General features: G+C 41.7%; 1 protein-coding gene across 7 annotated transcripts; it reads right to left on the bottom strand.

The window, feature by feature from the left end:
• Positions 1-73,877: 73,877 nt before the first annotated feature.
• Positions 73,878-130,775, bottom strand: pbx3b (pre-B-cell leukemia homeobox 3b). Of its 7 annotated transcripts, XM_071204390.1 has the most exons (11): positions 129,383-130,775; positions 128,720-128,793; positions 86,210-86,451; positions 85,041-85,231; positions 83,895-84,030; positions 83,120-83,149; positions 79,125-79,290; positions 78,451-78,528; positions 77,918-78,030; positions 77,057-77,146; positions 73,878-75,540 (listed from the first exon to the last, which is right to left on the bottom strand). In XM_071204390.1, the coding sequence occupies exons 1-11, from the start codon at positions 129,628-129,630 to the stop codon at positions 75,448-75,450; spliced, it is 1,461 nt and encodes a 486-aa protein (XP_071060491.1). In that variant the 5' UTR covers positions 129,631-130,775; the 3' UTR covers positions 73,878-75,447. The 7 variants fall into 7 exon arrangements, with proteins under 7 accessions (XP_071060491.1, XP_033946099.1, XP_033946092.1 ...); XM_034090201.2 differs by lacking the exon at positions 77,918-78,030 and having other exon boundaries at positions 75,449-75,540; positions 128,720-128,799; XM_034090202.2 differs by lacking the exon at positions 77,918-78,030 and having other exon boundaries at positions 75,449-75,540.
• Positions 130,776-144,179: the final 13,404 nt, after the last annotated feature.

The following is a 144,179-nucleotide window of genomic DNA, read 5'->3' as shown; positions in this document are numbered from 1 at the left end:
GATATAGACAGAGTTGGGTGTAATAATATTACTTTTGTCTGTAATGGAGTATTGTAACGCGCTACTTTTATAATTCAGTAATCACACTACAGTTACTAACATTGCCCCGACACGCGTTACTTCGTTACTTACTAAAATCAGTCATAATCACACTGACAGACAAGAGGGGTTTTCGCCGCAGGTTTATATGTACGTAATCTGCGCGACTTGCGCGTCCACATCTCCACGTGCAGTGCTGCATAAACATGGCTGAGACAGCGATAACTTTCGAGGGAATAATAGACAGGAATGTGACGGTGAGGTGCAAACTGTGTCCAGGCCAGAAGCTGTTATCCACTGTTGTAAACACCACGTCAAACCTCAACAAACACCTTCAAAGAACACAGGTGAAGCTAACGTTGTTTGTATATCTATCACGGAGTCTGTTTTTCTTCTCTGTCTTCCGGTTGTTACCTGTTTTGAATGACGAATACACACTACCACCGCCTGCTGGTAAGGAAAGTTATTGCCACTCACGCATGCGTAGTTCGTACGTGCTCGGCGAGTAAAGTAACGAGTAAAGTAACGAGTTACTTTATAGAGTAACGAAGTAGTGTAATATTACTTTTTTTTTTTTTTAAGTAATATGTAATATATTACATTTTTTTAGTAACGACCCCATCTCTGGATATAGAATACCTTGGTTGAAGGATATTCTAGAGACCCAGAACAAGATCTGATTGGTTGCTTTCTTTTCTAACACATTACCACTGAAATGCGTAGTGCATGGTCTGAGAAGGACAAACAAATCAACGTAACACTGTAATATTACAGATGAACAACACAGATACGATTCTCATTTATTCATTTTATATACATTTTATTACATTTTATTTATATAATTAAATCGATTTTTTTGTTTGTTTTATCTGAGTGTTCCAGGGTATTCTCTGAATACCTTGAAGGCCCTGACGGTTCGCCACTCGTAAACATGTCACAGTAGAGGCACAAAATACAAATACTAACCTGAACATTAGCATCATAAGGCCCCTTTAAACAAATGTATATGCTGGTCGTGTCTGTCCAGAAGTGTTAACAGGATTGCCATACCATCTTAATTGGGGAAAGTAGTCTTGTGTTTACAACTTTTCAAAGACCTGGTAGCCTAGGTCTACTGAGGTCTTCATTATGTGTATCTGTAGCCACACATCAGATTGATTGTGTGCAACAGCTAAAGAAATTATATCAGATGTTTATTTAACTCAATTATGTTCTTTCAACAGAAGGGCAGCAGTGTTTGCATGTGTTTCTAGTGCATTTTTCACTCACTATCTCCTCTGTGTAACACATATACACATACAGAGAGAGAGAGAGAGAGAGAGTGGGGGAGGGGGGAGAGAGAGAGAGAGAGAGAGAGAGAGAGAGAGAGAGAGAGAGAGAGAGAGAGAGAGAGAGAGAGAGAGAGAGAGACATGCTGCCTCCCCCCAGCATGGCTATAATAACCTCCTGGTGTTGGAGCAGACTCTCTGAGAGATATCCTTGAGCCTCACCTCCATCTCTCTAACAGGTCACGCCGAGATCTAGGAGATAGTGAGCTATAGTTAAGGTCCAGATCTGCTATCTGGACTTGAATGATGGAGGAAACCATGCGGCGACATGTTTATTGTCACCCAGATGGTCCACAATGCAGTGGCTTGGCGAGCCACATCCGTCCCTAATATAATTCATGGGGTGGCACCATTGTGGGGTGACTGATAAGGCCTTCACTTTGCCCTGCACTGGTCACTTGTCTCAAGGAGACTCCAAAGAAACTTCACTCTGTACAAATGGTGGCCAAAATATCTAATCCCACCAAGGCTTGCACTTTAGTGTTAAAACTCGTGGCGAGGTTACAGAGCTGAGAAAGGCCATTTATAATAGGAGAATTCTTTCTTTGCCATTTGGCTCCTTGGACAAAATCTTATTCACAGAGAAAAAGCTATTCCTTGTGAGAAAACAGTGCAGGAAATGTAGAGTGGGTGAGAAGACTAGAATAACTCAAGCCCACCCACAGTGGGACTCAAGGCAGTCGTGGCTGTCCACACAAAATTAGGCCTCCAGAGTCTTTCGCCTTGGCATGTCAAAACATTTTGGCACCTTCAACTTAAAGAATTTTACTCTGCAGTAAAAAGCTGAGATAATGTTTTTCTAACAAATTATTACATTGTGGTGCGTTTGGTGACATTTTGACAGCGAAGGACATCTTCAAACACGCATTTCGGTGGTGAAGGTTAAATGGAACCAAATGCACAGGAGAGTGCGATGTGGTCACTGATGGGTAAGATCAGAGGAGATCGCCTCGGTGCTGTGATGACTCTTTAAATCTGTTTCCCATCAAACCATGGCACTTCAGATTCTCCAGAGAAATGTTCTCTGACAAGGAAAATGTGTATAAGTGCATAAAGATATTTAGAAATCTGGTTCCCATTAGCATAGTGTGATATCATTAGGTGACCTGACTCATAAATGTGTTATTATCTGTTGTTTATTTGAGCGCAAACAGTCTCACACCTATACACTAAAAACACAATAATCAATTGTACAATTTGTTCTTTTGCAAATAAAATGTGAAAAACATTCAGTGTTAATTACAGGCTATTAATAGATTGCTAAACAAATATGTTGCTAAGAAACCCACAAAATCTGATAATTTGACATTATATTAGCCTGTAAAGCATCTTCTGTGTAATTTTCTGGCCAAATGTTACATCTATTTATGTGAATATTATGGTGTCATGTGCGGGTTGAGCTATTATGCTATTATGCTGTGTGTATGGCTTAAGTAACAGTCATTGTGAGTCTGTATCCATGAAGCTCTTCACACCCATCTCACATATTTTACCTGATAAATATTAATATTCTCTTTGTTTTCCGCTATCACCTTTTCTCCCCTTCAGCATCACCTTTTGATTGTTTTCAAGCTATTGCTGTGTTGACAAAACACAATAACACAACAGGAAAATACACTGAGCGACCTGAAAAATAGAAACACCTAATGATGCAATGCAGTGCAATACAGAAGCCATACTATGAATACTTTCCTACTTTAACTGTTTGTGTATAACATTCACTCAACTAAACGTTACACTTAGTATTCTATGTATGTCACATTTTTTACTTAATTCCCACATTTGGAGCACCAAAATACACTAATACTGATGGGCCTTCAGAAGTCAACATAGGTCCACAGTGCAAATTCTATACACTTTATCAATAGTAAACAATGATAATGAATAGCAATGATTCACTTGCCAATCCATACAAGTATACTTAACTATATATGAACTAATTGAGTTTGTGAAACACAATATGGTGTTAAAAGGATCTTGTTTTCCTTTTTGTCTGAAGTGCAAAAAGTGTAATTTAGAACTAAACCATTTTAATTATATAGTTAGATTGTGCGTGAAAAGGATAGAAAATATAAGTAAACATATTTAGTTAATGTCACCAAAGGTAACAATAACACACAACAGTAACTGCTTTAGATGCTGTATACTTTTGTATGTAGTACAAGTGTTAATACTAAGAACCTTAGGCTGATACAAATTCATTTACACAAAGAATAATGTATTCATGAATACAAATTCAAAAGGAATTCATAAGCTGACGTCCAATCTTCATCATCAGCTGGGGTTTATTTTTCAGTAAGAGCAATAGTTGGAGTTCTGCCTATCGAAGCAGCATCTTTATTCGGATGGAAAATGAATCCTCAAGGAACATGGCCAGGCGCTTTATTGTGTATGCAGTGTGTGGCCAGGTTCAAATTGGCAATCAATTATCCAATTAAGACTGACAGAAATGCACATCAGGAATTCCAGCCCATCAGTCCAAGCTTCTGATTGGAACACGATTAGAGGGACTTAATTAAACCCTAGGTGCTGGGTGTTTAAACATCATTTGTGCGGCGTCGGAGGGCTTGGAAAATATAAACGTGGATACTGGATTCTCCACACTTATCCCTGACACATAACAGAAAATACATGTCCCTTTGACTCCATCCCATATGTAACCATGTTCTTTATTCAAAGAGGTGCAAGAGCATGGGATTGTAAAATTAAAATACATGCCCTTGGGAAGATCAGAAGAAAGGGGTAAATATTTCTGAAAATTGCACAGTGCAATGCAATAACAATAGCGACTATGATATTGTGCCACATTAGTCTTAAAACCATTCCCACGGTTTAGCGGGCTCTGAATAATTCAAGGACATACCATACCATGGAGAGCCGTATACGTGTGATGTGTAGAATGAAATGCAGCTTGCTTCTGAGACTCTTCGGTTGCCTAACCTCTCCTTCTCCTGTGTGGTTGTTTAGTGCCTGTATTGATTTCTGAGCTGTTTCTTCCTCCTATGTCAGACATTGTGAAATGGAAGGCACTGCATTTTAATATTGGGTTGTGAATTAATCATTTTTCCTGATAGCAAAGCTCAGCTCTGTCCCTGTAGGAGAACACCTTATCACAGCAAATAGGATTCAAAGGGAGAGGAGCAGTATAATCCACAGCTAATTGGATGAAATGGCTGTGCTTCCTTCCAGGGGCTAGCGTCCATGCAGCCCCCTCCACAGGGATCTTGGAGCCACCGAAGAGGTTATTACAGTTTGTCCTAAGGGAGCATTAATACCTTAGCCCTTGTTCAGACATGCAAATAATCTAATTCAAGGTCTAGCTAATTAACAACTTAGCTACAGTAAAGATAAAGAGGCTCAATAATAAGCCCACGCTTTTGGTAGGAGGGCAATATACCACCATTGATATACCAATGTCACAAAAACAGGAGGTGCATTTGGAAATTAGCAAACAACCTTGTATTGTATATGAAAAACAAGACTTTAAGCAAAATGGAGCACAATTACCATGAAAGTCTAATGTGAAACTGGTCCTTCAAGGGATATTTTTGCATTTTTTGGGAGAGTGGGGGAGGCTTTGTAGTAATCTCTCCAGAGAGGACGTCATTTGTCACCATCTTTGAGTGTCTTTCACCTTCAATTAAATCTGTGTCTTTACATAAAGCAAAGTAAAATGTGTCAGAATTTAAAATGTGGATCACATGAAGCAAAATGGTGTTATTTTTGCCATAATTTTGCCAATGGCTAGTTTAATTTGTATTCCATATTTATTTGTTTTTCTCCCATTCACATGCATACACTAATTATTAAGTACGCAATCAAGTTCCATGAACTTTTTGATATCAATGGCAAAATAAATTAAAGTGGTCAATAGTGTTAGAGAGCTTCTCTTTCTTAAAAGAGGAACATAATGGTATCCTCTTGACCCAATCATTTTTTGTGCAGTATGAGCAAAGAACATATTCTTTCATAATCAGGTCTGCAAATTAAATATTGTTTATTATTGTGTATTGAATTCAGGTAATGGGACATTCTACCGAATTAGTACAAAGAAACTATTTTAAAAAACAATTAAGTATTCAGACATAGATATTTACTAAGAATATGTTATGGTCTATTTAGTTAAGTTAAAGCCTTTTATTGTCATTATACACAGAGTATAATGAGATTCAGAGTGCAACTCTGTCCCGGTGTGCAAAAAATACAAACAAATACATAACACTAAAAAACACGGCAATAGGACAGACAACATACAATCATACGGGGGAATAAATAGTTAAAAATATTGATATAAAAATAGTATATAAAGTGCATTAAAAGTGTGTGTATGTGTGAGAATGGTTACAGTTATTGCATTATGTGTGGTGGTTGAGCAGCCTGACGGCCCAGGGGTAGAAACTGTTTTTGAGTCTGTTTGTCCGTGACTTGAAGCTCCTGTATCTCCTCCCAGAAAGCAGGAGAGAGAACAGTCTGTGACCTGGGTGAGAGCTGTCCTTTATTATGTTGTTAGCTCTGCTGAGGCAGCGGGAGGTGGAGATGTGTTCCAGAGAGGGCAGGGGGCAGCTGATGGTTTTCTCTGCCATCCTGATCACTCTCTGCAGGGCTTTCTTGTCCGCAGCTGAACATCCTGCATACCACCCCGACATGGAGTATGACAGCATGCTCTCGATGGTCGCTCGGTAGAAGGACACCAGCAGCTTCTTGTTAAACATAAGGCATTCAATTATATATTGATACAGTAAGCTTAATATATACAAAAACAACATTTATAGGGTACTTTCTATTGGGAAGTAGGTGTCCCCAACCCTGACATACATTTCAATTTCTGCAAATAACACTTAAAACATTTTATTTTACTTTGTTCAATGGTGTATTTAGAAGATCGTTATGATTACATTCAAACAGAAGTTGGAATATTTAGATTTATTGTGGGTTTCATTTTTTAATAAAAAAAACTATACTAAAAAAATCATGCCCCCAGTTTTCATGTCACTACCGAAACACAAGGGGTTTTAGTCCGAATGGCTGAGCCAGGTTTTTAGCCACACCCCTGCATTTTTGACAAGGCGGTGACACTGCATCCCTGTGCCTCATGGCTGAATGGCAGTAGCTATATCCCATACTTTTGATATAAATATGTTCCAAAATCTGAAAATCGGCGTGTAACCTTAAGAATTGTCATTAGCGAACACATATTATCTTCAATTAAGTAAACTTTTTCGGGGTTTTATGCAAAGTCATAGGTTTTTATGTAAACCTCTTCAAAGACGTGTATGCTAGCCATGTACTTGCTAGCATTCTTTAGTTATGCTTAATTTTAGCTAGAATCGTCACTACCGAAACAGTCACTACCGAAACATATGGTTAAGTTTCGGTAATTTACATGATCGTTTCGGTAGTGACAACAGGTAAGCAGTAAATCCCACAATTTTTAAAGTCTGAAAATCAGTGTGTTACTTTAAAGGTCTCTTATTATACTATTTTCAAACATATATAATATAGGTCTCAGATATATAAAAAACATGTCTATGAAGTGTTTTGCTCAAAATACCAACAGATCGCCCATTCTAGCCTCATTCCCCTCTATTTCAGCCTGTTACTAAAGTGCTGATTCTGGGTCAGTAGCTTCAAACATTCACACTTCAACATAAGGCATGTTATGAGTTAGATTAAGCAATAAGGTTGAGGGAATATGATACAACCTTGAGAACTAAATACTGCAGTCACTATCGAAACACTGGATGTTTTTGTAAAAGATTAAGTATATTGAGTTATCAACTAAAATGATATGATACTGATTGGTTTAATGTATGTTCAATTTCAACAATCATCAACTCTGGAATCAATATGATCAGTATTATGCATTTTACAAAGAAAGTTTGTATTATGAATTGTATAAATTGAACTTTGAAAATTGATTACAAATTAAATTGCATTGATTTAATTGTGAAAATCCTCAAGAAATATTTGTTAAAATACTATTTAGAGAAGGGAAGGTAAAACAATCTTATCAAGTTAATATAATACTTTTTTACTACAGTATATTTACTATGTTTCGGTAGTGACCATTTTTGGTAGAGGAAGAACATTCCAATACAGTCTGAAAATACGATATACAAATGTACGGTTATTTTACTAGATATGTGTAATTTAGATATGGTACAAAATGTATATTATATTACATTGCATTTAGCTGTCGCTTTTATCCAAAGCGACTCACAATAAGTGCATTTGACCAAGAATATATTATATGGACAAAGTTTTGGGGAAAAAACATACAACATTTCCAACCTGACTTTGCACCAATTCGGTAGAATGGCCCGTATACGTTGTTGTGTTATCATGGCTGTTAACCCCAGGGATTCATGTGCTCACAATATGTAAAGTGTGATGTGTTCAGTGACTGGTCAGATGGATATGTCAACATTTCTTTGACACTTAGCATGCTTAAGTCTAATAAGTCTTTCTCCTTGAGTGCTCATGCACCATAGTACGGGCACTTATTTGAATAGCCTCTGTAGGCTGTTGTCTCATAACAAGCAGCAGGAAAATGGAACATGTTTTAAGGCATCTCTGCCTTTTCCAGGGTAAAATGTTAATCCAGCTTTAGCAAGGTTACATGGTCAAGGTTGCCAAATTACCAACGAGCACTAATCACCCCTGCCTCGGAGCGAGTCTGGCTCAGAAGCAAGCGCTGTGGAACGTTGCTCCCAGCCCCCGCTGAAACGCTTCACCACACTCACAGCCACACTGCCTCTCCTGTGTGTGAAATTGTGATTTACAACATCAATTTACATCTGCCAATACCAAATACCTTTTCCTTAAATACATGACGTTTCTGCTCCAAAAGGTCTCTGTGCTCCCTTTGAGGTTGTTCAAACCATACTGTAAGTGTATTCTATATATCAGACTTTAACCAACATAAAGATCACTGACCTTTAGAAATTACATAACCATCAAGAGAGGATCAGCATCAATTAAGACTGAACGATTTCAGACTGGGAAATTTGCACATTTCTCTTTGTTTAGATTGTTTTTAAATTGACCATGAAAACCAGAATAAAAGGATTGACATTTGAGGAATGAAAGGTATTCCAGCTGAATTTTTACACACGAATACATATTCACATGTGCATGTTTTATATACATAAATGTCTTACATATAATGTATGTATGTGCAAGTGTGATTGTGTGTGTTTGTGCAACATTAAGTTGTTCTCTTCTCATCCGTGGGATAACCATAAGGAAGGTATTATAATGCCCACTTACGTTCCCCCTCGAGCAATGTTCCTAACGACTGATGAGCTCTGTAATTTGTTCAATATGCTATTAAGTAGCAAAAAAAAAGGCAGAACTTGACTTACCTAACTTGCTCATCGTTTATGTCAACACATCTCATGAAAAACCAACAATGAATTGTTAATTTATTATGTAATAATCATAACAAACCCTATCAAGGCTTAGCATTGCCTGTGCAGACGAAGCTCTATAAATCGTATTCCTGAGCTTAATTGAAGTCCAGAACGTTTTTATAACACATCAATGACCCAATTACATTACATTACATTGCATTTAGCTGACACTTTTATCCAAAGCGACTTACAATAAGTGCATTCGACCAGGAAGACACAACCTTGAAGAAAACAGAATCATATAAGTACATCAGGTTTCATAGAGCCAAACATTTCAAGTGCTACTCAACTGGCTATAGATACGCCAGTCCTTTATTAGTATATCAGTGCTCTGTTAGCAGTTCTTTGTTAGTAATTCTATCGCTCGAAGTGGAGTCGAAAGAGATGAGTTTTCAGTCTGCGCCAGAAGATGTGTAAGCTTTCTGCTGTCCTGAAGTCAATGGGGAGCTCATTCCACCATTTTGGAGCCAGGATAGCAAACCCACGTGTTTTTGCTGATGGGAACTTGGGTCCCCCTCGCAGCGAGGGTGCAACGAGCTGTTTGGCTGATGCAGAGTGTAGTGCACGTGCTGGGGTGTACGGTTTAACCATGTCCTGGATGTAGGAAGGGCCAGATCCATTCGCAGCATGGTACGCAAGTACCAGTGTCTTGAAGTGGATTCTAGCAGTTACTGGAAGCCAGTGGAGGGAGCGGAGGAGCGGCGTGGTGTGGGAACATTTAGGAAGGTTGAAGACCAGATGAGCCGCTGCATTCTGGATGAGCTGCAGAGGTCGGATGGCACATGCAGGTAGACCAGCCAGGAGGGAGTTGCAGTAGTCTAGGCGTGAGATGACGAGAGCCTGGGCCAGAACCTGCGTGGCTTTCTGGGTCAGCTGGGGACGTATCCTGCTGATGTTGTAAAGAGTGTTTCTGCAGCAACGGGTTGTAGCAGCGATTTTTGCAGTGAAGGACAGGTTGTTATCCAGGATCACACCCAGATTCCTTGCAGTCTGAGTCGGGGAAACAACAGAGGTGCCGATGTTGATTGTCAGGTCAAGAGTGGGACAATCTTTTCCTCGAAGGAAAAGCAGTTCAGTCTTGTCAAGGTTGAGCTTGAGGTGATGAGCAGACATCCACTGAGAGATGTCAGCTAGACAAGCAGAGATGAGTGCGACTACCTGGGTCTCTGAGCGGGGAAAGGACAGAATTAATTGGGTGTCGTCAGCGTAGCAGTGGTATAAAAAACCATGCGGGCCAATGAGGTAACTATATATATTTTTTAGTTACTCCTGCCGTAATGCCCAATATGTACTCATCTGCGGCAACAAATTGTCCACAACAAATTCACTATTTACTTACAGAATTTGTGACCCGTTTTTAAAGATTGACATCTTCACTAGCAACCAATGGGCTTGGAAGTTAAAAAGTATTGGGAGATGGACTCAGGCATTGTCGGTTTTTCTCTTTCCTTGAAGTTAGATGGGAGCTAGAAAAATATAGAATAACTGACCATTCCACTTAAAGAACCCACATTTCCACACGAAGAACTGGTCAGCTGGTACAGCTTTAATAATGCTTAATGTTGAGATGAAACACTGTGAGGTTATACATTTATATAGAAAGGTAAAACTATTCTCTGGACAGAAGCAGTGACACAGTCATGAGTTGTTATCGTGAGATAATTTAAAGACAAAGCAATACGCATAATCGTAATATGCATACAAGGCCTTTTTTATGCTTATAGTATCTTTTAGTACCTCTTATTAAAAAAACTATTATTACAAAGGGTTAATAAAAGTATAGCATAAAATATTGTATACCAAGTGTTAGAGTCCAATCACTCTTTTTAATAGCTTTGTAGCGGCCACAAAATCAAGTATTCATGAAGATTGAGGAAGATGATCCAGTGAACTTCAATTTAATTGGTGCAAATTAAAACAATCCATCTTTTGCAGCTGTCTATCTATCTGCTATCACCACTTCATTGCTCGTCTTGCACCTTGATTACAATTATCTTTTAATAGCAAAACTTGTCAGCAATTTCTCTCCCTTCTGATTTACGTCCGGGCCCAACACAGCGTTGTTCCACTCATATTATTCATGTTTTAGTGTAATGCGGAGTAAGCCTCCACTGGGCAGACGCAAGATGTATTGACACCATCACCTCATATCTGCTGGGTGCTATGACATATGGCCAACTGTCTCTCTGCAGTACAGGCTGCAATCGTTCCCCCATTCATACAAAAAGAGCATGTTAGCATGTCTGGGCTTTGGTCCCTGGAGACTACACTCAGAGAGAAGTACATCAATGGATTACAAAATAAATGCATATGCAGACGCTATTTTTTGCAGTGTCCAATAATGGTTCCAGGCAATTAGACGGAAAGATGACACTCTGACTTTTAATTTGGGACAAAGTCATCTCTCCCTCTCCTGTTTTATCGTCCCCTGCCTCTCACCTGATATGCTGAGCTAAGGTCTTTCTAGGGATAGCTTAGTCTTATTTTATCATAAAATGAGATCTTGCCATTTCGCAGCAATGACTGGAAGACGTCTTAAGTGACTTAAGATTTCATAGATGACACTGGGAGTGGTGCTTTGGGAATGGAAGGCATCAATTGCTGTTGAGCTAAGCAGAACATATTTGCAAGACACAAGCAAAACAGTAAAACAAAATAAAATACTGAGAGAAGCTGAGTACAAAAGCTCTTTTCTTTGTATACTCTCTAACTTTGGAAATCAAACTTAAGTATTCCTCTGCAATAGTTTGTAATTTCAGAGCGAGGCCAGAGCAGGTGTCAAAACAACTTTCATTAGAAAAAAATATATTTTGTCTAAATCATCCTGCCAGAGTATCAGCAGCAGACTCGTTGTTGCAGCAATAAAATGTATCCAAGTCAAGAGTTTTAGCAGTTATAATTGCTGGACATAACAGCAAATGAGCCATGCTTGGGCAATAATCAGCATTGAGATGCAAGAAAAACAGAGCAAACAGTCATACATCATAAAACTTCATATAAAGTGTTGTGGTCATTGGGAGAAAAACATTTGCTCTCTATTATTTTATTGCTCATAACTATTCACTTACCCAGCATTATAAATCCATTACCTACTCACAATTCATGTAAACTCTACAATAAAAAAGGTACTTTAGGAAGCTAAAATAGGTGATAAATGAGAATAGAGAAGTACAATTGAGCGGCAATTTCTGGGGAAATCTATTTTGTTGAATGTACTGTAGGTGTTCTCCTCGTGCAAAAAAAGGGACAAGAAAAGAAATCTGTTGGTGCTTAGAGGAATTGTTCAGCCATTTCCACTGTGCCCCAAATAAACTTGGATGTTCTCCATCCATCAGGTGGATCATCATGGAGAGCTGACCTGTCATAAATTCACTCTGTGGGGATGATGACAGGGCCGGAGCCAATCTTCATGAAAGAATAAAAAAAATGGCACCAGGTTCCCATCCCCCATTTCCCTGAGCCCCCTTCCAACCCCAACTCACCCTTACCCTCAGTACTGGAGCACCCTGGCTCCCTATCTTCCTGCCTATCTCTCTCTCTCTCTCTCTCTCTCTCTCTCTCTCTCTCTCTCTCTCTCTCTCTCTCTCTCTCTCTCTCTCTGCACTTACCAGGCTTTCTCTCTCTACCTTCCTTTCTCTCTCTCACCCCCTTTTCTCTCCATGGGTAAGCAGGTAATCATGAGCTGTCACAGAAAGGTGACCCATTAATGTGATGGATTCGGTGTGAAAAACAAATGGTGTGAAACGTGTGGATTGCTGTCCTTACTGCACCTTGGCCTTTTGTTCTGTCATATCAATATCCACACAGGGCCTCATTACACCGCTGCACTACACAATGAGTGGAGCGCCAGGGTCAAGACTGCGCCACGCTCCCTTTGACTGCCTCCGACTGGGCTTTTCAGCTCAACCTCACCCCAAAGGACTCCCAGGTAAACAAGAAGAGGGGCAGCCTAAATAAGCAACCGCCCACCAACCCTGTATCCATCGGGGGCTTTGACTCCACTGCCTTCATACTGTATGTCTGCAGACAATGCTGAATATAATTATGTGTACAAATCATTGAGATCAGGGTTGGGAGGGTTACTTCTGTTACAATTACTAGTTACATGTAAAAAATGTAACCCAATCAATGTAATCATCATGAAATAATGTAACCTGATTTATAAATGTAATGGCAATAAATACAACAATGAAAAACAAGATATGTTTTATCAAAAACGTTCGATCTCTTAAAAAATGTATAGTTGTATAGTTTACAGTGCTGTTTTAGTTTAATAAATGAATTAAAAGCCAACACCTATTTGTTTGTTGAAATATCCAAATAAATATATTTAAAATAAAGAAGAAGCCACAAATACAATTCTGGCAACCTTTTTTTGAAACTATGTAATCTTGTAATCTATGTAATCTATGTAATCACCGTTTAAAAATAAACACTGTTTTAATGCAACTGTAAGGTAATACAGTTCCCTTTTTTTGTAATCTGATCACTTCAATACACTACATGAAATCCATTACACCCCAAACCTAATTGAGACATAGTTGAATCATGATGTTGTCTTTTTGGTTGGTCTATGTTTACTTTGAATACCAGCTTTTGTCCTTGGAGACAGGATATGACATGCGTGTCTAAAATGTTACTAGCTATCTTTGCGTTTTGTCTACCAGGTCACAATATCTATTTATTGAACACATGCTGGTTGTGTCGATGTTTCACACATTTCCTTTGTTATTTTTTTTCTGCAAACGTTCAGGTTCCCTGGCCATAGATCACACTCTTTCCCCAGACAATGGCAGGTCACATAGTGATAATTGAAACTCTACATTGCCAGACTGTGTGTGAACAGCAGCCAAAGGATCAATAAGTTGGACTTATATGAATGTGTATGGACTCCTAAATTGCTTCAGGCATACTGTAAGATGGGCACTTATATTTTCAAAAAGCAATACTGCCAGTCAAGGTCAGAAGAGGAGGCAGTGAGGAGCTACTGTATCACGGTCCTGGCCTAACCCTGCACTGTCCATTACACTTCCACACTGGATGGTCAAATACTTATTAAAGACCAAGGCTCATCCACTGCAAGGACCTGTGATCCACAAAGTTACATCTAATCACCAATTAGGAAACATTATGGATTACAATCAATTGATTTTATGAGCAGGATATAGATGTATAGGCCCTGGAGAATTGTTTCTGGAGCTTCAGAGTTTTTCTGTTGGTTGGAAATATTTTCCACACGTCAGTTTTGATGATTGATAATCCATGCAAATCCTCAAAAAGAAGAAAACGTGTATGAATTGTTCTGCTTCCTTTTCTTCCCTTATACAGTAGAGGTGAAATACGGTGCAGCGGTCTCGACATGTAAGGCAGGACAAGAGATGTCGATACAGCGTCTGTGTTCCCCCTGGGGTCTACAGTGGTGGTCTAGTGGACACCTCAGATGAAACGCTGGAGACTCTATTAAGGACAGTGGTTACGGGCCACAGACTAATCTAGTATGACAAACTGGAAGTGTCCTGTTATTTCCAGACCTGGTGATGAATCGAGGCCTGTAGTCCCCCATGCTGTCATGTCAGAGAGGAGCTGAAACAGATTGAGAGGGAGCCGACAGCAGATTGATGTTGCAGGCCTCTTCCCTCTCCTCTAAAACACACAGAATCAGTCCATTAGACCTCCCATTTGCCTATCATTTTACAAAGGCAGCTGCCCCCCCTCCCCCACTCAAATCTGAGACTCACCTAGGGGCTCAACCCCAGACAGCAGACCAGTGAGGCCTTCACACTAATTTGGTCAATACTATTGTAGTCCTTTCTGTACATTAAAAAAAATAATTCTCATGTGATTTTTACAATATTGTAAATAAATGTCAAATCATGCTTTTGAGCCTCTTGTGTTTATAATTGTTTGTTAGCTAGGTTTTTTGGGAGGTGATGCTTTCTTTAATAATTACTGTTACATTTATTAAAATGAAAGAAAGTTAATTTCAATGGATTCCAGTACCCAGATTGGCACCATGCAAGGTTAAAGAAGACCACATTTTAAAGAAGTAGTTTCATTTTGATGACACTTAGATGGAAATTGGATTCAACTCTGCTTTAAAATATGAATCTACCGACATTGCCTTTGGCCTAGCCTGTTAATAGGAAAGGTTTTACACAATTACCTGTAAAATATACTAATATTTCCAAAAATAATCAGCTTTAACACAGGAGAACACTGTTGGTGTCCCATGTGAAACCAGAATGGAGTTATTTGTTCCTTGTTATTGTAACTCAAATGTTGATTTATCAACTGCTGTTGTCATGGGAATCTTAAACAAAACTTAACAGAGTAGTTTTGTTGCCTAAACCGAGCCATGTCCTCTAGTGAAGATAGTGTATACAAGCGGAAATGGGTTGCTGGATAATCTTAGGAAAAAGTAAGAAAGATTAAGACAAACGTTTTAGGTGTCATACAAACCTTTCTTATCTAACTCTCAGCAAAGAACTTAAATCAACACTGGGAACCGAGGGAAAAAAGTGTCTTCCAATTTCCTTTTTTTTGTGATTTCCTACCTATTTAGGGTTAAAAAAAACATCTTGCAATTTAGACTTTTTTTTAATTTTATTTTAAAATGTTACAGTATGTCCACTGAAGAGGACGTCGGGACCATATTAGTTTGAAAAGACAGCCAAAATTAACAGATGGACTATGTAACGTATTGTGGTTATAGAGTGATATTAATACAATAATACATTCACCTTTATTTAAAACATGAATAAGTAATTGATCTGAACATTGCTGTTTATTTGGTCACTACAAAACTAGCTTGTTTTTTGGTGAATCTTTCCAGATCTTCAAAGACTTTGTAGTCAATGTACTGGGAAAGTACCTCATTGACTTCAGTCAGCACGGGCTGTAGGGTCATCTTGATAGTTTTATGGATGTGGTCTCCATTTTACCATGCTCATAGAAATAAAGCTTGCATTCCTGAGGCAATTCTCATTTTTCATGGCTCCACTTAAAATAAAAACAACAATAAGACATAGGTGCTACTCTTGGCCCACATACTGTAGGGACATGTCTTTCCAGCTCGTCCCTATCTGTCTCTATGTATCTGTCTGTGCGCTCATGGAGCATCCTGCATCTTTCCCCCCCTTCTTCTTGACCCTCTTCTATCCAAGGTGTGAAAGCCTCATCTCTCTCATCATCTGAGAGCTCAAAATCTTAATCTCCCTGAACTATCTGGTACAGAAAATGTCTGCTTCAGTTCCGTCTCCTGCAACAATATTGAGTCATAAAGTCCATGAAGATAGTCCTGACGTCCACTAGAATGGACATTTATAAAAGGGCTGTTATTTGAAAACTTGAATTATTTAATTGCTTTCAGAACTAATTATATAGTTCCTCACATGTTAATAAACAAGAACATATATGATTTTCATGGTAAAAATTACAATTATTCAACAATATTTGACTTCTCCTCCTGCTTCTATACAATTTTGTTTTTCGTATGCCAGCCATTTTGGATGAAAAGAAAGAGGAACTTCCCAGCATGCAATTTTAACCAATGACATATCACTGGAAAGACCAGGATGTCCTCTGTACAGTACATCAGGGATTGATAGCTCAAAAGAGTAAAAGGAGATGCATGTTAACAAAATGTCCACTACAGTGGACATTTTCAATGGGCTGGGTCCCAGGAGGTTACTTAAATGCCAATATTCCTTTCACAGGAAAAGACCAAACAGTGTCAGCCATAGCCTTATATCAAACATTTCCAAGACACTTTAATGTTTCTCAGAGTAAAGCTAACTATCACAGACCTACCATTCAATATTTCCTGAATGCTAATGCTTTACAATGTCATAAGATTTAAAATATTTCAATTTAAATGGTGTATGCATGCTACATTTAGAATACGTTTCATTTCCCGCATGTCCTGAACAACCATTGAGCGGCCCAACTTCTAAATGTTAAGAGGCTGTAATGCTGAATTATTAACACTGATAATAGAGGGAATCTCTAGCCTGGAGTTAACTATGGTTATCCTTAATGGGGGAATGAAGACAATGACACTGCTCCATAGTGGGTGGTTGTATGTCTATCTTTACTCCCCTCCTCCTCCTCACCCCCCTCTCCCCGCGATGACCGCATCCCCACTGTAATGTACCTGTGTGTGTGAAGGACATCCCGACCGGCAGGGCTATCACAGACACAATCTCACAGCACTTTAATAACTTTGAGAGCGGTCAGCACCCTGCGCTTTAATAACACTCCCTGTCAGCTCACCCCACACTGCGCAAAATTGTCTCGTTGGAATTCTTTATGGTGGAGGCCAAAGAACTCTGGTGATGGGGATGGAATATAGCCACGATCAAGCCGCTTCTACCTCTAAATGGCTTTCCAAGAGTATGTTTTTATCTGCCTCAAAACAAACAGGAGTGAAGACAGGCACTTTCTTTATGACGCAGCAATAAGCTTTTAAAATCAGCACTGTCATCTGTGAAAGAAAATAAAATAAGTGTTTTGGTTGAGCTCATCTAAAGTTCACTTACTCATATGATAAAAATGCCCTAGCTGGCATAGCCATTACATGCATGCAGACACACATTGAATTTTCCGTACATAAAGCGGAAAAAGCACTGATTGAAAGTTAAGAAACCTTCCGTAAGGGACTTTTACAGAGTGGTCTTATCAAAACTATAATGTGGATGTTATACTTCTGATCTGCAATATGTGCTCGCCATAAATTCCTGGTGAGGATTGTACGTACATAATTTGACAGATATAAATGTATGAGCGAATCTTGTTGTTGTGTATTTAGTATAATTTCACATCAAGCGTATCTGGTAAGCTGGATAGTTTGAGTTGAAGACACATTACATGATTTCCAGATATCAAAGTTTCACATTTTCTGTTTCCTCTCGCTGCCATTTGGAGCTGCCGACATGCCGAGTTGCCTGGTGTAGCTTCAGTGTTCTTATCATTATGCAAATATTTGATTATCTGTTAAGGGAGATCACAGCTAGTAGCTTCACAAATGCAGCATTTTTATCTCCAGTATACATATTAAAGCAAAATTCAAGCTGAGCATGTGAAGTGTAAATCACCCTTTGCTGCACACAGTGTGCAGTGTCTGTGTTTCAGAGCTAATGATGGGCTTGGGCTGTGTTTTTGTGATGCGTCTGAGATTATAGCTCTCTCCTGCAGCAGTGGTGCTGCGTTCCTGGTCATCACTGCCTGGTACTACTGATTAACATAATCAGCCAACATTAGTTATTCATGTGATGTGGAGAAGCGCTCGGGGGTCAAATCTTTGCCCTGTCTAATAACCTATGTTAAATATTAAAGAAGTACACGGGCTGCCTGATTTACATGCCTTTCATCCAGCCTTTAGATGCAGGAGCAGTAAGAAAGAAATCACTCCAGGCCTGTGGTCCATTACTTGGACCAAGAATAAATATCTAGAGTGCTGAAAACGCATCAGTTTGAGGATCTGAGGATGTGGAGTTGTAGTATTACAATACACAACAACTGTATCCAATACTAGATTATGAGCAGGAGCTTGTAGTCAAAACAAATGTGATCATCTCGCATGCAAAGCAGCCAGTAGTAGCCATCATTTCTCTGTGTGTGTGTGTGTGTGTGTGTGTGTGTGTGTGTGTGTGTGTGTGTGTGTGTGTGTGTATGTGTGTGTGTGTGTGTGTGTGTGTGTGTGTGTGTGTGTGTGTGTGTGTGTGTGTGTGTGTGTGCAGCATAAGAGGTTCTTTCCGCTTCATCTGACTGTCTGACAAAGAGGACCCCAGTGGGCATGCATGAACTGACTTCATGCATCTTTATGCCTCACATTTCTTGATTAAGAACAATGAGCAGAGAGGCTAGCCAAGCGTTGAGCTGCCCATGTTGGGTGAGCGGCGCTGGGTGGGGGGGGAGACCCTATGGGCTGCAGAGAAGGAGGCCGGCTTTGAACCCCGAGGAAGTCATTAGAAGACCAGTGACCTCGCTGGTGCAGAGCACAAAAAAAGCTGCCCAGAGGCATGATGTCATACTTCACATGTCAGCCTTCATCACAGCGACACAGTGAAGAGTCCAAAAGTGTAAGAACTACATCATGTACCTGGCAGCTTTACCTCCAGTTGATATACAGCAGTGGCCTTACCTATGAAGCAAGCAGAAGAACACCACCTGTGGTACGGTACCAACAAACAATGAGCAACACTGCACTGATCCAGAATCAGGGGAATTGACAGTTTATTAAATATCTTATTTTTAGTTTGAATACAGCATAATGTACCTGAAATACAGGTGATATATATAAATCTACCGGTTACTCTTTGAACTGCATTACCAACAAAAAACAATTTCACACGGTTCATAAACTTTACCAAAGCTAAATCATCCTGGCAATACATTTAAGGGCTCTAACATACCTGGTAGTCTTTATTTCAGCCATTCTCTCTGGCAGTTATAAAAGCCCCCAGCCCTTCAAAATAAATACAAACACCACTGCAGCAGGTGGTTCTCAAAGGTGGCACTATATTCCAATTCCAGATTGGGCCTTTAATGACAACCTGCACTGTGGAGGTGAATGGATGCACAATTTATTACCCATACTCCCTCACCCTGTAGGACCAACAGGACCAAGCGTGTAGACTAATGAACTGCAAACTCTCCTCTAGGCTTGCCTTTGTGATGATGGAACTACTCAGGATTTTCTTTTTTCTTTCTTTCTTTCTTTTTAATTTGGTCCTTAAGAAAATAACAATCCTCCTCGGCCTTGCTCATTACTGCTTGGCTGGGGTGACCATTAGGAAATGAAAATAACCTTGGTCATTTTGTGCAAAGCAAAGGCCTGTAGGGCTGAGGGTCTGAGTAAAGAATTGGATTTCTAAATATAACTTCTGTGCTCATAGGCTGATGTGCTCTCACATAAAGGAATGGTGTGATGGGCCGGTTTACAAGGCCACTAAATTGGAAATAGAATCATTGTTTGGTGCGGAGCAATGAATAAGAGATTTAAATCAAAGCATAAAAAAACTTCATTGTGCATTTTCTCATTACCCCTTTTGTGGGCAGAACCCAAGCTGCGGTGTGTAACTATGCTAGTGGGATACGCTGTGTTGGTTTCAGTTGTCTTCTGCCCATCGGATGTTACTTGTGAATTGAATTTCATCCTGGTGCAAAGCAGCAGTTATTCATTCAGTTAAACATCATGACAGATGAGATCCTACGGTCACTTCCTTCAAAGAAAAGGTCTGGGTTAACTAAGTGGCATTAAGTTGTACTTTTTTAAGAATATTTTCAAAAAATATATATCATTTTTTAAAAGCTTTTTCTTTATGTTACATCTAAAGTTTCTTCTGAGGATCCATGGAAATTGGTCAAGCTGAGCTATTCTTAACCCTGAGAAAATACATTGAATTGGTTGAATGTTATATGATACTGCCAACCAAATCATAACACCTCCTTCATGTACAAAGGAAAAACATAAATGTTCCATATCTTCACAACCCTGACATCTTTTTTTTTCATCTTAAAACAATACACAACAATGTCATGCATTGTATATTTGTAGTGCTTTATATTCCAACTATTTGCTGAGCTATATGCTTTCTGTTGTATTCAGTTGCTAACATTAAAGCAAGGAGACAACTGTAGCCATGTAGAATAGGTAATAATAGTAAATAGTAAATACAAACAAATTATCTCTAAAGCTGGTTTACATTAGCTTATATTAGCCACCACACTTTTGACTGTATTGAAGTGAGCCTATTAAACGAGAAAATGTAGGTTATTTCGTCTTTCATAATGACAGTATGGCAAGCAGGGCTTCTTAATAACCCTGTATAGTTGCCATAAAATAGTAGTAAAGTAAAGTAGCAGGTAGTAAGAGAAAATAAAGCAAAGTTTTAATTGATTGGATTTAACACTGGGACACTGCACTGAATCTGCTCTTGTCAATACATGTGTTGAAATGTGTTCCTGCAGTGTTAAGGGAACGTGGCACACAATCATGAAGTCTCACGGCGCTCATACACCATCGATTCTCTCACTCCAAACACAAATGTGGTGGCAAGCCCGACATACTTGGCAGAGACCAATGTCCAGTGGTTACTGGATGAATGGGCCACAACATTGCACTGAGTGAGCGCACTCCCACATCGAGGCTGGACTGCTGTTTAAATCAAGCGGGCGGTCACACTCGATGTGTACATCACCACTGAGGCATGGTGAGCAATGAGACGCCTGTACAAGGCCCCTGCTGGCCTATTGCAGGGCAGCACTGCTGAGGCCCCTGGGCTGCCTAATCAAATCTGAAAACATCACATTCACTAGGCTCTCAGGCAAGGATGCATGCAAAAAACAAAAAAAAGACTACATCACCAATTATCCCCCTCCCCCACTGCTCTTAAATACTGCCATTAGGAAGGCATTCCAAAGGAATATGTAAGTAATGGAAGTATAGCATTTCATTTATCTCTACTGGTTTCCCATCAGGAAGTAGCATTGTGGTTTAGGAAAAAATTACAGAGCACAAATCTGCCGGTCGATTCATTCTGAGCAAAAACACTTGTGATACACAGTACAGGATCTGTATCATCAACCATATGCAGCTGATAACTACAATCACTAACTTTCCAGACCTATGAAATTGATGTGTTTATTTAGCGTGTCCGTGCCAAGGCAGAACAGTAATAGCCTTGTCTGGGGGGTGAAGATGGAATCCCGTCGCTTTACCATCGACGTAGGATAATGGCTTCCTTTGATGGAGATTTGGGCCATCTCAACATAATTAGGCAAGCGTGAACAATGATCTCCATAAAGTGCAGAGTACTAATTAAAACAGTTCAGCTTTACAGCATTTCAAACATGACAATAAAAATAACAAGAGGACCCAAATGGATTGCACACTGTGCCAATAGTTCAGAGGAAAACACTGTATCAGATATCCAAAGGGCAATTCACTCTAATGAAAATATGGCTGAGCAGAAAACACTGATAATTATAGAAAAATATGGTCATTAAATTAATCACTTGTTAGTGTATTCCTTCATCTCTGTTTCTCTGTCAAATGGAAACAAATTGTAAGATTTAACCACAAATAAAAAGGATAACAAGTTATTAAGTTAGCCGCTTGAAACTTAGGAGTCGAGGCTAGATATTTTAAGTTCTCATTCATAACACTCCGTTCAATGTCTCACTATGGGATGCGCCTCAACGCGTATGCAAACAGAAGCATCAATCTCATTACGCCAATCCTGATTGGCTGGTGATCTTGACGTCAATGTCAGGGAATCCACCCACCCTTTAAGTAGCTTGCGCTACGACGCAGCGTCATTCAAACACCTCTTCTCGCTTCAGTGCACATCTCGATGTATCAGTAACCGGGCTAGCTTAACGGTCCACAGACTGAACCCAAAGCTAACATTCGGTCGACGGGCGCTTGCCGGTTACTTTTTTGCTTTGCAAGAAGACTGAGCAATATTAACACACCAGTTAATATTGTAATCTGCCTCGCCGTTTCTTTCTGTCGAAATAACGGTCTTTTTCTTCAAGCTAGTAACATACCTGTTGCTATTTTTTTCTTCCCTCCACACCGACACCACGGTAAAGAGGACGTTCTCTTTTCTCTCTCACACCAGAGGAGACAGAGATAAAAAAAAGGTATTAACACACCAGTTAATATTCTTGAAAGAATAAAATCTACACCGTCGCCATTTTTCCTTTCGGACTAACGGCAAGGTTGGGTTTTTTCTCAGTAACGTACCTGTTACTAGCGTGTCCACTCCACGCCGACACCCCGGCGATCGAAGATGGGAGGCTATCGATAACCTCGGCTCGCGCGGGCATTGTACCCGCTTCACCATTAAGAGCCTCCGCCGACGGTTAGCACGCCAAGCTAGCTTGTCGGGACAGGACCCCCTCATGTCCGCTGATTCGCAGCCGGCAATCAAGACATGGTGGCGTCCGCCGCAGAGATTGAGCCCCGCGCTGTGTCAGACTGGTGCTCAACAACAGCAACAGCCGCTGAACCGGAGCCCCACGCCGTTTCAGGCTGGGGCTACCAATTGGACCTCACCATGGTTCCACCCGCGGAGGATGTCCTGGAGTTGGACTATATGGAGGACGAAGAGGATACCTCTGAGTTCCTCCTGTCTGACTCGGATGAGGATGACATCTTCGTTTCATCGGCTCAGGCTGCAAAGCCGGGAGCGATGTTCGCTCCCCCGGGCGAGAGCACACCAGCTTCGCCCGTCCTAAGCATGGACTTGCAGGCCGTGTGTCAACGCGGACATCCCATGGCCTGAAGTGGCCAAGGAGACCTCCAGATCTCGCTACGAGGGGAAGAACTTGCCCCAAGCAGCGAGGACGAAGAGGCAGCTCCTTCCAGTCTTTCCGGAGATGCTGGACGAGGTGTCGGTCTCGTGGAGAAAATGTCCCTTTAGCAACAAGGCCCCAATCCAGGGTGCCTCCTCCCTGGACTGTGACGGTATGGAGAGGCTCGGCCTGCTCCGCATGCCGCCCATGGAACCGCTGGTGGCAGCCCACCTCCAACCGAGGCTGGCTTCGACACCGAGCAGGAACCCCATGCTACCGGCAAAGGCAGACCGGTTCCAGTCAGCGATGACCGAACGGGCCTATAAAGTCGCAGCTTTGTCCGCCAGGGCACTCAACGTCTCCTCGCTGCTGACTGCCTACCAGGCGGAGCTCTGCGAAGACATGTCGAGCAAACCTGAGCCTGCCGTGTGGGACGAGATTGCAGCGATCACGGACATTTGCCTCCGTGTGCAGCGCTGTGCAGTCCAAGCCACGGGCAAAGCACTGGGAATGATGTTGGTAAAGGAGAGAGCCAGGTGGCTCAACCTGATGAATCTTCCAAACCGGGAAAAAGAGGATGTTCTGGACATGCCTATTGTTCCCGAGGGCATATTTGGCTCCGCTCTAGCTTCAATGCAGCTGAGGTGCGAGTCAAAAAGGAAGGGAGACGAGGCTCTCCAGCTCTGTCTCCCCGAAGGGTCCAGCCGCCACCTCCAATGGTCCCGCGGCAGGCCTTCACTCAAGCTGTCTCACGTCCTGCCCGGTTCAAAATACCGAAGCAGCAGAGACCGCAGCCCGTCCCGGGTCCCCAGCCCAGGCACGAGGCAAGAGGGAGCTGGCCAAGAAAATCTCCGGTTCCGGCAGCTGCCGCTCAGGCGCAGCCGACCCAGGTTTTCAGCCACCAGGCGAGGAAGAAGAAGCGGGCGACCTGACAGCCTCCTCTCCTCTCCTCGATGAAGGAGTTGAAAGTTCCCTGTTCCCTAGCTCCAGAGCACGTTCCAGTGTCGGATGCTCGGATGCTTGAGTGATGCCAGAACGTCATCCTCAAGTTCGCGCCATCAGGGAAATGGACTTAACATCGAAGACAGCAAGTTCCGCTGCCTGTTTAAGTCACACAAACACATGTCATCATTGTTGTTTCAAAATAAATCATTTTCCACTGTCGTTTCCAGGCTTGAAGCCAAGGGCGCAGTCAATAAAAATGAAAAGAAAAACAATAAAAACAATAAACAGTATGTCGTCTGCCCCTCTTTTGAGAGCGGCTACGGCCTCTCTCAAAAGGCGGACAATAGACGGGATTGTGAAGGCACCACCGCCACGCGCATGCGCAGTGTCGGCCGGGGTTGTCAACCTGGGGTACTACCGTGTTCAGACACTAGAGGGCCCCATAACACAATAAATAGAGACACTGAGGGCAGACGACAGAGCTGTGACATCTCCGCTCGCTTTGAGAAGCGAAAAGTGGAGGATGCTCACAGATTCTGCTTGGGTTTTCAAGACAGTAACACGGGGCTACAGGCTCCAATTCGCTGTCACCCCACCTCACTTCTCGGGCATTCTGTATTCACAGGCCTGGGGAGAGTCGGCCCATATTCTAGAGCAAGAGATTTTCTCGCTACTAGAAAAGAAGGCTATGTCGATAATACCCGCCGAACAGAGTCAGAGCGGCTTTTATTCCAAGTATTTCCTCATTCCCAAAACGGGGAGGGAACGGAATTCGGCCTATACTAGATTTGAGAGCTCTGAACAAATATCTCAAAAGATACAAATTCAGAATGCTCACTCACACATCTCTGTTGCGTCTCGTGCGCCAAAACGACTGGTTCACATCAGTCGACCTGAAAGATGCGTATTTCCACATCCCAGTATATTACCCACACAGGAAATATCTGAGGTTCGCCTTTCAGGGTGTCTGTTACGAGTACAGAGTACTTCCCTTCGGTCTGTCTCTCAGCCCGCGAGTGTTTGTACGGTGTACAGAAGCCGCGATAGCCCCGTTAAGACAACAGGGTATTCGCCTGGCAACTTATCTGGACGATTGGCTCCTTCTCGGACAGTCGGAGCAATAGGCTATTATGCAGACGAATGTCCTCGTAAAACACCTGCTCGACCTGGGTTTCGTAATAAACACAGAAAAGAGCATGTTGTCTCCAGCCCAGACTGTACTCTTCCTGGGCCTACGCCTGAATTCGGTGCCCTTTACAGCCCGCTTGTCAGCAGAGAGAGTGAAAGCCTTCAGGGCTTGCCTCGCTCATTTCCAGCCACGCAAATATGTTCTCTTCAGGTCATGTCTGCGGTTGCTGGGGCTCATGGCGTCAGCCATTCTGGTGGTACGACTGGGACGCTTACACATGAGGGAGTTTCAACACTGGGTAGCTGCCCTCAGATTGGAGCCCGCGCGACATGGCGCGCGGAAAGTGATGGTCACTATGAAATGCGTAATGGCACTGCGCCACTGGCTACACCCGACTTTTCTAGTACGGGGCGTGCCTATGGGTGCTGTCCTATCGCGGTTAGTGGTCACCACAGACGCATGTCTAACGGGCTGGGGGGGTATATATGAAGGTCGACCTGTGAGGGGTCTCTGGAGCAGAGATCTCCAACGGTCACACATAAATTATCTGGAGCTTTTAGCGGTGTTCCTCACCCTGAAACGCTTTCTGCCTTTTCTCAGAGGACATCATGTCCTCGTGAGGACAGACAACACGACAACAATATCGTATATAAACCGCCTAGGGGGTTTGCGTTCTCTCCAGTTACACATGCTGGCACGCAAACTGATCTTATGGAGCTGCGGACGTCTCCTCTCTCTGAGAGCGACGCACGTACCAGGAGTGATGAACCTCGGGGCGGATCTGCTGTCCAGAGGTGCACCACTATACGCAGACTGGACTCTACATCCAATGATTGTGAGTCAGCTGTGGGTGCGTTACGCGAGCCGCGGTAGATCTGTTCGCATCAAAAGAAAATGCTCAATGTCAGCTGTTCTTTTCAATGCGCGATTGAAACGCACCATTAGGCGTGGACGCGCTCGCGCACGTTTGGCCTCCGGTCCTTCTGTACGCGTTCCCAACCCTGGCTCTGATACCCCCAACTCTGGCCAGAGTGAGAGAACAACGCCACACACTTATCCTGATAGCTCCGCACTGGCCTGCAATGTACTGGCTGGCGGAGATATATCAGCTGCTGTGCGGGCAGCCGTGGCAGCCCCCACTACGCAGGGACATACTGTCTCAGGCGGGGGGGACGATCTTTCACCCACACCCAGAGCGCTTGGCACTATGGGCCTGGCCCGTGAGTGGTACAATCTGAATACAGTGGGACTCCCTCAGAAGGTGATAAACACTATTCAGAGTGCAAGAGCTTCCTCCACCAGGTCTCTCTATGACTGTAAGTGGAGGGTGTTTGAGGAGTGGTGCCTTAAAAAAGGACACATCTCTTTTCAATGTCCTGTCGGGGTGATTTTATCATTTCTGCAGGACTTAATTGATAAACACAGAGCTTTCTCTACGATCAAAGTGTACCTGGCTGCTATTGCTGCATGCCATGTGGGCTTTGAGGGAAAGACGGCTAGCCAACATCCTTTGGTCTGCCCTTTTATGAAAGGGGCTCGCAGGCTCCTCCCTGTTTCCAGGTCACTGGTGCCCTTATGGGACTTGGCAGTGGTTTTAGATGGGCTCACTCGACCTCCATTTGAACCCCTGGAAGAAGCTGACATGAAACACCTGTCACTGAAGATAGTGCTGTTACTGGCTCTGGCATCTGCTAAGCGAGTCAGTGACATTCATGCGCTCTCTGTACATCCTTAATGCACTCAGTTTGCCCCAGGGCAAACGAGAGTGTTGCTGAAGCCCAACCCTGCCTTTATACCACCGCCCACCGGTGGCGAAGTCGATAGGGACTTGGTTTGGCAACTGGAAGGTCACCAGTTCAAGTCCCGGCAAGACCAAGTGCTACCGAGGTGTCCCTGAGCAAGGCACTGTTCCCTACACTGCTCCCCGGGCGCCGTTCAAAATGGCAGCACACTGCTCCTAACACTAGGATGGGTCAAATGCAGAGAAACAATTTCCCCACGGGGATTAATAAAGTATATCAAATCAAAAATCAAATCAAAATATACCTAAGGTGGTTGGCTCATGTACCCCCATTGACATTGTGGCATTTCCTCCGCCGCTGTGTTCCTCTGAGGAACAGCGGCTGAATTTGCTGTGTCCAGTTCGTACTTTACGCACCTATATGGACAGGTCAAAAGAGTTTCGTTGTAATGACCAACTCTTTATATCCTGGGCTAACCCTCAGAAGGGCAAGCCCGTTACCAGGCAACGGCTCTCCCACTGGATTGTGGATGCGATTGCTCTGGCTTATACGAGTCAGGGTTTGCAGGCACCAACGGGCCTGCGTGCTCATTCTACTCGTGGACTGGCTACATACTGGGCTTTGTTCAAGGGTGTTTCCATCCAAGACATTTGTGCAGCAGCGAGCTGGTCCTTGCCGCTCACTTTTGTCCGCTTTTACAGGCTAGATGTCTCTGCTCCAAGTGTGGCCCGCGCAGTGCTGGGTCCCATGTTGAGACAGAGTTCTACCTGTTAAGTTCTGGTTGTTTTGGTGATTTTCGAGATAAGCATGTCTAGCAATACAGGAGTTTCAATATCACATAGTGAGACATCGAACGGAGTGTTATGAATGAGAACTATAGGTTACTTACGTAACCCCTTCACTCAGAGTAACATGAAGTGAGATGTCTCACCAGATGGCCCTTCTTGCTAAGGCGAAGCGAGAAGAGGTGCTTATTTTGAATGACGCATGCGTCGTGGCACAGGCTACTTATAGGGGGTGATTTCCCCTGACGTTGACGTCAAGATCACCAGCCAATCAGGATTGGCGTAATGAGATTGATGCTTCTGTTTGCATACGCGTTGAGGCGCATCCCATAGTGAGACATCTCACTTCATGTCACTCTTAACACTGGGGTTACGTAAGTAACCTATAGTTATATAAGTGTACTTTGTATAACAATTAAACCAGTTATTACTTACACACTAGGAATGCGGACTGTATATCAGAAGTGTAAGAAGTACTCAGATCTTGTACTTAAGTAAAACTAGAAAGTCAAAATGTAAGTACAAGTACAAAAGTATTGGCATCAAAATATACTTAAACTACCAAAAGCAAAAGTACTCATTATGCAGATTGGCCTATTTAAAAATGATATATATGATATGTTAATTATAGTTATCGATGCATTAAAGTGTTCATCAGAGCCGTTAAATGCTCAACTTATTTCAACTTGTTGTGAATTAAATCCAGGTTTAACTAAAATTATTTCCAGCTGTAATTTCAAGTGTTGATCATATTGTTTATCATTAAGCTATATCTGCAAAGTAACTAAATGTACTACATAAATGTAGTGGAATAAAAGTACACGATATACCTCTACACGAATTGTAGAGGGGTAAAGGTACAAAGTAGTATCAAATGAAAATACTCAAGTAAAGTACAAGTACCTCACATTTGTACTCAAGTACAGTACTTGAGTAAATGTACTTAGTTACTTTACGCCACTGCTGTATATATTATGTTTGAGTACAGGGTTTTGTTTACTGCTTTGACCTTATTTCCTCTCCCAGTTACATGTTTCATAAGTGTTGAGTTAAGCGCCATTACACGGTAGCTTCTTAAGTATCTGCAGTCCATTAATGCTTGCCCTCTGAAAGCATTTAAAGCTCAGAAGATCAGAATAATAACAAAAAGGTTTCCAATTGCGTGTGTGTGATTCAAAAAGTCGCTCTCTCGAGAGGCGCATTGATTCCTAAATGAATGCAAGGCTAGAGAAAAATGGATTTCTTCCTTAAGATGTGACTTTATATCTCTTCTTTAAATCCCTGCAGCACTGTGTGCATTTGATTACACACTGAGATGGAGGAAATCTTTGCATCTTTATAAAATATTCATTGGAGTGGATGGGTGAGGCAAGGCTCTGCAGATGGTTGCTTGGTGATGGAGGAAATCTTTGGAAGTTCAAGTGGATAGAAACAGAATTTGGTGTCTGCTGTGTAAATCCCATAAGTAGGTCAGGCATTTTAAAGCCAAAACGGCAACAAAAAAAAAGCTGTTGGAATGTTCTACTCCAAAGTATTTAATGAGGTGCTCTTTTTTTTTAGGTCCTTTAATAAACGCTATGCATCTCGTAAATGAGCTGATCGAGTGATTTACTGTTGTGAGATTGCTTTTGTTCGAGCATCTTTCATCCATTTTACGCTGACAAAAGATTGATTTAAGATATGATCGTGATTAAATTACAGCTGGATCCTTTATTACCCACTTGACAGTCTATGGGCTTAGTTGCCAATGGAGCTTTCTTTATATTCCCTGCAATAATCACACATTTAAAGTTACGACAAATATCTGTTATATGTCTTACAACTTGCCACTCTTTGCTGACTTCACCAGCTTTCTTAGAGCTTCTGTTCATCCTGTCTAATGGGCAAAAACAAACCCAAACTTGGCTCAATACAGACGTTGATCAGATAACGGTCTGACAAAATGAGTGCTGAGTAATGAGGTCTTAAAACATGAATGCAAAGGCAATTAGCTAGTGTCCTCTCAGGAGTGCATGCTGTTAAACTTAGGTATTTTTGCATGGATCCTTTGCAGTATATTTCTCAAAACAGGATATATGCTAAACGTTACATTAAATATGTTCCTGATATGTCAACCTCACTTATAAAAAAAGAACTAATCATCAAGAGCTTTTTCAAGATGCATATATAACTAAGGAATATGTTCTTTGTCCCTACAAAATCTTCATGTGCATTTGTTCATAATGTTTTACATTTTGGTTGTAAGTTATTAAAATATGAGCGATGTAATCACCTAGACACACACTCACCGACTTCCCCTGTCTTTACTTACACTAAGTAACTAATCATGAATGCTTTCAATAAAAAGGTATGAATAAATGTCTTACTATTTGTTATTCAAGGAGTCCTTAGTTGCTCTTAAGGAAGTGCTTTTCACGTGCAACAATCAAAAACTGCATAGAGCAAAACTGAAATATGTTAATGGCTGGTAGGATTGTCTCCCTCAGAAGATACAGGCAGTATTTTGTGCTAATTGGTACTTTGTAGTGCTAATGGAAATTCTGCCTGTGTGACTACTGTCTGTTTTCAAGGTGAAATAGGCAGTGAGGAACATTTTAAATCCAGTCATTCTTGGCTCTTTTCAGAATGCCAGAAGGTGTCACTGTTCATGCAACACATCCACACTTAATCCTGGAAAGTTACAAGCCCCCTCCCGATGCAGTTTATGAGGACTGTTTGTAAAAAATGTTCATGAATGACTTTTGAAACTATTGTTTAGGATATAATGAGATGTGCTATTTAAGATACGATGAATCAATGCATTCTTTAAAGTGTCTTAAAGCACAATTACTCCCGTTTAGAAAACCAAAAAACTAATTAATATTATTTGTATTAAGCCACTATATTGTTAAAAGTGAGCATAATATAATGTGCTAACACTATGATAAGATTTTTAGTACACATTTGACTATTTCTCAATCACTTTGAACACGAACAAAACAAAGAACACAAACAAAGAGCTGATGCGAAAGGGCCGGTTCAAGTAAAAAGCCATAGAAAGAGTAGACGGAGCAGAAAAGACAGCGTAACACACACACAAACACACACACACACACACACACACACACACACACACACACACACACACACACACACACACACACACGCACACACACGCACAGATTGAGTGGAGGGACTTGTCAAAGGACTAATACCCCTTGCTTGGTATCTTCAAAACTGACTGGATGACAAACATGTCTGTCAGCGCTGTGCCAATATAGTTTAGGGCCTCTCGTGATGGGGCACACACCCAATGACAGAAGCAGGTCATTTCCGCTCGCTGGCATCATAAATCCACCGTCTGGCCCCTGTCCGGCTGCTGATGCTGCAGAACACCACACACGGTGGACCTGTCGGAGCACCATGAGCTACTACGCTGTCCCCATAGCACACACACACACACACACACACACACACACACACACACACACACACACACACACACACACACACACACACACACACACACACACACACACACACACACACACACACACACACACACACACACACACACACAGTGCAAAATCCTTACGTATCTATCTATCTATCTATCTATCTATCTATCTAATTATCTATCTATCTATCTATCTATCTATCTATCTATCTATCTATCTATCTATCTATCTATTAGCAAACAGAGCATCTTTTAGGATTTAGTCTTCTCTTATCAAGAAAGAGAGCAAAGCTGCCTTATTGTGGTTCACATGTCCTTTGTGCAGAACACCTCAAATTCCTTTCTGCAGTAAAAACTGCACTTAATATACAGTAGCATAGCAAAAATACAGTGTGAGCATGTCAGCTGGGATGAGGGATACTACACGTAATATATTCATGTTTGCTTAAATCAGGCTCAAGGTTAAAACAACACCTATTTCTCTTGGCTTCACATCTCTTTGGCAGAACACAGAGTCTCGATGTGCCAAACATGACACCTCCACTCACTAATACAAGAGAAATAAAGGATGAATTATAAATAAATCTGCATTTTCACAACCTTCCACTACACTGACTTATACCTTCCTTTTCCTCCTCTCCTAGACAGAAATGCAAATAGGTCATTGAGCTTCATCCCCCGTTTGCCCTAACATGCAATGACAGTCTTTAAATTCCAGTTTGAAGCTGCTCCCCGAAGAAAAAAAAAGAAAATTCTCACATTTAGCATGAAAAGGTATTAATGTTCCTCTACGCAAGGCTAGGGATCAAAAGATGTGCTTAAGGGAAGCCATGACCGCTCTCAGGAAGCCATGGTCGGGGTTGAGCGGAATGCTAAATGCCATACATCCTCAAGGTTATCTCTGAAGACAGAGCCCTTTTGGAATCTGCCTCTGCTTTATTTTCTTGAATGCATGCATCAAGCCAGCAGAACGGAAAAGATGAAGGTGACTCCTGGATCGAGTGAAACCGCTTTCTCTGCGTGAACACTGCCTGGTGGTTGTATGGTGTACACCTCGCTGTGTCCGCAATGAATGGTTGCAATTTGGCGGATCCACACAAACCAGAACACTCTCTCTGTGCAGCGTGTGGTTCTGTCTGTGAGGTGGGAACAGGAGGCCGAGGTACAGTAAGCCAGGGGCTAATACAGAGCACTTAAATGTGAAAAGTGTCATTTCCATCCCCAAGTCCCTGAATATTGAAATTAGGTCATCAGTGCAGCAGAGGCCAATTTTCACCCTCATATATCATGACTGCCCCTGCACCCAAGGTCTCATTACACCATACATGGTCAATAAGCCATTAACATGCAGCAGACAATGTGTAATGTTCACACAAAGACAATGTGTCTCCTGTACAGTAACTGGAGTGAGTCAGTGTTTGGGCCATACAATAACACAAGGCGGAAATGTACATTTCAAGAGAAGTAACGGCCTTCACTTGTAGTACTTTGGATTGTTTTGATGCTGGTAGTAGTTTGGAAAGGGAGGGAGATGCTTTTGTATGCAGAGTCCTTTTTTCCAACATCAGTTTGCCAGTGTGATATTCATTTGTTGGAAGCTGTGCTGCATAAACAAACAACGCCCAAGGCTACCACTGGCTGGTTAAACAACCACAGGCTGTTTTCTCTATTCTCCACCATAGCACATTGTGAATTCCTTGTTGGACCACAACATGCTCTGCAATGTTTATTTAACAAGTAGCCTACATGTACTGACAATTTTACATTAAAATAGTTATACCTTGCACCTTAGATAGACATATTGTCTATGTTTTGTGTTAAAGCTTTGATTAATCGATAAAATAATTGTGAAAATAATCTATGGGATTTCTTTAGTTAAATGGTTGACACTGTAAATTGTAAAGATATAAACATCCCCTTGTTTGTCGGTATCCTACATTTCCTCTTGCCATTACCCTGCAATAAACTGAAGGCATCAACATTCCTCTAACAAACCAAAGGCAGATTGAGGCCCCTGCCACTTCTGTAACAAATGGGGCAAATCATTGTCACAACCCATGTTTCTTTCTGCTTTAACGTGGTTACACGACTGTGCGGGGACATTTATGGACTGCCTGATCCAGTGCTGGCAGATTAAAACAAAATCAAGCCAAACCGGTTTAAACCTCTTCTGTGACGAGCCTCACAGCATATTGTGCACCAGAAAAACAAACATTTTATTAACAATAAAACATTGTTTTATTTTATTTTCTGGCTCTGACTCAATCTATTTTCCTCAACATTCTTTTACCGAGTACCTTCTTCCTGCTTGTGAAAATGGGGTTTGTATTGATGAGCTGGGCCTAATATTGATTTCCCATCATTCCTGGTGTGGACATTTTCTGGTCTATTATACTACAGTCACAGCATATTCCCCTAGCAGCCGTAAAGTGGATATATGGACAACCTGACCTTGGCAATATGGAGATAATGAAATATCCTTAATGACCCTTCCTGAAAGATTTTACAGGCTGGACTATAGACCGCCAACCCATGTACAATAATAGTTAGTGGAGGAGGGTTTTAGAGGCCCAACTAAATCTACAGCTCACTACACGTATAGGGAGGACTGTTAACTGTCTATTTTACTAGGTTAATGTAACCATTAGGGGCAAACAGTTATATGATGGCAGCTTATATCAAAGACTGCTTTATATTTAAGGCCGGTGACAGCCATTGCTCTTTCACTCATACCATTATCAAACAGCATGAGGAAATCATGGGAGAAATAGGCACTTTATCTGCAAGGGACATGATTTAAAAATGGTTGCAAGCAGGATATTCATTTATAATAGATATCTTTATATAATAATATAAAAGTAATGCCTTTAATTAACTAGTAAATAAACCCTTAATACATGGTCTATATTTTTTATAACGTTATGTAACCAGCAGTTATAAATGCTTCATAAGCATTATAATTATGGCTATAGGACTTACAAATACACTTTAAAATGTCCTCACTGTATATCTTATTACATTGTTTTAATCTGTTTAATTGTGTTAAGTTAAAGCCTTTTATTGTCACTATACACAAGGTATAACGAGATGCAGAGTGCAACTCTGTCCCGGTGTGCAAAAAATATACAAACAAATACATAACACCAAAAAACACAGCAATAGGACATACAATCATACGGGGGAATAAATAGTTAAAAATATTGACATAAAAAAAATAGTATATAAAGTGCATTAAAAGTGTGTGTATGTGTGAGAATGGTTACAGTTATTATTATGTGTGGTGGTTGAGCAGCCTGACGGCCCAGTGGTAGAAACTGTTTTTGAGTCTGTCCGTGACTTGAAGCTCCTGTATCTCCTCCCAGAAGGCAGGAGAGAGAACAGTCTGTGACCTGGGTGAGAGCTGTCCTTTATGATTTTATTAGCTCTGCTGAGGCAGCGGGAGGTGGAGATGTGTTCCAGAGAGGGCAGGGGGCAGCCGATGGTTTTCTCTGCCATCCTGATCACTCTCTGCAGGGCTTTCTTAATATAGTGCTTATAAGTGCAAAGTTGAATATAAAACTTTGCCATCATTTCAGACATGTCTATGAATTGTCTGCCTCTGCAGCCAAGGAAAGACAGAAGGAAGCAATGTCTGACTGGAGTAGTTCTGTAGGTATTTAGGTGTCAGCGTCGGTTAGGCGTCAGCAGGTGAAAAAGGGAGATCATTATTCACATGTCATGCTGACAGTTGTTTCAGAGATTCGCGCCGATAGCAGCTGATAATCATCCCCAGAGCGAAGCAACAATGAACTTGCCCTACCACTCCACTGTCTTCAGAACACTTCAAACATGCTGCACTTCAAACATAAAAGCAGCCATCTCCTTTGATGTCATTGTCAAAAAATGAGTTTTGTTCCATCACATTTAAACTCCACCCCCTCTGCTGAAACCTAGACGGAGATGTGCGAGAAACAGATTTTGAACATGAAAAGAGTAGCTGGGGAGAAGTGTGTGCTGTTATGTACTTCTCCCCTTGCCTCACCAGAATAGTGTACTGAGTTGAGCATTTCCATAGTATATAACAGATTTTAAACATGTTGCCACTTGTGTTTAATTGAAATAATGTTTAGAGAATACATACAAATACTAGGCTACCTATAGGTAATTCAAGTGTGGTTGAAACATTTCATCTCCAGCTCTTTCAGTCCGTTACTAAACGGCTGAGCATGTCTGCCCCTGATGAAATCTCACTACAGACATGGTTGCTTCATAATGACTATAATCACAGCAGATAAGCAACTAGTGCATGGGAAGGAGGGTGGAGATCAGAGGGTGAAAGAAATAGAAGGAGAGAAAAAGTAATTGAATCTTTTGGAGGCACATTCAGATGAAAGCCATTGGCTGTGTGGGACATGCTTTTCAGTGAATGACATTTAGATTACAGAGGTGCCCTGTTCACGATCACGGTCAATACCTCCTTCTCTACAATAGCACTCCTAAGTCTCAGAAACGCTGCTCTCAGAATAAAGAAGGTGTTTCAGCAGTGATGTGGATTTGGGGGATATATAGTTCATTGTGTGAATATTCTCAGGATTTAGGAGGAAAACATGTATTGCTGTATTGAAATGCTGTCTATTATCATTTTAACTGTATGTTATCTGTTTTGATTGCAATGTATGATCATGATTATAACTATCATCACTCTGCACTCTGCAGTGAGGATTTTCAGTTCCTGCTGTGTATGGTCATTTTCAAATATTCATTGAACCGCCTCATCAAAATGTAACCCACGGCAACTTTTTCCCCAGCACCCCCACCCGCTTTAATCCTTTCTATCTCCTGTATTGACACAGACCAGCATATTCCTAATATTAGAGGGATCACATATTGCCCCGGTGACACACTTCAAATGTATCTCAGATTAATGATATATCACGGCGAGGGATCTACAAAAACCATTAGTAAGCCTGACACTTTGACATCAGATTTAAAAAAATGTCCAAGTAATCTTTTTGATTTATGAAAGTGTGTCCAGGTTCATCGGGAGTGATTCCAGATTTATCACATCCTGGTTAGAATTATTAATGATTTTCAATTTGTAAATCTGATGCTGCCATGTTCGGAGGAGCTCCGTGGAATCACCAAAGGCTGATATCAGAGTCCAAGCTTTGCTCCTGAAGCATGATTACTTTATCAAAAATATTGCTGCCTATGACTTACATTTCACTTATTTTCCACTCCTGCAGAGCCTTTCCCGCTGCCTTCATTTCTCTCTCCTCATGTAGGCGAGTGCTACACACATTTTTCAAAAACGGCTTCTAAACACCAGAGCAGCCACAATTTATGCCGCTGCTTGGCTAATCTTCTGAAGTTAGACATTGCGCTATTAGTCCCGAGTTCCTGACACATGCACTTTTAAGGACCTACTGTGTCAACATGTCAAATGGATGTGGCGCGCAGACAGCTGTACATTGCAATCTTTCTCACTGTTGATGAGAAGCACAGCTATGATCATCATCACTTTCCAAAGATAGCCAGATATGTGTTGATGTCGAGGTTTGCTGTGATGTCATGTCAATGAATCAGTACAACTACTTTACTTCTACTTATGCTGAGACTACAATCAATTCTGTGTGAGGTGCCCTTTGTGTGGCATATGCCCACTCGGACATGACTGGCACTTTGCAAGTAAGCACGATGAGCACATAACAAGATGTATTGGTGTTTTGCTGAAATGTGCTTTTTCCATTTGCTATTCAGAACAAACCAGTTGATGTTGACAATAAAATAAAAGGAACACAAAGCCTGGCTTGTTTGGTTGCAACACCTCAATTAATTACTTTAAATGCTTTACTCCATAAACAATTACAGGATCATGATTTTGCCAACAATTGGTTGCTTTTCCTCTTCACATAGACTATGCCTTCATGGACCTTGCTTCAAAAAGAATCAGTAGATTGAAAACTTCATGCTAACCCTTTCTCAGTTTTTTGTCCTGTTCTCAAATAAATACAGCTATTCTTGTGTTAAAAGTGTCTCTTTACTCAACAGACTCAGCTGTTACGTTTCCTCCTCTGAATGCCACATAAACGGCCACACAGATATAAACTACATAGCCAAAATAAATGTATTCGTTAAAACATTTATGTTGTAAATATGCTCCTTCTTGATTTGGGGGATACATAGTTCATTGTGTGAATATTCTCATGAAAACATGTATTGCTGTATTGAAATGCTGTCTATTATCTTTTCAACTGTATGTTCAACACACTCTCACTCCCTAAGCGTCCAATAGCGACGTTTGGTCAGTGTCCGTGGCGTCCAATTGTGACGCTCCTAGGCTCCTTCAGCGTCATAAAGAGACGCAAATAGCTTTCAACTGATTGCAATGTATTCCCATCTGCGTCGGGATTTGACGCTCATGGAAGCAAGGCATTCGTTTATGTCGGCTGCCCTTAAAGGTAATGTGAGCGTCCATTCCCAGGAGTAAAGGATGGCAGAAGACACTACACTACCCAGAATCCCCAGCTATCGTTTGGACTACACCATGTGCTCTTGACAAACCCCGTGATAGTCCTCAAGCTCTGTGATTGGAGAGTGTGCTCCGAGGGTTAAGCCGATTCTCGAACAGCACTTGAAATGGGATGGAACCACGGCAGACTGTCCAAAACTGGATTTGAACGGGTCCACCGCGTCCCCCCTCCCCCACCCCGTCCCCAGAACTACACATGCTGGCTATTCTGTTTCGCAACATGTTCTCTATGGCACGTCTCTACTGGGAGTTGTAGTTTTAAAAGACGTTTTCGTATTTCCCATAATAAGAAGTTGCCAGTATTAAACTGTGTACATCCCTGGAGGTTTAGGGGAAAGGAAACACTCACATTTAAAACATATAATTAATAAATGGGTGAAAATTGCTTGTGCCCATTATGGGCAGTATTACTATATATACCCACATGCCAGCTAAGGTCAGAAGAGCTTTATTTAACAGCTGGTCTTATGTGTGTGACCCCTGTGATAACATTACATTACATTAATTGATAAGCCTGAAACATGCACTTGTCAAGGTTCAGAGGCACATTGTGCAAATATGGCAGTAGCCATCGATCAGCTTAAGATAAGATATACTTTATTGATCCCAAGTTGGAACATTTGCGTTACATCAGCATGTGTAACAGTTAAATATGCAGTTGTGTTTATTTGAAAATCATTTAGTATAATCACACAAATTCTGTGTTTTATATTCATTGATTGTTCAATACCTGACAAGGCCGGAGATGAAATATCTACATACATCTATAAGAGTATAATACATTATGTATAATATCAGTTAAAATAAGTGCTTCAACATAGTTAACATTGCTGGAGGTATGCACAAATATTGATAGATGTCTTGTAATGCACTATTGAGGAACCTGCAACCCAAGTTTTTCATTCAGTGCAGAACTACACCATAGTAATCTTGAAAGGGATGTGCAAAATAGTCATTACATACAGTCTTTAATTAACAATTAGTAGAGAATAACGAGTAATGAATATACTTTATAGGGATCGTATTAATATCTAATAATAAAAATATTGAAATTCAATAACATGCTTTAACCACCAGGTGTCCCTTTATATCAACTGTGCACCTTTATGGTGTAAATACAGCCTATCTACCAATTGGATCAAATATAAAAGTGAGCCGAATTAGTGTTGATACTGCAAGGAGACGCATTGTGTGAAAATAAATGTAAGATGTTGTTTAATGGCTGATATATTTATGATCCACGTCACGTTTTCAGTTCCTCATGTTTGTCTTCTCATCAGGGCTCTATAAATACAGAACTACGGCAGATATGTAATATGTAATGCAGCCGAACCGTGTATTACAATGCCGTTATGTGATGACTTTCAAAGAGAAAAGCAAGCACACTCGGAATAAGGTATTATTATTATTTCGGTCTGTTTCCGGTATTTGTTAATGACGGTGTGCTCTGAGATGTGAGACTGGAATTGCACAGGGGGAAATAACGTAGGCTATCTTTAGATGCGGATTTTGTTAAACTAATATGTTTAGGCTGTGGACCAACACTATACATTGACGGGGAAGGGGGTAGCAATAAAGATAACACCATTAAACATTTACACAACATAACAGAAATAATATCGATAGCAGCGTCCCTAGCAACCACCTTGGTAACAATGAAAACGTCGCGATTTCCTGAAGTAATCTTCGTAATAATTAGCAAACTAAAGATCATGTACATCCACTGCACACATAATCTGAAATAACAACTCATATTTCTCGCCTCAAATGACATCAAAACGCATTTTAATGGCCAAACTAACTTTAAAATAGGCATTTTACACCTAGAATAAAACGAAGTTCGGCCATGTTTTCTTTTTCTGCAGGGAGACATTTGAAGATCACGTGACATAGACGCCAGCCATCGGAATGAATGGTGAAAAAAACGGGGTTTGTCAAACAGAGCACATGGTGTAGGCCAAACGATAGCTGGGGATTCTGGGTAGTGTAGTGTCTTCTGCCATCCTTTACTCAGAAAACATATTTGTTTCTCCGAATCGAAGGGGAAAAATACAAAAGCATTGTACACAATTTAAACCAATCAATGTTGTGTAATTAACAAGGATAATCTGGTGTTTTTTAGTCGATGAGTAGTGCAGATATCACTGTAAAATCAATCGACAGTAAGAGGAGTACTTACTTCCGGGTGTAAAATTCTCCGTTATCCAATGGGAATGGATGCTCACATTGCCTTTAAGGGCAGCCGGCATAAACGAATGCCGTGCTTCCATGAGCGTCAAATCCCGACGCAGATGGGAATACATTGCAATCAGTTGAAAGCTATTTGCGTCCCTTTATGACGCTGAAGGAGCCTAGGAGCGTCACAATTGGACGCCACGGACACTGACCAAACGTCGCTATTGGACGCTTAGGGAGTGAGAGTGTGTTGGTATGTTATCTGTTTTAATTGCAATGTATGATCATGATTATAACTATCATCACTCTCCACAAGTGAGGATTTTTCGGATTTGATATCGCATAAACACCATATCCCAACGTGCATTGCGGCTAAAACATCCAATCAGCGAGCTGAGGATCTTTCGTACGTCTGTTTCCGGGATTGTTCCTGTAATGAGAGTTCACATTTATGCTACATTGAAGGGTGGAATTGACTACACATCTTCAGAAACATAACTTGCTTCAGATATAACTCATAGCAATATTGGACAGTAAGAAAAGTCAACTGCATGAAAAACCCAGTTAACAAACACATAGGTAAAGTATTTTTCCTTCAGTAATGAAGATGTAATTCCAAGACACACCTGGGGTCGCTGTTCTGTCTGTTACGCTGAGACATAAAAGATAAAACACTGGCATGTAATTTACGTTAGAATAAATAGAATGGTTTTGAATAATAGATGAGAGTAAAATATATGTCACTTTATACAGCCCCGCCCACTTTTGGGGAAACCAACACTCATTTGAACGGCGATCAAGCCTGAAGCCACAGAGCTCTTCTTTTACTGTCCTTTCTTCTTAGAGGAAGTACAGAAACACGTAACTCTGGATTTGTTTTAATGTTTGAGGTGCAATAAACGACACAGCAGCTTTTTGGCATGTTAAAACTAATATTTTCTGCCTCGCTCATGAGAGTAACAGCTGGCGAAATTACAGCCTCGCCTACTGATTTTAATTTAACCATATATCGAGCCCGATTCTCGATTTCAAATGTGTGCTCTAAAATGATATTTATAAATAACTATTATCATTATTATAAGCAAGACAATAAATGGCAAAGATATGTAGAAAATAAACGTATTTAAGATACGTTCATAACAAACGTAACGTGGAAGAAAATATGCTTCTAGAAGATATGTAGAAAATAAATGTATTTGAGATACGTTCCTAACAAACGTAACGTGGGAGTATCATATGCACGCAAAACTCATCACCTTAGCTTAGCTTATTTTAGCTTAGCAAAAAGAGTAGTAAAAGGGTGAATCAGCTATGTGGCTCCTTCCAGTTCAAGTACAAATAGTCTATCCCCCCTTAATAAACACCTTTATACATTTTGATATTGTATGGGTAGTCACTGAGTTTAAGCTTTTGTTTTTTGTCTTTGTCTTTTTGACAGATTAAAGCTATAGGTTACTTACGTAACCCCAGTCTCAGAGTAACATGTAGTGAGATGTCTCACTATGGGATGCGCCTCATCGCGGAGCAAACAGAAGCATCAATCTCATTACGCCAATCCTGATTGGCTGGTGATCTTGACGTCAACGTCAGGGAATCACCCCCTATAAGTAGCTTGCGCTACGTCGCATGCGTCATTCAAAATAAGCACCTCTTCTCGCTTCACCATAGCAAGGAGGGCCGTCTGGTGAGACATCTCACTACATGTTACTCTGAGTGCTGGGGTTATGTAAGTAACCTATAGTTCTCATTCATAACAGTCGGTTTGATGTCTCACTATGGGATATTGTAGCTCCCGTATTGCCAGACGAGCTTATCTCGAAATTCACCAAATCAACTAGAACTTAACAGGTAGAGCTCTGACTCAACAAGGTGCCCAGCACTGCTCGGGCCACACTAGGAGCAGAGACGTCTAGCCTGTAAAAGCGGACAAAAGTTAGCGGCAAGGACCAGCTCGCCGTGGGAGAGCCGTTGCTTAGTAACGGGCTTGCCCTTCTGAGGGTTAGTACAGGACACAGAGTTGGTCATTATGACGAAACTCTTTTGATCTGTCCATTTAGGTGCGTAAAGCCCGGACTGGACACAGCAAATCCGGCTGCTGTTCCCCGGAGGAACACAGCGGCGGAGGAAATGCCTCAATGTCAATTGGGGTACATGAACCAACCACCTTAGGTATAAAGGCAGGGTTGGGCTTCAACAACACTCTTGTTTGCCCTGGGGCGAACTGAGTGCATGAAGGATGTACAGACAGCGCATGAATATCACTGACTCGCTTGGCGGATGCCAGGGCCAGTAACAGCACTGTCTTGAGTGACAAGTGCTTCATGTCAGCTTCTTCAAGGGGTTCAAATGGGGTTAAAGTGAGCCCATTTAAAACCACTGCCAAGTCCCATAAGGGCACCAGTGACCTGGAGACAGGGAGGAGCCTGCGAGCCCCTTTCATAAAACGGCAGACCAAAGGATGTTGGCTAGCCGTCTTTCCCTCAAAGCCCACATGGCATGCAGCAATAGCAGCCAGGTACACTTTGATCGTAGAGAAAGCTCTGTGTTTATCAATCAAGTCCTGTAGAAATGATAAAATCACCCCGACAGGACATTGAAAAGAGATGTGTCCTTTTTTAAGGCACCACTCCTCAAACACCCTCCACTTACAGTCATAGAGAGACCTGGTGGAGGAAGCTCTCGCACTCTGAATAGTATTTATCACCTTCTGAGGGAGTCCCACTGTATTCAGATTGTACCACTCACGGGCCAGGCCCATAGTGCCAAGCGCTCTGGGTGTGGATGAAAGATCGCCCCCCCGCCTGAGACAGTATGTCCCTGCGTAGTGGGAGCTGCTACGGCTGCCCGCACAGCAGCTGATATATCTCCGCCAGCCAGTACATTGCAGGCCAGTGCGGAGCTATCAGGATAAGTGTGTGGCGTTGTTCCCTCACTCTGGCCAGAGTTGGGGGTATCAGAGCCAGGGTTGGGAACGCGTACAGAAGGCCCGGAGGCCAAACGTGCGCGAGCGCGTCCACGCCTAACGGAGCGTTTAAATCGCGCATTGAAAAGAACAGCTGACATTGAGCATTTTCTTTCGATGCGAACAGATCTACCGCGGCTCTGCCGTAACGCACCCACAGCTGACTCACAATCTTTGGATGTAGAGTCCAGTCTGCGTATAGTGGTGCACCTCTGGACAGTAGATCCGCCCCGAGGTTCATCACTCCTGGTACTTGCGTCGCTCCATAAGATCAGTTTGCGTGCCAGCATGTGTAACTGGAGAGAACGCAAACCCCCTTGGCGGTTTATATACGATATTGGCACGCCCCGTACAAGAAAATTTGGGTGCAGCCAGTGGCGCAGTGCCATTACGCATTTCACAGTAACCATTACTCTCCGCGTGCCATGACGCGCGGGATTTAGTTTTAGAGCGGCTACACAGCGCTGAAACTCCCTCATGTGTAAGCATCTCAGTCGTACGACCAGGATGATTGATGCTATGAGCCCCAGCAACCGCAGACATGACCTGAAGAGAACATATTTGCGTGGCTGGAAATGAGCGAGGCAAGCCGTGAAGGCTTTCACTCTCTCTGCTGACAAGCGGGCTGTAAAGGACACTGAATTCAGATGTAGGCCCAGGAAGAGTACAGTCTGGGCTGGAGACAACATGCTCTTTTCTGTGTTTATTACGAAACCCAGGTCGAGCAGGTGTTTTATGAGGACATTCGTCTGCATAATAGCCTCTTGCTCCGACTGTCCGAGAAGGAGCCAATCGTCCAGATAAGTTGCCAGGCGAATACCCTGTTGTCTTAACGGGGCTATCGCGGCTTCCGTACACCGTACAAACACTCGCGGGCTGAGAGACAGACCGAAGGGAAGTACTCTGTCCCCCCAAAGGCGAACCTCAGATATTTCCTGTGTGGGTAATATACTGGGATGTGGAAATACGCATCTTTCAGGTCGACTGATGTGAACCAGTCGTTTTGGCGCACGAGACGCAACAGAGACGTGTGAGTGAGCATTCTGAATTTGTATCTTTTGAGATATTTGTTCAGAGCTCTCAAATCTAGTATAGGCCGAATTCCGTTCCCTCCCCGTTTGGGAACGAGGAAATACTTGGAATAAAAGCCGCTCTGACTCTGCTCGGCGGGTAATATAGATATAGCCCTCTTTTCTAGAAGTGAGAGGATCTCTCTCTCTAGAATATGGGCTGACTCTCCTCGGGCTTGTGAATACAGAATGCCCGAGAAGCGAGGGGGGGTGACAGCGAATTGGAGTCTGTAGCCCCGTGTTACTGTCTTGAAAACCCAAGCAGATGTTGTGAGCATCTTCCACTGTATGCTCCTTAGAGCCAGCGGAGATGTCACGTCTCTTACCCTCTGAGTCTCTATTTGTTGTGTTATGGGTAGGGTTGGGTAGCGTTTGAATTTCCACGATTCCGATTCCGATTCTACTTTTCGATTCCGGTTCTTAACGGTTCTCAATTCCGATTCTTTGAGGGGCAGGGTAAAAAAAATGATTAAGTTCTTGTTGAGAAAAACAAGCATATCTGCCTTCTCAGGCATACCAGGAAGAAATGTTTGAACATTTTAAAGCAAAATGCTTCAATCTGGTGCACTTTAAGCAGAATTACTAGAGACTAGATCTAGGGGGTACATAAACACACATATGAAAAAGATCGGTTTACATTTGAATAATTAAATAAGTATGTGAGCATAACCAACAACCTACCATAGCCAATAACAAATACATGTAACGTATTTTATGTTTGTTGTTCAATATCTTATTTTACTATTTTATTTATGCATATTTTTGTATCTCTCCAGTTTAAAACGATATGTCTGGTTTACTGTCCTATAGTATACATTGGAATGATTTCAAACCTGTTTTATCCCAATAATTATAAAGGAGTGCCTTGGAAATATGTGTTTACATAAATTGTGATCAAAACGTTTGAGACCCACTGAGATAACTTAGACTAAAGTGAACTATCTAAACACTCAAGAGTCCTTTACCTCACTGAGCTGTAGTTATCAGCCTCAGTCTGACTGGAGAGGACTCTACCTCCACATCATTGTAGAAACATCTTCTTCTTCCGTTAGAGCAGCGAGCACCAGATGCTAATAACGACAGCGCCCTCCCTTTCTCCCTCGCTCCCTCGCACTTTGGCTGTGAGCTGCGGGTGCCAGATAAGCCAACATCCCCCATTTTCATCACTTGCAGCGCCCATCGTACAGGGCGAATTAAACGTGTAACCGGGGTGAAAAAGGGTGTTACATTTACTTAATTATGAATGTTGTTACATCAAGGCCGAAAATTAGGATGAGCACCAACGGTCAAAACATTTGTTTTCCCTCCCAGAGCTGTCAGCGCAGCGCCTCCACAGATCTGGCGCCCTAGGCAAACATCTATAATGCCAGTGCAACGGGCCGGCCCTGGTCTCAGGTTACACTGTAGAAAGTGTAGGTACAACGCTACATTTCCCGCCTCGCCGCAGTCATACAGTAGGCTACGGAGAGCGGCGAGAAACATTTCCTCAGGCATCGAAAAGTGGAACCGAAATTCACATTTCTAAATGATGCCGTTGGAATCGAAATGTTCGGAACCGGTTCTCGGTACCCAACCCTAGTTATGGGGCCCTCTAGTGTCTGAATACGGTGGTACCGCATTTCGACAATCCCCACCGACACTGCGCATGCGCGTGACGGTGGTGCCTTCACGACCCCAGCTGGCACTGCGCATGCGCGTGACGGTGGTGCCTTCACAGACCCGTCTATTATCCGCCTTTTGAGAGAGGCCATAGCTGCTCTCAGAAGGGGAACAGTTGACGGACTGTTTATTGTTTTTATTGTTTTTCTTTTCATTTTTTGGAGCTGCGCCCTTGGCCTGATGCCTGGATGCGTCAGCGGAAAATGGTTTATGTGAGAAACAACAACAATATTGTGACATGTGTTTTTGCGGACTTGAGGATGGTGTTGAGGCATCTCTCGAGGCAGCGGGAACACATCTAGAGCTGTGGAACCGTGGACTTCCAGCTCTGTCACAGAGGGGAGAAGGGGGGGCTGTCAGGCCGCCCGCTTCTTCTTCCTCGACTGCTGGCTGAAATTCTGGGTTGGCTGCGCCTGGGCTGCAGCCGGAACCGGAGATTTTCTAGGCCAACTCGCCCTCGTCTCCTGCCTGGGCTGGGGACTCGGGGCGGGCTGCGACCTCTGCTGTTTTGGTACTTTGAACCGAGCAGGGTTCGAGGCAGCTTGGGCGAAAGACTGCCGCTGTGAAGGCAGCGGCTGGACCCTTCGAGGGAGACAGAGGTGGAGGGCCTCGTCCTCCTTCTTTTTCGTCTCGCATCTCCTCTGCATGGAGGCGAGAGCGGAGCCGAAAATCCCCTCGGGAACGATGGGCATGTCTAGCACATCCTCCTTTTCCCGGTTTGGGAGGTTGGTGAGGTTGAGCCATCTAGCTCTTCCCTGCACCACCATGCCCGTGGCCTGGACGGCGCAGCGTTGAACACGGAGACAAATGTCTGTGATCGCGGCCATTTCGTCCAGAACGGCCGGTCCAGGATTGCTTGACAGATCTTCGCAGAGCTCCGCTTGGTATGCGGTTAGCAGCGAGGAAACGTTCAAAGCCCTGGCGGACAACGCTGCGGCTCTGTAGGACCGTTCAGTCATGGTCGACTGGAATCGGTCCACCTTCGCTGGCAGCGTGGGGGACCAGTCTCGGTAGGAGGTGGGCTGCCACCAGCGGTTCCATAGGCGGTATGCGGAGCAGGTCGAGCCTCTCCATACCGTCACAGTCTAGGGAGGAGGCACCCTGGATTGGGGCCTTGTTGCTAAAGGGCCGGTCTCTCCACGAGACCGACACCTCATCTAACATCTCCGGGAAGACCGGAAGGAGTTGCCTCTTTGTCCTCGTTGCTTGGGGAAAATGTTTCCCCTCGTAACGGGACCTGGAGGTCTCCTTGGCCATTTCGGGCCACGGGATGTCTAGTCTGGACGCGGCACGCTGACACACGGCCTGCAGGTCCATGCTCAGACAGGGCGAAGCTGGTGTGCTATCGCCCGGGAGAGCAGCCATCGCTCCCGGCTTTGCAGCCTGAGCCGATGACACGAAGATATCGTCTTCTTGCTCATCCAAATCAGACAGGAGGAACTCAGAGGCACCCTCTTCGTCCTCCATATAATCCAATTCCAGGACATCCTCCACGGGCGAAACCATGGTGAGGTCCAGCTGGAAGCCCCAGCTTGGTAAAGAGTGGGGCTCCGTTCTCGCGTCTCTTGCCGCCACCGGGTCCCAGCCTGACACGGCGCGGGACTCCGGTTCCGCAGCTGCTGCTGTTAATGAGCCCCAGACCGACACAGTGCGGGGCTCAATCTCTGCGGCGGACGCCCCCGCTTCTTGATTGCCAGCCGGCAAATCAACGGACATGAGGGGGTCCTGTAACGACAAGCTAGCTTGGCATGCTAACCGTCGGTGGAGGCTCTTTACGGTGAAGCGGGCACAATGCCCGCACGAGCCGGGGTTGTCAATAGCCTCCTGGGCGTGTTCCAGCCCGAGGCAGGACGAGCAGACCTGGTGTGAGTCTGTGCCTGATATTTTCAACCCGCAGCCGCAGAGCCGAGCCTCCGAGTCCCTGACTCCTCTGGTGTGAGGGAGAGAGGCGTCCATCTTGTTCGCCGCGTGGCGTGGAGCAACCCAATCTCACGGCATTTCGTGTTCACCAACACGATTTTTAATCTATTGATTCGTGTTCACCAACACGATTTGCCCCTTTTGTTCGTGTTGCACAGCACGATTTTAAAAGTAATGTATTTCTACTGCCTGCAGCACGTCTTTTTCTCCGGTCGGGTCGTGGGAGACCGGAAGCTGTGTGGTTCATAAAAACATGTTCTTACTCAATATAAAGCCACAATTATTGCTTTTATTTTACATCGTATAATTTCGGACTTTTGTTGCCGTCTGTGAGGAAAATAAATGGGGCTCAGACAATAAATGGGGCTCAGAGCCTCAGAATACGGAAATCTGTATTTTTAAATATTTTTTTCCTTCTAATTCGTTATTCTTTTCAAAATAACACACTGTTATTTACTCACCAATAACACACACTTATCCTTGCTTTTATTTATTGGTTTAATTCCATAATCTCGGGCTTTTTTGTCGTCCGTCAGGAACTGAATTTCAAAATAAAAATAACCGGAAACAGACATCAGACCTCTCTGAAGAACCAGCACCTTACCGTGGTAGAGAGCTTTGTGTGCCCTGATGAACCTGGGGGCTGTGTTGTCTGGAACCTTGTGTTCCTGGTAGGGTCTCCCATGGCAAATTGGTCTCAGGCAAGGGGCCAGACTAAGATTGGTTCAAAAGACCTCATGAAAGGAAAAACAAGAAGTGAGGATACCCGGCCCGGAGGAAGCCCGGGGTCCCCTTCTGGAGCCAGGCCCAGAAGGAGGACTCGTCGGCGAGCGTCTGGTGGCCGGGCTTGCCACGGAGCCCGGCCGGGCCCAGCCCGAAAAGGCAACGTGGGCAACACCTCCGCTTCTCTGTCCCGCGGGCCCACCACCTACGGGAAACATCGATGGGGTCGGGTGCGCTGCCAGACGGGTGGCAGTGAAAGCGGAGGGTCTCGACGGACCAGACCCGGGCGGCAGAAGCTGGCGGGGGAAGGAGCCGGAGCTTGTGCGGGAGGTGGAGCGGTACCAGTTGGATCTGGTTGGGCTCACCTCTACGCACAGCGTCGGCTCTGGAACCTTACTTCTGGATAGGGGTTGGACTCTATTCTTCTCCGGAGTTGCTCAAGGTGTGAGGCGCCGGGCGGGTGTGGGGATACTCACAAGTCCCCGGTTAGGTGCTTCGTTGTTGGAGTTTACCCCAGTGGACGAGAGGGTCGCCTCCCTACGCCTGCGGGTTATGGGGGGGAAAACTCTGACTGTTGTGTGTGCTTATGCACCCAACAGCAGTTCAGAGTATTCGGCCTTCTTGGAGACCCTGGAAAGAGTCCTGTATGGGGCTCCTGAAGGGGACTCCTTAGTCTTGCTGGGAGACTTCAACGCACATGTGGGCAATGATGGAGACACTTGGAGGGGCGTGATTGGGAGGAACGGCCCCCCTGATCTGAACCGGAGTGGTGGTTTGTTACTGGACTTCTGTGCTAGTCATGGATTGGCCATAACAAACACCATGTTCGAACATAAGGATGCTCATAAGTGTACGTGGTACCAGAGCACCCTAGGCAGAAGGTCCATGATCGATTTCGTTATCGTATCATCGGACCTGAGGCCGTATGTTTTGGACACTCGGGTAAAGAGAGGGGCGGAGTTGTCAACTGATCACCATCTGGTGGTGAGTTGGGTCGAGTGGCGGGGGAAGCCTCTGGATAGACCTGGTAAGCCCAAACGTGTAGTTCGGGTGAACTGGGAACGTCTGGAGGAGGCCCAAGTTCAGGAGGCCTTCAACTCACACCTCCGGCGGAGCTTTTCGGGCATTCCTGTGGAGGTTGGGGACATTGAACCAGAGTGGTCGGTGTTCAAAGCCTCTATTGCCGAAGCCGCGGTGGGGAGCTGTGGTCTCAAGGTCTTAGGTGCCTCAAGGGGCGGTAACCCTCGAACCTCCTGGTGGACACCGGTGGTCAGGGAAGCCGTCCGACTGAAGAAGGAGGCCTTCAGGGATTTGTTATCCCGGGGGACTCCCGAAGCAGTTGCAAGGTACCGACAGGCCCGAAGGGCAGCAGCCTCATCCGTGGCCGAGGCAAAGCAGCGGGTGTGGGAGAAGTTCGGAGAAGACATGGAGAAGGACTTTCGGGCGGCACCAAAGTTGTTCTGGAAAACTGTCCGACACCTCAGGAGGGGGAAGCAGGGAACCATCCAAGCTGTGTACAGTAAGGATGGGACGTTGTTGACCTCAACTGATGGAGTGTTGGGACGTTGGAAGGAACACTTTGAGGAACTCCTGAACCCGACAACTCCGCCCTCTATGTTAGAGGCAGAGCTGGAGTATGACGGGGGATCAACGCCAATCTCCCGGGGGGAGGTCACTGAGGTCGTCAAACAACTCCACAGTGGCAAAGCCCCGGGGGTGGATGAGATCCGCCCGGAAATGCTGAAGGCTCTGGGTGTTGAGGGACTGTCATGGTTGACACGTCTCATCAACGTTGCGTGGAAGTCGGAAACGGTACCGAAGGAGTGGCAGACCGGGGTGGTGGTCCCCCTTTTCAAAAAGGGGGATCAGAGGGTGTGTGCCAATTACAGAGGCATCACACTACTCAGCCTCCCCGGGAAAGTTTACTTCAAGGTACTCGAAAGGAGGGTCAGGCCGATTGTCGAACCTCAGATTGAGGAGGAACAATGCGGATTCCGTCCTGGTCGTGGAACGACGGATCAGCTTTTTACTCTCGCAAGGATCCTGGAGGGGGCCTGGGAGTACGCTTATCCGGTCTACATGTGTTTTGTAGACTTGGAGAAGGCGTATGACCGGGTTCCCAGGGAGTTACTGTGGGAGGTGCTGCGGGAGTATGGGGTGAGGGGGTCTCTACTCAGGGCCATCCAATCTCTGTACTCCCAAAGCGAGAGCTGTGTCCGGGTCCTCGGCAGTAAGTCGGACCCATTTCCGGTGAGGGTTGGCCTCCGCCAGGGCTGCGCTTTGTCACCAATCCTGTTTGTAATATACATGGATCGGATTTCGAGGCGTAGTCGTGGGGGGGGGGGAGTCTGCAGTTCGGTGGACTAAGGATTGCACCACTGCTTTTTGCAGATGATGTGGTTCTGATGGCTTCATCGGTCTGCGACCTTCAGCACTCACTGGATCGGTTCGCAACCGAGTGTGAAGCGGCTGGGATGAGGATCAGCACCTCCAAATCTGAGGCCATGGTTCTCAGCAGGAAACCGATGGACTGTCCACTCCAAGTAGGGAATGAGTCCTTACCCCAAGTGAAGGAGTTCAAGTATCTCGGGGTCTTGTTCTCGAGTGAGGGATCAATGGAGCGTGAGATGGGCCGGAGAATCGGAGCAGCGGGAGCGGTATTGCAGTCGCTTTACCGCACCGTTGTGACGAAAAGGGAGCTGAGCCGGAAGGCAAAGCTCTCTGTCTACCGGGCCATTTTCGTTCCTACCCTCACCTATGGTCATGAAGGATGGGTCATGACCGAAAGAACGAGATCGCGGATACAAGCGGCCGAGATGGGTTTCCTCCGCCGGGTGGCTGGTGTCTCCCTTAGAGATAAGGTGAGAAGTTCGGTCATCAGGGAGGGACTCGGAGTTGAGCCGCTCCTCCTTCGCGTCGAAAGAAGCCAGTTGAGGTGGTTCGGGCACCTAGTTAGGATGCCACCTGGGCGCCTCCCTAGGGAGGTGTTCCAGGCACGTCCAGCTGGGAAGAGACCAAGGGGTAGACCTAGGACCAGGTGGAGGGATTATATCTCTTCGCTGGCCTGGGAGCGCCTTGGGTTCCCCCAGTCAGAGCTGGTTGATGTCGCCAGGGAAAAGAAAGTTTGGGGCTCTCTGCTGGAACTGCTACCCCCGCGACCCGACCACGGATAAGCGGGAGAAGATGGATGGATGGATGGAAACAGACATTTCGAGCATCATTGCGATTGTTAACATTTCTGAGTTTAGGATGGCCGAAGACACTACACTACCCATAATCCCCAGCTATCGTTTAGGACTACAGTCCCCGTAAGGTTACGCAGAGCGTCAAACAGCTGTGTGAAATGGAACGAAACCACGCCAGACTATCCAAAACTGGAATCGAACGCCCCCCCAGAACTACACATGCTGGCTATTGTGTTTCGCAAAATGTTCTATGGGACGTCTCTACTGAACGTTTTCGTTTTCCCCACAATTAGAAGTTGCCAGTATTAAACACATTGGTGTTATCAAATGTAAAACATATAATTAATAAATGGGTGAAAATCGCTTGTGTCCATAATGCGCAGCATTACTATATACCCACATGACAGCTCATTGTTACTTTGTAATTCTACTCCACAACAATTCAGAGGTTAACCTGGTATCTTTACTTTATTTGAGTTACTTTGCAGATTCTGATTAATTATGTGAAATATAAACAACCCTTAAATCAGACTTTAGTTACACGTGACCTGAGTAAAATTCAGGTAAGGTGATTGTCAAGTGCCAACAATCAGGAGAGATATTTCATAGTTGGTGCTTGAGAAGACTAAACATGTATCTGCAATTGACATGAATGGAAACGAGTAATAAAGTATATTCATTACTCGTTATTCTCTACTAATAGTTAATTAAAGACTGTATATTATGGCTATTTTGCACATCCCTTTCAAGATTTTCAAAGGTTTATTGACATATCATATACACAACTACGGTGTAGTTATGCAATGAATGAAACACTTGGGTCACAGGTTCCTCAACAGTGCATTACAAGACATCTATCAATATGTGTGTACCTCCACCATTAAACTGTCATATTCTGCACATTTCTTATTCTATCTAGTACATACATAAGAGTATAATTCATATGTATAATATCAGTTAAAAATAAGTGCTTCAACATAGTTAACATTGCAGGAAAGCAATATATTAGACGTTAAGTACTTTGTCAGGCTTAATATTTATCTGTAGATAGATACCCCCAACGTTTTTTTCTTATTTAAAAGAAGACCTTAATCTGTTATTTAATGTTTAAATAAAGGTTAATTCGTTTTTCTGTTTTGCACCTCCTCCTATTAATATCTTTGTACATCCTGCACTAAACTGTTTTATTGTAGAGATCACTTATAGTATCTTCTTGATTTTTTTCTATCACAGACCTTCTACTTTCCCCCTATGAAAGTATGTACTCTTCATATTTGTATTCAAATATTCAAATAATATTTGATGAAAAAAATATTAAGAGTACATTATTGTTTTTATGTGTTATATTATAACACATAAAAACAATAATTCAATAACGTGCTTTAACCACTAGGCGGTGCACACAAGGTACACAGCCATAATAACTTTGTATTATTAGTGCAGTACAACATCTGAAGATGTGTAGTTTTATTCATGCTTTCACATAATTTTACAGCATATTGCTATACTATTTCAGACTCAGTATTTACATTCTTACATTCAAAGAAAATCAGTAATATCTTTAAAAACTACAGTCCTTTTATATCAGCTGTGCACCTTTATGGTGTAAATATAATCTGTGAATTAGATCAAATGTAAAAGTCAGCCGAATTAGTGTTGATACTGCAAGGAGACATATTGTGTGAAGAGAAATTGAAGATGTTGTTTAATTGTTGAATATATTTATGATCCACGTCAAGTATTCAGTTTCGGCGGCATTTTCTCAGTTTTTCCAAAGGTCTTCTCATCAGGGCTCTATAAATAAAGAATTACGGCAGATCTGTAATATACAATGCAGCCGAACCGTGTATTACAATGCCGTTATGTGATGACTTTCAAAGAGAAAAGCAAGCACACTCGGAATTAAGTATTATGTTATTCTTTTAAAATGTTTTCCGGATTTCATATCATATAAACACCAAATCCCAGCATGCATTGCGGCTAAAACATCCAATAAGCGAGCTTAAAACCATAGCTGAGGATCTTGGGTAATCGCTCGAAATGCCTACGTCTGTTTCCGGTTATTTTTATTTTGAAATTCAGTTCCTGACGGATGCCAAAAAAGCCCGAGATTATGGAATTAAACCAATAAATAAAAGCAAGGATAATTGAGTGTTATTGGTGAGTAAATAACAGTGTGTTATTTTGAAAAGAATAACAAATTAGAAGGAAAAAAAGATTTAAAAAATACAGATTTCAGTATCCTGAGGCTCTGAGCCCCATTTCTTTTCCTCACAGACGGCAACAAAAGTCCGAAATTATACGATTTCAAATAAAAGCAATAACTGTGGCTTGATATTGAGTAAGAACATGTTTTTATGAACCACACAGCTTCCGGTCTTCCTCGACCCGACCAGAGAAAAAGACGTGCTGCAGGCAGTAGAAATACATTGCTTTTAAAATCGTGCTGTGCAACATGAAAAAAAGGGGCAAATCGTGTTGGTGAACACGAATCAATAGATTAAAAATCGTGTTGGTGAACACGAAATACCGTGAGACTGGGTTGCGTGGAGAGGACCCGCTCGTAACAGGTATCCGGAGAAAAAAGAACGGTGTGTTAATATTTTTTTATCTTTTCCTCCTCTGTGAGAGAAAAAGAAAAAACGTCCTCGCTACAGTGGTGTCGGTAGTGAGGGAAAGCAAGCTAGCAACAGGTGTGTTGTTAGCTTGAAAAAAATCAAAACCTTACCTTAATTTCCGAGGAAAGAAACGGGGAGGTCGATTATAATACTAACTGGTGTGTTAGCATTAACAGTCTTCTTGCGAAGCAGAAGAGTAGCTGGTGAGCGCCCGTCGACCAAAAGTTAGCTTTGGGTTCAGTCTGTGGACTGTTAAGCTAGCCCGGCTACCATCGAGATGTGCTCTGAAGCGAGAAGAGGTGTTTGAATGACGCATGCGAAGTAGCACAAGCTACTTATAGGGGGTGGATTCCCTGACGCTGACGTCAAGATCACCAGCCAATCAGGATTGGGGTAATGAGATTGATGCTTCTGTTTGCTCCGCGATGAGGCGCATCCGATAGTGAGACATCGAATGTTATGAATGAGAACTAACTTTATCTACGTGTTAGCTTTTGCACTATGTTAACTTGCTGCTAGCTTACATTTGGTGTATTATCAAGCTGTTATCAATCCAGGACTTTTAACACTTCAATCTATCTTGCAGTGAAATAGGATGGTAATGTTTTCAGATTTACATTTTTGCTGTCAGGGTCCTCCTGAAAAGGATTACATTGAAACCTTCGACAAACATTTTGGGAAGTTTAAACATGAGTAGGCCTACATTTTCTAAGAGATGCAACGTAATTTGAGGTGATTTTCCTTACATTTTCCAAAAACAACAGCAACGAAACCCTTTACAGTAAAATAACTTTAAATGTGGCAAGCTCATAGTTGCGCTCACTCTAACAATCAAACCATTTCAGCAAACCTATCAACAAGTATTATTTATATGAAAGTATAACAAATTATTCACATTGGAATTTAAAACAACCTAATTTTCTCACAAACTGTATGTAATACCTTTCTTATTTTACATGGTCACAGACAGGTTTATTCTAAAGACTACTGAACAGAGTACAATGAGTCACGTTGAAATGAACACATTTTTACCAAAAGAACACAATATTCTCAGTCCTGCTGGGCTGCTTGTTGGTTTTTTAAATGAAAGAAAACAATGAAGAAAATCTGCCATTTACTCAATGGCTTTTTCTTCGTCTTTGTGCTCTCATTTAACAAAGCTGCTTTCCGGACATAACCTTGTTAAGATTAAATAAAGCATGCATGTTTGCAGGTGTTGTAAACAATTAGAAGATGATAAACTATTTCCAAATAACATAAAACAATATTTCAACAAATGAAGGCAGAATCATGCAACACTGAATTTGTTTTATTGCTCCAAAAGCAATTTTCCCCATAATGTAATAAATGCTCCGTGAGATTTTGCTCATTGCAATAGAGTTAGAGTGCCAACTTGTTTAGTGCTCTGTAAAATTTGAATCTTATGTTTTTTGTATTAAATTACCTCAATCTAAGACAAAACAGCGACCATGAAATGTGAAGAAAACTAAAACGAGAATTTGAAGAAAGCATGACAATTGTCTCTTGCAGAGTTTAGATTTGGTTACATGCATAATAAGTTACTGTAGCTTCAGATTCCTTATACTAGTTGCTAGTTAAAGAGCAGTCATTTCACGAGAGAAAACGCCTTTATACCCATAATAATAAAGTCAATAGGAATCAATAGGGTTGTTTAAACATAACATCTTTTTTTTTCATTTACAGAGGAAGCAGCTAACATGGCTCTGTCTGAAGGTAAAACCTTGAAAGAGCACCTTTATTGCTTCGAATTGCATGTTATGAGTTGTTGAAGAAATGCTCCAACAGGACCTTTCAAACAGCCTGTGTATATATGCTATACTACAAAAGTAAACAGGTATTTAGTTTAAACCTTTATATATGGTTTAAACGCTGTTTTGCAGAAGCATTTTTGTGTTTCCTCTAAATTCTGTCCTGTAGTGCAGATCATATTTTACTTACTGTATTATGTGAAAAGCTATTTTGGATGCCATTGGATTTGTATGATAATATTATCATATGTGTAATGTTGACAGTGTCAGTTATTTGGTCAGAATGCAGGGGGTGATTTTGGCGACCCTCTCATCCCATTTCCACATATGGCTGTTAACCCTCAAGAGCTTCCCACAAAGGGGGCCATAATATGTGTTACTCTGTTTCACTGTGTTAAAGCTAAAGATAATCTAGACACAGTTAACATCATTTAGATACTGCTCATAATGACCCAGGAAAGAGGAAAATCATAAGTCACCTACATGTGTGCAACTAAAACCTTTGCAAATTACAATTTCCACAGCATCATCAGCCATTTTCACCCCATATTCATTTTTACTCTGTAACCATCAAAGTTGTATTTAATTTTAATTTGTGTTGTAAAAGCCAGATGCTCAGAGAGGGAACAGAGACAGGTTGATCCCTCCCGAGGGGGTGAAAATAGAGACAGGAAACATGTTCTCACCATCAATAAAATCCTGTTTCGAAACAGGGTTTTGAAGCAAAACAGCATCATCTTACATTTTAGATGGTGTATAATTGAGTCTATAGAGGTCTATATAGTCTATATAGTATTCCCCCTAAGACTTCATACTTCCTGAAACATGTTAACAAGAGGAAGGGAAACAGTTATACAAACATTTGAATTTTGTATTTGTATTGACTGTATTTTGCATGGCTAAGAGGCAAACAAGGGGCTTTGTGGGCACTCTAGGTGGAATAAGAGTGTGAAAATCATCTCTCTTTCCCCACCAGTCTGTGCAGTCCTGACAGGCTTTGACAAAGGGAGCTGCAAGCTAACAGACTTGACAACAAGTGCCTGCGACAACCATACAAATTAAGGATGACTTATGATGAAGTATTGTGGTCGGGGAGGCAAGACAGAAAGTACCAGGACTTAATTTGTGTCAGACTAGCAATGATGGTAATGAATTCCTGCGGTTGGCTTACACTCTGTGCCAAGGTCCTGAAATTCATGCAGTGAAGATACTGCATGTAGATGCCAAACACAAAGAGCAAGCATTTATTGCATTAAATAAATTCCTCTTGATCTTTTATGTGAATAATTTCTTCGATTTTATGTCCTTTTCAATTTAAAAAATATCGTACAGTATTTGGTCATAGCTCTGACCCTGATTTTCAAGTTCATTTTAGAGGCTGATCATTTTATCCATAAAGTAAATGACCTTTTATTGAGAATGTCAATAGGAGGATCTGGTTACCTATGTTGAGGGAGAGGGAGGAACCTAATTGCTCCCAGTGAGTGCAGTCTGAGGACTTGATTAGACCTTCAACCACTTCTCATGTTTTTCATTTGTGTGGTGACGACCTTCCTCCTGACTGAAATCAGCCCGGGCTCATTCCATGTCCACTGCTCTCTAGAGATTCATGCACCAGTGACTCCAACTGGCTGCTGAATTCATTCTGGTAAAAAATTCTGTTAACTCTTTTAAAAGCACAGAGTTCGTTATAACCATTCTGGAAAGAATGTGTCTTTTAATATTTATCATGGATACTATTTGGTTTTGTGCTGCATAGATACAATCTTAGTGCTTAAATTGCCTTGAATCCTATCCTGATCTGGCACAACTTGACTTTTTCTAATTCAGTTTAGGATAGACGTCTTTATTCAAACAACAAGCACAACCCAATATGTATGGCATTTTAAATTACTTCACTTTGAATCTTGATAATTTGTCATTTTTTTGCTTTTAACTAAAAAAACAGTAGAATGTTCATATCTTCCTAATGATATGGTAAAACATGTAGAGTTGTCTGCTTTTAAAGCTTGTGCTGCCTTTTTTTCTTGCTATTTTTTTGATCAAGGAAGTACAGCCACAAAAAGAGCGAGACAGAAAGAGAGAAAAAAAACGGAAATCACAATTATAGCGCTCAACTGACCCACCTGCCATTAGCAAGATGAATTAGCTGGGGCCATGCTAGTGACAACAGCTACAGAGGGAAAATGATCCCGGTGCCTCACAGACCTGGGCTCCCAGACACCACCAGGAAGTAGACAGGGGCCGCTCGGACCCCAGAGACCCAGAGAGGGAGAGGAGGTGGGGGGAATAAACAAGATAAACACATTTACTAAGGCTGCGATTGTGGGGAAGAGTGATAGGGCTTTACTTCTTGTGCAATAAAATAAATTATGCAGCACAGTGGTGCAGATTGTAGCACAGATCAACAAAGTATAGACACACTGGTTATGCTGCTTTCTGAGGTGATTTTTGAAGCACAATGAAGCTTAATGCAGAGAAATGTGAAAAGTCCCAAGGGGTTTTTGATGAATGCAAATAAACACAGTGTTGTTCTAATGTCACATGGTTTATCAGTCAGTCTACAGTTTTTCTTGGTTTTATAATGATATGATGATGTCTGTGTGTAAGAGCAACCCAGTCTCACAGCATTTCGTGTAGTCACGACATTTGATCTATTGATTCGTGTTCACCAACACGATTTTCACCTTTTTTTCGTGTCACACAGAACAATTTTAAAAGCAATGCATTTCTATTGGTAGTGTGTTTCGTGCCTGCAACACGTCTTTTTTTAATTTTTTGTCCGGTCGGGTCTTGGAAGACCGGAAGCTGTGTGGTTAATAAAAACATGTTCTTTATATATACAGTCTATGGTTCTTACTCAATATCAAGCCTCGGTTATTGTTTTTAATTTTAAATCGTATAATGTCGGACTTTTTTTGCTGTCAGTGAGGAAAATAAATGGGGCTCAGAGCCTCAGAATACTGAAATCTGTATTTTTTGTAATCTTGTTTTCCTTCTAATTTGTTATTCTTTTCTAAATAACACACTGTTATTTACTCAATAATAACACACAATTATCGTTGTATTTATCGTTTGATTCCATAATCTTCCATAATTTTTTTGGCGTCCGTCAGGAACTGAATTTCAAAATAAAATAACCGGAAACAGATACACAGCCACTGAACTGATTACCCAAGATCCTCATGTCACGATCTGTCTTTATGGTGTCTTGTCTAGATCTATTTATCGGATTCAGATTCAGTTCCTAAAACTACATTTTCGCAGGAAGGCCGAGAGGATATTTCTGACTCGCTATCATCACTGGATACCTCGTACAATCCTTCTTCTTTGTCTGGTATATTTGCCCTTCCACGTTCATTCTGCATAGACGCCATGGTTTGTTATTGTTTCGTCTTCCTGAGTTTTCCTCACTTCCGGTTTGGCTGAATCGATCATTTCGTTTCTAAAAAAGTTTGGGGAAGCTGCAATAAAGTGCTTCTAACATGCGTAAGGCAATTATTATATTTTTTTAATCAGGTGTGATTGTTTTGGTACGTAATTATGCTTGTATATAAGTTAAAACGAAACTATTTGGGGTTCAATTTCCACTATCCCTTTGACAGGCCAGGCCATCGGGAAACCTCCCGGTCCTCCCGATGGCCTGTCCGGGCCTGCTGGCACCATACGCCTTGGTGGGTTCCGCCTGAAGTCAACCCGTGCTTCTGCCCCAGTTCCTGCTCCTGTCCAGGAGTTGTATTCCGGAACTCGTCTGGCTTATGGAGGTCCACGGAGTATTCAGGCAGTTGCTAAGAGGAGTCGTCGCAAGGCCAGGCTAGCAGCCTGAGCCCCAACAGCCATGGTTCCGGCTACAGAACCAGCCCACCATGGTTCCGTCCCCAGTTCTGGCCCCAGCAGCCATGGTTCCGGGTCCCAGTTCTGGCTCCAGCAGCCATGGTTCTAGCCCCAGTACAGGACCCAGCAGCCATGGCTCCATGCTCCGGTACCGGCCCACGCAGCTTTGCTTCCATACTCCATTACCTGGCTTACACAGCCAGGGTCCAGGCTTCCGCTCCGCGCCCAGCAGCCATGGTTCCAGACCCAGTTCTGGCACCAGCAGCCATGGTTCCAGCCCCAGTTCTGGCCCCAGCAAACATGGTCCCAGGCTCGAGTCTCCTCTCCTGGGCCTTCTCAGGTCTCCTCTCGAGCTACCTCTCGAGTCACCTCTCAAGCCTCCTCTCGAGTCCACTCTCAAGTCTTCTCTCCAGTTCCCTTTCAAGTTCCTTCTCGAGTCCCCTCTTGAGTTCCCTTTCAAGTCATATCTCAAATCTCCTCTCGAGTTACCTCTCGAGTCACTGTTCAAGACACTTCTCAAATCCCCTCTCGAGTTCCCTCTCGAGTCTCTTCTCAAGTCTCCTCTCGAGTCACCTCTCGAGTTCCCTCTCCAGTCACCTCTCGAGTTCTCTCTCGAGTTCTCTCTCGAGTTACCTCTCGAGTTTCCTCTCGAGTTCCCTCTCAAGCCCTCTCTCAAGTTCCCACTCAAGTCCCTACTCAAGTACCGTTGGAGGTTCCGCTGGGGGTCCTGCTAACCCTTTGTCCTGTCCCGTTGGAGGTCCCGCCATCTACTCTCCTGCCGGGGGTCCTGCCAACCCTGTGTCCTGTGCCGTTGGAGGCCCCGCCAACTACTCTTCTACCGGGGGTCCTGCCAACCCCATGTCCTGTTTCATTGGAGGCCTCGACATCATATGTCTCGCCGGGGGTCCTGCCAACTCCTTGTCCACTTCCGTGGGGAATCTTGCCGACACCTGTTCCACCGGCTCTGGTTACTGTCCGGTCAACACCGGCTCCTGCCCGGTTCCCTGAGAGCTGTGGTCTTCGCCCCCCCTTGAACTCTGCCTTGCCCCCGGGCCGTCCGCCCGAGAACCCCTCCTTGAACTCTGCCTTGCCCCCGGGCCTCCGCCCGAGTCCCCCTCTTTTTGAACTTTACCTTGCCCCCGGGCCGCCCGCCCGAGATCCCTTCCTGGTCCTCTGCTGTGCTCCTGGGCGGTCAGCTCAGTCCCGTCCTCCTGACCCCCTCCACCCACCCTGGTGGCTTAGTGATACTGTCTGTCTTTTTTCGGATCGTCTTGTGTAGTTTGACGGTGAGTGTTCTGTTTTGTCTTTGTTATATCCTAGCCTTGAAATAAAGGAGTTTTTTCAGTTTATATCTGGATTTGGGTCCTGCTTCCAACATACACCGTAACACCTCAGCTATGGTTTAAGCTCGGTGATTGGATTGTTTAGTCGCAATGCACGTTTGGATATGGTGTTTATGCGATATGAAATCTGAAAAACATTTAGTAATAATACTTTATTCCGAGTGTGCTAGCTTTTCTCTTTGGAAGTCAGTCATCAAATAACGGCATTGTAATACACGGTTTGGCTGCATTAAATATGACACATCTGCCGTAGTTATTTATAGAGCCCTGATTAGAAGACTTCTAGACAAACTGGAAGAATTACCACGGAAACTGAATATGTGACGTGGATCATAAATATATCAGCAGTTAAACAACATCTTCAATTTCTCTTCACACAATACGTCTCCTTGCAGTATCAACATTAATTTGGCTGACTTTTATATTTGATCCAATTCGTAGATTGGTTATATTTACACCATAACGGTGCACAGCTGATAGAAAGGGACTTGTAGTTTTTAAAGATATTACTGCTTTTCTTTGAATGTAAGAATGTAAATACTGAGTCTGAAATAATAGTCAGGGGTTTTTGGGTGATGGGAGACACATTTCAATAACTTACCATTAAATGACGGATATACCTTTCTGTCTGTTTTACAAATCAGCTATTAATGTGTAGAAGTAAAACATGTGAAATAATATAGCAATATGCTGTAAAATTGTGAAAACATGAATAAAACTACACATCTTCAGATGTTATACATAAGTGTCCTACACTAATTATAAAAAGTTATTATGGCTGTGTGTACCTTGTGTGCACCGCCTAGTGGTGAAAGCACGTTATTGTTTTAATGAGTTATATTCGATGAAAAAAATATTAAGAGTACATACTTTCATAAGGGGAATGTAGAAGGTCAATGATAGAAATATAGAATATAAAAAATCAAGAAGATACTGTAAGTGATCTCTACAATAAAACAGTTTAGTGCCGGACGTCCAAAGATATTAATAGGAGGATGTGCAAAACAGAAAAACGAATTAACCTTTATTCAAACATTAAATACTTTAGATTAAAGGTGGGGTAGGTAAATTTGAGAAACCGGCTCGAGATCGCTAGAATTTGAAAATACACAACCGGAGAAAATCTGCCACTTCCTTATAGAGCCCCTCCTCCAACACACACGAACGCGCACATGACCAATGAGGGCACGAGATAAGTTTGTGCCCCGATGGAAGGCTGACAGGCAGGTAGGTCATCCAAGCCGTAATACTGTAGCCGGGCCAGCTAAACGGATTGGATGTACTTTTTACAGTATTACGGCTTCTACAGATGACATTTTTTTATGGATTTTTTGTCAAAGCACTTAAGATATTCATTGCTATCGGGAGGTTAAGAGCATTACATATAATATAACAAAAAGTGTATCTCGAGCCGGTTTCTGAAACTTACCTACCCCACCTTTAAGGTCTTCTTTTAAATAAGAAAGAAGCTTTGGGGGTATCTACAGATAAATATTAAGCCTGACAAAGTACTTAACGTCTAATATATTGCTTTCCTGCAATGTTAACTATGTTGAAGCACTTATTTTAACTGATATTATACATATGAATTATACTCTTATAAGATGTATGTATAGTATAAGAAATGTGCAGAATACGACAGTTTAATGGTGGAGGTATACACACATATTGAGACCCTAGATAACAAACTGTCCTTCACGGCAAACATCACTGATACAACCCGCTGCTGCAGATACACTCTTTACTACATCAGGAGGATACGTCCCCACCTGACCCAGAAAGCGACGCAGCTTCTGGTCCAGGCTCTCGTCATCTCACGCCTACTGTAGACTACTGCAACTCCCTCCTGGCTGGTCTACCTGCATGTGCCAGCTGACTTCTGCAGCTCATCCAGAATGCAGCGGCTCGTCTCGTCTTCAAGCTTCCTAAATTCTCCCACACCACGCCGCTCCTCCACTCCCTTCACTGGCTTCCGGTAACTGCTAAATTCCACTTCAAGACACTGGTACTTGCGTACCATGCTGCGAATGGATCTGGCCCTTCCTACATCCAAGACATGGTTAAACCGTACACCCCAGCACGTGCACTCCAGCTCTGCATCAGCCAAACAGCTTGCTGCACCCACACTGCGAGGGGGACCCAAACCCATCAGCAAAAACACGTCGGTTTGCTATACTGGCTCCAAAATGGTGGAATGAGCTCCCCATTGAAATCAGGACAGCAGATAGCTTGCACATCTTCCGGCGCAGACTGAAAACTCATCTCTTTCGACTCCACTTCGAGCGATAGAATTATTAACAAAGCACTTATATACTAATAAAGGACTGGCTTATCTAAAGCCAGTTGAGTAGCACTTGAAATGTTTTTGCTCTATGAAACCTGATGTACTTATATGATTCTGTTTTCTTCAAGTTTGTATTTTGTTGGTCGAACGCACTATTGTAAGTCGCTTTGGATAAAAGCATCAGCTAAATGCAATGTAATGTAATAATATAATGTAATATTGATAGATGTCTTGTAATGCACTGTTGAGGAACCGGCGACCCAAGTTTTTCATTCATTGCATAACTACACCGTAGCTGTGTATATGAGATGTCAATAAACCTTAGAAGATCTTGAAATCTTGAAAGGGATGTGCAAAATAGCCATTATATACAGTCTTTAATGAACTATTAGTAGAGAATAATGAGTAATGAATATACTTTATAGGGATCTGCAGATAAATGTTTAGTCTTCTCAAGCACCAACTAACAAATATCTCGCCTGATTGTTGGCATTTGACAATCACCTTCCCTGAATTTTACTCAGGTGTAACTAAAGTCTGTTTATATTTCACATCATTAATCAGAATCTGCTGGTCCTGTTCGAGTCCAGGTTTGGATAGTCTGCCGTGGTTTCGTTCCATTTCAAAGAGCTGTTTGAAGCTCGGCGTAACCTTGGCGCACTGCCACTCCAACATCCAATCCCCGAGCTTGAAGATTAATCACGGGGACTCTAGTCCCAAACAATAGCTGGGGATTATGGGTAGTGTAGTGTCTTCGGCCATCCTAAACGCCGAAATGTATTTTCGGATTTCATATGGCATTAACACCATATCCCAATGTGCATTGCGGCTAAAACATCCAATCACCGAGCTTAAACCATAGCTGAGGATCTTGGGTAATCAGTTCAGTGGCTGTGTATCGCAATGATGCTCGAAATGTCCCATATAGGCCTACGTCTGTTTCCGGTTATTGTTATTTTTAAATTCAGTTCCTGACGGACGCCAAAAAGCCAGAGATTATGGAATTAAACAAATAAATAAAAACATGGATAATTGTGTGTTATTGTTGAGTAAATAACAGTGTGTTATTTAGAAAAGAATAACAAATTAGAAGGAAAAAAAGATACAAAAATACAGATTTCAGTATCCTGAGGCTCTGAGCCCCATTTATTTTCCTCACAGACGGCAAAAAAAGTCCCACATTATACTATTTAAAATAAAAACAATAATCATGGCTTGATATTGAGTAAGAACATGTTTTTATGAACCACAGCTTCCGGTCTTCCAAGACCCGACCGGACAAGAATACGTGGTGCAGGCATGAAACACACTACCAATAGAAATACATTGCTTTTAAAAACGTTCTGTGTGACACGAAAAAAAGGTGAAAATCGTGTATCAATAGATTAAATGTTGTGACTATAACACGAAATGCCGTGAGACTGGGTTGGTAAGAGGGCTGCATTGTTGCTATATGCTGCTGTTTACAACATACAGTGCAGCTGTTGTTATGAATGATGTTTAATCTGAGAAGATTACAGACCCATCTCTGTCGCTTTGCTCTAATGCAAGGGGAAATACTTTCTGAATACAAATTAAAAATAGAATCTACAATTCATAATAAATGTGTATTTATTGATATTTATGATATGATTTAAACATGTCCTCTGTTTTCTTTTAAACATTATAATGCATAAGGCAATTCAAGCATTGTCTCTTCATAATTGCTCAAACTTACATTTCCCATGATGCAATTTGATGCATTTATCATTGTCTGGTAAATGCCAGGCAGGGAAAGTGTTGTGTTCTATTCACTGTTATCGTGTACCACTTTCCAGTGAAAACCATACAGCATATGCTCACCTTAAACTGGCTTATCAAACATCTTCTGATATATCCTGTGACAACGTTAGGTTTAAATCATACACTTTTTATTCCCAAAGCAAACTCATGGACCCGGTCAAAGGTCACGTAAAGAATGTGTGTCTCAGGAAGTTTAACATCTCAAATGTATGGATGTTGCCCAAATGTCAATTGTTTCACATCACTGGATGAACGTGACAAAAAGGCCAAATGTCATGATCAGGAATCTGTTGATATATGTCCTCATAAATGCAAACTCACTTAATGTCATTTCCTCTTAACAATCTCAAATGGTCAATATCTTTATGCTCGTCAGGTTTGATGGCCAAGGGTGGTAGAATGACTGATGGCATGTTAAATATGACATCATGCCAGTGGGCATCTTCTGTGAGCGCAGGACCAGTGAGGTCACTGGTCTTCTAATGACTTCCTCAGGGTTCAGAGCCTCCCTCCATCCCTCTTCTCCTTATCCAATCAATGCATGGTCCTCCACACTTCTGCACATTATTCTATATCAATAGTTGAGAATAAAAAAAGAAGACCCATTTATGAAGTTATAAAATATTACATTTTCTTTTCGATTCCATATTTCACACCAGATTAATTGAATTTTAACATGTTTGCTTTTATTATGGTAATTTCCAATGACTATTTAATGGTGATTTGTAAAGAAGTAAGTTCCTATGAAAGACAACTACATGTTGTTTGCTAGCCAAAACTCTGGTTGCTGGACAAATATGTCCTCAGTATAACCGCCTCACATCTGTATTTGTTCTGCTCTGAATCATAGGTGGCCCAAAGCTGTCTTGATAAATAGCTACTCCAGGCAAGTATGGTGTATGCTCTCTGACACTATAGGTCACATAACCTTGTTGTCGGGACTAAGACTAATGCAATGTGAAGTGTCAAGTTATTATACTGAAACTAGACTGTGGAGCGGAACCTGAGCCACTGTGGTGATAGCAAGTAGGTGAAACAAGGCAAGGTGAATGTAAAAAGGTCATAAAAGGAGGAGATACTGAGCAAATGAGGGGCTATGGAGGGGGAAATATTCAACACTAAGTGGGTCTTGCTGGTAGTGAAGAGGGGCACTGAGGTTCTTGGTAGTCAACGTAAATCATAATTGGCTGCTCCGAGCCGGAGCGATGCAAAACACAATGCTGACTTGCTAGTCTCACATGATGCCAGGAAGGGAATGTGTTTGTTTATTTCAGGAGAACTAAATAATGCAGTAATAATCCTCCTCTCCATGTCTCCCGAGCAAATGCCTCAGCACCTGTCAAGAATTTGCAGTATGTTGTCTATTGAGAGAGTTGCAAGAAGAAAACATGTTATTATTACAAAGCCAAGTAACTAAAGTAATTGTCTGCAGATGGCAAAAACAAGCCACAGCTGTTAATACAGTGTGAAACATAAGATATGAAATATAAATGTAGCGGCGAGGGACTGAGAACAAACTGCATCAGACCAAAAGCTAATGACTTCCCATTACACAATGTAGCCTATAGCCAAACTGCACTAGATAGGGCATGGAGGAGTGAAAATGTGTTGTACAAATTTGTTTTTATTTCAAGTAATTACCCGAATCAAAGCAGCTGGGTGGTGGATTTCAGGTTTGGATTGATTTCAGTAAAATGGTAATATTGTTTGTTACCACTTTCATCTCTGTCCTCTAAATAACCAGCAGCAGGCTAGTTTTGCTAAGCATAAACACATCAAGCTTGTGGAAACTTCTAGCCTCGCTCCGTCCAACGGAGAATAATAACCTACTATAAAGCTCATGCATTACCATGTAATAGCATGTTTGTTTACAATAGACTGGCTACAAGCAATCATTTGATTTTTTTTTTGCAGCAGTAACTTCCTTGAGTCCTTTCTTGTCAACACAAACACAACATGGGTAAGTCCCTATAATAAAGGATTTCTGATTCTGATCTGATTCCCTACACCTAGGAAAAGAATAGTCCAGCAATCCACATAAAACCTTGACAGATTATGAGATAGCCAAGCTAGCGGTTTCCCTTTCCCCCACTAATCTTAGCTAACTCACTGCTAGTTGTAGCCTCATGTTTAGCTTACTGGTATCCATCATCCTATCCAACACTTGTAAAGAAAAACAATAAGCATATTACCCACAATGTCTAACAATTCATTTTAAAGTAGCCTATGTTCAGACACAAGCACATTTGACAAAAAAGGTCTTTATGCAGCTAATCTTCATTAGCAACACACATCGTTTGTAGTTGCAACATTAGCAATTTGTGCCAAAACCTCTTTATGTCACTCATGCAATCCTGGGGGAATTAGAGTTTTGACTTTGTATGCTATCAATCCGCCTTGAATAAAACAACTGCCTTAACATACAGTGACACACACATTTAGCTAATTGTTGGGTTCATAATAAATGGAGACAGCGTGGTCATATGGATCAGCTTTCAAAAAACAAACCTTTGCTCTTTATTCTGAACTGAATTGATGGTAGTTGTGATCTCATGATGCCATCCCAGATGACACACTACAGTACATTGAACAAAACACACATTGCCTACACAGACAAAGATACACAGGAGAAAACATACAGAAGCATACTGCACTGCTGCTGGAAATAATCAATGAGAGGATAGGTTCAACACAACTATACCCTTTTTCAGAGACTAGATGCACTAAGAAGAAATGACTGCTCTCTGCAGACTCTGCGAGATGCTGAAACATCTAATGTGTTGCTGCAGTTAACAATGATGAGGGTGAACAATAAGGTTCGTACTGGTTATAATATTCAGATATAAGTCTGTCAGTACAGCAGCTCAAAACGACGCTGAATAAACGGAGAAGCTTTTGATAATCTTTCTCAGCGTGTTGTCATCCTTCTTTGAATTATGCCACCTCAAGCAAGAGGAAATGTAGCAAGGATATTTAACAGGCCATTTCATGTTTTGGATAAAAAGAACATCAGAAGCATCCAGTCACAAACATGTTGTCACATTCGGTAGACTTGTCACTTTATATGTTTCTTTTTTAAAGCTTTTACATGAATTGAGTCTGTTGTCTGGCATGCTTATGCAATGACCCACTTGCCATATCTTGGATAACAAACAGGTTCAGCTGCTTTATCAGTTTTCCAGAAGTTGACAACAGGATCATTTTTGTTTGGATGTCAGGATGTATATACATGCAAAGAAAGGGAGACAGAGACAGGACACACTGGGCGAGAGGGAAAGAAAACACGAGACAAAAACCAGGGGGGTAGTTCAACACAGGATATTTAATAAACATACTTAGATTTAAGATAGATTTAGTTAACTTAGAGATGCGCATCTCAAAAACATACGCCAAAAGTTACACTACTTATTTAAAACAAATAATAGTTAAATTATTAAATCAAGTGTCCTAACATATCGTTATGAAGGACACAATATATTATTATTTTCCAGTCTAAACAGCCTCAAACCACAGATAGCTGTGTGTCCCATTCTTATGATGTCACCGGATCATTCTCCAAACAACAGGTTATTTCTCACGACACAGCCACTGCCCATCAACTATTCTGGATGCACTCACCATACCGTGCCTTGCCAATCCAACACATGTTCCCATCAGCCTTAACAGGTATCGAATTGTCCGTTGGCATGCCCTGCCAATCCTTAGATGACATACCAAGAACAAATAATATTCACAGTAAATAAGGAAATCCAGAAATGTTATCTACAAGAAACATATAAGATATATAGAGCAAGAGCAGTGTTTTAGATAAACTGAGTTAGCCGTAGATTGAAAAGACAATATGAGTAACCTTTGGTGTAACAATATACCATTTATATATGTGTTGTGTACACATGGAAAATAGATGCTCGCATGCCATGATTTGTACAATAAATATGCCTCACAACTTTCCTAATAAACAATAAAAACCAAAGGTTAGTCAATTTTTCTAAACAAAATGTCTCAATAAATGTACTTAACGCATTTTTTCCATATAAAATATGCTTATTGCAAAGTGTAAGCACATGAACCACTTTAAGGAATATTTTCAGGATGCTAGGCGCTTTTTTTTAGCATTGTGACAGTATACATATCCCTGTCTAACACATTGTCTATTATTTATTGGTTTAATAACACATCTTTAAACACAATATATGTTTCTTAAAAAAACATTTAATACATAATAATGAATTAAGTATTTTAATCAAAACCTGATTCACCTAAAGTAATTATAGAGTTGTCACCACAATGCGTTTAATTTGACTACTTGTTTGGCTTTATATGAATTGTATGTGTTCCACAATGGAGGTTACATCTACCTGACATGTTGACTTGCTTTGTTATAAAGTCTTTTTGAAGCCAAAGTACAATAGGCTCAAATTTTGAATATGCAGGCAGCTATTGATTTAACATATTTACATGATCTAATTATCTAATTTTTATTGTATTAAATGATATTAATGTAATGTGTTTGTATATGTTTGGGAGAGAGATAGACACAGATAAAAAAAAAAGACGGATTCATGTTTTTGTTGCAGTTTTTGTTGTTGTTGTGACTTGGTGTCAGTGTATTTGAGCAGCACAAAGGCAGCCCTTGCTTGCTGACACGCGTCTGCTAAGAGGTAAGGCAAACATCTGTCTCCTGTCACAAGCCTTCACATGCTTGCGTTTGCCCAACAAGCTATGATAAGCCACCATCGGTTCAGAGATGAGGCTGCGTGTGATCGTAAAGCAATCTTCGAACAAGAAAATGGGCGAATGGGTTGAAAGGAAATTGAAAATGAACTTCTTAAGATGTAAGAAGAGGTGGGATCAAATGTTAATTAACTCTACTGTTTTAAGCTCAAAGGCCACTCAGGACTCATCTAGTAATAGAAGCCGGTGCAGCTGAAGAGATCAGTGCAGGTCCATTATACTCCTGCTAAGTAAATCAAATGTACACCACTCTCAGGCTCATGGCTTTATGAGCATCTCATGAAGCAAGCTCTAAGAAAGCTAAAATCATTATGCAAAGGGGAGAGTCCAGAAGACATGAAGTACCATGTTAACCATATCTGTTAAATGAAGGGGAAAGATGGATTTTTTAAATATATATCTAAAAGAAAATGAACAAATGTACCATGAAAAGTCTGGAAAAAGTGAATAAATGCACAAGTTGTTGTACATGAAAAGAAGGTATTTTATTTTATATCAGCATCCCTATTTGATAGTAGCACTCTCCCCATTACTCTTGTTTAGATGCAATATTGTCTGATAGAAATATAAATACATTTAAAGATGCAGAATCCAATCTGTGGGGTTTATTTCACATTGGTTTAGGCATTTTATTTTATTTGTTGTTAATTATATATGCTTCTCTGTGACTGTCTCTTAAAACAATGCCTTATTAATTGGGAATTGGAGTATGGGGATGTCAGGTATATCTCAGATAAAAGCCTATGTGTGATGAAATCAGGTGCATTAAGTGTTTCAATTATTAAAGTGCACCTATCATGCTATTTTTAGGCAATAGCATAGGTCTCAGATATATAAAAATATATAAAAAACATGTCTATGAAGTGTTTTGCAGATCACCCATTCTAGCCATGCCTCATATCCCTCTATTTCACTTCCTGTTTCAAAAGTTATAAAGCTTTAAAAAAAAAAATTGATAACAAAAAAAGGAGGGGCCTGAGCTCATGCGGGACCCGGCAGAGTTTACTGTCTAAACTAAATACTGCCGTGATGAAACGCCATATCATGGATTATCAAGGATTATTTCTGAAACAGTCTGGAGCTCAAAGGCTTTCTCTCTTGCCGGTTATACCACAAGGTGAGTTCCTTTTTACTTCCTGCTTCTTCACACACATGCGCTCTAGTACAGGTTAGCTCTGAGTGTTAGCAATGCTAATGTAAACACTGACCATATTATGTCCAAAACAGTCGGGCATTGTTTCTGATAGCAACTTTCTGATAGTGCCGTGGGTCCGCCGCCGATATGACGTCATATCGGATGCAAATCTGGATCAGCTCCGCTGTACCCCCGTTTTTAGAGATTTGGGTACGGAGGAAAAGAGAGAGGGTTGAACAAATGTATATCAGCCTTCACAATAACCTGCTTTTTGGAATATCATAATTATTCCATAAATCCACCCTAGTTGCATAAACTAACCATGTTGTTAGCGGTTTGTGTGTATAAAGAGTCAGATTTAAAACATGAATAATAGATATATGCCAGTTTATGAATTTCAGTTTGAACCTCCGACCAATTTAATTAAGCGATAGTGATGCAATTACAGCTTTTTACATTTTAATATAAACAATTTCTCCTTAGAAATACAGAATAACATGGGTCTGTGAACAACGCACTACAAGCTATAAATCAAACCGTGAAAGAATTACATTTTACATTTAATCTAATATGAACTGTACCTTAATAATATAAATGATATCTTTCTCTATGTGCATATTGCTAATATAATTCTGGATTTCCATATTTAATGATGCATGCTTTTCATGGTGAATTTTACTTAGAAAATGTCGTCTTTAATGAACCTTACACAAATCTTTAATAGACATAATCTCAGAAAATGTAACTTCTTTATTTAAAAGGTTCTGGGGCCAATTTTGCTGAGTGCTGTACTTAAAATTCAATAGTTGAAGTCTTGGGGAGGTAAATGTATCTATTTGTAAAGGAAGAATGAGCAAATAGATCGTAATTCAAATGGCAGGGTAAAGCAGTATGGACTTCAAATGGTTTCATAATTCCTGTGAGAGGAAATATGCATGCATTTAATAACAATAACAATGTAGTGAACTAGCTTGTATAGAGGCACTAAATGTGAAATAAAAACAACGGTGAACTTCTGCAAAACCTCCCTCAAGCAGAATGCAATCATGTTTAATAACCGTAACAAAAACACAGTGGTATGCAAAGCAATTTCCTTAAAGTTGTTTTGTTTATTTACCTCAAAGGCACTTCTCTTTTATTTTAAATTGCTATGATGCATTTGGACATGTGTGGCATGGGTGTGATATCAGGATAAAGATAGGATTTCCAGAGAAAGGTGTTCAATGAAGTTCTGCACTGGTTGAGTGGACAAATGTGCTCTCCTGGGAAACCGTCTGTGCTCTGCGCTTGAATTAAACTCATGCGAGGCTGTTACATCTCTTTCTCTTTTTCCTGGGTATCTACACTCATATGTTGAACTCAAAACACACTCAAATGTGCACACACACACACACACACACACACACACACACACACACACACACACACACACACACACACACACACACACACACACACACACACACACACACACACACACACACACACACACACACACACACACACACACACACACACACACACACACACACACACACACACACACACACACGTGTTATAAATTAGCTGCACATTGTGAACAGGAATATTCTATTTTTGCAGTACTGTACAAAAACACTTTGATTCAGGAGTGATAATGACTGATATATAAAACACTGGACAACAAGCACTAAAGGAAGACAGCAAAGAAGAACTCGGCCCTGAGAAAATGAGAATACATGGATGTCAATCTGGAATGGGTAATCAATGATCCATTTAAGGCTGTCTTTACAAAAACAGACAAAATAGCCTGAATTAGAAGTGCCTGACATTTCAGTTAATTGCGCAAACCATGTCAGCTCTGAAGTAGCTGCAAACCAGGTTCCTATTCTTCAAAACCATTGCATGCAAAGGATGAATACATTACTTGAACATTTAGAGTAGATTTATATTTGAAAAATTAGTAAATAAATCACATGTAAATAAGCATTTTAGACCCTCCAGAAAAACGCGATTCTGCGATCGCAGAATTTACCGCATAATCAGCAAAATGGCGCAGATTTTTAAAAGGCCGCATATTTATCAAAAGGCCGCATAATCCCCGCATTTTTCCACACAAATTTGAGGGGGAAAAAAGTTAACTCGTCTTGACGTGAAGTGATGATGATGACGCGACGTCATCAGCTCGCGCATCACAGAAGGTAAACAACACCGTAGAGTGAACGTGTGAAACTCACACGAGAGAGAAAACACCAAGATGAAAAAATCTAATCCATCTCATTTACCGACGAACATTACTGCTAAAGACCGGGCAAAGCAGTACCCCGATGTTTTGCACGAAAGTGGGGGGAAACTATTCTGCACCCCGTGCAACTCTGTGTTGGAGCATAAGAGAAAATCGACGGTGACGACCCACTATGATTAATTCAAACATTCGAAAATGCTTTCTGCTGCTGCGGACAAGAAAGCCAAACAACTCACGTTCACCGAGGCATCAACCCCCAAAACCCTTTCGAGGGTTACAAGAAACGAGGTGAGTAGCCTACAAGATTGAAGCTGGTCAGATAACTAACGAGTAAATGAAAACAGAATGAGGCGGAGAAGTAAGTGTGTGTGTGTGTGTGTGTGTGTGTGTGTGTGTGTGTGTGTGTGTGAGTGTGTGTGTGTGAGAGAGAGAGAGAGTGTGATTAAAATAGCCCAATTGCTTTTACAATTAATAAACATTGAATGTGTTTAATTGAATAGTAAAGGGGTTTAACGTTAGTGGCAGGTTGTGTGTGAGAGAGAATAAATAAATAGACAGCCCAATATTTATTTTTTCCGCATATTTCGGAACTTTCCGCATATTTCGCAACTCCCCGCAATTTCACCGCATAAAATCACATAAAACTCCGCATGTTTGATCGCATAATCAAGGATTTTTACCCGCGTTTTTCTGGAGGGTCTGCTTAATACATACATGTATAAAAAGAACTAGTACAAATAGAGGCTTATGTGAATTGACAGTAGTGAAGAGAAGTGTAAGGCTTCTCCCGCTCACTCAACAAAAGAGAGCACAACTTGCTGTCATGAAAGCAAAAGGTTTATTCATGTTTGAAATTACACAACTACCACAAGGAAGACTTTTCAGTCCAGGGTGTAGTCTGGTTAGAAAGTAACACTAAACATCTTTAATACATTAGAATCACTGCCACAAATCATTTGTCATGACTTTTTCAGTTTCAGAATCACATAGAAATAGAAAAAAGAGAGAAAAGAACTTTTGAACCCTGTTGAACAGAGCTGGAAATGTACAGTTCTGAATACTGAAACTTCTATGCATTACATTTTTATAGTGATTTTTTTTTCTCTTTTTTTCCGCATGATTTAGTAACAAGATGAGCAACATTCAAAATGTTTTTTTTCCTTCAATATTTACAACAGTTTCACTGTTCGGTGTTAATTTATCAACAATGTTCATCGCACTCCCTCGTAAAAGCCACAGAGCAACATATTCACCCGCCCCCCCTCCCCTCCCCATCTCTTTTTCAACGTATTAATATGTTATCATTTCCTTTTTATTTATTTTTATTTTAAGTTGCGGTACAGCAACGGCATTTTATTAAAAGATTAAAATATACATTAGATTACATAGAGGATGAAGAGTTTACAGTGTTACAGGATGTCATAAAAATAACTACAAAAACATTAAATAAGGGCGAAAAAATAATATATGGTGGTGGTATTGTTTAGAGGTAGTAAGTGAGCACTCTAAGCTACAGAAATGTTGGAAATTATTGTCCTATTATGAATTTGAATGAGGTAATAAAGCTGTGTATTGATTGGTTGGATGTATAATTACTCTTATTCTATATTATGTACAACTTTTCCTGTGTAAGGGGGGCCTGCGTCTGTCATGAAGGAATGATATACTGTGGGGGATATGTTGATAAGGAGTACAAAAAAAATGTTTACATATGTACATACTAAACATCAAATTATAAAATATGGAACGGTGTCATGTTATAGTCAAGCAATCAATTACACTTCTTTATGTTCCCGAGTTTGAATAACCATTTCCTTCTACTAATGTATACGGCTGTAAGGCAAAAATAAATCTTGAAAGTAACAACAAAGCTGCCATTGAGCTGTCAACAGTAGCATTGTTGAGTTGCTGGACAAGATTGCAAGCACATTACAGTCAAAGAAACAGCTGCTTTAATCTATGTATTGTAAGAAATGAATGAGAACCCAATTATCAAAATGGGAGTGGTAATTAAATCAAGAAACAAACAAATGGCCGTTTAAAATGTCACATGAAATGCACGACTGTCATCCAGTAGCTTAAGTTGAGCAGAGCTAATTATCCTAAAGGTTTACAGAGTGTAATCTGAGGGTTGTTTTCTGTTTGTACATGTGTGCGCTTACCCCTACGACAAACAAATAAGAGCATGGTGATGACTTCTGATTTATGGAGACGTAAAGAAAACACTGAACGATCAGGAAACACTTGGTGATGATGTCATTTTGAATGTGGCATGGGACATTTTAAGGTACAGGAAAAACCAAACTGTTGTGAAAAGTGTTTTTTGTATAATCCTCTGCAGTTGGTCTGGCCAGTGAAAAGAGTTCATGCCCAGCTTGAGGCGAAGATGCAATAAAAGCGGATCAATTTGAGGTATCGGAGTACACACTTCCGGGTCCTTCTGTTGGAGATATTACAGAAGACGGAGTCCTTGCATTTTGCCACCCCCCATTAGCCTAGGACACAAATGGGAAATCTTGAGATTAAAATCACGTTCTCTGCAATATGAGCTTGGTACATTTTCATCCCCAAAATGTAACACAACACGGGGAAAATGAGACTTCCGAGAGTGTGGTTGCACTAATGTGTCAGCTAATATCAACATGTTCACTTCATAGCGATGTGGTGTGATTAGTCCGTGCATTACAGTAGCATCAGCATCTTGGAAACAAATTTGTCTCGTGTTCCGACCAATGGGAGCAGTCCCTGAAATCAGTGTCTAAGCAGATTTCGGCAGCCGACGACAGCTTGTCGCTACATATTCTCCTGTCAGTCAAGAAGAGGGAGGGCTCGGGCCGGTTTGAGGTGGGGGGAGCTGAGTGAAAGTGACAGGGCAGGGCCTCTCCAAGAGAGCCAATCTTAGCCAGCCTGACTTTGTTTTGCTCCAGGCATGACCTAGCCTTTACTGGATCCTTCTACGTCACCACCAAGAAAGCTAAAGGTTAGTCTATGCTAATAAATCTATGTGGAACTTTAGGGTTTGCTGCAAAAAAGGAGCTTTTCCACAATTTCACTTATTTAAAATATCATATTACTTTATGTTTTTTCATCATCTTCTTTCAGGGTTTCTCTGTGCCGTCAGTTGCAGTTTTAGTAGGGATCATGCTGAGTTCTAGTGAGCCAGTAGGCTCAGGTCTGCACTGCGTAATGGAAGTGAGAAACCTTGTGAGAAAGTGAAAAACGCTTGATCCTGGTAGGAGTTGTCATGTCTAAACAGCTTATAGCAATAAAGCTTTAGCAAAGCCGAAATGACACCAAAAGCATTGAATCCTGGCAACAGCCCCCACCATTTGTTTACATAAAATGAGTTGATAAATAAATATATCTTTACAATTTCCAGCATCACTGCTGTACATCTAATACCTTATTTTTGATGCCTACGATTTAAATAATATTAGAATGTGAATATGCGTGCACTTCACCCAACAGGCATAACAATATAAAGAGAGCAAATACAGATCTGATATAGTGCAGAGAGAGAGAGAGAGAGCTGTCTGATAATATTTCTCTCTCTTCTTTCGCCCTCATCAACAAAATTAATCTTTACTCTGATAGCCTCAGATTGTGCACTGCTTTACAAAAAGGAGCCATATCAAACCTCATCAAGGAAGATGGAATCCGTGTCTGGAAAGGGCTGCGGGCGATCACATGTTCATATTTTATCATGAAGATAAGGCTATGGAAATGACTGTGAAGCATTTCCAAACAGATAAATGCAAAAGCCTTTTTTATTTTTCAATCAATTGTGGATGGCTCAGTAGGTTTTGGTTCGATTCATAGAACATATTAAAATATGTTTAATAAATGATGTATTCCCCTGCTGTGTAATTTGCTTTATTAAATGCAACTTGTATTTGTGTCAGGTGACAAAGGTTATGTCTCTTGGTATCTGAATGTAATGCATACCGTACCTTAGTGAAATATGATTAACATAAAACCTGTGCAACCTATATGAATAAAAGCCATACTTACATGTAAGCCGTGTGGACTATACATGGTGTTCCTCCCGAGAGCATCATTGTATCCTGCCGTCTGACTGATAACATGGCGCAGGGTATCCACCTGAGGGGACAGACAAGGTGGACAAGCTGGTCAACGCAGAGTCTCAAAGCGGGTCATCACTAACTGTAAACATGCTCAGTGAAGCAACAGATACTGACTAGTGTGAAATCACAGAGGGAGTCCTGAGACAGCACATTTGTAACACTGCTAATTTCCTAATGAAACGAAAAAGGCACACTGACATTACTAGCATGCTCAAATCCAGTATGTTGTGTATAGAGGCTATAGAATCATAAAAAAGCCTTAAAGACAAATAAAATATATGTGTTTTGAATTAGCTTTTATTTTTACTTTAATCGTGAATTAGCATATATGTGTGTGTGCATTGTGATTGAGTGTCAGTTGTGCGTAAAACGTACAAAATGGAAGACATCAACAACAAACAACAACGGGATGAGACAGGAAGATAGCAATATAGGACACAGAAAAAAGCAGAGTACCAAAAACCCAATACCAACCCAGGAGTTCAAGTCAAAGCCAAATGCATTCACAAACTGTTTTTCTTGTGAGATTGGAAAAGTCACCAGGACATTGATTTGCAGCATGATAGCAGAGGGTGGGATTATATTTTGGCTGCCAAATTAGTCAATTGGATTTTTATAGTAGTCCTCGCTGTGGTAATTTGAACTGCCCGTCACATGTGCAGCATTTTTTTTTTTTTCCAATTTTTTTTTCAACGTGCTTCAGACTGCACTGTGGATGGCTCAGTACACAGGCAAGACAAGGACAGCTCTCTGGTAGTCAGGAACTGTCCCTGATTGTTGATCCTACCTGTGACTGTACATTGGCTCCGACTTGTGCCCCTTGGTAAGAATCCCCATTCAGACTCTGCATGCTCAAGAACATGTCCCCAGAGTTTGGGAGGTTAAAAGAACCTGAAGAACCTGGAAAGGGAGGATGTAAGTAGCTGAATACATGAGAAGGCTATAAAGGGAAAGCACAAACACGCACACACACCACGCACGTGTCTGCATACACAGACCCAAATCAAGCAGATCAATACACTGAAGAAAGACTCCCATAAAGCAGGCAACTACAAGAATGAAGAAGGGAAAGGGAGGGCAGCAAAGAAACAAACAGAAGAGGACGATATGCAGAGGGACCGAGGACATCTTTTTACAAATGCAGTAGACACAAATGAAATGAAAATCACACGACAAAGAGGGGAGGAGGCCATTTCTATATGTGGTTGGTTGCCTAAGCTCCCAATTGTTCCACATCACCTACTTTCAATCTAATGTTGGCAGGGAGGTATCACATGGTAAATGACAAGGACAATAAGAAGCTTATGAAAAGACCAGTACCAGTAAACATGTTGGTTAAAAGAGTGTTTTTGCTCTCTGCAGAATCCAGCTGAAACTCTTCATCTTTCATCTGGAATCCTGGGTGCAAGAAAAAGGGACCACTTCATAAGCTTACCACATCCCGAAGCAGCTCAACCTAGTCCAAACTCAGATTTACATTTCTTATTAAACTGGACTAAACATACCCTCCTCTAAGGCTTTGTGTTTCTATATGACTCTAATTCAATATGAACTGTGTAAAATGCCATTTTGATATTATAGTATGACTCTAGGTAAAATGCTCCAAGCAATTATGTGTCATTTTATTTAGCATAAAAAGTACTGCCAGTCACTGGGACTACATGCCATTACATTACAAATGACAGGAATTTGACAGAAAGTCAAGGGAAAACAGATCCCACTGGCATCCTTCTGAATTTCTCATTTATTTTTATTTTGCCAAAAATACACGTGTTCTCGGTTCACAAGTCAGGAACGCTCTCTTTATGCATGAGTTTGCTTGGCATCAACTGTCTTATAGACAGGAGACACTGTGATCCCCAAGCTGGGAGCAGAGCCTGTCACTCTTGGCTGTGTGAATGGTGCATGAGAGAGTGATGCAGGTAGGCAGTGGGTTAAGGGCTGAGGTGGAGGGCAGATCTTTTTATTGTTTGTTTATATGCAGGAGTGCCTACCGGAGTTAGGTGTGGTGGGGGAGTTGGCCTGGCTGTTCTGCACTGCAGCGGCTACAGCGTGTGCTGCATTTACAGCAGTCTTGGCAGCATACAGGTTGGCTTCTTCCTGAAACTTGCCGATATTTTTCTTGTACCGGATCCTTTTGTTGCCAAACCAGTTGGATACCTGTGTGGTAGAGCAGAAGGAGGAGGAGCAGAGGAGTCAGACGTCAAGCAGCCACAGCACCGTGCACTAAGCAGTGTGATTGTTTCAAGATGTCATGTTTGGGTCCATCAAGTACCCAATTCCCAGCCCCTGCAGTAATGTCCGCCGGGTACACAAGCTAATTAAGCCATAATCAGGAGCCACTTGTGTCTTCTCATGGATGGGAGCCTGACATGCTCTCGGTTCTGTCTCCTGACAAAACTAAAACACAAGGGGCTCCTTTTTCACAGACACTTAAGTCAATATATTATATACATTTATCATATGAGTGCTTATATGACACAAATCCTAGCCTTTCCCGTAGTGAAATGTAAAATGTTCATATTTCACCCTCTTAAGGATGCTCACTGACTCCAGATCAGTGTCTAGGTGATTGACACATTATGTAAATACAGTTAAATATAGTTCATTTATTTGATCTCATATTATATGGCATTATACGGCAGCATTTCAAACTTCACATGAACAGAAAAATTGAAAACAATTCTTAAGTGTGTTAAATATTTGACTATAATTATTATTAAAACATGCATACCACAATACACATCTCATAAAAAGCCGGACTTTATTAATGGCTGGCCTTTGTAACTGTTTGTGAGTGCTTTAATATGGCAATAAAACACTTTTGCGTGTGTGTGTGTGTGTGTGTCTGTCTGCAAGCTAAATTACAATTGTTTGTGATTATCAAAAACAAGTGTAGCCATGTGAAGCAGAAAACACAAATTATCAGTTTTTTTAACTCGTGTTAAAAAATTGAAATAATTATTTTACCAAAATTAAAAAGCAACTCTAAAGGAGCAAGCAATAATTGAGTATTGAGGTATATTTACATTAGGAGAAGTTGTGAATGCTAATGTTGATGACACCCAACATCAGTCAGACACTGAAAAGTTGTATGAGGGGTGAACCTTATGTGTGAACGCTGGCTCTGCAATAACAGTGGAATAATAATGAGATGATGCTTGTTTTTAATGGTTCTATAAATTAGAGTGTCTTGTCGCTGGGCTGCTGCCCCTCTCTCAGGGCCTGCAGCCCACGGCTGGACCAGCCAAAGAGCAGCTGCCCCTAATGACGCTTTATTTAATTTCCACCCATGCGCTTACATTTTAATATCCCCAGCAGCCCGCCAATGCTGTGGCTTTAAAACTGACTGGATTTGCAGGACATCAGATCATTTCTATCCTGCACGTCTCTGTGCTCTAAATCTTTAATATCTAGGCAATTAAAATTAATGACCATTCAGGCGAGGCCCACTGTTGGCAGGGTTTCCTTGACATCAATTGTTTGATGGGTTTACCTAGAGGTTAAACTAACAAGCAAGGTTTAATTGGAAGCAATGAAAGCCCTGGCTATCATCCTTTTTACTTAACCTGCTTATAGTGGATTGTAGAGCCGAAGACGATGCAATAACCTCACTCTTTTAGACAGCTCACAAAGTGCCCACAAACCCCTCGAAATCATAGACAATGTTTTCCAAAGCTCATCAGTCGGTTTAATTTCCCCAAATGTTCATGCAAACAGTGTATTACACAGAACTACATTTATTAAAATGTCATTTGGGGTGTTTGCACAAGAAGACATATCTGTATCATTAAGTCTGAAAATTGAAAGTGGTGGATAGACTTTGGTTTGCTTTGTTTGCATCAAATACAGCAGTGATGCATGCTAATTCTACCCTTTTATTATTAAACTGTGGTCATTTCATAAGGTAGGAACAGTTGAAACATAAACTTTGATTACTTCAATCTGTCTTTTATGATATAGTGTGTTATGACTGTGTTCCACCACTATATGGTGTTACAAGCCCGGACAGGCTCAGCAGTGTTGGAATAAAATCCTGCGGACATTACACCACCTTTCTCTGCTCTCCACGCACATTTCTCTCCTGCCCACTGAACTCTGGCTTTAGTGATTCTCGGGTTCAGCTAAATATTGAACAAATGCACGGCACTGTAAGGTGTGGAGCACAACCCAATCTACAGAACTAATTCCCTTTTATCTTGTGGCAGGCCATGCATTCAATTGACTCCTATGTGTGGTGAGAGCCAGGTTGTAAGATTGAATTACCTGACATCAGCAGCCTCAAAGGCAGAGATTGTATAATGACCATGCAGACTCCTTGCAAGAACACGATACCATTGCCTTCATTGCTGCCCACTAGAGAGGCCGTGGAGCTGTGGTTAATAATTCAAAGTATTTCCCCCTATTTCAGGTCAATACTGCTTTCTAGTGAATGTAAGGCAACGCATGATGTGTCCGTGATCTCAATATATCTGAGATTACAATGCCCTAAGCCTCATATACAAATACAAAGGTGGTCTCACTAGCTGTGATACCATCAATTATACAGTCCACATTAATAATGGATAGGAGCTCAAGTCTTAGCTTCTTTAAATTCACTTAGATTTGAAATATTGAAAAGTGTCACTCAGAAGAAAAATGTGAGCAATGAGTCTCTGCACAGGAAACTGCCTTAAATGTTGAACCATTCCCGCACATTATATCAAATATGACCTCAATAAACCCTGACACGAACCACAGCCATCCAATCAGATGCCTTTATTCAGGAGCCCAGCACAGCGCATGCAGGGTGACAGAGGGAATAAGACTGCATCCAGCATTTAAAGAGCCACTTGGGCAATCGTGACAATGTCAATAGCTCATTGTACATTCAGTGTTCAGGATTAATCAAATCAGACTCGTTGACATTTCTTTTTTCAGTTTAAAGTTATTCCCGCAGCATATTTGATTTAAACTGCAGGGATCTCCTGAGGTAAAGAGGCTTTGCTCTCAGGAAACATGCATCACTTGCATTTTAAATGATCCCTGCTGAAATGATGCGGGGTGTTTCATCAGCGATGATGTATCGAGCATAGCTGCGGACTAATATTGGCATACCATTAAGGAAGGATAATGAACTGCTTGTGCAATAAACAAAGCCTACAAAAAAAAGATTTTTGTGGGTGTTTGAAAAATTACTTAGCAGTGCCCTCAGAGTGGCCACAGCGAGCGGTTTGCACCCCTGAAAGGCCGGGGCATGGTGAGGGATAACACACTTACGGCACACTCGGCATCATGTCGAGCCTCCGACTTTGTTACTCACTTAAAATGAGCCAAAGCACTAAGAATAAGTCAATAAGAAGCTCTGCCGTGGCCTCCACCGGTCGAGGAGTATGCCGCTAATGGGGCCTGAGATGAGTTCAAGTGAATTTTTAAAAGCCCTCTAATTTCTGCATAGACTGATTTGTTCTCATGGGAACTGGAACGGTGGCATGTTTTTCGCGAGGCACTCAGGAAACAGAGTGGAGCTCCATTTGTGAGGGTCGGTGGCCATTTCTTTAACTGCTATAAAGCACACAGCAATCACGGAGCAGGCTGGGGGTGAATAACCTCAGAGCGCAGTTTGAAGATACAAAAGACCACACAATTAATCGGCTCTCTACAACAAACAAAATAAATAAACCATGTGGTAAACAATAGCCAAAAAGTACAATTTCATGTGAGACATTTGTACACACATAATATGGTGATAACATGGGTGTAGCTTAAAAAATATGATTCAATCAAAAATAGTCTGTGTTCTTGTGGTGGGATGTAAATGCTGAATATCCACTCTTTTAAAGAAATGTATATTTACACTTGAATTACTGTAATTCATGATAACATTAGCATGATCCAGTAGGGTGAGGGAGGGAGGTTCTGTGCAGTGGAAAACTGTGAGGCTATTACATACAGAAACAAAGGAAGTAAAAAAAATGAAAACAGTGGATCAGGAGAAGTTATGACATACCTGTGATACTGTGATGGTGCTTCCCACCCCCTGAAGGCAAAAAAGAATGGGCTTTTACAGTATCTGACTCTTCATGACTACACTCAATAAACCCCCCCTCCCAACACAGAAAAAACACTGCAGATTATTGTATAGATTCATGTTTCTGTGATATGTCTCATGAGGACGACAGAGGACAGTCGAGTATAAAAAAATCTAGATAGTAGTCACAATCATAGCAGACAAAAAGAGCACAGGATAATAATACTCTAGTCTAGATGTGAGCGGGAGAGGTGTGAGAGATATTGCCTTCAGGTTTACCCAATTATAACTTAAATATAACTGTGAATTAGCAGAGTCCTGCAAGGTCACAAACATACAAATAAATAGCCAGGATCATCTAGTGTTTTGAAGCACCAGACTTTTACTGCTTTTCTTAAAGTAATGGATGGTGCCATTTCTTTTTCCTGGCTTATGACCTGAGCGGCTGACCAGGCAACAGATAGAGCACACATGGTGGATGGGAATGAGAGGGAAAAATGGCAGGGGACCCAGCGTAAGGAAGGACAGCATAGTGCTTTGATTGAGGCCAAGATGATATAGGCCTCCCCTCCCTGTGGCCCAGCTCTGACTGACTGGGACCAGCCTTGACTGAAGCATCATTAGGAAGCCACAATGTCAAGGTTAGCTAAGGACATTGTGTCTTGGTGGTGTGACCTACGGTAACTATCCCTCTAGGCTCTAGCCTTTCCCACCCTGATTACCCAGCAGCTACTGTTAGATGAGAACTACCCACCTGGGAAACTGTGATGCTGCACTTCTTGGCCAGCTCCTCTTTAGCCTCCTCGCTCGGGTACGGGTTGCTGAGGTGCGAGTAGAAATATTCGTTCAAAATTTCCGTCGCCTGTTTGCTGAAGTTTCGCCTTTTCCGCCTGAGTGAGGAGCAGAAACAGAGAAAGGCCGAGGAAGCCTATTAGCAGACCAGCATTAACTCATCCATTTGGATCGCACAAATTGCACAATCAATCTCACACATAAATGGTGAAAATAATGAGGACTGGGCTCTAAGGGCCCTCAGGAGCAGAATACTGTGTCCTACTCCAAGAGTCTCGTCAACACACAGAAGAACAGACTCCAACCAATAAAGTGACAAGCGCACGCACACAGTCACAAACACACACACACATTCACAAAACACATACAATGTTTAATTTGGTCTGTTGGTCTCCAATCTCCAGTCCAAGCGTGTAATGTGTAGAGTTTAGTGCAGCGGATGGGTGGGCTTTGTGATGGAGTGCAAAGCCCAGTCGGAGTGCATCTCGGTACATTATAGAAATCACGGCATGCACAGTTGAGCATTGTTCCTGAAGTGCCACAGCCCCGGGGATCTCCAGTAGAAACAAGAAAACTCTAACTAGATCTGGGTCCCCTTCCCTCCCAAGGGCACTACTTATCATGTTGTTGAGCATTTGCTTATTTTGCCTTGTTTACTGCGCTTCACACAGGCAGTGGGCAAGCGAAATGTGCTTCCACTTGGCTTGTTTAGCCAGGACTTGTGCCGCTCCTCGCAGAGCGCCCACAATGCACCACACTGTTAGTGATTAGAGTAATCCTCAACACCTGCTGATGACCTCCCCTCCATCCATTACACATGACTCGCCCCCCATTTCATTTGGGCTTAACTGTTCTCAGGTGTTGGGCCATGATTGTCTTGAAAATGGATAATACATGGAACATGGACATAATTAAAATCATGCATCTTTGCAGTGCTCATGCTGTGTGCTGTGCCAGAAAAGAGGGAAGAAAAACAAACTTCCGACCTGCACACAGCCAAAAAGTGACCTCGCCCACTGGATTTGCCTATTTGGGTAGTACAAATGCAATACAAGTTTCTAGACACACACACATATAGATATATTTATACACTACACAATCCACTGACCTGGCATCAAGGAATCTGGAGCGCAGGATCATGACAGCTTCACAGGTGCTCTGCTTCAGCTGCATCTGGATGGAGCTGAATTTACGGTGGATGATTCCCACCATGCGCTCAATCTCTTTGGGAGAGATGGGCCGCGTGCGAGACTGTTCCCTCAGCAGGTTCATCACATGGGTAGTAAATTCGTTACACGCCTGCCAAGTGACAGAGAGACACAAAGTGCGGCCAACGTGAGATCTCTAAACGTCCCAGAAGTTAACTTAGAAAAGCTCTTTAACTGATATTCTAAAGTTGTGTACATTTTTCACTTAGGGATATATTTCACACAAGCTGTTTTGTGTTCAAAGCATCAACAGAGTGCACTGTTCACTTTGATGACATAATAGGTGAAGTCATCTTTGAATATAAATGCAGATTTGCAATTTGGCTTGGCCCTAATGCAAGGCGAATTTAAACAGCTTTTCGTTAAACCAGTAGTTCATACATGATTAATTAGAATAACTCATTTACGTAGTGCACACTTTAGCTCATTACTCTGAGTAAAATTCGTTAAGTATTTACATTTAGATAATTAAAACCTGGAAACACCCTTAAGAAAGATGCATGTACTCCAGGCGAAGTGTAGTGTGCCCCCACGTACCCACCTCCTCTCTCAGAGAGCACGGAGTCAATTAGTCTAATTTACCTCACTGGCTTGCTGAGGCATCACTGTTACACCTTCTACCCCCCCCACCCATAATGCTTGTGTTTAATGGCAGGCTCAAAGTGCTAGGTGAAGGAGCTGATCATACTTTCATGTAACACAGATGACTCAAGCTCTCCTTTGGATCTCTATAATCAGCTACAACACAGTGAATAATACTGCCATTTTTTTCTATGCAGATAGCATATGAACCCCATCATGCATATGCTCTGCAATGTTCCTGCTAATGCCAGGAATACGCTGTTCTGAAGGGATGTGAAGCATAAGGTACAACTCAATAGGTCCATTTGAACGGAAAATGACATGTCTAATAGCTGAGAACATAGTTATTTGACCTTTTATTGATGAAAAAGGAACAACATTGTTATTCTCCTTATTCTTGGGAATAGTGCATGAAGCAGTTTGGTATTCAAGGAAAAAACTAAATCATGGGTAAGATTTTAACCTTAGAGTTGCATCTCCTCCTCACCTGTTCGTATTTCTCCAGCTCCGTGTGGTAGATCTGTCGGATCTGGGTGAGTTTGGCTCTGTAGTCGGAATGTTCGATGGAGCTGTCGGCGGCCCCACCGGCGGCTGCTGCGGCAGCGGCGGAGGCTGCCGATCCGCCGCCTTTCTCTGGTCCCGCCACGCCCTCTGCCAGCAGCATGTTGTCTAAACGCATGAGCTGGGGATCCGGGGGGTCTTCCTCCTGGGAACCACGGATGCTGAGACCTGTAGCAACACACAGAACAGAGACAGAAGGTCAACTACTGCAATTCAGGGACAATGAGATTTGCAAAAATGAAACCGTTGGGAAAATACTGAATGTACTCTTTCAATATCAGAGTAGCACATGATAACAAAGGCCCAACTGTAGCTGTGCACGCAACAGGATGTATGATCACCTGGAAGAGCGTCAGGACACACTGTGTTAGGCAGATAGCTATGTGACAACGATTAACATGATGATTCAGCCTCTATGTGACAAGCATGATCATTTCTGACGTGGGTCTTAGTTAATCTAAACTAAACATTGTATACTACTTTGAACCGGTATTCTGCATCTTGTGACTCTCTTGTATATAAGCATGTGAAGGACACTGTTCGGGAACTTGTTGTACCATATGCTCTGTATGTGATGACTACTTCCATTCTTGCAAGGATAATAAATACATGTATCCTGATATTGAAGCTCAAGCCGGTGACGAGTGATATTTTTCTAACAGAAACAAATATTCCTATTGAAACAATTAAATAGGGTCAAATTGTTAAGCGTAATTAGGAGTGTAGTAGTCGCGCAGTCTGTTATCGTGGATGTTTCCCCTGCAGGTATGAACTGGTGCCTCCTGTGTATGTGCTGTATTCCTGTCTCCCATGTCTTTGCCTGTTCTCTTTTATTTACACACTGCGCTGCACACTGTGTGTACGGGAAGGCTGACATGACAGCAACATCCATAAACTGACAAATGCTCAATGGTGAAGTGGCACTTCTGCTCTGCGAAAGGATGCTAAACAGAAACTATACCTCTAGTGAGTGTCTCTGTCTTTGACACAGTGAATGCTGGGAACTCAAAAAGGAACCTCATTTCTATACGCTTATAAGGTTTGAATTTGTATTATTTTTGCAATCCAGATTTTGCCATATTTGAAGGAGCAATACCAATGTGCAGCTGAAGTAAACATCAATGAGCAATGAGTGCGGAGTCAATTTTGTGTTAACTGCTCATTCATGAATGCTGCTCCCTCTCTCAGACCCTGCTGTTCATTTCCTCTGGTGTTCTGTATGCCGGTCTGTCAGCCAGTCGTAATCACCCAGCAGATAGCATACATGCCACCTCGAAGCACTGGCAACGCAACCGCAAAGCCAGGCTTTACAGAGAATAAACAAACAAAAGAGCACTGCGGGTCAGAATTAACAAAAACAAGCTTGAGCAATCCACTCTAATAAGTGGATAGAAATGTGGCTCAATGGGCAGTAAATACTGAGTGGCTACTCGAAACGTTATGATTACCAGAGTTGTTTCAATTCAATAATCCCTCCCGCAATTCAGGGATTTTCAACAGCTCATTACAGCTTCATTAAGATATGGCCAGCCATTGGATTCTAAATAAGAAGATTAGTGGCTCTATTGTGTCAGCCAGTAGGCATGCAATCAGAGGAGCCCTTTTACCACGCTTTGACCGACTGACCCTGTAAACCATCTGCAGGAGGAAATACTAGAGAGAGAAAAATCCTTATCTTTTTTCTGTCATTATTATAAACAATTTCCTGAATAAAACCAAATTAGGAAACACATCATATTGTAGCCACTCGTCAGATGTGTTGGTGGTGTTCATTCGGCGGCAGTGCCACAGAAAAACAAATGTGCCTCTATTTATGGATCGGCTGGCTTCGAGTCTTTTCGGTGTAATGGTGTGAGAGGAGTGGATGAATGTGGCTATTTGTGTTGGAGACATTGAGATGCTGGACAAGGCTCCATCAGGCTTGCAGAGCCAAGCCATCCATGTGGACAATATGCCGCTGCTCCACTAACCCTCATCCACATCACACTGCATCTGCGCTACTCCACCCAAAGCTCTCGTTCTGGACAGGCTCGACTGTTTCTATTCCAGTTTGTGCAGCAGGAAAACCAAATGGCACATGATTAAAAGTCAAGTCAGCTCTAATAGCTGGTGGATTGTCTGACATTACAGTTCATATTTTCCTAATTCAGTATGCTCCCACTCTCTGATTCAACTCAAGCTCAGCAGCCTGCACGTTCCTTTGTGCTGCAGGTGGTGGTAAGTAGGTAGGCATGTTTTTTATGTCAGGTATATTAAATATAACTCTGGGACGCAGCGTACATTTCCACACCAAACCCAGTTGTCACTTTCACTCCACTCAGTCTATATCCAGGGGAAATGCAGCTGAGGGAATTTACAGGGCTTTTCAGCTAAATGGGCATAAATCACAGGTTTCATTCAAACTAAATAATCACAGGCCATAAAGAGCTACTAGTCTCTTACCATATATTACCTCCAAAGTTCCTGTGTGCAATAATGTGGCCATTCACGGCAAAGGAAAACAGAGCGAGACATTAGAAAGTGACATGTAATCCTGTTAGTCCGCTGACATGCGGAGTGGCCGTGACATTTTTATCATACATGTCCATTTCTATTTGGGAAATCAGCAGGATAAAAATGATTACTGAGCTGCCCTGAGAAGCAGACGGCCCTGCAGGAGTCCACCAGAGTGTATGTGTGCCACAGCGGCTGCGGCTGGCCATTCATAACACACATGATGGGAGGGATGGCGCGTCTGACTTAAGCACACAAATACTTAAAATTAGAAAAGTAAGAACACATAGCCCACAGAAAAAATAAACAATTTTAAAAACAGGTGCAGCGTATCTCGCTGTGAGCCTTTGTTGGTGCAGCTGAAGATTGAGGATTCAATGTCTAAGCTTGGGATCATCACACGACTTCCACAAAATAGGCTTGAGCGAGATAATATCTTTAATTTGCTGTGTGGTTGACAAATCTGTAGAGTAACTTGCAAAGCCACAGTCACATTCTAGCACTGCCATGCCGCTTGCCTGCTCAAATCTTTATCCTGTTTTTGTCTGATGATATGGGTATTAAAACAAGTTTGGGCACCCGAGTTTAGCTTTAATCCACCTCCACAGTCAAAGTGGGATTAATCTCAGTGCAAAGGGAAAGTGCGAGAGTCGTGTCACCTTGGTAAAGCCTGCAAGCAATTGGAACTTAAGAATGAAAAATCTATATATGGTCTGGTTATTTCACATAACTCTAATGATGCCTGCTCACTTAATTACCAGAACGAATTTAATGATGTAAAAGAAAGGGCAAAAAAATCCTGAAATTGTTATAATAATGTAACATGTCCTTAATCTGCCTCATTTGTCATTCAACAATACAGGTGGAGTAGCTGGGGAAAAAGCACTTGCCTATATGATTGTTCCTCATTTCTCCTCTGTGGCTGAGACAAAAGGAGACACTGTGATTAATCCATCCCTATCAGTCAGTGGTGGTTCTTCTTTTCATTTTTTACAGGTTTCACCATCCGTATCAGATCCGAGGAAGTAACACATTTGACAGATAAAGACAATGCAGCCCTTTTCTCTCATATACTCTGCCCTGTTCTTTGTTTATAATCATTTCCGGTTCTGGGCTGTTGTCTCGTACATCATTCCCTGCTTGAAGACCTGACAGTGATCTGAGCACTGCCTCGGGCCGCTCTCCTTTCCTCCCACCTCTTTCCCCCCCCTGTGCCCTCTTTTATTCTGTGGGTTTAGCTGACCTTTGGCCCGCTGCTTGTTTACTCTCATCACTGAAGTGTGAGCAGGAGAGCCATAAAGGCAGAGCCCTGCTGGGTTAATGTGGCCTGCTGAAGAGGGAAGGGCTGGCTCTGGGCTTCTGCACCTCATTCTGCTGCACTGAATGCACTGTCAGATGCCAGACAGTGCTTGTTCTGCAGCTAAATCCAGAGATATATGTTTCCTTGTTGCAATTTCTCAATGCTTTTGTGAGGTGCTTAAAGGTTGCTTCTTGCAGCATGTGTATTGCGGTAAATTGTGTGTTTAACTGTGTTTGACAAAAACACACTATGTCTCTGTTACTTCCACCATAGTTTCCAAAACATCCTGTTCATTACAAGAAACCCTGTCCGGTGCCTCCTGTGCACAGCTCCGGCCACATATCGACACTCTGTTCATCTAATTGCATTGATCCGCAAAGGCCTCCCAAAGCTAACTAATCGAAACAGAATTTATTTTCTGTCAATATTTGCAAAGGTCATCTCTCTTAAAGCCGTGAAGTAGACGGTGTGAGCAGAAAGCCGGCACAGAGGAGTAGGTGGAGGTGGAGGAGGAGGAGGAGGAGGAGGAGGAGGAGGAGGAGGAGGAGGAGGAGGAGGAGGAGGAGGAGGACGACCGTGGCATCTAGCCTGTAACTGAGGATCGTCCAAGGTGAGCTTTAACTCTGGCTTGGCACTCAGGATCCAAGGCTTCTAATCCACCGTGTTATTAAAACCTGCTGCCAAAGCAACACACTAGAGACTACAGAGGGCTTAGAGTATCCATTTCACAAAGAGGCCAGTGTCACTACTGCCGCGTTCCACGTCTCCTTTGACTTCATATCATCTCCTTTGTCGTGGCGCCTGGATCAGTGAGTTTCAGCTCCAGAAGCGGGGAGCTGGATCAAATTACCATTGAAAATCTTTTGTTCTGACAAATGAAACATAAGGATCCTCTTTCATCGACGTTCTTAAAGGCTTTTTTAAGCTTGGCCTACATCCACATGGCACAAAGAATCTGAGAGAATGCCTGCGGGCTCGCTCTAACATGTACAGTAATTAACATGCCATTAACACATTAATACACATTAACTATTCCCAATGTTAATGACAGAGTAATTAGCATACCTGATACTGCACTGTGGGGAAGCCAAAGCACATTTGCCACTTTGTGTTTCACTTTCTTTGTTGAGTGAGATGAAAGGAATCATTTGGGAAGATGGCTCATTTTGCATTTCCTGCACCCAGAAAAAGATCAGTATTCCTACAAGAAAGAGCCTCAAGCCTATCCTATCTCACCGAAAAGTGCTTTTACAAACATAATGTAAGTGTTCTGATTTAATTTCAAACCTGAAAGGAAGAAAGTTCTCTGAAGCCACTAAGGTGAGGCAGAAATACTGGAGGGGACAGAGCGTCTGGTGATTAAATGCAGAGTAAAAGGAGGCAGGGAATGGGCCCTAAACTGGGGAATCCCTGTCTAGAATGATGATGTATTTCCTCCCAGTGCGGTGAGTGATAAGCTAATCAGCCGCGCTGACAGTGAAGTGTTACAGCCCCTCAGTGCTAGGTCAAGACTTCTCCCATCATACACCACCAGCACACACTAAACAGACAGCGGCATGGAGGTGGTGGAGGGGAGTGGCTCTGTTCAGAAAAGAAGATCTCTGTCAGTTCAGGTAGCCTTTGTCCCTCGATGATGATGGACCCCCACCCCCCCTCCATAAGAGGCGGCTGTGACAGTGAGGGCGAGGGGTGAAGACGGAGGGGGGGGTCGCCACTCTCGACCCACGACTCCAAGACAAGCGGGGGTGGGTGAAGGGGGTGGGAAAAGACAACCCAAACAAACATCTTGAAGACATTTTGCCAAGCACACCAAAATTAATCACTGTCCCATGGTGGCAGTGACATTTGTGGGAAGTGACACACAACATGACAGACTAGAGGGGAGAGGATGAAAGGAGAGTGAGGGAGGGTAAGAGGGCTGGGTAAACAAGAGCCACTGTCACTCGCTGTGATCATGCGTGCATGTGTGTGCAATGTGTGTTTATATGTGGAGTGCCCGCTTTGTTTCCTGCCCTTTAAGTCTCAATGTGGGCAAACGGCCAAGTGGTGTAGTGATGGCTGACCAGGCCTGGCGGTAGCGGCCGCACGCAGCGGTTGGGGAGACTGGCCAAATGAGTGGACAGGACCTCCGCTACAGATCAGCACACTGACTGACCCTACAGGACACATACAGCATGGGGCTCCAACACGGGGCTCACATGCTTCACATGGTCTGCTAGTCACAGAATGAGCCGCAATCACTGAGACGCTTGTGTGTTCTACAGCCGGGCATCACAAATCTAAGAAGAACATATACTGTAGGAAAACTCAATAGAGGAATTATAGCATATATCCGTGCTGTATAGGTAAACTTGGAACGTTGGAGACAGTTATTCTGTCTCAATATTTCATGTTACCCCCTGTATTGTGTTACATGTTTTGCTTATTTATTTTCTTCACTTTCATTTTATATTTCATGTACTGATGGTCTTTAGCTGCTAGCCCCAATTTGCTGCAAAGGTAGGCTGATTTGTTATTCAGACCCCAAGCAAATAATGCAAATGTGGCACTGAAAGCCACTTATGAAATACCCAAAGGCAACTAATCACTCCTCCTCTCTTTCCAGCCTTTCTGCAGCCTCCTAATTAGAAGATGGAGATTGCATGAAACCAGGTCACACAGCAGGTCTTGTACACACCGATAACCAGGCAAATACACAGGCAAAACTTCATCCAGACAGCAAGCCAAGCATGCATTATTTTAAAGGCTAGAGGTGAACAAATAATGCTATTCATGTTATTAATCCCATATTTCTTTGTATGCTCCCAAAGAAAGGATTTAGGCTTGAAGCAGTTTGTGTGTGTTCTATATTTGTGTGTTTCCTTCAGCCTGCGTGATATGTGGGCATGTCCATACGCTCATGTCTGCATGTGTGCGTGTGAAGGCTACATGCACGCATAAACAAAGAAACGGCATTGGTAGCATACAGCCAAACATGATCCACTGCCAGAGAGATTATTCTTTGCAGTGGCATTTCTGCACGAGAGTTGACAGTCCATCATTTAGATTTTGCAGTGTATCCACGAAAAGGCTGCATTGCCTGAAGCAGAAGGAGCTGCTCTTTCCTTCAGTGTCTTTTATAGAAGAGATTCAGCTCCAAACTGTAAAGCCACAATCCTTTGCTAGCTGTGCTAGCGTATAAGGACTGAGGTTATACGGGAGTAAGACTGCGCTTGACGTGTTGATTCTTCGAGGGTGAGGACTGCTAAAGCTTACAAAATCATTCCTGCGTCTACGGTTGCACGCACCTGAACAAGAGCACTGTTTCTGCAAGCATCCTGAGCCTGATGTCGCAGGTTATGCTATGTCTGCACAGTGCAGTCCAAGGAGTGGCTGTGCAGATCAGGCCCGGGCCAAACAACAGCTTGTGACAGAAGCAGGCCAAAGAGGATGTTGAGACACGCAGAGACTTAACAGGCAGGAATATCGTCTCCCTCATTTCATTTGACCAGCTCAATCATTTGATTGTACACCTGCAGATGATACTCCACCTTTTTTTATTGTTGTGTGATACCCCGCGAACAATGAAGCAAAAAAAAGGTTATTTGGTGCTAATTATTCCCAGCATGTACTTTACACACCATTTAATGAGTTAGACTGGAGGCGTGGCCATGGGCTGTGACTTGCTCGCCCAGTTATCCAAGATGAACCGTGCAATCTCGCTCACGTCACCCCTGTCATGTGTACCGAGTCCCCTTCCACATCCAATTCCCTGCCAGGGCTTCACTGGAGCAGAGACGAGGCGCTACTGAAGCAACACAACAGCTCCTGTAGCGTCTCTGCACACCGACGAGGGAGGGCTGGGAGGATGTGTGTGGGGGGGGGGGGATTGGTGAAGCTGGGAGCTCACTCTCATAATTACAATAATTAACAGTTGCAGATTTAATTGGAAGGGAAGGCATTAACAGGAGGAACATTGTGGCGGCGCGTGCAGAGGGAACCTTTGCTGCAAGAAGCTTTTGTCTTCTCTGTACCTAATGGTGCCTTGGCTGCGGTTGGCGAGTGCTGACACAACACAACCGAGCCGAGGGTTCAGATGGTGGGGCTTGTCAGGACTCAGACTGGAGGCAGATAATTAGGTGCCAGGTTAATGAGAGCACAGGCTCTTGATGGCATTTGGTTACTGTATGTGGGCAATTAATGACTTTGTTTTTGTGTTTTTATTGCCCACTTGAGTGGAAAACATAATACATTATTCACCTCAGGCCAGCGTGTGTGGCATTTGATGGAGTAGCAGTGACTCTGGCTGAAGAATCAGATTCATTTACTGTGGCCACAGGTTTATCCAAAACAATGCAGTGTCAAATATGGAGTAAGCTGAATAAAATATCGGGTTCAGTCATGGCTGCTGCGCTGTATGACCTTTTCACAGTGCATTGCCTCATGTCAAGCAAACATCGAAGTTGCAGGTCAGGCACGGGACGGTGTAGCCACAAAACATAGCAGAACAAAGAAACCAAACCCCGTAGCCATAAGTGTTCAGTTAATTCAGCGTATCACATTTCATAATGTATTTGCAAAATTCCATACCCCCCAGAAAAGCCCTGCTTTCATTCCAGAGGATTTATTGGCAATGAATCCACTGAGAGGTCTTTAGACATCCTCTTCTTTACCCCGACCACTCGACGCCTCCTATTTTGGAGTTAGTTGTTCTCTTGCCTGTGGTGGCCAATTAGGGTGCTATAAGATAAATGAGCACCCACAACTTTGATGTCCATCTTTTTAATAAGCTTTGGTTAAGATGACATCTGTGTGAACGAGTTCAATATCTTCACAGTGGGAGAGAAAAGAGGTTTATTCTAAAATGAAATATCATCTAAATATTGCTGGAGGTTTAGGCTGGATGGGGGATTTGGGGGGGTATCATAGTGTTGGCTGTGACTCTCGTGCTGGCATTCATTATCTTCTGCTGCAGTTGTGCAGATTAGTCAGCGAAAGATGATTTTTAGAGCCTCCTGAAATATATGCTTTAATACAACTGGATCAGTTTTGGCATATACGGGAAAATATGTTTTTTAATGCAGTATTCATTTTTTCATGTGAAGTACAGAAATGAACTGAAATGAATACACACTTACACAACCAAGAAATATTCCATGTTCGGAATATGAAGCAGTAATAGAAGTAAAGTACAGTGTAACACTATCTAAAATGGAGGGGTAATAAAATGGAGCATGAGTGTGTATGAATGTAAGAGAGAAAGAGAAGTGGAAAAGGGAGCATATATCTAACATAGCCTGCGGACGTGTGCCTTTATACGCGCGTGTAACTCAGTCAGGAATAATGTAAATGTCTGGAGAGTCTTAAGACTGAGCAGGCCCGTATAAAAGCACCCTGTTTCAGGCTAGTAAAACAAGTCAATAAATACAGCAGAGAAGCCGGTGCTGTCTGCTGCACTCTCCTGAATGAAAACAGAGGTGAACTGCTTATTTTCAGTCTGGCACCAGAGGTTGACAGCGGCATAATGGGCGCTCATACATTCTGACTATCACTCGTCACAAGCTATATCTGTCAACATTACACTCAAGTGCATTTTTGATGTAAAACAAGCGTTCCCCTGGAGGAGTATTTATGACTTGATGCGGTCAGCTGCTAAACGAACCTCACGCCTCCTGCAGCAGTGACTGACCACGTTATGAGGTTTTTAAAAAGACTCCTATCTCTCAATCGCTTCATCAGTTTGTCTTTTTGTTGATTTGCAACGACAGAACAAACACTAAGCCTCGCAGGGCCGGCACTTTATGAGAAGGCAGATCCTTTCTTGCCTGAGCTCCAAATGGGAAGCCGATGACACAGACTCACACAAAATGGAAACACCATTAGGTAGGCAAACACTTCGCTGCGATAACTGCTGCCTGATTACAGCGGGAAAGCAAAGCCGTGGTTCTCCTTTTTTTCATACTGTGTCAACACTTTGGGAAAGCAAATATTTCAGTGACTACTCTCCCTGCGCTTTAATTCATATGGTGTATTCTGTTTGTCACCGCTAATGTTACATTCGGGGGATGGGTTTTTCAGGAGGGGAAGAACTAATATGCAAGCGGTGGCTCACCTGCTCCCTGCTACACAATGAATACACAGAGGTCACACACCGTATCACACCGGGCCAGCGTCAATCCTTTATTAAATTACCTAGCTATCTTTTTTTCTGTCACCCCACTGATATGAGGGTTATCTTTTTCATTTATGTAGCGGATTTTCAAGGGATTATGCATTAAAGATTAAGGGTGTATACACCTAACACCTCAGCACAATAAAATGCAATACCTCAGCCAGAGCATGGCTGATGTGTGTTAGGCAAAAGGAGGTGCTATAAAACAAATCTTCAGCAGCCAGAAGCAGACAGGGTTTATTCTCCTCAGACAATACAAGCTGTGACTATACAGAGTGTTTCTAGCCTAAAATACTGTGGTAAGCAATACAAATCCCTTGGACAAAATGAAATGTATTAAACATGTGGATTTCATAAATCTCCCTTTCCTCGGTCTGGGTCAGAGGTATATTCACTGTAGAGCTCAGCAGGCACTTTTCCCTCAGCATTGTTACTCTGAGTCGCAAGTGCTGCGAGTGGTTTCAAAATGAATGTCAGCAGAAGCTGCACGTGTACGGCAAACAGCAGATCCTCACAGTAAAACGGTTCAAATCACTTACCCTTGCTACTTTACGAGAGCATTACGGTATGGGGATTTAAAGGTCCGCTGTAGAAATATTACAGCTGGAATAGTGAACTAGGATCTACTTGGAGGATGTAAAAATGCTCCAAAGACTTTGTATAGTTTTCAGGTTCACTTTCCACAGAGAAGATAGTGTCACAAAAAGCCATTTGGATCGGAGCACAACACAGTTAAACACCCAACTGGGATGCCTTTAACCTTGAGCAGCATAGAGGTAGAGGCAGCCTGGGGGTATGGGGGGGACTGGCCACCACAACTCCCAGTGCCATGCTGTTCCACAGTGGGGGCCCAATATGGCCAGATTGCCAGAGAGCCTGGTAGAGGTGGTGCTACACAGTTAGCACGAGCCGATCATTCATCTGCTGCAACATTCATTTAAGTCGCTCCATTATCTATTTGTTTTGTTTTCCACAACAATTCTTTCCTGGTCACCTCGCTGAGGAGAGAGGTCGCCGGCGTTCACCTTGTGGGTGTCGGAGCATCTGTCGGTGGCTCGTTCACGAGACATTCCCGCTAATTATTTCACTGCTGTGATGGATAATCTGTGATCATTAAAGATCAGAAGAGCTAAGAAAAGATGGGGAGTAATTATCATTGCGCTGTGGTTCCCACTAATAAGTGAAGGGCTTTGGAAGAGCATGGATACACAATTAAACGCTGTGTCTTTTAAATACACCACCAACACGCTGTGGTTTTTTGATCTGCTTCAAACTAAAAGCTAGTAAACAAAGTATGAATGATGCATGAATGTTATACATAGCTCTGCCTTGTGTGGGGGCCTGGGAGGAAAGATGAATAAAGATGGAAGATAAATTAGTGTGTGAAAGGATATTCTTTCCCTCAAGCTCACGGTAGAGCAGAGGCAACACAAATAATGAATCCTACAACCTATGAGTCACTTCTATACCATTGAATAATTCAATCATTTCTGTGACAGCTGACTATTACTTCATCATCGCACAAAGACAGATTAAAAAGTTGTCAAATTAAATATTAAAGAGGGACTGCAGGCAGCGGTGAATTTTTAAAGGAATAACACAGATTGGAGATGAAATGAGGCACCTATATGCATATTTTATGCCATAGGGAACGAATGCATATATTTTCCTCTAGGCCACCTACTTTGTAATAAAGAATGGCGAGTGTATAGATGTGGTAATGCAGCACAGCGGAAATGATATGAAAGAGAAATTGGTTTTACATAATGATGTCAAAAGGAATATGGCTCTGCATGGTCATGCGGAATAAAGATAAGATTCTCTTTCTCCGTGAGTGTATTTTTTTTGTTAATGGTTTCTTCATTTCCTTAAAGAATAAAGAAGTCAGGCTTTGAATGAACCTTGAATGAGGTTTCTATTGAATGAAGTTAACATTTATCTTTCAATAGCATAAGAGATCTGTTGAAAATACCCATGTGTGGAGCAGAATACTGAATGTAAAAGCTTTGTCATCTGTTGAAATAAAGAGAAAGTGACAAGTGACAGTAATGCTATCACATTTTCAGCTGAAGGGAGGTTTGAAGGGGAGAACAAAGCGCTGAAATGCGACGCGAAGAGGGTTAAATCTCTATGAAGAACAGAGAAGAGGGTACGTTTCACAAAGTCGGCATCGATTGGAGTAAACAATGACTGATCAATACACACATAAAAGTATCCTTCCAACAAAGACTTGCATGTAGATTTCATATATCATATCTCACAAACAGATCCTGCACTCAGAGTGTTTTGTCAAGCCTGTTGGATTAGCCGCAGTGACCTCTTTTTTTCCTCTTATATTCAGCACAGATACACTCCTGTGTCCATACACACTTACTCATGCAATAAGCATCATTGTCACAGAGGCTTCCTTTCCAAATGGTTCAGCCTCCACCATCTGCAGGCGTTCCCAGACACACCGCTTTGATTCTGCCATAATGATGCATGACTAAGTACAGTTAAAGTGTTGCAGTCTGTTGGCAAAAAGCAGTCAAGCACTTTGCTATAGTGTCACTACGGATAAACCATACAGCTGAAGGTTGACGACGGATAAAAGGCAGTGACAGGCCTGGTGATGTGACTGTGTGTGTGTGTGTGTGTGTGTGTGTGTGTGTGTGTGTGTGTGTGTGTGTGTGTGTGTGTGTGTGTGTGTGTGTGTGTGTGTGTGTGTGTGTGTGTGTGTGTGTGTGTGTGTGTGTGTGTGTGTGTGTGTGGATACACATGGGTATGAGAGGGTAGAAACCATGGCACAGCAGATTTGTAAGTGTACTTAAATAGGATGTGAAATAGGGTTGGACACAGTGAAATAAAATGTTGGAGTCTGTTGGAAACTGGAACACGGTTTAAAAGTTTGTTCCCTCTGCCAATACGCAGGCATCTCCCTCTGCTACTGAGCATTTACTGGAATAATAACCGCATGGATTTGCTAATATTGTTTGTCACGCACGTTTCTGGAAACTATTGTTAGGCAAGATATCTTCAAATGCAGCTTTTTTTTGTCTGCATCTGGATTTTGCTTAGAAAACATCGTATTTTGTATTGGTAATTTAAAGAAGCTTAGAGTGTGTTCTCTCAGTCCAGCTTGCAGAGCAAGGTTTATTTTCTGTGCACACCCTATTTCTTTAGCTGAATTTAGCAATAAGATACTCAAGCCTCCTCTCAACTCTATACTGGTCTCTCTCCTTACTTCCCTGTCTCCTCCACTGCTCTTCAGGGTAGATATTCAGCGAACAGTGAATACAGAGGAGACAAAGAGCTCTCCATTATACTGTACTCTGTTTGCCAAAGTCTTTAGTTTCAAAAGGCTTCGCAGACTTTTATGCAGCTTTGTCGCGTTCACCGCTGCAGCCTCTTTCATGTAAATGATCTTGAATGTTATTTTCTAAAGAATGCATTTAAAAGAGAAATTCTCATTTCTGCCTCTGCATCTTGTCACAAACCTCTTCTCTCCTATCTCCTCCCCTCTCTCTCCCGCTCCCTCCTGCTGCAGCCGTAGACTGCATAATTGATGCAAATACTGTCACATGTGTCAGGAGTGGAGGCTCTTCTAGTTTACTTCTGTGCTACACTTTATCGGAGAACATTAAGTGGAGAAAGCAGCCTCATGCCAGGGGTGGAAAATCAGCTTGTCAGTGGTCTCATTCACGCAGCCATTACTTCGGGATTGTTTCATCAAGGTGATTGAGAACAAAAAGTGCGGTGGAAAATTCCAGCTTACGTTTAGGAGGCCCGCCACATACATTATGTATGTGTGTTGCCCACCCATAGTCTCTCCAACCATCTGAATACATCATTGCCTAATCCTCAAATATTTCTTCAGATTTCCTCCTATTTGCGCTACATCCTTTCCACATCAACCACGCCAGCACCATTAGGGCTGGTAGAGCCCGCTTTTTGTGTGTGACACAGACCTGAAATTATAGATAGCTGCTTTCAAGGAGTGCTAGGGTCTGATGGGAAAGCTGTAATGGCAGTAGAGTGAGTGGAGTGCAGTCAGAGACAGAAACAGGATTTCATTTACAACAACGATACAGGAGGAATTATGTAAAATGGTAACATTCCATGCCATTTAATGAGCCATATTCACTAATGTCTAACTCTATGGTCTCGCGGTAATAAAACGCACCGCCTGCCAGAGCTTGCTGCTACACTGTTTCTGTCTATTTCGAGCTCTGTATGAAACAATGGTGCATAACAGAGCAGGCAGACATTTGCAGTTCTTTACCCTGCACGCTGAATGCTCTGCCCTCAGACAGAGTGAGGCGTTTGTCTGCTAACCCCCCCTCCCTTCCTACCTCTCCCATGCTCTCCCTGTCCTCTTTTTTCTGGCTCTAGTCTGTACTACAGATTAAGTGACTTGATCCTGCAAACATCTGAAGAATTCAGCTCCACAAAGGGGTCAGACAAAGGCCAGGGGATAGCCTTACAGGTCGTCCTCCATTGGCAGATCCACAGAGGTGTCATCAGGAAGGCTCTGCAGGCAACAAAGACGCCTCGAAAAAGAGCAGATTGCCAATTGATGTTTATCTCTGGCCGTATTATTAAAACACTCACAGCCTGCGTCTACTTGGACATTACATCTCTGAAATTAATGGGGAAAATTGATTAGCTTCGCACCGTGCACATGTCTCGTGTGATGAGTTGCATTTCAAAAAAAGATAATTCTTGGACCGGTAAATGGATCCTGCTTCTTTGCTCTACGTCAAATCTTCACAGTTTTTTTTTGCAAAAACAATCTTTTTCGCACAAACAAGTTCTTGCTTGTGAACTGCAGTACTCACGCCAAGTAAAGCTGCAAATGCTGACTATCTCTTTGTTTGCATGTCTCTTGATATAGACAAACAAAAAATACTCCATATTTCCCAGCATTCACAAAGAATATCTGGGGCTCCTAGAAAAACATTTCAACTGTAATAAGCATTCTCCATGAGAGTCTGAAACATTTCAGAGTGCTCCTTTGAAGCTCTCACTGTGTTGACTGTTCATATATAGACAGTGCATGGAAAGCCTGAGCGCCATATCACTGTAACCTCTCAGTGCTTCTGCATTAATAATTAATTGCCAATGTGAGTAAACACCACTGTAGATACAAGGATGCCCCTAACAACACACACCCTGCTGCTCCCACTTAAAGCTGTACGCTCAACAAACCCGGACGAGCCTCCAGATACATGCTAATGTTGCAAATAAACTGCTTTCTGTCACAGTTATCATGGAAACAAAACAGCAACTTCTGTTTATATATCGCATTTAAACCAAACATTTACTTGGATAAGATTTCTTGAATTTTATAAAAACTTTCATACAGGATATAGCTCTATCTTTCAATCTGCAGAAAAGTTAGAACCTGCTCAGGAGGAGATTTGGAAGTGTTGCTGTTTGCGCAGTTACCCTTTAGCTTACAGGCCACATGCTGTGAGTTTACAGCTAACACAGCCTCATTTATATTATTATATTACTATTGAGGAATGTATGTGCGGGGAGTGTAGAACATGCTGACCTTGTCACTGTTAGCAGCATCTCCCCCGTGCTGGTGAGGAGCCTCACTGGTGTGCAGGTACTGTTACCCAAGCACTCAGTGGCTTCCTGCTCGTGTTATACATAAAGGGGAAGCTAAGGGCCTCTGAGTGTGACAGCAGAGTGGTTGCTTATTGAATGGCTGAGCAACATAACATGCCCATTGAGCTCTGATTAAAAGATTTTATTACATATCCAGTGTGAGTGCATATCATAGCAGAAGGCGATATCTTGAGTACAAGAGGAATGAAAAGCAATGCAATATATAATATAATGCAAACACTAATCATAATACTATGGTTGTGTATGCATCACCAATGAGCCTCATTTAGATTTTGGTGGTGGAATATGAACTGCTCTTCAGAATTCAGGAGCAATGAGAGCGTCTTTTATCTTACTATAAATCCTCATTATTTCTAATAGCACTTGTGAAGGCTAAAGAGTAGAGCAGAGCATGTTCTCTTTATTCTGTAGTCCCTGACAGACATGGCCAAGCACTATGGGTTAATGTAATATCACAGTTGGATGCCTCCTCAACTCACTTACATTCCCTGTTAGCTTAAAAGTCCTTCCCTGAAAAAAAGAAAGAAAAAGAATGCAATGCTTGAAAGGAGGCGGCGATTGTGCGAGTCTAAACCGTCAGAGGGCCCACAAAAAGTCCAAAGGAATTACAAAAAGATCATCTTTTACAGGGCCCCTTGAGAGAATACATGGGTTAGATGAAAAGCATTTCATATTTAAATGTTTCCAATCAAGCAACGCATAATTATAATGTTATTAAATCACGTCGGAAGAAAAACAAAAGGCTAAGAAATTCACATCTGTGATATCCAGATTCTCATTTTGTCATGGGGAAACGTTATTCTAAGAATAGAAAAATGGACTGTAAAAAGTCCATGGTTCATCTACTGAGACTGGCATATCAATTAGGATTGTGAATAAGAGTGTAATTGAAAGCAACAGGAGCAGAAAGAAGCGGAAATTCATCAAGGCAAGCATGGAAAAGCACAAATGAGTTCCGAGCGAAACGCGGAGAGCCTCGTCCCTATTCTTCTACACCGTCTTTGCCCAGAACAGATTCACCTAATCTCCCCTACCATTACCAAACAATGAAATCAGCCACCAAACAACTCTGCCGGCTGTAGTTTCCTTTAATAATTCCAAGCAGGCTAATTGTTTTATTAGAGGTACAAATAGATATTTCTTGGAGTGTCTCTCCTTCCAGCCACAGAGCAGATTCATAAACTTGGTGTTAACAGCACATTGGGTGCTAAAGCGTGCCGCCTCAGGGGCCCCAATAAGTGGTAAATCTAGCTTTATAAAAGTGGAGAAAAAGGAGCTGGATGTGTAGCATTAACCAATTACTGTTAGCTCATCAGTCACAAGCTGTTGAAGTGGTTCACTACCTCTTAGCATGTAATTTTGAGCAAACTAGGAAATGTAAGCGGTGTTGAGGTCAGGGGTCACCTTGCTGGGACATTTATTGTTGGGTTTTATTGGGTGTGTTGGTGCTCTGAGCCTGTGATTGCTTTCTCGGTCTGGCTTACCATTGAAAGGTTCACTGGCCAGCAGCATCTGTGTCTTCCTATACTCTTATCTCTGCTGGCAAGCGAGCACACCGGTGCAGGCCTGCCACACGATCACTGCACGGCGGCTCCTCTGTCACTAAATGGCACGTTATCTCAGCCTCAGTCCTCCCTTTCCTAGGCACAGGCTTCTCCAGCTGCAGCCTAATTTCCTGTGACTTGCCTAATTACTGTAATTAAGGATTAATTGCCATTAATTATTCACACATAAGCTCATCGCAAATCATGGGGTAAATGTCTTATGAAAGCTGCCATACAAGCCATGTATAAACACACTAGGATGCTCCAGGCTGCTGAATCGATCACTCAGCCCTCCAGCAAATCTCCACGCCACACTTAGGAAAACAGCGATAACTCTCCCCAAAATCAACAGCCTATCCAGGTGATGGAGGAATCAATTCACATACTTTATTCGTCTCAGATACGTTCGGTTGCTTCCAATAGTGCTTCCAGGACATGAAGCAGACAGAGAAAAATGGCTCGAGAATATGCTGTAAAGTTTTGATAAAACAGAGAAACACAAGATCAAGAAACGGCTTATTCTAATCTAACCCTGTCATTTTATCCCCGCTGTTAGCATCATAAGGATCCATTCCATCTGCTTTCACAGCTCAGAGGTGAGTAACATGAAACTCTGGGAGAATGTGTCACGATTAAGGTCATTCCCTAAGAACTGGTAGGAAATCTATTCATGTGGCACTTTATTTTTCATTGTTTCTCTAAATTCTGGGAAATCCACTTAAACCAGAGAGATTGATTTTCGGGTCAAGGAGAAACATGTCATTAACCCCCACTGAGAGAAGCTTTTATCTCTCTGAAAAAGTGACCGGGTGATGTCTGAGCCTGGGACCTTCCGGCTTTTGGTGAGATTAAAGCTCAGACATGGCGTAGGCAAATATTTACACTTGCAGATACTTTGACGATTCCCAAGCATTTTTAGGGAAATAGCTTTTAAAGCTTCAGCATCATAAAATCATAATAATGGCCATAATGTAAATCTGCTGAGTATAAAATGTCTTCCAGGGACCCGCATGCAAACAGTATTTAAAAACGAGACATTTTTACAAGGCTTTAAATCAGCAGTGGAGCCATGTGTTGATAGAGGGAGAAAAAAGAAGAAGTAAACTGTCTGGTGCTTCACCCCAGGTCTGCAAGACCTCACAGTGACGCCACAAACTCCATTATGATATACAAGACTGACAATTGCTTTCTAAAAACCATGGTGGAGTCTCTTTGAACGGCTGCTTCATTATACCACATGCGTGATACCCCATGTTTTTTTTCAACAAGCACTGGTCACTGAATGAAATGTTGGATGGGGGACTAATTTTCGGTCCAAAGGCAGATGTGGCAGATTAATGCAGGAAACATCTTCATTTTCGGCGCATACGTTTGTGTGTCTGATTTAAACATTTATGTTAATGGTCCTTCTGGCAGCTCTGTAATGCTCCACGCTCTCTTGTAAACAGCCTCATTGCAAATCCATCATTGGGCCATCCTGCAAGAGAAATTCCATGCTGCACAAGGAGAGGGGAACAGATAACACTATTCCACATCAAGACAAGGGGATAACAAGACTTCAGACATACACAGGCGGCTTGAGCCAATGCTGGCACAATTTCCCCTGATCAGCATTATTGCAGCCAGAGTTTAATTTATAGAGCTGAGCCAGTTCTGTTTAATGCGTTTGTTGGATTAATGTGCAGAGCCATACTTTTTTTTTACTGCTATAGTCTTTGATCAACTTCAATTTATTGGGATTAACCTGAGGTTCAAGCGTGGTCTATGATCCATTTCAAGTCATTATAGGAAGCCTCTATTTTTCTCCAACTGCGATTGAGTTTCTCGTCCTTATAATTAAACACACATTTAAACTGTCAAATCTGTCCTCCTATCACGACGATTCTTTAATGACCCTTTGCTGTAACGTATTCATTTCTTCTTATTTTGAAATAACTTTTTATACCTTCTGACTTAGCGACGTGCCCTTAAATTAGCATGTGTTAATTGTTACCTTAGACGGAGCGCAGTGCTGTGATAAATACTACATTTCACTGAGACACAAAAGAAGGGCCTGATTGTTCAGTGGTGTTAATGTGGAAATGTATTTCACAGTCAAGGTGTCACCGCGCAGTGTGAGTTACAAGACCCCACAGCCTGTGCAACTTTCTGTGGACCCTGCTGCCCCCACACATTTCACACTCCCACCTCCCTCTGTGTGACACCTCCCAGTACGCACATGCATCATCGCGTCATTGATGCCTAATTGATACTTCCCTATTTATTGTCACCTTCCCTCTCTGTCAGGTGACTTGGTTCTCCATGTCGCTTTGCATTTATGGACTCCCGGCTGCCTTGATCTCGGTAATTAGAGTTTATGTGCTAATTGGTGTAAATACAAAGATGGGAGTTGCAGGCGAACACTTCACACCGCAGCTATAAATTGTGGCTCTGATAAGTGTGGGTTGCAGTGCTGAGGGGATAGAGGTGTCTCTAGTAAACTGATATTTCTGTCACCTGCTCTCTTCCTTCTTTACACATCCAGTACAGCTTTACAAATATTTGGACAGCTTAAGACATCTTTGCATGGTTTGGGTTTGAAAGTCTCTCTATGTGAAATGACACAGTTACTGAAGGCCACATATTCAGGTTTTTATTGTTTCAATTTCTAGATACACATGCTAATTATATATTATATTGATATAGGTATATATTTATGTCTTAACTCTCAATGTCTTAAGCAAAGTGCATGATCCAAAATACTGTACTAGACCACCAAGTCATTTTGGACAGGAAGGCAACAAACACAAATGTTGTTAATGTAGTTTGGACCGACACTAATGGTGGTTACAATACCAGATTTAATTCTACTTCTATGTGTTTCTGTTCTTTCAAAGTGCAACTGTAAGTGTAACAAAAGATCAACAGGATTTAATTATTTTAAAAGCATAATATCTTTGACAACTGTACAATACATACAACTTAAAATGAGTACAGAAACTGCTTAGAAATAAATTCCACTGAGATGTAATGTTTTGTGATTGGGTCCTTTGACAGCTAAAATAACATGAGCTCAAAGCCAAGACACACAAACTGTGTGAGTCTTCCCATTAATATATAATGTGTTTCTTAAGCCATCCGCTTGAAAATGCTCTGTTTCACTGAAATGTAAGACACATTATGCAGATATCGAAAAGCAAACTTTTGCACTGATTAAAATCGCGGTGTAACCATGTGCCTTTCACATGCAAACACGCAGATGTATGTTTCTTTGCCCTCTTTTCATTTTCAACTTGGTTCCTTTTAAACTCTGTGTTGTCAGCAGATGTCCTTCTAACGGAGACAAAGAAAATGAGAGGGGGCTGGATATCATCAGCATAGAAATGAGCCTCCTCTCGATGCCCCTTCTAAGGCACAGCCACAGCGCCGATCCAGCCACTGCACTACCTTTTCAACTTGCAAATGACAGTGTCACCAAATGCTATCCTTCCATCAATCAAGTCGAGGGGGTCATGAATATACAAAAGGCAAAGCGGAGACTGGCTGCCTCCCGCAGCTCTACTTGGCCCAATTATACAGGCTCAGCTTTCTCCTGTGAGCTTCCACTTTTTGTTTCAGTCTAAAGGGTACAGTCCTATGCTGCCTCAGGCTTAATCAAGGTAGGTCACGCATACTGGACCTCTCAAGTGGACTGCAAATGCAAGTTAAATGTGGACACCAAATGTCATCTTTCTTTTACATCATTACTGCTGGGGGGCAAAGACAGCAGGGGTCAGTTCTGCACCCCTTTTCCATGCATACACTGCCACATCCCATGTCCTGAAGTCGTCCTCTTTAACCAAACAGAGGACCAGACCACTGGGCCGCTGTAGCCCCCTCCCCTCCCCTCTCTGCGGCAGCCTGCTTGCCCCTTTCTTTACCCCAGCTGTCAGATCATAGTAGTGAATTAGCATTCTAACGGATACGCCTCAACCCCGGATGAATTAGCACACAGGAGTAACTAATGACCTCTCTGCTGAAAGTGGACCTTATAGTCCATGGCACAGCTGATCAATACCACCGATACATCTCAGCTTACCCTCTCTTTCCTCTCTTTAGTTTTCACTGAAATCCTTCCACAGCCTTAGAAAACATTTTAAAGAATTAAATATATTTATATGGCATTCACGTGTTTAAATGCCTAATATTGTCAACTGTAAAAAGAAAAACAAGCTTGAAACACATCAATGCACCTGGATGGAGACTGCTTAATACAAAGCGCATCAGTCAATAAAGTCTCATTGTAACATATTCATTGTGATGGAGAATGTAAACAAGGCAAATCCATGTGTTAATGTAAGTAATGTTACCTGATAGCATCAATCACTGAATACAGCCATTGTTTTCTTGCTCTGTGTTGACAAAGTGTTGCAAGAGCTGACGAATCAATCATGTCATTATAAAACTGATGATTCTAATTGTTTTTGATGAGTGTGGCACTGTTGCAAAGGTTAAGACCATTTTGTTCCATTGAAAGCCTGCTCGGTGAATGAATGCGTTATACATTTGTCACATAAAAGTATGACACTGATGAAGCAGGACTGGACTTTCCCTCCACAACACTAAAGAATGACTTATTTCTGAATAAACTAAATATGTAATAGACCTTTTCTGCCTACGACAGAGGAGTCATTGACTGAATATACTGTAAAAAAACATGAAAGGGACTTGCTGTCAGTTTTGTTTATCACAATTTAAGACGTTCTGAAAACAAACTTGAAGATAAAATATGTTCAAGCTCGAAATAGATGGGAAAAGCAGTTTTGAACAAGCTTTGATCAGCTTTTTTGATGTGTTAATGTGTCAGCTGAGGCGCAGCAATCAAGCCACAATAAGTCTCAGAGGAGTGTGAGAAAGCATAGGGTTAATGTGGGCCTACGGCTGAGAAAATAAATTACTCTAAATATGTAAGTGGACGTTGGAATGGGCTCTGTAAGAGCAGAGTGGGTTTGGGTAAACCAACAGTCTGTCTGCAGTAATTTATAGACAGCTATGATAAATACTATTTGTCCATGACAGTCACATGAAATAATAAACCATGGATGGCGATAAACATTACTAAATCCTGACACTATTGATTTATAATGTCTAACAGTGACATCAAACCAAACAACTGACAGAAACAATGCCAGGGCTTTAGGAGCAGTTTGTCAACTATTAATTCTGTCAAAGGGGGTTTCGCTCTAAGCAGAGAGAGCTTGTCTTGCAGTTGTCAATCCCTTCGCTGGAAACGACTGCAGCACGTCCGCGGGTAAGGGCCCTAGGCACTGCTCCGTTAGCCCTAATTACCCCCATCCCTACTTTGGCAACGACAAGACCAGCCTCTATTTAAAATGCATGTTAATTATGCAAATTATTAATTGGGCTGGTGCTTGAGGATTTGTGTTTATGCCCGGATTAGAGTTAATAACTGTATCAAGCTACGTTTTAAGCCTGACCTATGACAAGTAATGCTGAGGTGCTGTAAGGGATATTTTCCAATACATTACCCTCTCTTCTCTTCCAAGTCCATTCCCCGTTACAGCAGGCTGAATAAATGACACACAGATTCTCCAACCTCGCAACAAGAACAAGACAATTTGGATCTACACTGTGCGCTGTGTAACATCATACAACACTGAGAGCGCCACAGTGCTTTTTTAAACACTCTTGTGGATGAACAGCCGTTTATATGTGCTGGTTACTATGCACACACTAACGCACAAAAGGCAGACTCCTGAACACACACACACACACACACACACACACACACACACACACACACACACACACACACACACACACACACACACACACACACACACACACACACACACACACACACACACACACACACACACACACACACACACACACACACACACACACACACACACACACACACACACACACACACAGGCGCATAAACAGTTGAGGGTCTTATTTCATGGCAATCCAGGGTTAGCTGTCAGGCTAATTGCACACACCTGTGATGGGGACCACACATGCTTTGTCACCACCTGCCATGGAAAAGAGTCAACAACAGTCTGCACTCTGGTCATCCAGTTATCACCAAGTTCAAGTAGATTTCATAGGAGAGCCTCTTGTACTCGGTTCAAGTCATAAAACTCTTCAAACAAGATACACAGTGGTCATACCTACTCATACCTCCTCACTGTACAAATCTCCAATTCTCTCCTTATACATCCTGTGTAATTGTGCCTGTATGTTCATTATGGATTTGCCTCAGCTCCACACAGTCCTCCACATCCTGTCTGAGCTTGCCAAAACCTATGGGAGCTCTGGGAGCCCTCGCTCGATAGGGTTAAGCTTGAGTTTGTGTGCCGACAGTCATGCTTGAACGAGGAGCTGCTACACAATACCCAAGAGGTATGAAAGCAGTATCAACTGCCAAAACCTTGGCATTAGAAGACAAGATAAACACTCATTTATCATTGTGTTCTCGATCTCTCTCTTTTTTTGGGGGGTTGTTTCATTTTTGCAGGTCAAGACACAATGTATCACATTTAACCCTGATTTGATGGTGGGTGAGCAAAATGCTAACCTGGTGCGTTTGACAGTTTTAACGTTAGCAGTAGCGCTTGATATGATGAAAGGCTACTGTTGATGCTTGGCTGGAGGTTTTGCAATATATTAAATATTGTTAGCAAACGTTTTCCTTTCAGTTGAGGCTAGCTAAATGTTTTATGCCGAAAAAAGGACCTGAATGTTTTGCCTACGTCACTGTCTGGGCAGCAGAGTACGTTTGCTAAAGCTAAAACAGCTAGCTTATGGTTTGCTTATTAAAACAGCCAGCTAATTAAACAGTTAGCTTATTAAAACATATCACTTACTATAAACAGCTTACCATTTCCTACTTAAAATAAACTGTAATTTCATTTCAATTGGAAACTGTTAATTTTGGTAAATTTTTGGGGAAATCTGACAACAATAAACAGACAGCAAAGGGTGTCCTATGTGTCAGCCAGTCAGCAGTCTTTCCATTTCCTGCCGAGAGTGAAATGGTTAAGGGCGCATTAAGCTGTTTTGCTCAATGGCCCTTGACCAATATAAAGAAGTACTGAGATAGCATGTTCTGATTTATGCCCTGTGAAGTCATTATGGATGCATGCAAGCACATGCATGAACACCAGCACACACAGTCCCTCACAAATAAGTAAATGTAGATGGATAGATAAATAGATAGATAGATAGATAGATAGATAGATAGATAGATAGATAGATAGATAGATAGATAGATAGATAGATATCATAAAAATACAGTAGATTTTGAATATAACCTTTTGTTTGTCAGATCTAAATTATAGCTTGATTAAGGTCTAACAGAGGGCCACAGTAAATCCTGTGTGAATGTTTGCTGCAGTTCTTCTAAAATGGGAAATATTGATCAGTGTGATTTCCCTGGGTACTAGGGAGCTGTAGAGGAAGAGTGAGAGACATTATTTAAGGAAAAAAAGGAAAAGGGGAAAGAAAAAGGTGACATTATGGTCTATGCCTTGAAACATGCTTTCGTCTGAGTGGCCTTTGATGGTAAGGCGAAAAGGTAGTTCATCATTGTCTACATGGGAACCAGGGGGGTGGTTGTCTTGTGTTGATTTTATATTATTAATTTGAGGCACACAAGGTCACTGGGGCCGCTATAGTCATGAGAACCAGTTGTTATCTTAACACAGCTGTCAGGCTGAATCTGCATTGACTGATTATGCTATTGATTGGTAACACTGTGCGAAGGGATAGGGTAGGATAGGGCTCTGAATTCAGAGCATTTCCAGTGCCAGGATTGCATTTTGGTAGAGAAAACATCCCCTCCAAACAGGCCTTATTATTTGAATTGTACAGTCTCTGTGTTAACTAGCGCTGTAGCTCCTAGAGTATTGTATAATCATGTCTCAGACATCTTCAATTGGCTGTAAGCAAATCAAATCTGAATGTCAAATTGTTACAAACATATGCTAATGCAGGAACAACCTCATGTGTGAGGGTGAGGGGGGTATAAACTAAATGGAAAATAAACATTACAAAAACTGTGAAATCTTAAACAAAGGGGGTTGAATCCTGAGCAGCTGGCATGGAATGAACTCTTCTAGAGAGGGAATGCCAGTTTCTGAGCGCCCCGAGCATCGATTTGGAGCCAAGGCAGTAAACAGCTTTTATCAGCAATAATGATGGCATAATCCCAGCTAAAGAGGAAAGTAGCATATGGTGCAAAGCTTACAACTGCAATCCCAACAAAGTAGGGGGGATTTTCATCACTTTGTCCACATGAAAGACACTCTGCCAATTCATTTTTTTCCAAGGATCATAATCTACACAGTAATATTAATATAACTTGTGTCAAATACACACGTTTTGTATGATTTATGGATCTCCACAATGTTAAATTGTACTGCAAACACCATAATGAAATGTACACATTTTACATTATAGGCATAGCAAATACGAGCTACTGAATTACATCTTGCATATACGTAATAAGTATAGCTACAGAAAATCATCCCACAGCAATTTAAAATGAATTTCAAACAGTGCATATAGCTGCCATCTATGTTGAAGTCAAACGATCTTTGCTGCAATGTATATGTATATATTTCCGTTGTCAGTTTTATCCTCCTTCATTAAACCTATCAAGTCTTCTTTTGATCAGACAACCAAAGCAGGACGACAGCTCTTTTCCAGGAAGAGTGCAAAGCTGCCAAGTAGCACTCTAGACTGGCTTCAACCTCTGTCATTGATTTTCCTCCAAGCTGTGACCATTCATTGTTTGTGACATTCTCCTGTCGGCTCTTTAACACCCTTCAACCAAATCAATTTCATATTTTTGTCAATGCCTTGCAACTGGATGAGCCAGATGGGAAGGGACGTCACATGATTTAGGATGTCGATTTTCAAGCAACAGTTTTATCTGCAGTTTTTACAAGACGTAGAAAGCTGGCAAGATGTGTTTATTTAAAGACATACAAGACAAATAAGCTGCATTGCTGAAACAGTGTGTCATGACATTGTTAATTGATAGACATTATAAGAAAAGCATTTTACTATTTGATTCATCTTTGAGGAAACCTTCATGCCAAAAATTACCTCGCTGAAGCCTGTAAACAATATTTGCTCCCTTTCTTTGACCTACATTATTATTATTATTATTATGATTATTATTATTATAATATTATGGAGTTTTCTATTATTTGATATGTTAAACATGTAGTAGGCAAATCAAATCTGTTCAGTCTTTTCTTTTGACTCAAGAGCAAATATCTACAGTTTGACAATGAAACCTTATAATTGCGTTAAATACCCAAAATAAAAAAGGGTTAGGGTTAATTATTGATGATTATGGTGGCTATTTGTGTTGCTTTCTAAGACACCACAGCCATTTAAACAGCAGCAGTAACAGTACATGTAAAAAGGAAACCATAGAGAAAAACAACTTCTTTCCTACAAAATGAATAAATGTATTCTCTGAGTCTTCATGAGCCTTGCAGACCATTATGAGTTTGCCCTCTATTATACTCCTAATATCACACACTAACAATGACAACAATAATGGCACCAGTGACCTTGACTTCCCATCTGGACTCTAAGAATAATATTTGATAGCAATATTAAGTGCAACAATAATGAGATGAATATTCCCCATTTAGTGTAGACAGCTTTAGGACAAATTCTGAAGGGAGAGCTGCCTGCTGCAGCTACATGCTGGTCACTCTCAGTTGTCAGGGCTGATTTATTGCCTCCTAGCTGTTCAATTTCACATTTTGTCCTCGTCATATCCCCGACTCATGATCATTCTGCACTGACCCTTGTAGGGCAGGCAGGGAATATTGATAAAACAATTATCTGCTTGCCGTTCATTTGATTTTCCATTTCAATTACGGATTGGAGGAGGCAAAAAGAAAAGATTGCGGCATTGATTTTTCCCCCCTACCTTACAACAGGAAAGAGGCAGGCTTTGATGGGATGCTTTGGTGACATGGATTAGAGGCAGGGGGAGTGTGCAGTAGCTTTAGGCGCTATGCTTTTCTTTTGCTATTGCTTTGCTTTATGGACCGTTTGTGAATTAAGTATGATTTAGCATGGCCTTCTATTAGTGTTTTAAAATGTACAGACTCAGAATACCCTTTTTATGTTTTTCCAGACACATGCATCCAATTTAAGGGAAGGTTATCTGACTGATTATTGATTTTGCCCAATCAAATGTAATGAGTGCAAAGGCTGGGCTTCTCTCCATATGGGACCAGTATGTTCACACTGCTGCTGACCTGAGGTAAACACTGCATGTGCCTTGCACTCTGGAGGCCAAAGGACCCAAAGGTCATAGCAGTTTGTCAGCGACACTATTTCACTCTCTCCCCCTTTCTGATGGTCTGCCACTGTCTATTTGTCACCCTTAAATGACAACAGAATTGCATCATACTTGTTTTTCCTGAAGCCCTGACACAATGCTCCTACCACCTCTACATTGTGCAATATTGCCCTGTGATGGAAAGCATAGTGTGGGGACGATTTGAAGGCAAATATGTGATAATCGCTGCAGTAAAAGATACAAATAAACCAAACGTAGAGAATACAGTGAGAGATTCCATTGGAAAGAGAGAAAGTGCATGTTAAATGCTGAGTTTCTTCAGAGCAAGCCATGTCAAATGAATCCATTACCACATAAAGTAAATAGATTCTTCTGTAAATGATTTGGAACATTGGTAATGGGTAAGGACCTAATGGGAATCCTGGTAAAATAGCCTTTGGGGAGCCTGGGAAAGTCTGCCTCAGTGAAGTGGCCGGCTCTTGGCCAAAACCCTGTGTAGGGGGGAGGGGGGGCATATACTTCACAGAGATGACAGAAATCGAGAGGGAGAGGAAGACAGACAGAGAAGGATAAGAGAGAGAGAAAACTCTGAAGGGATGATGTTAAGTTCCACTGTTGAGCATAATCGCGAAAAAATGCTGAAGACTTGAAAGGGCTGATGATAATGCTATTGCTATCCAGTGATCCAGCACGGTCACAGGCAGCAGCAGCAGCAAGGCACAGTGCTGTACTACTTCCTACACTGCAGTCCGCTTCGGCGAACACGGCGGCTCCCAGGGGATTTCACATGGCTGACCTTAAGTAAGTTTGGCTTTGATCAAAGTTTAGCACGATCGGCCTGCTTGCTATAAAGATCAGGGGATCGGGGAGAAGAGTCCTGGGCTAGGAGGTCCTGGCAAAGACTCCTTCCCAAAGCTCCAGTGCACCCTTCCAACACCGGATTATGTTGGGCAATTAAGGTAATGAACTGGCTAACGTAACAGCGCATAATGATCCTTTTTATCCTCGTTCTCTAAGGTGCCTCTTGTAGCCTCTCTGACACATCTTTCTCTGTATCACTTAAAATCACTTAGTATCATAATGTGCCCTGCTGGATCCAAAACAGGAAATGATATAACAGCTGATTCAAGACAAAAGAAAACTGCCAATAGGTAGTACATGGAGAAGTGGAGCTCTTGCTTGTGGTTTAGGCAGCATTTAGGGGCCAGTAAAATGAGTGTAGGCTTTGTTGAAAAAGCAGAAAGCCCCTGTGAGGACATGCTCATGTGCATTTTCTTGCACCGGTGTACCACAAGGCCTCGCGTCTATCTGTGTGGCAGCGAAAACCTGCATCCCAGATACCCCAATCAACCTCCTATCCCATCAGTGCACAACTTGTCTGCCTGCTCCCTTTTCATTTGAACACATTTTCTAGCCAAAAATTTCACTTCAATCTCACCTCATCTCTCCATACTACATTAACCCCTGGCAATTGCCTTCCAAATGACCCCATTAAGCTGTAATTGCCTCAGCAGGCCTGCTCCCTCGCTTGTAATTCTGTGCAGCGAACCCACCAGACGTTCCCCCGGCATTGTTTCATGTTCTGGCTCCCATCAGCCAGTTCAGACGCTGACCCTCCCCCCTTTACTCCCCACCTCCTATCTGTCGTGGCCGGAGCTGTTGGTGCTCAGCACTAGCAGTGCCACTGGCAGACTCTCCTCGACTCCACTGTGAGCTCACATAGGAGGCGCCGTGCCCTCACTTCCTCCTCACAAGCTACACTCACTGTCAATTACACATACATTCACTACAAGAGGCCCTGAACAAAATAACCTCATCATGGCTTTTTATTAGGTCAGCTGCTGCCTTATTTTCATAAATACAGCACATTGCACTTAGCTGTGTAACTCATGATAAATACTGGCGACAAAACAAGATCTCATCACTTGTCGATTACAGAATTAATTGTGGCATAGTATTAATATTTCTAAAAGCCATTTCTCTCTTCTGTTGTCATTAGGATGCTGTTGTGTACAGAGAGTAGATGACACCCGCCGTGGCACCTCCCAACACAACTTCACCTCTCCTGTTCCCACATGGGAGCTGATGTCAAGACTGCTCAACTCTTTGACGTAGGCCTCCGCGGATAACTAACGCACAAATGCGGATAGGTGGAGAAAGCGATCCTGACAGTGATGTATTGCAACTAGTTGCAGGTGTCAAAAAGAAGATGCTCTGCCAGCCATTGCCGTGCATGCACTATATATATGCATGCATGCACACGTCTGTGGCCCTGCATGTTTTTTCTGAACGTGTGTCCCTCTGCACATCGTGTATGTGTACATGGGTATGTGCTGTTACAGACATTTGATGTGTGTGTGCACATGTGACTATTTATGATGCCTTTAAGCCTTTACATGTGACCTGCTATGAGGAGACTCGGACTAATAATCCATTCAACCCTCCCTCCATCTCAAGCAGCACATCCTCCCTGCCGCCCATAACAGATTGGTGCTCATAAAGGCTCTCCGCTGCCACCGATTCACACACTGCCTCTCTCTGCTCTTCACCCAACAGTATAATCACACCATCTTATAAAATATATTTGTATAGATATAAAAAAGCTCTTTAGGAATGTGGAACAACATTTCAACAAAATACAGTTACCTCGATATTCCCTTTTAACACTCCAGTGGTTTAGAAACGTGGTTTCTAAATTCATTCTAAGCTGAAGATACATAAGCTTTCTCTGAACAGAAATGCTTTAGATCATTTCGTTCTATCGTTGCCCGTTTATTTAAATTCATGCTTTTTCCTAAGCAAATGTTCCCAGGAATATCAAGGTGTTTTTGTTGCAAAGCTCTAACTGATCCAGGGGGATTTGCTTCCAACAGACTGTCTCTCCCTCGCCTTTCAACACAAAACTCTGCGCTCCAATCAAAATGAACCACCAGGGACCCCCCTTCCCTCCCCCCTGAGCTACGCCTGCTCCGACTGCTGTGATAGCAGCCTCTCTGCCATTGATCGCGGAGTTTAGCACAGAGCATGCATGCCACCGTTAGCAGAAAAACAAAGACCTCTTTCCCTTTAATAGTGCCGCACGCCGTTAATGCAGCTAACATCTCCTGTTTTCCTCTGCCCTGAAGAATGAATGAAAGAAAGCAGATAGCAATTAAAAAGGTTAAATAAGGTCCACGTCGAGTCACAACTCATCTTTTTCACAAAAATCTTTTTGCCTCATAAACAGATTGATGTCTTTTGGGGGCCGCACATTCACTTGCCACAAGTGATAAAAACACGCATTCATGTCTTAGTTGTAATTGTGTTCCACGTTGCAAATCTAATTGTAGACACTGTATTCAAAAAGGAAACACAGCTTTATTGATCCACCTAACACAGACCAGGAGGATCTCATGAATTAGGAATGAGATAAATCACCATTAACCCCAGAGAACCCAGCTTGTGGTCGACCACTGACATACCACACTGATCTTTTTTTTCTTTTAGAATCGGGATAATTCTTCCTGGCAAAGTATAAATATAACTCGTCAATGAATGCAGCATGTGCCTGTTTATTTAATCAAGGGCTGATTTACTTGTGACAGAGAATACATTCTTCTATTTTCTGTGAGCCTCTATAAAATTGCCATCATTTTTAATTAATTCTTAATTAAAATATATTACACCACAGCTTCTACCCATCTCTCTTGATATTCTAACATAATCAATTCAGAACCATTTACATATCATTAATTAAAAGCTTTCCTCTCTCATCCTTAAAATCATAATGAGGGCCGATTCCTCATTAGTAACCTATAAGGGAGAAAATAACAATACAGTGGAGAATGGATGGCGCGTTCCACAGTGAGTCCTTTGTCTCTGAGTTTCTGAAAAACGTTTTTTTAATGCTTCTCAATTGGATTTAAGAATTTCTAAGTCAATTTCGTAGACTCAATGAAAATAAGTGAAGCAACACAGTCTCCCTTAGTATTTATTTGTGTCTCCCTGCTGCCCTAAAAAGTCAAACAAAGTCAATCAGTGTCATCAGTCGTACTGAATTACGACAACATTCAATTTTACATGCGAAGAAAAAGGTACAATTTCTCATTAGATGTTTAGGGTTTTCTTAAAGTGCAATATATAGTAAACAATTATAAATAAAAGGTGTTGTCATTACAAAAATAAATCCCACCGTTATCGCACACATGAAATTAAATGTTCTCTAAATATTATGCTGGATAATAATAAATAAATGTCCTAACCCTGGACTTTTTATTTAAAAAACATATGTAAAAACATGAATATAAAAGCTATCTCAGTAATTTTTGATGTGCCATCAGACTGCAAAATTACATTTCAGCGTACCTTTGAAGTCCACATGCTATGCAAATGATGGCCGAAGATCATTTATTATCCAGACTTTAGCCAACACGTGCGTACGTATCTTTCCATCTTGAGCTCTCTCTTAAAGAAGAGTAATAATATCAAGTAATGATAGGTATTGTTATGCCGAGGATCAGGCATATCCTGATTTGTATCGCCTGTCTCTCACAGGTGCTGCGGCGTTACTTGTCAGGACTGCATGTCTGGGTCTTCCACATGTCAGATAAAAATCGCTGCACTTGGTGTTTCGGCAGCCTGACAGCAATTTATTTGAATGTTTTGTCACACTGGTGTTGGTGCATTTTGTGTGGGCTGCTCACCGGAATGGCAACAGCTCGTAGCATCCTGACACTTGTGCAAACGCAGACACGCAGACACACACACACACACACACACACACACACACACACACACACACACACACACACACACACACACACACACACACACACACACACACACACACACACACACACACACACACACACACACACACACACACACACACACACACACACACACACACACACACACACACAAGGACAGACACACAAACCACAGATGCATACTGAAGGTGCTCCATTTGGATAATTAAAACCTGTATGTACAAAAAATGTAATGTTTGTAAATTGAAAGTGTTCATTATTATTTAACACCCAAAACAGCAGGTGACACTTCATAATTAAAACAATTTAAAAAAAAACATTTTCATTCACACCTCCATGGACACTATCCTCTATAAACCAAAAATACAATCTGTCACACGAACCAGCACACAGCTTATACAAATAAATAAAACTACTGCATATTTAAATTTAAACCACATTTTTCCTCCCTACTTTTTACCAAGTTCATGTAACGTCAAAATGAATAACATACATGACTCACCGCATGTTAAACACACACCCCGCTGCAATCTTGTGACTCTCTGAGCTGACATGGAATATTGAGTAAGTTAATGAAATCCTCTCAAAGACAGGAACTCTATTTTTACACCATGATAATTAAAGTACGACACAGTTATAATTTACAGCCCTCGCTTAATTGCATAGGAAAAGTAAAATGGAAGAGGTCTATGAGAGGAGATTAAATGTGTGTGTGTGTGTGTGTGTGTGTGTGTGTGTGTGTGTGTGTGTGTGTGTGTGTGTGTGTGTGTGTGTGTGCGTGCAAAAAACGTGTGTGTGTGTCTCTTCACTCAGGAAGAGTGAACGTAAAAGAGCTTCCTGTGCATCTAAACAACGGGGCTGTATCTTTTAGCATCATGGAACGTATCAAAGATTAGGTAATGAAATATGCACTGTCCTATTTTCCTGCTACCAGGCCCTTTGACAAATCGAGTACAATCCAAAATCTCCATAAATCACTATTAAAGACAAGTATATCATCACCAGCGCATATATCTTCCCCAGCCTGACCTGTAGACTAATGAGAAAAGGCCCAGACTATCTTGTCTGATTAATTAATTCAAAATGTCGGCTGTTATTCAAATGTGAGGCTGGTGTTATTTGAATAACACTTGACAGCGACGCCTGAAGAAATAATTTCTAGTTTGTGAGGCTGCTGCGGCATTACTGATGATGGCTCATGGAAATGTTAGAAGCCGAGGAGTTTTTTTTCCCCTCTTCGCCCGTCCTCTCGCTTTCCCTCCCTTACCTTCTCAGTCATGATAGCTCCAAGAAGTATTTCATTACTTCAGCCACCCCCCCCCCCCCCCTTCACAATTATGGCTCTTACCGTTTTTTTCCACTGTCTGTCCTTTCTTTTGTGTTTGTATTCCCTCCCACAGCCAGCCCAGATCTACAGGGCAGCATTTGGCTCTGCGAGGGACATGCTGGCAAAGAGGAAGGTCATGGTTTTTACAACTGCAGCTCCCCAATGCTGACAGCCCGTGCTGCCAAAGTGACACACTCTGTTTGGCTTTCCCACGTTCATAGAGCTCCACAGCACTTCGTCTTTATCACGGAGCACGCCACACACACACACACACACACACACACACACACACACACACACACACACACACACACACACACACACACACACACACACACACACACACACACACACACACACACACACACACACACACACACACACACACACACACACACACACACACACACACACACACACACACACACAAGTCAACGACTAATCTTGAATATTTAGAGAAGGAGAGAATTTAATCAGCTTCAGAGTTGCATTTCCTGTCAATGTTCAACAAAATGATCCCACGTACCGACATGATTGTAAAATATCGCAACAGACGGAAGTGGAAATGATCTTACTGGGTTGTGAATTTTCCCTTTTCTTTTTTTTTATGATTTCAAAACCCAGTGGATTGGGGGTAGGGAAAAAAAGGCACTGGAGAAAGAAAACCAGGAGCGTACGTGCTAGGGCCTAGGGGCAGTGCACACCCCTCTATCGCTTCCCTCATCAAGCATGGATTCTAATCAGGGCTGGGGAGATATAAGACGCTCAGTCATTAAATAAATTAACTCTGCCACTCCATGCTCTCCTTCAGCACCCGCGAGAGGCCCGCCGTGCTCTGCATACTTACAGAGGCTCCGAGCATCACGCACCTCACCTTCACACCACAACCTCGCAGGCCTGCCACCACACACACACACACACACACACACACACACACACACACACACACACACACACACACACACACACACACACACACACACACACACACACACACACACACACACACACACACACACACACACACACACACACACACACACACACACACACACACACACACACACAAGTCAACGACTAATCTTGAATATTTAGAGAAGGAGAGAAACCACACCTCCTGTCTCTCAACAACTGATGTTCACATTCACATCGGATGCTTTTACATAATTGCATTATATTAAAAGACTAAAAACAACCTTCGGGACGTTTCATGTAAAGAATGCATGTCCCACAATTTTGGATGTAGAAATCGAAGGGTGCACAAGTGATAACCAATCTCTGCAGACCAGTGCTGATTCACAGGGTCGGTGAGACAGCGTCGACATGAGTTTTCAGAGGATCTGTGCAGTGTGCTGCCATTCTTCAAGAGGAAGCAAGTGCAGTGACGAACAGTAAGAGAGCTCAGTGTCGGCTCGGATCACTGACACAAACAATCAAAGCTGACACAGTCTCCGTATAGCACCTGCCACTCCGGCAACACAAATAGATCAATATGAGGGGAAGTCGTCCACTGTTTGAAACTCATATCGTAGCACCCACATCATATTCCATATGTAAAAAAGTGCATAATACATATCAATCACTCTGACGGAGGAAATGCTTACTTGAAGAGCCAACGTGAGGCAAATAAGCCATGTCAGCAGAATGTCCGTTGTCAAAACTTGTCATTTGAATTTTCACCCGCATTGTGCGTAGACAAATGTCCTTAGAAATCCCTCACATTGCAATTTATATCATTTAATGCATGCTTTAATTCTCCATTACTAAGAGAGGACGTACCTGGGAGGGTGGAAACGCATTAGAGAAAGTAAGAAATGAACAGAAGGGTCTGGGGATCTCTCGAGCAGACACAATTAAATATTCATGTGTCTCCTCCTAGGACACCATACAGATCATTATCATGGCAACAGCACTCCACCATTTTGTTCACACGTTTTTGCACCAAAATCAATGTGTGTGTATAAAATTCAGCAAAACAAAAAGACAGCGTCAGCACATCAGTAATTTACTATGTTATTCAAATTAGAACTGCCTCTTTTTGAGTAGAAATGATCACATCAAAATCATCCTGCATTAAAAGGATATCTGTTTCCAGCCTATTATTAGTTATTGCAGTTAAAATCATGAGTAGTGTGTGAATGATACACAGGTATGTCTGTGAGCCTCATGCCATGGGACAATACACCAGATCCTAATGTTAGTGAATTATTCCAAAATTCATTACAAGCGCTGGGCCCTTTCCTGCCTCCTGCTAGAGGAAAAGAATAGCAGTAATGTACTCTGGATGACCTCCACTTTCTAAAGAGAGGAGAAATATTTTTTTTTCTTTTCCGCTTTTCAATCCCCATCAAAGAGGAGCAAAAACGAGGGACAGCATTCCCCTGCTCGGCATCATTAATCATAGCTTTCTGGGAGCAAGCGCATATTAATTTCTGTCATCCCAAACATCATTTGGTATTGTTATGCCACGGCTTAGTCCTCATTCACCAGCAGACGCCGGCCGTTCCTCCTGGTTTGAGGGAAGACAGGGCCTGTGTGGCTGTGTTTCAGAGCAAGAGGCCTTTATCCCTGGGGCTCTGACACCAATTAAGCCATTTCACCGAGAGACGAAAACAGGGCCCGCCGTTTCACTGTAACATGAGCCAGCACCTAGCTGCTGGCCCCTCGCCATCTTTCCATTACTTCAGACACAAGAATATACTTCAAGGACTTAAGAAAATAAAAAGATGTTTGCGAATGGTCATACTTTACTGACCTCTGGCAAAGTTGAAAAATGTGGAATTTTACTAAACTGTGTTTTTCACTAAACAGCAGCAGTATCAGTCTAGCTTCTCTATCATGTCATCCAGTAACATTATCATTTAAAAATATTCTGAATACATGTTTAAATTCACAAACAATACAAAAAACAATGGGTTAGTATTTTGCCAAGACTGATAAGAAAAATGCTCTGTGTGCAGTTCCTTTTATATCTTTCTTTTCCCCACAGTTGCCTTTTGGCAGGCAGCAGAGTGGAGCTTGTCTTAGGGCTAAAGCAGAATAATGCAAGGTTTGTTATTAATTAAATATTATAAATCTTAACACAGCAGCCAATAAGAATTATTTGCCTTATTAAAGCAGCAGAAGACGCTGATTAAAATGTCATTGCATTGCAGTCTTTTTCCCATTGCTGCCTTCAATATATCATTGTAATGTATGAAACATGTGGAACAATGGCATATGGAACAATGGGAAGAGGGCTTTCATTTTTAGGCTTGTAAATGAGGAAAGAAATCCTCTTTTCTTCCCGCTTTTGGAAAACAATCTTGTGTAAAGAAAAGAAAAGGTGACAACAATGTATCATTCTGTTGTTGTCACGAAACAAGCTGCAGACTGCTACTGTGTCAACATATTACAAATGAGATTTAAGAAGTGTACATTTACTGACATCTGCCAAAATTCATTTATCACTTAATCTACAACACATCTATCACCTGTAGGAGTAACAGCCCCACAAACACAGAACAAAACTATCTAAAATACAGGAATGTAACTGCCTATAAAAAATGTAAGAAACAGTTTATCTGTCAAAAAGAGTAAATACAGGAAAGGCAGGAAATAAAGAAAAAAGCAGGATTGTTTTCAGTGTTCTTGCACTCACAAATGATAGGTCATTTAGTTGTCCACATGTAATGTGTACAGAGTAAATGAACATCATGGTGTCCACTGTCCCATGAGGAAAACTCTTCCCTGAAACACTCGAGCTAATGAAATAGGGACCTATAAATAGCAGAGTCATTACTGAGAGAGGACTTGCTTTGCACCAGTCTTTCACTCTAACCCTTTTTACACTAATAACTGGCTCTATGGCATTACATAGTCTTGGCTATCGGCTGACACAGTAATGAACATCAAGACACAAGAGACTTCATGTTAAAAAAACTGAGCGGTTTCTTTTTTTCTTTATTGCTGTAAATAAATACAGCTTAAAATATATGCACCCTTATCTTAACCCTATCAAACGAGGTACATAATAATACCTTTGTTTGTCATAATCATAAAAGCAATACAAGTTAATTTTATCTTGTGTTTCATTAACGCAAGTTGATGGCTTTTTAATTTGTCTCTGCCAAAACTGATAGAGGACCACTTTGTTTCGTTTATTTTTTCAGTAAATCTTCCTCCTAAGATCAAAAGTGTTACATATTAAAAGTGTGTGTTGTTGACATTAACGTTCTTTAAAGCAGGGACATTTCCATATTGCAAAAAATAAACATTTGGTTTAACTATGTCTGTCGGGTCAAAGGTCTTTTACTGTTTTGACAAGAGTGCAGCCCCAGTGATGCATGAAAAAATCTGTCCTAACTTGTGCCGACAGGACAACAAGTTGTATCGTTCACGTTTAATCTATTTCTACAGGGGGTCATCGTTTGAAGTAGCTTCTCCCTGTCTGCTTCAGGTTTATATTTCGACGTTCAGCGACAGCTTCAAAAAGAAAAGAGGCATTCAAAGAGTCTCCACCAGCCACGCTCCTACTGCTGTAAACTCATTTCAATCAATCCTTCCTTTTTGCATCCCAAGCAGCCTCTGCTGGCTGCCATCGCCTGAAGATAACTATTTCACCACCTCTGTCATGCCTAATTAACAACTCAGATGTACAATTCAGAAATTTCGCAATTAACCTACTAAAATATTGTTGGAGGATGCTAATTGTTATGCCAGTTGCCATAAAGACTCATTTGCATAACGTATGTGCAAAAAACAATTATGAGCTGTTGATCGCGCCGGAGCCCGCAGAAAATGCTTGGAGCGATAGAGGGGGAGCGAGGGAGACGTTTGCAAAATGGGTGCTTGTGTGTGCAGATGGAGGGACAGCACTGGATCATCGTACAAAAAAAACAGCTTTGAGGAGCCGTGCGCGCAGACACCAGGCAGCACCGGTGCAGAGGCATCTATCTCCACAGCACAAAAGCATTTACCCCTCCAAATGAAACTGATGTGTACACTCTTGTTTTTTTCTCCTCTTTTTTTCTTTGTCTGGCTCTCCTTCTTTTCATCTTTGCTGATGGGGAAATGGAGGGTATTTGGGAGCTACTTAGATAATAGCCACATCTTCCCCGGTCCCCCTCGTGCTTTAGAGGAGGAAGCAATAGTGGCCCTGCCATTGAGACAGTCAGGAACCCAGCTGTGCGCGAGCCATTCGGCACAACACTATCTAGTCACTGCAGCCGCATCACTGGGGCTCTCTGAGACAAAAAGCAGCCAAAGTCAATTGTCTCTCCTGCTGAATAGCTTTCTGTTCTCACACATGCATTTACTGGAGCTTTTCCTGCACCAAGACAACACACAAGGTAGAAAAACCAAAGAGAATATATATAATTATTTATATATATTCCCTGCTCATAAAAGGTGGTCTTTTATTTTAGCTGCAATAATAATAATAACAATACATATGTATTATTAATCACAATTGGAATGAGAGGGGTCATTAACTCTGTCAGGCAACATTGAAATGAATGTTTCCTGTAGATCTTAGAAATGCTTACCTCCTCAGTCCTAACTCTATTTACTCCAGGTAATGCTTTTAGTCGGCCTTGCATGTGGTTAATTACCGGCTCATCCTGAACTGTATTTAATTATCACAGTCTTTCCGAGTTGGACATTACATATAACGCAGACAAACTGATAAACATATATGAAATTGCTTTTCCGATCCAAATCCAACGAGTGCAACACAACCCAGACAGTGTTTCCGAATGTGCAGTCCCTCCTTAATCCAATGCTTTAAACAGTGTATAGGAGCATTTATCAGGCTGAATCTGCCACACTCTCTCCCTCCCCGACCCCCTGTTTCTGAACCTGACGAGTCAAAGGTCAGGAAAACAACAAGTCAATACGCAGCCAAAGAAGCGCCATGCAGCTGAGAGAGCTGTGGAGAGGGCTAAGCCTCTCTGTGGCACTCCGTGATTTAGCCTGTAATAGTTTTCTGTAATCTCTTTCTATTGATTAAACCTCACATCAAAGAGGAGTCTTGCAACAGAACCTCTCTTTTCCTGGTCAGAAATACCATATGGAGGTAATCTTTCACCTTTGTTATTCTTGCCGCTCCTGCTGCTGCTGCTGTGAGTCTCTCTTCCAAGCACGAGAGCAAGACAAGGGAGTAGCCAGCAGGATAACACAAACCCAGCACAGAGGAATAACTGCAGAACTCATCTGAATCGCAGGCAATTTTCACTCAATGCATTCATTGTCTTCTCACGCAGCCTACAGGCAAAAAGGTACATGAATGTAACCTTTGTCCTGAAACTGTTAGAAAATCGAGAATAAAACCATTTTAATTGACACTTTTTAAGTATCTTCTAAAAGGAAAACATGAAACACTCAAAGACAAAGAACTCCACTCGCCGACCAAATCTCACATTTAGCTTATCTAAATGCAAAACCAAGAACATTTGGGGGGGAAAAAAACCCTCCTGCTAAAAACACTCAATTTAGTGACAGGCAAATGACTTCATGCTGCCACTTAATCTCATTTCTTGCATAATGCTCTCTAATTAGCATATCAAAGTGAATTAATAGTTCCGGGGCATTAGCAATGCAGAAAAATGTTGTAGCTCTACAATAACAAGTTAGAAGAGTGCCAGAAACTTCTAAACACCATTAAGAAGACTTCACAATGTCTTGCTATTACCGTAAAAAATCTTCTTTACTTCCACGAGAAAATCAAAAGACCATTCTTTGATTTTGTCTCCGCTCGTAAAATAATACTTTAAACATAAACACGAGAAGCTTTGAAGCTGAACCCTGATCTGGCTATTCATCTGCACACTCGACAATAAGTCTGGATAACATGATACATGCGCGCAGTAATTACAGCTATGATTCTTGGAACGCTTTCAAATGTATTATTAAAAGTCATTTTCAGCCAACGGTGGATCACATGGCTAAACGACAGCGGCCCCTGTGCCATCTGAACGGACATGAAAGGGCCAAGGAAGCCCTGAGAACGATGCTACAGGAGCCAGTGAAAGGATCACTGTGTGCTGCAAAAACTGGCCGGTCAAAAAGGCCACCAGACCAGCTGAGCTCTGTCAATGACTAAGAGGGGGAGGCTGTGACTCTAAACCACAGGTTAACCATGCACACACACACACACACACACACACACACACACACACACACACACACACACACACACACACACACACACACACACACACACACACACACACACACACACACACACACACACACACACACACACACACACACACACCCTGCTCTCCCTCTTGTCCGTCTCATCTCTTGCTCACACACAATCAGTCCATGGCACATACACTCTCCTGTAAGTATATTGATACAAAATGTAATTTACTTTATTATGTTAGGCTATTTTAAACGTAAGCCAACAGCAGGAATATTTAAAGACATCATGCAAGTTTGGACTAACAAAGTAAAACATAACATTAAAGTTACTTGCAGAGTAATGATAGTATTTGTATATGATTTCTCAGATTTTGTTATCCAATGACGGCTATGTTTTACTGATGTATCATTGCTTCAGCACTGGACAACACGTTCATATCCAATCAATGCTGGTGCAGAGAATAAAAGCTGGCATTTTGTGTGATGTGCGATCTGCAGCCTCTGTTTTTTCTCGCTATCTCTCGTCTAAACTCAACAGGCACACACACACACACACACACACACACACACACACACACACACACACACACACACACACACACACACACACACACACACACACACACACACACACACACACACACACACACACAGAAGAGCACCTCGGCTAGACTGTGGACCCTCTGTCTGTCCCTGTGGACGCCACCTGCGTCGGGGAAGTTCATAAACTTTTATGATCTCTCCCCAGCCGATATCCTCATAAACTGCACAAAGGTCACAAATCTGACAAGGCATCAGGTTTGCTAAATTACACCAAACCGACAGCATCATTTTATTTATATTCTTATATTTTCTTTGACTGAGAAATATGTATTATACTTTAAAAATAAATAGGGTTGCTCAGTGGTTTGAATAATTGAAGCATATGTTTAACAGCACTTTGTTCTTATAGTTTCAAGAACAAAAAAGACCACATAACTGTAAGGCATAATAAACAGTGTGTGAAAACTACTATATACAAATATGTGTTTAAGAATTTCGAGGCACATGATATGTCCCATAAACATTGTGGGAAAATTGTAGAACAAAGTCTCTACAAAGGTTAATTTATAAAAAAATATATAGCAAAGTTTGAAATGTAAGAAAAGTTGTATCTATTATTTCTCTTTATATGTGCAAACACACTGAAAGTATTCAACCCTGGTCCTAGAAATCTGCAGACTAGATGCCTATTTAGACAAATTGCGTAATATGAAATATAATATAAATATTTGTCCTTTAATTTTCTAAAGGAGGATTCAATTATTTGCTTTTCCCCCCAGAATGAACTGCCTTAATTTGGAGGAAAGGAGTGAGTCTGCATGCAATTGCAATACCCATTTTGATAGAGAATGTAGTTGTCTTTGTATGTTGAAAATGTGACAATTGTTGTCAGGTTATAAAGCATGAATTCATTGTGATCTCAGCTATGTAGAGCATATGCTGTGGGATTTCCCCCTCCTGTTCGCTGCCAGAGTAGAGAGGGGGAAAGCTGGAGCGCACTTTCTGTTTAAATACAAGCAAACACTGCTGGAAAAAAGATGCACCTGCAAAAATAATGAAACAAACCTAACATCCTCTATGACAGAAAGTGTTTTTTTCTGTGTGGCACAATGACTTTTCTTTAAGTGATTGATTAATATGGGCAGAGGTCCCTATAACCTGGGTGCAGGCTGGCATCAGATCACTGGGAGGTAAGTGTCTGTGTGCTGTTGCATTGAGACATTACTATTATATTAAATTCATAATAAAATATTTGTATATAAAGATCTTACCTGTCTTTTCTTTGATTTCACAGAGAACGCTGAAGAGTGCTGGTTTCATTCTGTGACAGTTCAGCCCATGTTTCCTGTTTCAGTATAAGACAAAATAATATACTGAAATAAATTCACTGAAACATCACATGTTAGAAATTAGCAGGTCAATGGAGTATTTAAGATGTTGAGTTTAGTTGTCACTTTTTCTAAGTATTGCAATGTTACAACCATCACATGTCTCTCAGAAGTTATCATTTGCTACATACAGTCAAAATATAATTATCTGTTATTTAGGTCACACAAGTGTAATATTCCATTATAAATATAATACTAATATAATCAACCTACTTACAGGATTTTTTTTTTTTAAGCATGTTAGTTTTGCAGATATATGAAAATGTTCTGTGTGCACAGAAACTTTTTGAACAACACAAGCTTGTTCAGGATGGCTTTTGGCACACAAGCACTTTAAAGTAAAATGCTGTTGTTCCCTAAGTGACAACTTTCTCGTGTGTTAAATCATTGCGAGGCAGTAAATACACCTCAGTGTAAGATTATCATTAAGCCACTCCAGTCTATTGTTATGCATGGGGGAGTTAAGTTAAGAGGGCCACATCTTAATAATGGTGCGTTCAGCATTTTGGGGAGGGCGAAGTTAATAAAACATATAAATCAACCAACTTTGCTTGCGCCTCGTCCAGGCTTTGGTCAGTTATGGTCATTATTTGATGGAGAATGTCACCAATGTCTTGTTTTCTTCCGTCTCCGTCTGACCCATCGTGTCCATGTGGAGGCGGCAGTGCCATGCCTCCTTGTACCGAGTGGCCAGAAAGGCTGACACCGCCAATGGACTGCATGATCCGGGCTTGATCGTCCATACTAGACGCTAAAGAGTCTGTGCACTGAGCCACACAAATTGAAAAACTCATATACGAAATCGGTTATAGCAAGTGCTGCAGACAAGAAGGGGTTGCACGGCTGTGTTTCTTTAGCGAAAAAGAGCGCACACGTTGTTGTTTTAAAAACAACAACCTAGCAGAGATATTTTTGCGTAAATCTTATGTCCAAGTTTTCGCTGTCTTCTCGCTTTTTTACGCGTGGTCCAAAGTGCCAAAACGCGTGAGTATGTTTGTAGAAAAATGCATTAATTGCTTCTTCTTCTTAACACTTCTTTGTCAAAATTGACGGTCCATCGTATCCCGCACGAATCCTCATGCCAATCTGTCTTTTCTCTGGGATTTGACGGGTGGTATGGACAGAAACGCTCCTTGGTGATCTCTCATCTATTAGCGCTCTTCATGGGATTCCCGGCGCATTCCGTCTCCAAAATGTCCAAACCGTCCTAGTGATGCACCGGCAACAAAAATATCCAACGTGTAAACAAATACAAAATCTTGCAGCTGTTGCTAACTATAAATGTGCAGAAATATTTTCTGCGACAACTGGCAATATTTAAAAAAAAATACACAATCTGCGGCATAAGGTGTCCAAATGTGACTACAAAAAAATTGAAATATACAAAAAAAAAGTTGGGATATTTCTGGTTGAAAAAAAAAAGCAACCACGAGAAGAAATTAATTAGAATACGCTGTATAAAGGCGATGCGCAAAAAAATATCTTGCCCTGCTGAAATTTATGAGCTCCAGCCTCTGCCTGTGTGTGTTTTATGTTGTTTGATGGCAGCGGTATAGTGAGCGATTGACAGTGTGCCAATGCCACTCACTCAGTGCAGACGTGTCAGAGCAGGGAACAGGGGTAGAAAAAAAATACAAAATACGAAATGAAAATGCACGCTCCGCCCTGCAGAGGAGGGGTCTATATTCTTGTCACTTCTCGCCTGAACACCGAAAAACAAAATGTTAAGAGCTAGTACTTAGGATGGTGATTATATTGATGAAAGCACGGCAGAGTCCCCTCTCTCTTTCTCGCAGCGGCGACAGTTTGGTATCCTCGTTTCCTCACGCGTGCACGTGCAGCTATGTGCATATTCTCTAGCAATAATAAAGATTTAGCCCTGCTACAACACAGGCAAATGCATAATGAGAGTTTGAATACAGTTTGATGTAGAACTGCACAGTCCCTTGTAAGCTTTGGTTCAAGTCAGGCAAGCAGTAGACATGTTTATATTATTGGAAAGTAAAGCTCCTCGACCAATCGCAGCCCAGAATGATGAAGACTGACGACCCGTGTGTCCTATTACTGGCAGATGCATGAGGCTGAGAGCCCACCCACTCCATCCCTCCATCTTCGCACCGCTCGCACAAAAGGATGGGAACTTCTGATTGGTCGTTGCTACGAGTGACATCCATTGCACGAACAGGCGGCGCTGCTCGGTGCTCCTCCGCAGTTGCTATGGCAGCAGACACGTTGTTGAGCTGGATGCAAGGCTGCACATAATGTGCTCAATGAGCAGATAGTGGATTTAAAAAGACGAATACAAAATGAAGGTTTGACTTTATATATGAGGGCATTTTATGAAGAACTCAGGGGAATAAATAATGTGGAGGTTTGATATTCTGGAGTTTTACAGAAAGACAGTAAAAAGGGCTTGTGCAATACAAACGCTTGAAGTATAACTTTTGTTTGATACAGTTTTAAGATGACAATAAGCATAAATAGTATTTAAGGGGAATTGTGCAGCTTCATGTGCAGTAGGCCTATTGCCAGGAAACGATAACTTATTACAGTATGTCCTCCAACAGACAAAATAACCTTTGTTGGTGACATTTCTCCCAAAAGTAGGCAGCAGGGATCAATAAATGTGTTAAGCGACCTAACATTTCACTTGAAGAAACGCATAAAGGTCAGTACTATCCCTGGAAAATCTAGCTATAACTGTCTGCAACACTTTTTCCCACTTTTTAGTTTCAGTCTCAATCCTCTCTTTTTGAAGTCGCGCTGAGGAGCATAAGAGAAGTCAGGACAAATGTCATCATCATGGACCGCAGTTTATTCTAAGGAACCTGATCAGCTGGGGAAGAAATAACTTTTTTCGCAGGCAATGTCAGTACGTTTTAAAAAAGGAAATGTATCAGAGGTCTTATTCAGAGCAAATCATGTTGATTATGGTTGTGCATAAACATTTATTTTCAACGAGCAAATGTAATGCTTTCACTTTTAAATACACAAATATTTTTGACAATATCAAAATCAAGTCATCAGAAAGACAGGCAGATATCACAAAACTTAAACTAAGTAAGAAGGAACTTGCAGGTAGACGCTGAGAAGAAGATTATTATCTTGGACAGAAAGCTCCTGTTTAATGGAAAATGTGGGTTTATATGTGATGAACGTATTTCTTTAATTATTCTTAACTGTTTTGACAGGGACATTTAACATGAGACTTGAACTCAATGTTCACAGAAAACCTCACAAAGCGTATGATTGATGATGAAAAACAATTGCAGCCTAATTGTTAATTACATTTTGTTCTTTGCAATCATCTCAATTCTTAAGTTTAAATCCTTATATTATTGTGTTGCTATAAGTCAGTGATCCTCTGAAATCCAATACTTTTGGTCAAATAGAAGTTACATCATGGACCACCTGCTCTAAGGAAATTATTTATCTTCATGAGTCAGAACTGACTGGCACAAAAAAATACACTAAAACTTAAGATACCCAGAGTCATTATTTAATCTTTTTAGATTTTGATAATTTAGTAAAGGATGAAAACATCACCCCGCAGCTACATTTGAAGTCCAGGAACCTGGATGAGTCCAAAAATAAACGAGGAACAGCACACAGTAAATGTGCCACTCTTATATTAATATCAATGAATACTAAGAAGTCAATTTCACATTCAAAGTGAACTCGAGAACATCACGGATAATGGTTTTATGCTACATTTCTAAGTTAGAAATGATAATATCACAAGATTTTAGTATGTGAAAGAAATATATTCAGATGTTGTTAGCAGTCTGTGTGGTTGTGTTCATCGATTTGACCTTGAAGTTTCAGAGCAACACACTCTAGTTTAGTGAATGGTAGTCCCAGGACTACTGCATTTATCATTGAAATACTGAGCTGTCAAGTCACCCTCCACACCTGTCAAGAGGGGCTCAAAGGTACAGCTCCGGCTCCTCTCCTCTGTTGCAGTGCATGATTCTTCATTGCATTGCATAGCAGGCCTATTCACCGTTGTTTTCAGCCATATGTCAACATAATTCATTTCCGTATGTGACAGCTCCCAACAGTAAGACAGTGTGGCACTACTAGTTGACAAAACCTTGTTTACATAACCAAGAGGTTGTGCTATCCACTGTTTTCTGTAGACTTCAATTTGAAAAATCATATTTCTGTAAAAAGAAAAATGCAGCAGGTCAGTTTCTTTAAAGATAAATAAATAACATCTTATTTGACAAGTGCATCCACATTAACTGTGCAATAGGGTTAATAAAATGATAATATTTTAACAAATGAGTTAAGCGAGGCATAAGAATTAGCACCTAGTGTAGACACAACACTTTGTCATCATGCTTCTCATTGTGACATGTGAAAAGACCCACAGGTGCTGTAGAAAGTGACTGTGTTGTCATATTTCATTTAGGCATCCTTCTGCAAAGCTGTAATTGCCTAATTAGCTTGTTAATTAGGAGATTAGCATTTACTGATAGAGTGGCTTGCTCTGTTGTGATGAGAGTAATACAGATTAAGTGAGAAGTTATGGGTGCATGATTTCCCGATTTCGCTGTCCACAAAAGGGGTCACAAATCATTCAAAGATTTGTTGAATCGCTGCGTGTTTTACATCTGAAGATGATGTTCGTCTTTTTTCTTGAGCTTCCTGGTTGCAGCTGGAGACGGTGAAAGAATCCTGGAGCCCGGTAACGGCAGCCTGTCACGCGGTGAAGAGATACCTCCTGGTTTGAGTGTCGCCTGTTGCTCGAGGAGATTGGAGGAAATGACCGACCAGACGGTGCCAGAGATACTAACCCAATTATGAACAGTCTTTCATTTGGTTTGGATACTATTCTTATTTATTTCCTGGTATTTGTCACTGGTGTGGAAGCACTTTGTCTTCATTAAAGTTGCACATGTGAAAGGAGAGAGAGAGAGAGAGAGAGAGAGAGAGAGAGAGAGAGAGAGAGAGAGAGAGAGAGAGAGAGAGAGAGAGAGAGAGAGAGAGAGCATGGATATTTGTAGATTTTACTCCATGGTTTAGAGTAGTAAGCTCATATCTAAGGAAAGGTGGCTTTAAAATGTTAAGCAGGTGTATTGTGTTGGTGCTCTAAGAACAAATATCGCTATACCAGAATATCAAAAGCAAAGTCTAGATTGAAGTTTTATAGCATGTAAATTCTTAAAAGTACTCAGTATAATTATAATAAAACTGCTATGGGGGTCAAGAAGTAACTATTTTGTAATGGTTTATATCGTGGCAAGTAGTTAAATATACTGTAATGTGTCATATTTTATGAGCTGATCATATCTTTGAATGTCATACATAAAATATTAGCTATTGCATACTATCAATGGATTAAAAATGTACTAGGGAGGGAGCACAGGTTCAAACCCCACTGCAGTCAGCATGTCGTTGTGTCCCTGGGCAAGACACTTCACCCCAAGTTGCTCCTGTGGGGATTGCCCACAGTATTGAGTATGTAAGTCGCTTTGGATAAAAGCTTCTAACAAGTGACATGTAAAGTAATGTACTGTACTATATTGCTAAGACTAAAAGTATAAAGTAAGAGAAAAAGTACAAGTACAATTAAATTGCACTGAGATATATGCACCAATGAACGGAATGCATCTACAGTCGTGTGTATGAAAGGTAGATAACTATGTAGGAAATATTGCATCTGCTAATGAGTGTTAACTCCCTCCGTGGTCATTAAACCATTCCAAGTGTTAGTGAGGGAGGTAAACTAATAAACTGTTAAGAATGTTAAATGCACAATTAGAGAGTTGATACATCTCCAACATGTTTGTTGGACAGGAGTACATTTAGCCGGGGACATTTTAGTTAGTTTGTGTGGACATGCTGGAAAAAAATATGGGGTGATAAACATCCAAATGGAGAAGCCTCCTCTCCATTAACTACTAAAATAGATGCCCTTAATATAGTAGCCCTTACACTACTGTAACTTACAATTCATCCATGAATCCAAGGATGTTCCTTGAATAAAAGAAAAAAAAAAAATCGACCTTTTGACAAAGTTGAAATCCCAAGAGTGAAAAGTATCATATCTGAGGAATCTGTTTCTTTAGGAAGTCAAGACAGATGTGAGAGATCAGGAGCAGGCAGTAATCAGGGGGGGAGGTGAGAGGTACACAGCTACACTGCTCACCACGATCAATCATACTATACTTGTCCTCCCTCGACTCGCTCGCTGTTACTGTCTCCACTGAATGCACTTCTCTTTTTGCTTAAAATTATTACACAGGCCATAAACCCAGAGAGGTGAGTGTCCTGCTAATGTGGGTACATGCAGTGGTCACAGTAACCTTTACGATTGGCCAGTGAGTGGTGGTGGCTTGGACACGGGCCATATATCGTGGTCAATACCAGAGACACGGATTGACTTGGGGAGGCATTTTAAGGACTTACATTTTAATTGTCTACCAGGCTGCAGCCCAGATTGATTCTCGAGGGTGGAATAAAATCAGACCTTGATTGCAGTGCTTTTGTAGAAAGTATTCACGTGTGTTCAGTACATTTCTTAGATATTTTATTTCACAATTACCTTAAGGAAACTGCGGGGGAAAGGGATGTCTTGGAAATTGATTGATACATGAAAATATCTGAAAACAAATTTGAAAATATTAATTTAAACCATTAATATCAGCTATTATAAGAATACATATCTTAATTGATATTTATTTTGAGCATAATCAGTTTTAAATTGATCCATAAGCTAACTGTGTGCCCCGTTTTATGAATCTGAAGTGTTCATCAAACTTAATCTTCTTCATATATCTAATTGTAAAGATTAAAACATTACATTTTACAACTTTTTTTCTCCCTTCAACATCAATTTGTCTGGTAATGAAGAGGAAATCTCAGAAGAGGTCAGGGTGTAACGTGTCTAAATCACTGTGGCCAGACTGCCCTCAACTCAGCTTGAGTATTGACATTATGCCAGCTATGACACCATAACTCAGCCGACTGCGATGGTCATTTGATAAATGGTATCATAAATTGTTGACAAAACAATTTGTGATGTATTATGTTACCGATGGGTTGTACTGCTTATCAAATCAAGTAATCTGGCAGGACTCTCAATTCATCAACAAAATGCAAGCGCTCGCTGTAGATAGTGATGACTTTGTTCCTTCGTCGACATGCGGTTCAAATGTAGTGTTGCTGGAGGCAGGCAGACCAGTTAGCATCAGGGTTGCATTGTTTTTATGAGGCTCCTGTTGAGGTGCAGTGTTACTGTCTTTTGTCTACACTGTAGAAACAAGTTTGGTATTGAGCAATGTTCAGAAATAGTTTTTCTTACATAAAACTGTCAGTGTATTGAACGTTTTGAAAAGGGGTCTAAACAGTCTGGATCAAAATATGATAAAACAATAGCATAAGGAGGCATATTGGATATTTTGTACTTTTGAATTATTTACTGACACTTTAAATATGTATTCTTTACTGAAGAGCTGCTTCTATTAAAACGCATTTACAAAATAACGCAATAAAACATAAAATAATAGGAAAAGTGTCACCAGAACTAGATTTCTGGTGACCCGGGTTCATACCAGCTGAAAGTTACATATATACATTAGGGCTGAACGATTAATCGATTTTAAATCGAAATCGCGATTTGAAATGATGCGATTATGAAATCGCAAGGCCTGCGATTTCTTTTAACATATATGTTTATTTCTTTTTTACTTTTTTTTCTTTTTTCTCTTGTGTCAGTCATCCACACCAATCAGAAGTGCTGTGCTCCACATGTACCAGCCAGTGTTAACCAATCAGAAGTGGCACATGATAGAAGGTGAAAGACAGATTGATCCAATCTCTGCCAAGTATTTTTGAAAGTGCCTGCCCTTTCCAAATGGCTTCCAATGGAGTTTTCCTAGATGGTTTGGTGAAACAACTCATCTGAGTCAGGTTAGTAATGTTCCATCACATGTTTTACATCTATTACAGGGTGAATCTTAAACTGAAGCTTGACTTTAAAGCAACCCAACGGAAGTTTCATGTAAGTTTAGTTCTTTCACTCGTAGCTCGGGCTGCGGGGGTGCTAGAGACGGGAGCATGTTGATGTCATTTGAATGGCGGTCAACACAAATTCTGAAGTTTTTGCCAATCCGATCAGAAATTTAAGAAAACCGTGGATTTTTGGATCTTCAAAAAGCCCGATTACAATGGCCAGACAGGCAAACAATTACATTAAATCATTGGAAATCGAAGATCGGGCTCGATATATGGTTAAATATCGCAGTAGGCGATCGATGTCCATAGATGAGAGATACATCTACGTCACTTTACGGCCCCGCCCACTTTTGGGGGAAACCAACGCTGTCATTTGAATGGCAATCAAGCCTGAAGCTTTTCTTAGAGGAAGTACAGAAACACTGAACTCTGGATTTGTTTTAATGTTGGAGGTGCAATAAACGACACAGCAGCTTTTTGGCATGATACAACTATTATTTTCCGCCTCGCTCATGAGAGTAACGGCGAAAATTACAGCCTCGCCTACTGATTTTAATTTAACCATATATCGAGCCCGATTGTCGATTTCAAATGATTTAATGTAATTGTTTGCCTGACTGGCCATCGTAATCGGGCTCTTTGAAGATCCAAAAATTCACAGTTTTCTTACATTTCTGATCGGATTGGCAAAAACTTCAGATTTTGTATTGACCACCATTCAAATGACATGTTGTTTTCCCCCAAAAGTGGGCGGGCCGTAATTTTCGCCCCGGAAGTGACGTAGGTGTTACTCTCATCTATACTTCTCTAATTAACATCTGTTAACTTTTACACAAGTGATTAAAGCACTTTAAAAATATTATTTATCAAGATAACAGAATACGCAATAAAAGCTGTAGCCTACATTGTAGTGATCACTGTTACCTGGAACTACAGGTTGGGGGTATTGTTCCGCACGGACACTTATGCTCTCCGGGGTATATACTGGCCGTTTCTCAGGCTGTTTCTCAATCTCGAGGAAACTGGCTTCCAAGCCAATATTTCAAGAATGCTACGTCATCGAGTGCCGCCGAAGGACTGTTAGAATCTCCAGCATACTTGGAATTCCACCGAGGCCGCGTCCTTGGTTTGGGGGTAATTTCGAGGCTGCACATGGGTAGACTTTGCGTCCTTAAAATCCCCACAATGCTTTGCGCACGGACCAATTTCAAAAACCCTTGCGGAGAATGGCTGAACCGACGCAGCACACATTTAAATGTAAGTATGTAGTGGCGTAGAACATGTGTTGGTAAATATGTTACTTTGTTACATTTGTTTGTTATCACCAAAAATGTGTTCCGTGAAAGTAAAGCAAGTTCATAATTAGATAGACATTGTGAGGTATTTATTTTCGGTACAGTTTATGTTGAAACCGTTAGAGAGAGTGGCACACTTGTTAGCCTGTTGTTAGGGACCTAGTTTACACAAACACTTCAATAAACTCTACCAAAACGATTGACTACAACCATCTGAACTTTTTTTCAACACTAACAACATACCTGATACTCTTTAGAAAGAGATGCTGCTATAAGCTAATGAAGAAGAAATACCGCGACTTCCGCGAAAATATGGACGGAGACAAAAGCAATCGATCTCAAGATCCTGGATTAAGACTTTCTTGTAGATCACAACACTTTTACACACTAATATGAACAAGTAAAAATGAAATAGCATTTAAACCTTTTTAAACATGTAACCGACTTAACAGCATAACATCATTTAGTAGTGTTACTCAATCTTTGTATTTATAATGTTATCTGATCATTTTAACCTTATGAGATGTTTTGATAACATAACATTAATTTACAGACCATGACTTCACTACACCATGCAACTAGTAGTAGAGCCATATAATTTTGTAATCTGACACACACGTCAAAAGTGTATTTTAAATAGACAGTGAAACATATCTTTTGAAATTGTACTCCCAATCCACACATTTCTGCATCATAAAAAGGAGCCAACATAAGATAAATAGTATTTCTTTTACAATTTGTTCCAGATTCTTATGAAGGAACTCTTGCTTTGAATATCCTTTTAAAGTAATGAGGTTTACTTCCTAATTTTCCTCATTTTGACATACAGACACACATGTCAGGCTGCAGTGAAGACAGTTGTTTTTCTCCTTTCCAAACATTTGTCATCCTTTATTTCTCATTGAACACGGCAGATAAAAAAATAATCCCATTGTACAACTCAACAGTGAGTTCATTAATGTTGGACTGCTGACAAGCATCAGTGTGAATGAGACCGTACTCACCAAAAGCTGTCTTTTTTTCTCTTAAGTGTCCTGGATGGAGAGCTCAAAGACAAGAGAAATACATACACAAAAAGAAAGCAAGAGAAAGATCAGGTGCATCTCAGCAGTCAGCCTGGTTTGTGTAATCAGGAGCCTTTCAATAAATGCTGAAAGCAAAAATTCTTTATTTTTAGCTCCTATGAAGTCACATGATTACACTTTTTATTGTCAGCGTTCTTCAAACACCTCAAGGTGAATATGTCTGTATGTGTCCCGTTCGTCTTGTTAGCCAGGCATTCATGTGAAACATACGGTACAATATTTATGAAGCACACCACAATACAGCATGTGCTGCAGCCAATTTTCAGTTGAAATATTTGATCTTAAAAGCCAATGCTCAATAGAAGCCTCAAGCTCTTGATCAAGGAACAATGTTGTGTCTTTTCATCATGCCGTTCTTTGCTGCAAGTCGCTTGTCCATCCTTTCTCTGACAGTGCCATTTCTGTTTGGATGGCAGTGAGCGACCCCTGGGCTTCAAAGATACATTGAAGTTCTGCAAATAATCTGTCAAGCATGGAAACCAATGACTAAAACAACATCTGTCCAGCACATCTCAACAAACCTATTCATGAGTGTGCGCTTATTGTTGACATGATGGAAAATGCTTGTTGTCATCAGAGTATCTTAACACGGTGAAGCCCTCCAACACAAGCGATACTTATTCCTTATCATTGTTTTAATGCAGTTTGTTGAGGAAAAGGGATTAGATGACCCACTGGATTGTGACATTTAGTATCCACTATCTCACTGAGGAGGCGATGGGATTTATGAAATGGGTCATACACATGCACATGAGTCTTACTTAAGACTCCCGTTAAAGCCACATGACCTTAAGAGAGAGGAAAACGTATCACTGGAAAATGCTAATGTGATGCATTTGGTGCACATTAATTCTGAGCATGAATACGACACATATTTCACTTCAGAAAAAATAAAAGATGGAGCATAAGAGCGATGCGTTTCTTTTCTCTATCTTAAGGGAATCTGCTCTTTAGCAATTAGGACTACATGTCATTTGTTAACTGGTGATATCATCGTAGTTATAATTATTTTTCTTGTGAGAATATGCGAATCAGAATTTTTTTTGCTGATTTGAAAGATTTTCAGTGTATCAGCAAGAGCATCTTGAAATTAATAAAAGCAATTATGTATGTCAGTCTTAGTGAAGGTATGTGGAAAGTGTGAGTGTGCTAGAGAAAAAGGTTTTCAGGTTTTGTTTTACAGCACTGTTTGATATGTTGTGGATTTACACCAGCAGCACCTGACGTAATCTGTTGGCAGAAATGTCTTCCCCACTTTATCTCAATTTTATCTCCGAGTAGCAGCATAGATTTCTCTGTAAAAGTGTTCGGCACTAAGATCTCAAGGTTAATGCTTCTCAGTAGCCTTTACCTCTGGCCTTCTGTTCAGTTCACTGCAATTAGGCCTTTCACTTGTGAATTAAAACTATTTGAAAAAAAAGAGGTCAGCTTTCATCATCTGACCGCCTGCCCTTAAAGAGGAAGATAACACAGAGTTCAACAGTGTCATATTAAAGAGCGAGGTTTATAGTGAATTCTGAGCGGTGAATAATTTGATGTATATCCTCTGGGTTTTGAGTGTTTTTGTTGCAAATATACACACATATTCGGTGTGCTTAACAGGCCTTTCATCCTGCACTAATTAGTTGCCTTGAATGCAACCCCCTAGAAATTATGTATATGTATACTGCTAAATTTGTTCCCAGTAACATTTGAAGGAAAAATAATTGCTGCCAGGATTTTATTCAGTTGGGAATTTTTTTTGTTCTGTGAGCTAAATATATTATTGTATGGAGGTCAGGGGGAGGTGGTGGATGTCAGGCTTTAAAGCTGGACAAAAACACTTTGGTTCACGTTAGGAAAAATATATATTTTGATAAAATATATATAACCTAGACCACAGCATTTTCCTGATTTGGTTAGTTACTTCCAGCAGAGGCTGAGAAACATAGGGTTTATTTAGTAACGAAAACAACATGTTGTATTTATTAAAAACCTTTCCCTATAACGTCAAATAAAAAGTTATTGGAGCAGCATTATTTTTAAGTTTAAAATAAGCATTTGCTTTTTTTTGTGTGATACATGAATGTCATGATAAAATATATTTCGAAACTGGAATGTCAGCCTTGGAAAAAATTAATATTGTTCCTTTGAACACAGCATTTGCCACATTTTCTTCTTAAATGATTAAGATATTTACCTTAAGATGAAGAGAAAGAGAGGTTAGTGAAAGTGATTGATGAAGACAACGTTAATAAAACTTACTTCAATTTCATTTAACCATGTTTACCATGTGTCGATGGATGTTCCGCGCAAAATAGTGCACATCGAAGTTCAATATTGGGAAGCATGCGATGGATCAGTGAATGGAGCAGTGCTGGTTGTGTGTGTGTGTGTGTGTGTGTGTGTGTGTGTGTGTGTGTGTGTGTGTGTGTGTGTGTGTGTGTGTGTGTGTGTGTGTGTGTGTGTGTGTGTGTGTGTGTGTGTGTGTGTGTGTGTGTGTGTGAGAGAGGTGAAATAGCACAAACACTTCTGTTGATCGGGAACAATTTTGTTGCCATTTCATTGTGCTGTGACATATCTTTCATTAAGGTTTAACCAATAGATTAAACTAGATCCAGGATCCAATAGTAATTAACTTGAGTATATCGGGAGGCCATTATTCACATTAAAGTAACCTTTTAATAGCTGAGCCTTTAACTCCACTGCAGGTAATGACTTTAAAGAGTGCTTATTAAAAGAGAAATGGTAATGAGCTTTAATAAAGCAGAACAACTTTGAAATGAGGAGCGCTTTTCAATAGTAAAGGATAGACGGATTGGACCTGTGATTCCATTAACGAGACTAATGATTCTTTATCAGCCCTCGTATATGTACATGGAGTTAACATTAACAGTGATTGAGGACGGGTTTCAGTGAAAAGATGGGCCTTTTCATTGCCCTTTAAAAGATCAGATAAGGGAAAAAGAACTTTACTAATTTAAATCATTGAGAATTGATAACACAAGTCCTACGACCTCAAACTCAGCGAGCGGAGCCGAAATCTCCTTCAGCACTTATGGACTGTAACAATACAGTACATCCGTAATTATAAAATGAATCTGTCTCATTATGTGTGAAAATGAAGCGAATGAAAGGAAGTAGATTAAGTGATACGATAGTCAAGATGTGGCCTCGAAAATGGGAGTTATCGAGTGTTTTTCAATTCAAAATGTTCTGTGTGATGCTTCGAAATGTGAAGAACAGAGTGAGGGAAGCTTCACATTTGCATGAAATCAAATGTGCAGATTTGAATATAGATGATGCATTCTATTGACAACAATGGATCTTTAGGTATTCATTTTATCAATGGAGTCAAGACTAAGAGAGGAGCCAAAAGGCAACAAGGTAGAGAAGACAAAGAATTAAAGAAATGCAGGGACAGAGGGAATGGAAATAATTAAATCAATCTTTGGCGAGCAGCTGGAGCAGGACTCCAGCTGACAACAGCACCTGGGTGTGCAGCACTGGCAGCCGGGGGCGACGTGGGCCCCCCCGCCCGAGCACAATGCCCCCCCTCCAGGGCCCCCTAACGGCCCCCGGCCCCTGCTGGAGCTCTGCCTGGTACCTCCAGCCCCGTCTCCGTATCTTCAGACGGAGGCAGCGTCGTCACTCTGACGCTTGCAGACTAATTAAAGGGATGATTTGTGAAAAGCCATCTTTTTATTCAATTAATCACCAACACAAAGCCATAAAACGCCATCATCTAAAATATTCTTGTTGGTTTGCTGTCTTCCTAATAGATTAAGGTGCATTAAAGAGGTGTCGGGATGATCTATTTTAAAACATGGTGCCCAAAAAAGGTTGGCAAACCTCCAAATATTTTTAAGGCCTGTCAATCCTTCTGGGGTTTCGGCATCACCGCAACAATACAAGAGAGTCCCTCTCGCTATTAGTGACAACAACTTGCTCTGTGTTCGTACATCACTTTGCTTTCTTTAAACAGAAGCCAAACATACGTGTCTAAATGAGTGACTGTGCAGTTCTCAAACAAATGCTTCCCTTCCTCCATGTTCCTCCTCATCTCAACATGTTTTAATTAGTAGTGAAAAATGGGTTCATTTGGAAGATAAATAATGGGAGCCATGCTTGTCTGTTTTTGGACGGGTGTTTTTCACCACAGTCTCGCAGAGAGCAGAGAGACACAATTTGCACAGTTTACAAAACTACTTAAAGAGGAGCACTGATGCTTTATAATCCTTTAAGATTATATAAAATTACAGAGTAGCCTGAAAATATAATGGTAGTGTTTGTAGAAGCGTTTAATTTAAAACATTCTCAAGATTATTTGCACTGTTATCATGGGCAATGCCACTATTAATGGCTCTATGCAGAGACAAACAGTCATCCTTTTGTTAACTTGTTTCTCATACTGAGTAAAATCATGAGCTGTCAGAACAAACACATCTGGAAAGAAGCACATTTATTTTTATTTTACCACAATGCAGCATTAAATGTTAGAGATAAAAGACATCAAAGACTGTCTTTAAAAACCAGTTCATATTTGAATAATTCATACAATCAACTTCCAGTATGGTCAAGGCACAGTGCAGGGATAGTGTTTTGAACTGTTCCAGTTTAACTTGCCTTCAGTAAAGTCTTTCAAGTGTTCCCCCTTGAGGAAGTGTTCCCCCTTGCCCTTGGCTCTTTTTTGCATTTTTTCCTGGGAGCGTCTTCTTCATAAGCAAATACATTCTGCATTTTGATTCTTATTTCATCTTTATTTTCTAAAAGAACTTCACATGCAGAAGAAATTACACATCTCATCAATACATATTTATGCAGCAGTTGTGGTGAGCAATGGGTGTGAACTCAGGTGTAATTTGGTTTCAGTCTATCAAGATTAATTTTGTCACGAACATGATGAATGCAGTGCGGGGCGACGCTGCGATGCATCAGTGTCATTCCAGATAAGATTTTTCTCAGGAGTTGAGAGTTTCTAAGATTAAGTGCAGTATTAGTCAATGTTTTTGGGATAAGACT

The sequence above is a fragment of the Pseudochaenichthys georgianus genome, chromosome 9, assembly GCF_902827115.2.
Source record: "Pseudochaenichthys georgianus chromosome 9, fPseGeo1.2, whole genome shotgun sequence".
In the NCBI taxonomy this organism is placed as follows: Eukaryota; Metazoa; Chordata; class Actinopteri; order Perciformes; family Channichthyidae; genus Pseudochaenichthys; species Pseudochaenichthys georgianus.
This window is presented reverse-complemented; position numbering and strand designations above follow the sequence as displayed.

Bases quoted from the DNA above. Each gene is read 5' to 3' on its own strand.
- pbx3b (XM_071204390.1), bottom strand. From the start codon at position 129,630: ATGAGTTTTTCAATTTGTGTGGCTCAGTGCACAGACTCTTTAGCGTCT. The intron at 78,529-79,124 runs GTAGGCACTCCT...TCTTGCACCCAG, and splicing joins CCCCACCACACCTAACTCCG to GATTCCAGATGAAAGATGAA. The intron at 78,031-78,450 runs GTACTGGTCTTT...CTCCCTTTCCAG, and splicing joins TTTAACCAACATGTTTACTG to GTTCTTCAGGTTCTTTTAAC.